The 141,762-nt window shown below is 43.8% G+C and overlaps 6 protein-coding genes across 10 annotated transcripts; 3 read left to right on the top strand and 3 right to left on the bottom strand.

Moving 5' to 3' along the window:
* Positions 1 to 1,207: 1,207 nt before the first annotated feature.
* Positions 1,208 to 5,827, bottom strand: LOC111160801 (poly(A) binding protein nuclear 1). The gene is made up of 7 exons (XM_022524156.1): positions 5,475 to 5,827; positions 5,004 to 5,118; positions 4,209 to 4,276; positions 3,816 to 3,922; positions 3,282 to 3,369; positions 3,041 to 3,192; positions 1,208 to 2,102 (listed from the first exon to the last, which is right to left on the bottom strand). The coding sequence occupies exons 1-7, from the start codon at positions 5,823 to 5,825 to the stop codon at positions 2,063 to 2,065; spliced, it is 921 nt and encodes a 306-aa protein (XP_022379864.1). The 5' UTR covers positions 5,826 to 5,827; the 3' UTR covers positions 1,208 to 2,062.
* Positions 5,828 to 12,785: 6,958 nt separating this feature from the next.
* Positions 12,786 to 17,678, bottom strand: LOC111160810 (bcl-2-like protein 2). Of its 4 annotated transcripts, none has more exons than XM_022524176.1 (4): positions 17,612 to 17,678; positions 17,227 to 17,314; positions 16,312 to 16,751; positions 12,786 to 15,720 (listed from the first exon to the last, which is right to left on the bottom strand). In XM_022524176.1, exons 3-4 carry the CDS (start codon positions 16,741 to 16,743, stop codon positions 15,571 to 15,573), a joined length of 582 nt encoding a protein of 193 aa, XP_022379884.1. In that variant the 5' UTR covers positions 16,744 to 16,751; positions 17,227 to 17,314; positions 17,612 to 17,678; the 3' UTR covers positions 12,786 to 15,570. The 4 variants fall into 4 exon arrangements, with proteins under 4 accessions (XP_022379884.1, XP_022379876.1, XP_022379891.1 ...); XM_022524168.1 differs by having other exon boundaries at positions 17,591 to 17,663; XM_022524183.1 differs by lacking the exon at positions 17,612 to 17,678 and having other exon boundaries at positions 17,227 to 17,424.
* Positions 17,679 to 22,077: 4,399 nt separating this feature from the next.
* On the top strand, positions 22,078 to 27,681 carry LOC111140623 (protein phosphatase 1 regulatory subunit 3E). Of its 2 annotated transcripts, XM_022492816.1 has the most exons (4): positions 22,078 to 22,766; positions 23,028 to 23,481; positions 25,252 to 25,328; positions 25,620 to 27,681. In XM_022492816.1, exons 1-2 carry the CDS (start codon positions 22,350 to 22,352, stop codon positions 23,448 to 23,450), a joined length of 840 nt encoding a protein of 279 aa, XP_022348524.1. In that variant the 5' UTR covers positions 22,078 to 22,349; the 3' UTR covers positions 23,451 to 23,481; positions 25,252 to 25,328; positions 25,620 to 27,681. The 2 variants fall into 2 exon arrangements, 1 of the variants encoding a protein (XP_022348524.1); XR_002640163.1 differs by lacking the exons at positions 22,078 to 22,766; positions 23,028 to 23,481 and having other exon boundaries at positions 25,093 to 25,328; positions 25,487 to 27,681.
* A 5,875-nt stretch (positions 27,682 to 33,556) lies between these two features.
* LOC111140683 (homeobox and leucine zipper encoding) lies at positions 33,557 to 47,079 on the top strand. The gene is made up of 3 exons (XM_022492896.1): positions 33,557 to 33,688; positions 39,110 to 41,152; positions 46,399 to 47,079. Exons 1-2 carry the CDS (start codon positions 33,649 to 33,651, stop codon positions 40,708 to 40,710), a joined length of 1,641 nt encoding a protein of 546 aa, XP_022348604.1. The 5' UTR covers positions 33,557 to 33,648; the 3' UTR covers positions 40,711 to 41,152; positions 46,399 to 47,079.
* On the bottom strand, positions 43,173 to 66,570 carry LOC111140684 (ring finger protein 212B). The gene is made up of 14 exons (XM_022492897.1): positions 66,471 to 66,570; positions 64,740 to 64,792; positions 64,276 to 64,350; positions 54,158 to 54,273; positions 53,469 to 53,529; positions 52,681 to 52,709; positions 51,673 to 51,719; positions 51,408 to 51,450; positions 51,191 to 51,251; positions 50,320 to 50,368; positions 45,614 to 45,653; positions 45,229 to 45,329; positions 44,920 to 44,981; positions 43,173 to 43,390 (listed from the first exon to the last, which is right to left on the bottom strand). Exons 1-14 carry the CDS (start codon positions 66,568 to 66,570, stop codon positions 43,325 to 43,327), a joined length of 903 nt encoding a protein of 300 aa, XP_022348605.1. The 3' UTR covers positions 43,173 to 43,324.
* A 24,085-nt stretch (positions 66,571 to 90,655) lies between these two features.
* On the top strand, positions 90,656 to 141,077 carry LOC111160158 (solute carrier family 7 member 8). Its single transcript, XM_022523041.1, has 11 exons — positions 90,656 to 91,512; positions 106,958 to 107,162; positions 108,076 to 108,227; positions 126,447 to 126,572; positions 128,288 to 128,441; positions 129,036 to 129,159; positions 130,629 to 130,732; positions 134,020 to 134,116; positions 136,439 to 136,588; positions 138,385 to 138,562; positions 139,063 to 141,077. Exons 1-11 carry the CDS (start codon positions 91,362 to 91,364, stop codon positions 139,224 to 139,226), a joined length of 1,605 nt encoding a protein of 534 aa, XP_022378749.1. The 5' UTR covers positions 90,656 to 91,361; the 3' UTR covers positions 139,227 to 141,077.
* Positions 141,078 to 141,762: the final 685 nt, after the last annotated feature.

The raw sequence follows: 141,762 nt of genomic DNA, 5'->3' as shown, positions 1-141,762 counted from the left end.
GGGTAAAAAAAATGATATTCACCCTTTCCAAGATTCAACAATTTATAGGACTTTTTAAAGATAGCCATGTAGTGCCCCCTGGTGGACAAGAGACCTTCCCACCTGTAAGGCACTAAGCTTCCACACACTAATATGCATTAATATGCTCCCCGTTGTTCTAGCCAGGTTGATACTGAAACTATCCAGACTCCTACTAATCAGCCTCTGCAGAAATCTCCACATCCAGATTACAAGGCACTATTCTAGTTGAATCTAGTTTGAGAAAAGACAGACCCCTGAACGCTTAACAAATGACGCCAAAAGGACTACCAAAGGAGGTAGTATAACACAGGAGCAAATGCTGAAGTAGTCAACACTGACTTGAGAATTCAGAATACAAAGCCATTTGAGAAATGGGGTAAGTCTTCATGAATATATAGAACACTCATTTCTTTAACCCAGGATTACTGAAGAGAGCACCTAGATCAGAGGCAATCGCAAAATCCTGTGAACAGAAGTGAGTGATGTAGCAGAATATAAAAAGGTTTCGGTATTTAGAAATCTTGTCTGCAATGAAGACTCGAGCAGGGCCTGGGGGGCTATGTAGCACCCAAGAATTTTAAGACCCATCTTATGTAAGAATATAAACTGGAAAAATCTGGTTATTAATTGACCAAGTACTAAACTTAAGGATACTAAATCAGTGAAAACCTATTAAGTCCTGATTAACAGTATGATTCAAAATGTTAGCTGAGCAGATGAAGTGGTCACCACATGGCTACACAAGTTAGCTTAAGCCCTGCTATTGTCAGCACACTGCTGCCTTTTCCCCTCATTTTTTGAGCTTACCTTGAGGTAAAAACAAGAAAAACTACCCAGACCCCAAGCTAAGACTCCAGTGCTGTTGGTGTGGGTAATTTATTTGCACGTAAGTTTAATCAGGAGTGCACACTGATACTCTACTAGATCACTCTCATCTGGCCATTCTTTCGCATCCCAGACTCATTCGGTGCACCTCTCAAATGCCAATCAGTCCCAACTAAACACACAATGTTCCTCTTGTAATTGTAACTCCTACTCCTTAACTGGTAAGTGAGAACTTCCCCTCCACAACACCAGCACTTCCACAAAGGAGAATTAACAGCCATCTGGGATCTAAGAGAAAATAGGAAAACAGATAAATAATCCTTACACCCAAAAGGCCAAACAAATTTTTATTTTCAAAAACAACTTTATTCATGACACATATTAAAAAAAAACCTCCCACCCCCTGGAAATGAGCTAAAAAAATAAACAAAATCCACCTCCCACCTCCCTGTTCCCACTTCCTCCCATTCCCTCCAAATAAAAGGGAAAAAAAGGCAAAGGAAAACAAAACAAAACAAAAAACTGAAAAACAAAAAAACGCCCCAAAACCCCCCAAAACAAGGTAGTGCATTTCCCCAAGGGGTAGGGGAATTTACACTGGAGCCGCTGGGAGCGGAACGGAGATCTTCCGGCTACAGAAACCTGCAAAGAAAGACACTCAAAACAGAAAAAGAAACACAAAAGGAAACGAAAGAGATCACCAGGCAATCTGGAGGGGCAGGGAGCCGGAAAAGAGGGGTGGGGTGGGTGGCAGACCTGGCAGGACAAGAGCAGGTGGAGGGGACTGTGAAAGTTAGGGAGAAGATGGAGGGAAGGTAACAAGCAGAACAGTTTGGTGTCCTTCCAGAGCCCTGGGTAAAAAAACCCCTCCTACCACCCATGCCCACCTACCCTTGAGCAGCCCCCAAGGGGGTGAAGTGGGACAGGGAAACAAGGGGAGCAGCTTGCGCAGTTGAGACGTGTCCATGGCGAATCCCCAGAGTGAATGAGCAACCCCCTGCCCCACTCCCTGGGCCTTCCCCTACTCCCCAAAGCAGGTCCCTCCTCAGCAGTTAGTTATGGGATTCTCCCCCCTTCCACAGTATATCTTTTTTTTTAAAAATATTTTTTTTTCCATCAAGGTCATCTTCTGTTTTTCTTTTTTTTTTTTTAATTCTTTTTTTTTTTTCCTTCTTTCCTCTTTTTTTCCTCTCTCTCCTCCTAATACACACTTTTTTTAGTAAGGGGAATACCATGATGTCGCTCTAGCCCGGCCCCTGGAAGAAAGAAGGAGAGTTAGGTGTTAACATGATCACTTAGGAGTTCAGCACAAGCCCCTCCCCGTGGGCCCTTGCCCCAGTTACAGTGCAGGGAATGGGGGCCAAAATATTTCCAAGTATCCTAAAACTGACCCCACAATCCCAGAAATTGTGACACACCTGGCAAATGGGAAGGGGCAATTTAATAGAATACCTTGCCAGAGGCAAAAAAACAAAAGTGTATCTGAGATAAAGGGGCAAGAAAATGGGACTCATTATTTTTCCAGTTTCAGTTCTTCACAGCTCTTAAACCCCAGGCCTTCACCATCAGATCCTCCCTAATTCCTGGGAGCAGATAAGTGAATCTTACGAAAAGCCAAGGTCTATATGCCTATTCTGTCTATTTAAAGGCAGGGAGAGGATAGTAAAGCAACATGGGCACCACTAGGCCCAGAGAGAAAAGTTAACCTTGCAAAACACTGGCTCAGTTAAAGAGTAAATATCTCAGTATCCTCCCACATGGCTGTTGAGGAGGATCAACTAGCCTCTGGCATTCTTCCAAGGGAGGTTCAATCTTCAACCCCTCCTTAACTCTGGGAAAAGTAGCAAATGTCCAAGCAGTGGCTTCACTACTCTGAGGCCGTTCTTCCTGGCCTGCTGTGTAAACACCTTCACTGCCACCAAGTCTCAAGGAAAAAAAAAGGCTGGGGGAAGAAGCATCTCTCAGAACAGAGTGGAGAGATCCAGCCCTTATCACCAATTCCTGCTCCAGAAAACGATGATGAGACTGGCCGCCTGGCCTGGCCTGCAACTACCTTCCTCACCCTGCACAGGCAGGAGACCAAGTCCCTGGAGACCAAGGGGAGGGTAAGTGAGGGAGGTTCCTCAGATCAGGAAAGAAGGAAACATATAGGGCTCATGGGAGGCGGGGAGAGGAGCAGCCCATCTATCCTGACCTGTAGACGCGACCCCGGGGCCTGCTGTTAAAACCACTGTAGAATCGAGAGCGGGAATTGTTGTAGTTGGTGGTCCGGGCACGGTATCGGGCTCGTGGGAAACCCCGGTCTGTTGTGCTGATGCCTGGTCTGTTGGTTCGTTTTGGGATCACCTGAGAGTGAGGGATGTACAGCAGAAAGCCTCAGAATAGGCCTGGAGAGTTTATACAGAACCAGAACAGCAATGGGCAATGGGGCTTACCTTGATCTGTCTTCCTCTAAATAGGGACTCATCTAAGGCCAAAGACGTCCTCACTGACTCTTTGTCTGAGAACTCTATATATGCAAACCTGAAAAAAATAATTTGTCATTTCATCTATCTGAAGTTACAAATAGCAGCTTATACGTCAAATCCAACTTGCAGGTACGCTCTGCTTGAGTAACAGCGTAGCCACATTTTTAATTCTTTGTCAACATTTTTTTAAATGGAAAACTTCAATCTAAATTTTCAGCTACTCTTGGAAAATTATAAAAGAGTTTACACTGGATTTCCATATAGCGGAACCAGCTGGGGCTAAGCAAAAGCTGCCCCTCCCTCTTCTAGTTCATGATCCCACCCACACTAACCTTCATCTTTATCTGTCTGGTCTCCCATTTATGTGTAACCCGATATATACACTAAAGCCCCAACTTGTAAGACGAACACCACATATTTTAACTTACTGCTCAATATAAAACATAATTTATCTATTTCTAAAACGTAATTAAAATGACCTCAATCTACTTCCCTACTTACCCTTTAGGATGGCCACTAAATTTGTCACAGAGTATGGTAACACGGTTGACTGAACCACAGCCATGAAAGTGTGCTTCCAGCTCTTCTGCTGTTGCACCATAGTCCACCTGTGGGGGAGTAGAGGTGGTCATGTTTCACAGGTACCCTGCCTAGCGTCTAGGCTGGGCCACCCATCCACCCCAAGACACATCAAATCTTGTTCTCTAAGAAACTAATCTTTTATCTTTCCAACCCCAAAGCCTCTGCGGATTACCATTACCTTTTACCTCCTCCAAACCCTCCCAATACTCCCCAAATTCATCACCTATCCTTGAGATGTTCCTTTTGAGCCTCCTATTAAGCAACTCCCAAAACAAGAGCTTCCCCAACCCCAATGAGGACCCTAATACATACATTGCCAACATAGATGGAACGGGCATCGGCCTCCATCTTCTCTTCAATGGACATGATCACTGGGCCAGCTTTGAAGAAAAAAAAGAATCAGGGGGTGAAAGCTGGTTTTCTATTTGACCAATTTTTGCACCACTACCACCACCACCACTAGAGTAAAGAAAAGATTTTAGTCTGTTCTGTTCCCTGCTGTACTCCTTAACAAGAATACTGTTTAGCACACAATAGGTACTCACTGAACATTTGACAAATCAAGCAACAGATTAACACACTCTTAAAAATCAGAGAAAATGGTACAGGAATTCCCTCCTGCCCCCAAATCAAGTCCCTATTGAAAAGCTTTGACTGAAATCATGTGAAAAGTGAACAAAATCAAGGGAACCCAAACTCAACATTTCTAGATTTATTAAAGGGAAAGCCCCCCCCCCCCGGCCCCCCTGCAGTCGAGCAGTTTCTCTTAGAACTCCTAACTAAAGGGTCTCCAACTAAAGGAAGAACTATGAGACTTGAAGGTCAAATGCCAGTTGGCAACCTCCACAAAGAGTAGAGGCAGACTAAAGAACAAAGAAGAACACATTTGTTAAAAGGACAAAGAAAGGCACAAGATCACCATCATTAAAATGTAGGTTTTTGCCTCGCTAAGGTCAGAAAAACACACAATGGACTATGACCGCACCACCTGCCCAGTAATTGCTCAGACAAGCAGCTCCAAGGTCCCTAGCATCCAATTCCACATAACCCGTGCTCGCACAACCCTTCCGAGGACCCGGGCTCCGCGTGCAACCGCCAGTTACTCACCATTGCCTGGAGGTGGACTCATATTCATCTGTTTCTCTACCTCGTTCTGTAGCTCCTTTAGCTTCTCAGCTTCTTCCTCCATCTCCCTGACTCGAGCTTTGATCGCTTCCAGCTCCTACAATGAGTGGAGAGGGTATGGAGAAGAGCTTAAGAGGAACCAACGCAGGGGCTCTGCCCTGCTCTCCGTCCGAGCGCGGCCCTAACCATGCTCGGCCATTTCCCTCGCCCCACATGCGGGTCCCGATGAAAAAAAAAAAAAAAGCAAGCTACCTTCTCTAGAACAACACTAGGCACCCATAACGCCCGAATAAAACCGGCTGGGCCCCTTCTGGCGGTCGAGGATCCGTTCCCGGCCCTGCCCCAGCCACGTTATTCCCCGCCCACCCCCACCCCCCGCCTGCCTCCCGCTCGCCCGAGCTCTGGGCCTCCCGTGACACGGCCGGGCCTGCTCGCTCGCCCTTCTTCCCTCACCGGGTCCTCAATGGCGCCGTCCCCCGGGTCACCCTCGACCAGTCCCGGCTCCTCCTCCTCCTCCTGGCTGCCGGGGGCTCCCGAGCCAGGCCCAGGGCCCGGAGCTCCCGGGGGGGCGCGGGGCCGGGGCGGCTCCTCTTCGGGCTCGGGCTCCGGCTCGGGCTCCAGCAGCAGCTCCTCAGGCTCCAGTTCCTCAGACTCCAGGCCGTTCCCGTAGTCCCCTGCGCCCCCCGGGGCCCCCTCCCCGGCCTCCCCACCGGCCCCGGGCACAAGATGGCGCCGCCGCCCCGGCCCGGAGCCCCGACCGCCCGCAGCCCCCGCTGCTGCTGCCGCCGCCGCCGCCGCCGCCATCGCCGCTCAGACTGGGGCCCGCCGCCCGGCGATTGGAGAACTGCGCCGGGCACGCCGAGGATTCATTAGTCTAGCAGCCTGCCCGTCACCACGAGCTAGGACTCCATTGGGGAATATTACTTGGCAGTCAAACAAGACCCCACCCCCAAGGCGGGATATTGCGGCAAATTCTCAAATCCCGGTAGGGGAACTGCCCTGTCAATCAACATACGTCCCACCTCCTCTCAAGTTCTTAGGTAACAATACCGCCACGCTGTGACGACATTCTTGCTTCCCCCACCGCCTCAAGGCGGGTCCGCGAAGCATGTGACGCTCGGTGATTGGCCGCTGGCTGGGCGAAGGGAGAGGGCCAATCTTCCGATCGCCTCGCCGTAATGGCCGTCTCAGATGCCCATTGGCTCGTGAGATTCGAAGGGCTAACACCCGTTTCATGACAGGTGAACCTTGCCCCGCAACGGACCGCCAGGCTTCCAGCAATGGAAACCCGAGGTCACATGACTAGTCCTCAGGGGCGCCGCCATCTTGACACTACTGGTTGCCAACTATAGAGCTGTTGGAAAGCGGAGGACAGAAACATTGAGGCGGTTTCTGGAAACTGGTTTGCTGACCAGGAGACGGACCAGTAGATGGAATGTTGCTGGAAATGGAGGTTCTGAATGGAGCTCTCCAGTAAGGACCTTACTTTTCTCATCGAAGTTATTGGTACCAACATCCATGGGGTCTCCCAAACTGGAAAGCGGGGAGAAATCCTTACTCCACAGCTACCAGTCTTGTCTGATTTGTCTTCCTTTCACAGGCATACTTTCCAAGCCCTCTGCTTATGCCGTTGTTTCAGCTTGTTTGTTGGTCTGTTTGCTACAGCTCCCTAACAGGTCTCTCAGATTACCGTGTCACTGTTCCACCGCTACCAGACAGCTGGCTCCCCTTTGCTGGCCAGGTAAAAGTAAAACTCTACCCTGGCCTTAGAGACCTCAGGACCAGGTTACTTCACAAATGTAATTTCTGCAGTCTTCATCCCAGGGGGTTTACCTGCATCCGGCTCTGTGCCTCTGTACACGCAGTCCCCTTTCAACCAGACCACTACAAACCTCGTCATCACCTCTGGTGCAAAACCTTCCGCGAGCCTCCTATCTCTTCCATGACAAGCAGGCCTACCTCCACTGTGCGCTTAATCATTTTGTCCTGCATTTGAGTTTGGAGATGAGAGGCTGGATCCTATTTACATTTGCAGCGCCACTGTGGGACAATATGCTTTGCACATAGTAGGTGTCAATAATGTTTGCATTGATTGAGATCTGGATGCCACCCTCATTCTTCAACACTTTCCCAGCCCTCAAACTCTCCTTCAGACAGCAGAGAAATTTCCCCTCTGAGATTACCTGTGGGACCTAGTCCTGGAAAACAGGGTTGCCATATTATAGTAGTGATATTACACATTTTTTAAAAAGGAAGGAACGACGGTGCTAAGTTTGCAAGAGGGTTATTTGTAGCCAGACCAAGCTAGGGCTTTACAGCCAGATTCAAATGAGCCCAACCAAATTAATTAGACAACCCCAACAGGATGTGTATGGCTGGGGTAGGGAGACTGACAAGAGGAGATCCCTGTCAGCCAACCAAAAGGTCATAAGCTTCTCAGTATACCCCACTCTTCCCCTCATCGTCACATTTTCTCGCAAATCCTTACCTCAGGAACAGGGGGATTCAAAGCAGAGTCATAGTCACTTAAAATTTCACTGAAAATTAATTCAGCAGCCATCTCAGCTCCGGTGGTCTGGGAGAACTAACTTGAGCATGGAAGACAAGCTCTGAAAGACTGGGGGGTTAATGGGGGAAAAAAGATTTTCTACTAATCCTAATCTAATCAAGATTTTTTGTTTTATTGGCACCTGGTTTAAACTAATCAAGCCAATCAAGGGAAATGGGCTTTTTTTCCCCAGTTCCTATTTTTATTGAGTACTTGATTTTGTAACATGCACAATCCTAGACTCATTATATTATCTCATTGAATTCTCACAACTCTATGAAGCAAATATTTCCAAAACTATAACCTTTTTTAGGGATGAAGAAAGAGTGAAGTAAACTGCTCAAGTCATGGAACTAATTAAAGGTGAGCAGAGGAGAAAAAAAAAAGTTAGCTGGGAACTCAGAGCTTTCAAAGCTTGGATCAAAATTATAAAAGGTCTGCTTTGATACACAAAGATTACATTATATATGATGTTGAAATTGGAAAAAAGACTAAATTCCAATAACAAATGATTAGGCAGACTCTAATTATATCTAAAGATTATGTACCTATTAAAAGGGATACATATAGCATGTAATAACATGCAAAAATAATTTTTGTTAGGCCAAAGAAGTAGAGTGTAAGATTGTATATGAAATATGATATAAGTGATATCTTATTTTTTAAAAAGATAACTTGGACATGGGGAGAAAAGGGAGCAAGAACCAGTTAGATCGTTTCTTTGGTAATATTTACTAAAAGATTCCAAACAGATGAGATTCTTAACCCAGTGATTGTATTTCTTACACTCTGCTCTCAAGAAATAATCTAAAAACTGGATAAACATTTGAGAATAAAGATATTCATCAAAGTGAAATGATGTAAGCAATTTGAATGTCCAAGTGGGCACATTCAGGAAAATTATTATATACACGTAGGTATAATTTTATACAGTCATTTTGCCTTCAAAATATTTTTAATGACAAGGAAAAACTGTGCAATAGAACTGTAAGCAGAATTGTAGTATAGAAAATTGTATATACAGGGGCGTCTGGGTGGCTCAATGAGTTAAGCCTCTGCCTTTGGCTCAGGTTGTGATCTCAGGGTCCTGGGATCGAGCCCCACATTGGGCTCTCTGCTTAGCAGGGAGCCTGTTTCCCCCCTCTCTTTGCCTGCCTCTCTGCCTACTTGTGATCTCTCTCTCTGTCAAGTGAATAAATAAAATCTTAAAAAAAAAAAATCAAAACTGTATATACAGTATGATCCTAAAATAGAAGCACAGATAGAAGGTGGGAAAGAAATATGCCAAAATGTTAACAGTGGTACTTTCTGAGTAGGATTATACTTAATTTATACTTTTCCATGTTCTATGATTTTCCACAATATATCATTTTTATTTAAAACTAACCTTCCAACTTCCAAACTCACTCTCATAAGCATGATTACTTTTAAAGACACATTTAAAAAGGTATTTGGAGACTTGTAAAGTAAGATACTTCCCTATTAGACTGTAAACTGCAAAAGGCAAGGACATCATCTTAATTATATTTGTATTCCCATTGCCCATCACCATGCCCAATAAACGCTAACTGAATAATCTTCCATAATAATTTTAATACCTTGCCCATTGTTGATTAACAGAAAACATCAAAGAAATAAGTTTCTAAGAATGAATTTGTAAGAAATTAGATGTAATGATGTGAAATTTACCCGTCATGAGTATAATTTTCCTTCAGTAATAACCTCTCAATAGAGACCATGGAGTTTCAGGAAAACTAAAACTCAGTGATGTTGTGCCCGAGGAGGAAAAACGTGTTAATGGAAGTGAATGGTTAGTGGACTTAAGAAAAGGAGAATTAAATCAGTAAAAAATGGATGAGGGCACCTCCAGTTCTGTCCAAAAGAAAAAGCCATCTCACTAAACTACATAAATACTTGGCTCCTTGGTAGTTTCAACCCTATTTTTAACTCTTGCTCTTTTTGCCTGCTATAATAATTCTCTATAATCTAGAACTACATTGTTTAATATGGTACCCACTCACCACACATGGTTTGAGCACTTGGAACATGAGTATTCTGACTTGAGATGCACTGGAAGTGTCAAATATACACTAAATTTCAAAGACTTAGTATGAAAAAGCAATAAAATAAATAAAATAAATTTATAAATTAATAGTGTAATATTTATTAATATTATAGTATTATATTATAAAGTAATGATGATGTATAATTTATAAATTAATAGCTGCAACATAAAATAAATAGCTGTAATATTAATTATAGACAGAAATTATAGTAATTTTTATATACTGGCCTAAGTAAAATATTATTAAAATTAGTTTCATACCTATTTCTCTTGCTTTTCTAAAGAGGCTACTAGAAAATATAAAACTACATATATGGCTTACATTATATTTCTGTTGGACAGTACTGATATGGAAGCTTAAAGCCTTGATCATTTACTCACCTTTCCTGTGGAGTAGACTCCAGTAATTTTCTTTGTTTTTTGAGGGGGCTGAGCCCAACGCGGGGCTTGAACTCACAACCCTAGATGGAGAACTGAGCTGAGATCAACAGTTGGATGCCCAACTGACTGAGCCACCCAGGTGCCCCAACTCCAATTATTTTCTAATGCAAAGTCTAGCCTTGCCTACCTTAACTCCCTAGGTCTGTCCTTGCAGGGAAGTGAGGTGTCCATTTAAATGAGAAAGAACCTCCATTGGGCTGCTTATTTTCCATTCTCCTTGGTTAACTTCTTAACAACTTTGTATCTGGAAAACTTGTTTTAACATACTGTACCAGAAGTATGTGTTCTTTACGAAAAGACCAGAAAATACTGACAGTAAAAAGAACAAAATAGGTGCGCCTGGGTGGCTCAGTGGGTTAAGCCTCTGCCTTCCGCTCAGGTCATGATCTCAGGGTCCTAGGATCCAGCCCCGCATCGGGTTCTCTGCTTGGTGGGAGCCTGCTTCCCTCTCTCTCTCTGCCTGCCTCTCTGCCTACTTGTGATCTGTCTGTCAAATAAATAAATAAAAGCTTTAAAAAAAAAAAAGAACAAAATAAAATCACCAGTAAAATCCAACACCCAGTGATAATCACTAGTGATATTTTGGCATATACCCTCCCTGAGATTTTCAATACATAAATACATATATAGTTCCGCATGTGCACACGTGTGTGCGCACACACACACATTTATATACTTATTTTAGCAAACTTGGATCATACTGTATATATTTTCTTTTCTTTTTTTTGACAAGTGAGAAACATCTTTCTGTATCGATAAAAATATTTTTCCAATTTCATTTTCCATGACTTTACTCAAAAAAGTCACCTTAGAAATGAGGGCTTCCCTGACTATTTAACAATGAAATCTGTACTTACAACTTCCCAATTCCATGCTAATGAATTCTTTTTCTTCATAGCATTTACCACCTCATAACATGAAATGTCATGTTAATGAATCTTGTGAGATGAATTTATTTATTTAATTTTTGTTTGCTTCCCTTATTAGAATGTAAGGAACATGAGGGCAGAACTTTGTGTCTGTGCCCTTCTCTATCTCAGTGCCTAGAACTGTGCTTAACATACAGAAGAGGCTTGAATATTTGCTGCATGAATGAATGATTCAATCAGTGAAGAACTACAGAGATTTCCATTACATTACATTTTCTCATTAATTTTTAAAAGTCTTAATTTATTTATATCACAACTATATCCACTTAAGGCAGCTTTTTAAAGTTTTCAAAGGATCTGCTCTTAAGAAGAAACACAGAATGTCTATAATTCATCTAGTTGCTAGAAACTAACTAAATGTTGCCCCACTTTTATCAAAAGTACCATCTGGAGGAATGACACTCATGAAGAAATGTCTGAAGGGTAAACAATCCATCAATCCATTTAGATAGTATGAAATTTAGCCCTATACTAAAGCATCATAGGATATCTTTGGGCTAAATTGTGATAACCCTCATTAAACAAGCTTAGGACCTACTGAATCCCCATTTGGTGTTTCTATGAGAAATCAACATCATATTTACTGTCAGGTGTTATGGAGGGTGATATCCTCTATTTCATCTCAGAAGAGCCACAGAAGTTTTTGCCCATCTTAAGGAACTGATAGGCTTTTCTAAATCCTAACAGGAATGTGAATCTTGTGTTTTCCAATTTGCCATAGCTGCCAAGAAAGCTCAAGGCCGAATTCATAGCTTAGCTTTAGTATTTCGAAATACTACTTATAGAATGCTTTTCTGTACATTAATTTTCCCTTTGCTGCCATCTTATTTCAATTTACCCTTTACATCTACTTTAAAAAACCATATTTGCCTATTTTGTCTTTTGTGTATTATAGTAAGATGTTGCAAATGCTTTTTGGAAGGAACAAGTCAAATACAAATCAATCATTAATTCAGTCACACTACAGTGGAGATAAATGCTCTCCTCGCCTGATAATATTAACTACTAAGAGCATCTAATTCTCTTTCCCCTAATGCCATGTTCACCAAGCCACTCTCAGATTTTAATATGGCTTGCCCTGTTGATTTTCTATAGAGAGAAGATGGAAACTCTCCTCTGAGCAGTATACTTCTACCTACAATTTAACACATAAACCCAAATGCAATTTAATTGCACTGGATTATAAAAAGACAAGGAATTCCTGCTTATAATTCAAAATTAGGATCATTATTCCTGTCAGACATGATTTTGATGTGGTTCTAGACTAGAAGTACAGAGGTATGGGCTGAATAATTTCTGTAGATTCCAACCACTTTAGCTGTTTGCATTAAAATGGCTGAAACCAATTATCTCAGGGGGCCAGGAAAGGAAGCAGGGGCTCCATTTTTGCCGGAAGTAGGCAGCAGGGAACTGGGGAGAAATGTTCATTATCATCAGAGGCTGAACCACAACTGGGGATGTGATTACCATCACACAAAGCTTTGGGGTAACTTTTCCTTGTTTTGGTTTGTTTTCGTTTGTAGCCATCCCAAAGTACTGTAGACACACACCCTCTTAAGATTTGGCTTGGCACAGATGGAGTTCTTGGCTTTGGGCATTTGGAAAGGGTTGGGAGATGGGGGAGGGGAGAACAACTCTGATTTTCTTTTCTTTCTGAAACCCCTGTTACCCTAGTTCTTGCCCTTAACAAGGTCATGAAGAGATGATTAGATCAAGAAATGTCCTGACACCAGGCTACAGAGTGTAGAAGTCACAAACCCTGCTCAGTCCTTCTCATTAAACTTCTGGGCTTTATTTATTTATTTTTTAATACGACCATTACATATTACACAAAAATAAAAGTCAAATGAACTTGGTATTTATAAATTATTAAATAAAAATACAGGAATATATATTTATATTTATAGAGCTTTTTCTTTTCTTCTAAACTAACCAAATCTCTTCTCCCGCCATTTTATGATTTAAAAAAGTAAAATAGTATATACCCTAGAATAAGTGGGGAGTGGGAATAATAATTGCAGGACCTAGTTGCCCTACTTCTGCTCCTTCCTTGGCCTAAGCAAAGTCCCTATTTGTCCCTTTGGGCTCCAGAAAGCAAGAAACGCCCTCTCCACCTATTTAATCTCTGAAAAATGGCAGTTAGATTTATTTCCCTTATTTTTAAAAAAATGAAATAGATTTAAAAATTGGGAGCCATACTCAGCCTTCCTGGCCAAGAGCTAATCCCAAGGAACTATATGGCTCTAGAAGAGAGTCTCTAGTTTTCCCTGACAGAAGAGTCTCTGGGGTTTCCATTGCCCCTCAAGCTAAAAAGGACAGGACAGATCAAAACTGCCCATTCTGGTCCCAGGCAAGCTACGCTTCTGGGAATCCAAGCCCTTTCCCCTTTCAGAAAATAACCTCTCCTTCCACCCAGGTGTGAAGGCCTCAGAGCAGGGCATTGTGGTTACCTGACCATGGTCCCTGCTGCTCAGGTTTGCTAATGCCCCCAGGAGAGCTAACAAGGATAGGTGTCCTGTGGTAGAGGGGAGGGTGAAGAGTCTGCCCCAAAACCTGGGGGAGCGCGGACTCCAATTTGGAGCTGATGGTCTAGTCAGTGGTTTTCCAACTTTTTTTTTCAGCAGCAAACCCCTTAATGCAAATAAAATCTTACCCTGAACCCCGATATGTAAGACAGCTACAAGGGGAGCTATTCTGTTTGAGGACATGTAGCCCAGCCTGCTTAGCACCCCCTCTTCACCTCCCCAAGGACTCCTGAGGCAACCCCTAGGAAACTTCAGGGCTCTGCCAAGCAGTCTGAAAACCACTGGTCTAGTTTGTCCTGAGCAAGCCAGAGACCCCACCCCCACCCCAACTGCCTGCCACAGACCAGCTCTGAGTTTCTGGTGTCAGCATACTCACAACAGACCAAGTGGCGCATGCAGTCTACCACATTCCCTATAAATACCATTAAAAAGTGCAGCCCTCTCTCAAAAGCAAAAGTCTGGGCTAAACACCTGAGGCCGATTTTGGTCCCACATTCTTGTGAGTACAACTATGTTGCCACATTCCGGGACCAAGCGAAAATCTCCAAGAAGAGTCAACCATGGTCTAGCTAAGCTGATCAGTGCTCAGGATCAAGGGCAGGCTTCTAGAGCACTGTGTCTGCAGTCAGCATTGGAGAGCAGCAATTCTAGCACCTTGGGAAGTGCAGCAGTGAGGTCTGGCTCAGGACATGCATCTGGAGTGAAATCATTTCTCTCTCAAAGGAAAAAGCTATCATCTGAATCTGTTCTAGAGGACCGTGAGCTCTAAAGTTAATGTCCTCAGACTCTGAGGTACAGACAAGTAATACCCATGCAAACAGCGTGGCTTCAAAGAAAACAGAAATGCTTCTAGGTCATGGTAGGTACTCTAGAACCCTGGCCCTGGATAAAGCAGCACCAAAGCCCACTACATGGCATAGGCCCATCACGGAGTACAGGTCACCCTCACACCCGTGGGGTTCAGAGCTGGAATGTTCCTCTCAAGGCATCAGCAGTCTCACTGAGACACAGTGCAGGACCCAGACTGCACTCTAGATCAGTATTTACCTCCACACACTCCAAAGGAAAATCAGAGTCTCAATTTAAAGTCTAAGTTTGGGTACAGAAGGTCCCGAGACACGGAACACTTTGGGCACCAGTGAGCCCTGGTGGCAGCAGAGGGTGGCAGGTAGGTCCAGGCCTCCTCCCCCGTTGCTGCCCCCCCACCCCCCAGGCCATTGCAGGCTCTGCAGCCCTGTTTTCTGTTCAGAGCCCAGGAAGCAGCAGCAAGTACGTGATGCGCAAGGAATGGGGATGGTGAAGCAACAGGCCAGCTACAGAACTTCTCTTCTCTCCAGAGGCCTGCTAATGACTTTCTGCCGGAAAGTGCCCAAAGCCCTCTTCTGGATACAGTGTTTCTCCCACAGCCTTGAGGCCTCAGGACAAGGAGAGGCAGGGAGGAGAGGGTTGGGAGGAGGAGCATAGAACGGCCCCTTGTTCTTGCCACTCCAACAGAGAACTTTTCTCCTTGAATGCGGCCACCAACAGGTTAGACAAGCAGCCCAGCATGCACACGAGCATGCGTGCACATGCACAAGCGTGTCCAAGCAGCCCACCATCACAGCCACCTCTCCCTATCACCTGGCAACCTCAAGCTTCCATTTCAAAGGGATGTGCCTTCTGTGTTTTCCCCAAATCCCACTCAACCAAAGGAGAAACAACCTCTTGTGCAAGTTGATCTTCCTCAGGGCTACATACGGAGTGCTAGGTGTAGCTTTGTGTGCCTATACCCCAGACATGATCCCTCCCACCTTTGCCAACCCTGGAATGACTTTATCTCCTGGCCCCCAAATACTTCCCCAATACATTCCCTAATGTCTCCAGCTCCTCCTTCCAACTGCCTGCCTGGCACACACAGCTCCTTCACACAGTACCCTGCCCCCTCCCCTCCCCATTCCATTCCCGTCCATTCATTCCACTTCTTCCAAGGGCATTTCTCTTGTTCTGTTCCTGCTTTCGTGTCCCCCCAGCCACACCTAGCCCCACCTGGCCCTAGACTTTCTCACTTGCTAGCAAAAAAGGCCCCTACAGTTACCAGGGCCCCCAGTGCCACGGCCCCTGTCAGCACTGTCCTTACTGAGGCCCAGTTCCCCTCCCGCAGACGCCGCGCCTCCTCCAGGGCCCCGTCCCCGTATAGAGCTGTGAACTCCGCCTGTGGGAGAGAAGGGAAGTAGGAGAGAAAGAAGGAGAAAGGGATATCAGGAGAGGAAAGAGTGGAGGAAAGAGGAGAGGAAGAGTTCCAGTTCCATCCACTGCAAACACTACCCCATACCCAGCTCCTCTCCAGCCAAAGTTCTACTGGCTGCAAACCCCCATCATCCCCCATGAGCGCCTGGCTCATTGGCCCTCTCTGCCTCAAGTGAATGCCAGCCTCTCCCGGGCCGAAATTTTTGCTCCGAACTGGCATCCTTTGCCAAGGCCTTCCTGACCACCGCCCATGCCTGACAACCCCCTGCCCCCCCACCCATGTCACATACTCTGGTGTAAAAAGTCCCCAACAGCTGGATGCCATTTCCCTGCAGGCACTGTGTATTCTGTCCTCTGCTATGGACCATGAGCCCATCCAGTGATGACTGCTTGGCAGCCCTGGAGTGCAGAGTCCAGCATGACACCCATAGTGAGGGCACCTGGTGCCACCCAAATAGGGAGACTCAGCCCCCAGCCTCAAGCCAGAGCCCCATCTTCCCTCTGGAGACCAGCTTTGCAGAGGAGTGTGCAGGGCAGCAACTGAGAAGCTTCTTACCCAGCCCCCACTGCTGTGGATCCAGTCGGCCAGCCGCGTCTCCAGGTAGGCCACCATCCACTCTTGCACTTGGCCCACAAGTGGCTCCATCTCTTTGTTGACACTCTCAGCACACAGTGCGGCTCCAAAGACAAAGAAGGCCACAAGGCGGCCCCAGTTGGGGCCCCCTTGGAAGAGTTCGTCAGAGACCTGGGTGAAGCGCTGCTGGGCCGAGCCTGGGGTCACATGCAGCTGGGCTGCCAAATCAGAGAAGGTACGCCGGAAGCGGGTCTCAAACTCATCTCCAGCTGCCCGCATGGCTTGGTGCAGTGGGTCAGCTGCTGGGCCCTCCCCAGGGCCAGCTCCACAAACATAACCCTTCTGCCTCAGCTTATAGCCTACAAAGTCTGCCACTAGAGCCCGTGTGTCTGGGGCTGAGGCCGGGGTCGCCATCCGGGCGGCTGTAAGAGTCAAGGATGAAAGACTGGCGTGAATATATGGTTGGAGAGCCAGAAGGGGTGCTTCAGGCTTGGCCAACCCAGTGAGCCGGGGAGAGAGGTGGGAGGAAACGCTCAGAGACCACTGGGCAGGGAGGGGCAAGAACACGGGAACTAAGTCAAGGTGAGAGGCCAGGGCATGAGGGGGCTGGCCATTAAATTCGTGATATGCCACATTAAATGCATAACAAGTAAATTTTATTTTTAAAATACTTTAGATTCTTTCCATAATAGGAGAATGCTAGCTCTGTAACACCCCCTACAAACCCCCTTTCCACAGTACACACCTTTTTGGCTTAAGGAAGGGGCTCAGTACCTCCCCAGAGGGAAGATGTGAGGATGCTGGCCAAGGCACAAGATGGGGGAGGAGACAGGGGCTGAAGGGAAAGGTGGGAGAAGCAAAGGGCTGTCCGGGACAGAGAAGGAAGGGGACACTCACCCAGCCTGGATGGCAGCTCTTAGGACCCAGCGCTGGTGGCAAGGAGCCCCCAGCTGGGGCCTTTCATCCTCCTGGCCAGCGTGGAGCCCTGGGAAGGGGAGGGGGAGAGCAGAGCTAGGCGGGGAAGGCCAGGGATCTGGGTCTGGACTGAGAAGGCTGGGGTTGCAGCTTCCCGGACCGGCCCCTGCCCCCAGCATTCTACCAGCTGTGTGGCCGAATCCATGTTTAATGACTGTCCTCCCGGGAAACCCAGGGCCAAGGGCTTCCTGCCGACACCATCTCTACTCCCGGCTCCCCCCAGTGCAGTCCAACAGCCCAGCTCCTCCTTCACCCCCACCCTCAGCAAGTCTCCAACCCCGCCTGCCTGCCAGGTTAGGGATCTCACGGGTCAGGCCGCTGCCAGGATCCGGGCCGTTTCCTGGTGCAGGAGCTGGGAGGGAGGGAGAGAGGGAGGAAGGGAGGGAAGGAAGGAGGGAGGAGAAAGGGGGGGGTGGCGGGAGGGAGGGCCCGGCGCCGGGTGATGATGGGGCCCAGAGATGCGTCCAGAGAGAGGGGCGGGGCTGGGAAGCAAGCTTGGGAAGGGCCACAACTCCGGAAGAGAGAGGGCCGCTGTAGGCCATGAAGAAAGAGCAGGGCAGAGAGGACACAGAAGGCCAGGCTGGGCTCCCGTGACTGAAGGCTGCCCAGAGAAGCCGGCAAGACCTCAGGAAACCTCGGAGCAAATTGACCATTTCCAGAAGGTCTCTGATGTTCCATGCACTTGTTGAATTTTTTCCAGCCCTGGAGTGGATGCCCGGATTAGAGGAGTAGTTCCCATTCCAGTGGGAACTGCCTGCCAGGTGTCTCGCCCTGTGGGACTGGCAGACACGACACGGACACTGAACAGTTCACTCCCTCTTTTCTCCAGGACCTTTAACCCAGTAGTCTCTTTGCGGGCTGGGGCTTTAGCCAGGCATCAAGACTTGGACCGCAAGTAGTTTCTGCAGGTAACCTTTCTTTACCTTCTTTCATTTTTTTGTAATCAGGTTGGTTTTCTTTTTCATTCTTTTTACCCCACACATGGACTTATTCTCATTATGACAAGTTCAAACAATATAGAGGTATAAGGGGAACAAATACAAGTCCTCAATCTCCCGCCTTCCACCCCTTGCTCCATTCTGCCTCCCTTTCTGGAGGATGCCAACCAAGGTCAAGTTTGATGGTTACCGTTTCAGATTTTATATGTGTGTGTATGTATGTATGTGTACACACACATACATATAGGTATGTCTATTATTTATACAGGGCAGTTCACAGGATGTGAAGCAGTGTGACCACAGGTGATCCTCAGGAGGGCTCTCTCAGGCATTCTGACTGGGCCCCACTGGTTCTTGCACTGGCACTTCCTTCCACTCCGTTTGGAGGGACCTCCAACCAAAGGCTAGAAAGAGGCAACCCAATTTTCCTTTCCTGCTGGTTCCCTTTGCTTCTACCTGGGGTCCAAGCCTTGATATTCCTACCTGCCCTTACAGTCTCTGGAGAAGAAAGTTTGTTTCTGTAACAATAATAGTAACAACTGGGGCGCTTGGGTGGCTCAGTGGGTTAAAGCCTCTGCCTTTGGCTCAGGTCATGATCCTGGGATCCTGGGATCGAGCCCATTGGGCTCTCTGCTCAGCGGAGAGCCTGCTTCCTCCTCTCTCTCTCTGCCTGCCTCTCTGCCTACTTGTGATCTCTGTCAAATAAATAAATAAAATCTTAAAAAAAAATAATAGTAACAACTAATACATTTTGAGGACTTATTAGGTGCTAGGTGCTTTCTTTACATGCATATTTATCCTCAATCCAATCCCTAAGCTGTTTTAGTCTCATTCTATAGGTGAAAAGAGTGAGGCTTAGAGAGGTTATTTACCCAAAGCCATATACTCAGAAACTGGTACTCAACTTTGTCTGACTGTAAAGTTTGTCTTAACTTTAAGTGCGTTGCTAGAAGGTCATCTCTCTGCTTCAGGTAATCTATGTTGTTATGACATTTATGAGTCCAAAATCAGTCATCCCCTCCATTCTGAAGGCACAGCAGACTGCACACCTTATGACTGTATCTTTCAATCATCCTCCTTATTTCTTTGCTCTTGGGCTGATCATTCTAGCTTCCACCAGCAAGTCTGCCTTGCTGCATTATTCAGAGAATAACCTGGTGCATTCCTTCTTTTGCAATACTGATTTCTTCTGAGACACTTAACTGAAATAACAACACTTTTAGGTCTCAGGATCTAAGTATATTTCTGTCTGCCCTCCCATTTTATTTATAAACCCTGTGAAAGCAGGAATGGAATTTTATTCACTGTTATGCCCTTCAGGCCTAATAGACCCTCAGTAAATGTTGACTGAACAAATCATTCAGTGCGTACTGTAAGCCTACTCTGATGTTTGAAGATAACTGTAGTGGCTATTTAAGAACAAAGACTGAACTGTGAAGAGGGAGAAAAAAAAAAAAGAAAGAAAAGAAACATTGATTTGGAAGAAAGGTTCAATGTCAGCCTGAACAGCCAGAACAGAACTGCTAGGCCAACACAAATTATACCTGGTCCAAAGCTGTGTACCTCAAGGATCTTCTCAGACCAACACCACGGAGCCAAGGAATGGCAGCTCAAACTATAGACAAAGCACAAGTGTTTTTATCAGAAAACCTCAGGCCATATAGGCCACTTTGAACCTTATCTATTCCTTTAATTATCTATATATGTATATATATTTTAATTAATATATACATATTGAAGATTTTATTTGAAAGAGAGATATATAAGGAGCATGAGCACGGAAGGGACAGAGGGAGAAGTAGACTCCTTGCTGAACAGGGAGTCCAATGTGGGGCTGGATACCAGGACTTGGGATCATGACCTGAGCCAAAGGCAGATGCTTAACCAACTCAGCCACCCAGGCGCCCCTCAACGATATATCTTACAAGAGCAAGGAACACAGTTTTCTTTTTCTTTTTTTTTTTTTAAGATTTTTATTTATTTATTTGACAGACAGAGATCACAAGTAGACAGAGGCAAGCAGAGAGAGAGGAGGAAGCAGGCTCCCTGCGGAGCAGAGAGCCAAATGTGGGGCTCGATCCCAGGACACTGGGATCATGACCTGAGCCGAAGGCAGAGGCTTTAACCCACTGAGCCACCCAGGCACCCAAGGAAGACAGTTTTTAAATGCTTGATTGTAACACAAATTAGTGTAACATTATTTTACACCATAAAATAGGAAAATGATAGGTCCATGGATTATATATACATGTATAAAATCAGAAAATAAAACTACTTTAAAAATGATTCCCAGGGTGCCTGGGTAGCTCAGTGGCTTAAAGTCTCTGCCTTTGGCTCAGGTCATGATCCCAGGGTCATGGGATTGAGCCCCGCAGGCTCTCTGCTCAGCAGGGAGCCTGCTTCTTCCTCTCTCTCTGCCTGCCCTTCTGCCTACTTGTGATCTCTGTCAAATAAATAAATAAAATCTTTTTTAAAAATTAAAAAAAAATAAAAATGATTCCTGGCTAACTAGCATTCCTAAGGTTAAAATGGAGTTAAAATGCAAATAAGAGAGGTGCCTGGGTGGCTCAGTGGGTTGGGCCTCTGATAGTATGTGTCTCATGGTTTATTTCCAGCTTAGTCACTTGAAATTTTACAGTTAAACTATTCTGCTGTTTTAAATTTAGAGATTCCATTTCTACTCTAAGATTCCTCATTACAATACTCTGAAGATGTTAACCATTACTACTAAATGTTTTAATCTTATATAACCAAGTGGGTAAGAGTGGGCTCTAGCACTGGACTGCTGATGTTCTAATCCCAGGTCCTCAATCATTGCCTATGTGACTCTGGGCAAGAGTCCCAGCCCCTCTCTTCTTCAAATTTCTCACCTGTAAAATAGGCATACTAGTACAACCTACTCTTTTGATGGGGACTTACAGGAATTAAAATTTGCAAAACTCTTACAGGCGTACCTAGTACGTACATTGTGTTATACAAAATCAGTAGGGGATTTATGGGGAAAAAAAGAACTACACAAAATACTTCACTTTTTTTTTTCACTAATGTAGAACAAAATGAAGGAGAAAAAAAAAGCCAGCTCTGTGCCCCTGTTGAAAGCTCCCAGTGGAACTAGAACTCCACAGTCCCAACTTTAAGAGAGTTGTGTGCTCATTCATTCATTCAATAATTTGAGAGCCTACTATGTGCTGCAACTATGTGTTGAAACTGTGACTCAGACACAGTCTCTGTCCTCAAAGGACTTGCAGTGGGATTACAGATCAGAACTCTAATTTACTTTTTCACAAATGAGAAAACTGAGTTCCAGAGAAATTATGCCATGCTCAAGGTCACACAGCAAAATACTACCAGAGGTGAGACCAGAGCTGTCTTCCGACAACTCAGTTCAGAACTCTTTTCTAATGGACCACACATCCTTTTGAGGGCCACACTTTAGTTTCTATTTGAGACACTACCTAGTTTTTACGACCTTTCCTTCTGTGCACTCCCTGTAAGCCCCCTCCAAAACCTGGAGCCTAGGGTTTGGAAAAGAAAATGGTGAGTCCTGAAGAGAAAGTCACACGCTGGGCATATTTAACCATCCTTAGCAAGAAAATGAAAGGTTACTCTGTCCTCCCTTAAGCATTAACTCTAACCATGCCAGAGAGGTTGAAGCCGTTAAAAAAAAAAAAAAAAAAAAAAAAAAAAAAAAAAAGCCTGAATGGTCTCAGGACCGGAAGGTGGATCCCCGCCCCCTGGTACGCTGCAAAGACAGATGGGGAGCCACCTGTCAGAGGACTGTGGGCGGGGGCCCGGCCGAGAGGGCCGCGGGACTGTAGGGTGAGCGCCGCTGAGCGCACGCTCAGAGCAGACAGCTTGCAGGAGGCCGGAGACGATGGTCTAAAATCCTGAGAGCTGACGGTCAGAGCGGGGGCGGGGGGGAGGTTGGAGGGGAAGGTAGTCACGGAGGGGTGACAGCTACAGGAGGTGGAGGATCCTGGAGGTAACAGCAAGGAGAGTACGCAACGGCAAGGGGCGGCTTCTGCGCCGACGCCGGGCGGTCAAGCCAGAGGAAAGCAGGGGAACGCTGCGGCGTTGCGGGCTTGCCCCGCCCGGGCGGGGGGTGCCATGTCTCGAGAGCGGCCCCCCCGCACCGACATCCCCCGCAATCTGAGCTTCATAGCCGCATTAACAGAGCGTGCCTACTACCGCAGCCAGCGGCCCAGCCTCGAGGAGGAGCCGGAGGTGGAGCCAGGCGAGGGCGGGACGCGCCTTGGGGCCCGATCCCGCGCTCACGCTCCGAGTCGGGGTCGCCGGGCCCTTTCTGCACCTGCCGGAGGCGGCGGGGTCCGGGCGCCCCGCAGCCGCAGCCCGGACACCCGTAAGAGAGTGCGTTTCGCCGACGCGCTTGGGCTGGAGCTGGCCGCGGTGCGCCGCTTCCGCCCCGGAGAGCTGCCCCGGGTGCCCCGCCACGTGCAAATCCAGCTGCAGAGGGACGCCCTCCGCCACTTCGGGCCGTGCCAGCCTCGCGCCCGCGGCCTCCAGGTAGGCGGGCGGCAACGGCACGCCCCTTTCCCGGGACCTCCCCGAGCCGGCCGCCGTGGGCGTGTGGGAGAGGATTTATCAAGCAACACCCATGTCCCTCCCCAACCCTAGACTTAGTTTTGCTCATTCCTTTTGGGGCCACTCTCTCAGCTGGGCTCCACTCCGACTGCCCCACGCCGGGATCGGCCTCGGACTGGCCCAGTGCCGCGTCCTGACCCCGCCCCCCGTTTCTCCTCTCCCCTCTCCTCCCCTTTCCCCCAGGAGGCGCGCGCCGCCCTGGAGCCGGCCAGCGAGCCCGGCTTTGCCGCCCGCTTGCAGGCGCAGCGCATCTGCCTGGAACGCGCCGAGGCGGGCCCGCTGGGCGTGGCCGGGAGCGCGCGCGTGCTGGACCTGGCGTACGAGAAGCGCGTGAGCGTGCGCTGGAGCGCCGACGGCTGGCGGAGCCAACGCGAGGCACCCGCCTCTTACGCCGGCCCGGCACCGCCCCCGCCGCGCGCAGACCGCTTCGCATTCCGCCTTCCCGCGCCACCCATTGGGGGCGCCCTGCTTTTCGCCCTGCGCTACCGCGTGACTGGCCACGAGTTCTGGGACAACAACGGCGGCCGTGACTATGCTCTGCGAGGGCCCGAGCATCCCGGGAGTGGCGGAAACCCGGAGCCCCAGGGATGGATCCACTTTATCTGAGACGCCTGGGTCGACGGCGGGAAAACCAAAGGCACCCAGGGGCTGGGGGAGCCCGAAGATTTGGCGGGGAGGAATGAAAGAAACGGAGATTGGCTGGGAGCTGTCCAAGAGAGTCAAGTGGGGGAGGGCGAGGAGGATGGGAAAAATCAAAAGGGTGTGGGGAGTGAGCGGAATCAACGAAAGTCGGGGGAGGTCGGGGTGGAAAAACAGAGTTGGATGTGAGTGATAGGAACCCAAGGCATAGAAGAAAGGAAACCAGAAAGGGCGCTGGAAGGATTAGGAAAAAAGCAAAAGACTGGGGTTTGATGGTGATACCGTGAACTAGTCCTGGGAGAAAGTAAGTGGGTTCGTCAGACTTAAGCAGATGGTTAGGGTACCTCTTTGAGATTGAGGAGGTACTTTGTTTGAAGTAGGAGTCCACCCTGCTTAAGTCATTTGGATTGCGAGCTCATTCCCTCTTCTTACCCGCTGTTGCCACCTCAGGTCCCTGAGTGCTGCCCATCCTAGTTTTATACTCAGCCATAATTGCCTTGCTTAAGTCCCAGGAACTTGGCCATTGCTTCCCAGCCCCTGGCATTATGACAGGATTCCCTTGTCATTCCCGACGATCCCGGGCTTCATTTCCCCCTGACTGGCTGGGGAGTAATGGCAGGCTGCAATCAGAGCTCCTACCTCCTCCTCCAGGCAGCCCTGGGGATTAAAATGAAGGCTAAACCAACTCCAGGCCTGTCCTTGTAGCCAAATAAGGCCGTACCTGAGGAGCTGGTACACTCAGGGGCTTCCAGAAAAATGCCAGCCTTACCTTTCTGGAGTGCCTTTTAATGACCTTTAAGCACTTTATGCACTGTATTTGTCAAGAAACAGTGAATCACAAGAATCACTATCATGATTCTGCTTTGGGAGGAAAGAGTCACTGACTAGCTGTATTACTTTGGGCAAAGTTATTTCATGTCTCTGGGCCCCAGTCTCCTCCTTGGGAAATTAGATTTTAACTAGGTGATCTCTCACAGTCTCTTCTTGCTTTGACATTTTATGATCCATGAGTGTAGATAAGAAGCCACATTCTTCAACCTACATTTGGAGTGCTACAGTTCAGAACACACAGTACTCCCAACATTTGGTTGGGGCTGAGGATGGGTCTTTCAGTTTTTGACACAAATGTTCCAGAGCCCAGGAAGCATCCCACAACCAGCTGCAGCCTGATGGTATTCCAAACCCTTTTTCAAACTGCAGTTCATCCTCTTCCCCATACTTTTTTGCTCTTGCCCCCACAGACTTCCAGTCTAGGTACTTTGAGACAGTTTTGGGCAGGTGCATATCTGTTGGGGAAAATGATTTTGGGAGCCCCAGAGATGAAACAATGCTGAGGATCTCTTGAGGATAAAGGTTTATGAATATAAGAAATGGAAAACATTTCAAATCAAGAATCAAAGCCACTTAGTAATTAAATGGCACCAGAAGATGGCAGTCTGTTCATACCCTGAGCAAGTGAAATGGGGAAGCTGGACTCTTCTATCCATTCACCATCATGCCTTAGGTCTCCCTTCCTGGTTAACCTCTGTTGGTAGTTTTTCCTTTCCTCTTACCCTATTCCTAAGCTCTTTGCTTTTTTCTTTCCTTGTCCCTCTCTCATCGCTTTCATTTTTCTTTTGATATATAGGGTATTTACCTTCATTTTCTCTTTTCCATTTGCCTCCATCTTCATCCTTGTTGATCTCTGCTATTCCTTCTCCCTCCAGAAGGGGTGGAGAACCTACTTCCTTTTCTCCAAGACCATGATTCATCCACCTTCCTCCCTCAGGCTCCTTCTTGACAGTCTTCTAGAAGGGAGAAGAGGAAAAGAAGCAGTTCCTGATGCAGATGAACAGCCGCTCCCAGGTAAACCAGCTCCCCACATCCTTTTCTATCTATTACTAGTTTCTCAAAAATGTCTGAATCCCCCTCTTATTACCGAGTCAGAGAGTGCATGCATACATGCCCATACATGCATTTGGAACAGAGTATGGAGCATGTTACCAGGCCCCTCCTTTCCAAAGCTTTAGTCCTTTGAAGGAAGATGGCCAAAAGAGAGGAACCCCGAGTCGCTCCTCAAAGAAGTGCCGGTTTAAACAGCATCCTTACGTGAAGAAGAAAACAAAGAATTTCATGCAACTTGTGGATCACCTTCAGGTCAAAGTTCCAGCAAAGTGAAGAAAGAACCTCCTGGAAGCCACCAAGCAATGCGCTTTTTAGTCATCAATGAAGAGCCCAAAGAAGGATGATGGAGACGGAGCCTAGGTCGGGGCTCAGTGTATACTAATCTCTTGCCTAATGTGTTTGCACTATTGTCATGTCATATTAACAATCGTAATAGCTCACATGTACTTATCTACTCAAATCTGGTGTCTTGCATGCATTACAATCTTCAGAACAACCCTATCAGTTGAGAAATATTATCCCTGTTTTAGAGATGTGGAAACCGCTCAGAAAAGCTCAGTAATTTGTTCAAGATCACATCGCTGGTAAATGGCACAGCTAGGGTTGTGAACTCAGGATCTCCAGAGCTTCTGTGTATAACCATGTTATTACATTTTTTCCTTCAAAAACAAAACTGAAAACTTTGCCATATGTAATCTCTTATTAGGAAAAGCCCACAGTTTCTAACTCGTCTGCCTTCCCATCCTCCCAGTTTACCAAAATGGCTTAGAGAAGGCAAAGTAGAGGGTCCAAGCTCCCATGCAGGAGCTTGCTGCTTTCTTCTGTACCAGTGTCCCAGCTCTGCAGAATCAGCAAGGGGACCACACTGCCTGCCTGCTAGAGAACTCGGGAACCCATGTGAACTTCAGCTTTTCCTTACTTTGGGATTCTTTCCTGCCCCTAACCAACATTCTGCACCTGTTGGTGTGACACCCTTTCCATTCCCCTGACCAATCCCTAAAGTTTCCATTAAAGGGTATCCCTGAGCAGGACAACTGCTGAATGGTCTGTGCTTGGGCTCTCTCTGCGAGCCTGGATATTGCTGAGTGGATAAATGTAAACTGGTTGGAGACAGGGAACCCCCTGAGTTTTTTCTTTAAGAAGAGCTATGACTTCCAACCTCCTACCTGCCCCGTCATTCTCAGCTTTATAGAACCAACACCTAAACCTTCTAGTTCTTTCCATATAGAGCTGCCCCAGGGCTTGGGGTAAGCTGATAGTCTAATCTGATATGGGAAGCACTAGAAGTTTGGTGGAATCTTTAGAGATGTATTAGATGTTACGGGGATGGGTCCTTTCCCCTGAAGGCTGACTATATGAGCAGGAGCAGTTTGGTGTATACAGGTCAGCTGTGGACCAGGCAGTGCTAGAAGAGAAAACACTACCCTGGTCCGGGGCTTGGGTCCTTGAAGCAACACAACTAGAACACTTTTTCCTATTTCTCTCATCCAGACCTCAGATGTCTTCCTATACTTGCTTGTCTGACAGCCTTCCTCTCGTACCTTTGTTTCTCTTCATGACTGTAGCTCATTTCTCTTCACAATAAGCCCTGGCTCCTGAACTTTCCAATTGAACTCCCACATCCCCTTGCTTCTAACACCTGCATTTCTCTGGAGCTCCTCCAGATCTCTGGGTCCTTACAATCAGCAAGTTCATACAGTCAGAGACCTGGAAAAGCTTGTCTTTAGAGATCACTGGGTCCATGCTCCAGTACAAATGAGGACACAGGTCCAGAGATGAGAAGATTTCATCAGGGTCAGAGAATTTGTTAGTGCAGCTCAAGATGGGGCTTAACCCCAGCCCTCCTGACCATATCCCACTCCCAGGCTACAAAGCGGCCTCTATAGTCAGACCTGTAATTTTTCACGGCAAGGGATAATATTACAAATGTTTCATTTTCTGCTGCTAGTTTCCATTCCCTTCCCTATCCAGGCATAAAAAGAAACAAAAGGCACTTGTAGTTTTCTCTGTTTTCCCACCTTGGGCACTTCTCCGGGTGATATTGCTAAGGAACAGTGAAGTTACTAAAAAGACTGAATAATCCACCCATTGACTAGCTAACCTGGAGAGGAATTGAAAGCTTGCTATGTGGATCTCCCCAAACCACTGTTCTCATCAGGCCCTCTCAGAGTGTCCTCACCCTCTTCACAGTGCAGCCCTGTTCACTGGGTCCCAAACCCACGAGTATTGTGCCTCACTTCAGCTTCCTCATGCAACTGCCCTCCCTTCTGGATAAAAGACCTCATACTTGAAATAAAGTCGAAACATGAAAGTATATCATAAAATACTGAGAAGTATTGTTTGTTTGGGGTAGAGGGTGGCAAGAGACCCAGAAATGAGATTCCTCTCTCCCACCCCCTGGTATCTTGGTCATCTCATTTCTTAAAAATCTGTCTGCTGGTATCCTATTGCTCTGTAAAAGTTGGGTGGGCAAAAGATATGGAGGAGTTGGGCAGCCCTGGTATAAGACACCGCAATAGAATCCCACCACTATATTGGGTAGTGGTAGGAAAGTTATCAGGACCCAGCTTTAGGGCCCTGGCACCCAGCACCAGTTCCTGGTGCAGTTAAAGGGTACAGCTTGGGTAAAAGTGCCAAATTTCCCCTCAGGTTGGGGGCGGGGGCTCTTCTTCCTTAAGGGGGCCATCTAAGTTACATCCTGCTCCGTAAGCTCTGAAGGAAAGGGCAAAGCATAGGAAATATGACGAGGAAAAGCAAAGACCTCTGTCTAATCCAGAATGGAGCAACAGGTATTTAAGTGAGACATCCTCGAAAAAGATCAAGTTCTAACATAATATTGACTCCCACATCACCTGAACAATGAGAGAATCCAGTTACCCACAAAATAATCAGATGTTTCTTTTTATTTTTTTTTAAAGATTTCACTTATTTGACAGAGATCACAAGTAGGCAGAGAGGCAGGCGAGAGAGAGAGAGAGAGAGAGAGAGAGAGAGAGAGAGAGAGGAAGGGAAGCAGGCTCCCTGCTGAGCAGAGAGCCCAATGCCGGGCTCGATCCCAGGACCCTGAGACCATGACTTGAGCTGAAGGCAGAGGCTTAACCCACTGAGCCACCCAGGTGCCCCTCAGACAGTGTTTCTAATAGTGAAGTCTAGCCTGAGAATAATCAGATGCCTCCTCATTACATCATAATGGCCTAAGTTGTGATGTCATGGCAGAGCACCTACACCTACGTTATGAAGCTAGATATGTTGAAGGGTAGAGTCAGCATGAGGAGCAGACACCCAAAGAGAGGTAAGCAGGGCTTCCCAGGGTTCTTCTCCGTGGCTTACTGCCTAAGGTCCCTCTGTGGCCAAAATGCCTTTCCAGGCCTCTCGTACCTTAGTTTAGTGCTAGGTCTGTCTGAAATCCTTCTTCCACAAACTCCACTGCAGCTTTTGCTATCCCAAATCTTCAATAGTTGCAGTTCTGATTGGTCAGCCCTCAGCTTTTTTATTTCTTAGGAGACAGGGCATAGAATGATGAGGCATGGTTCTCCTAAGTGAGGCAGAAACTCACCATATCCATTTGGCTTGTCCCAGGTAGATCCAAGTTTTGGAGTGCCTGAAATACAACTTTTGGAGCCTTTTAAAAGAAAAATAAATACATTAGGCACTAAAGTGAAAACTTTAGAATGAAAAAGATAAATTAAAAATTTTTTTTATTTTTTTAAAGATTTTATTTATTTATTTGACAGATAGAGATCACAAGTAGGCAGAGAGACAGGCAGAGAGAGAGGAGGAAGCAGGCTCCCCGCTGAGCAGAGAGCCCGATGTGGGGCTCGATCCCAGGACCCTGGGATCATGACCTGAGCCGAAGGCAGAGGCTTTAACCCACTGAGCCACCCAGGCACTCCCTAAATTAAAATTTTTAAGGAGCTGACACCACAATATAAAAAAAAATCAAGGGCCCCTGGGTGGCTCAGTGGGTTAAAGCCTCTGCCTTCGTCTCAGGTCATGATCCCAGAGTCCTGGGATTGAGCCCGCATCGGGCTCTCTGCTTAGCAGGGAGCCTTCTTCCCCCTCCTTCTCTCTCTGCCTGCCTCTCTGCCTACTTGTGATCTATGCCTGTTAAAAAAAAAAAAAAAATCTAAAAAAAACCAAAATAAAATAAAAATCAAGAAAAATAACAAATTTTAGAAATTACCTACTTGACTAGCATTTTTTTTTTTTTACAATTTTGTTTTTGGGTGCATGCTCCTTGATAGATTTTTCATATTGATTATTATAATGTTTTCTATAAGAAGTACAGAAAAGTAATTCAGTTTTCTACATGATTGCTTTTTTTTTTTTTAAGATTTTATTTATTTATTTGACAGACACAGAGATCACAAGTAGGCAGAGAGGCAGGCAGAGAGAGACAAGAGACAAGGAAGCAGGCTCCCTGCTGAGCAGAGAGCCCGATGTGGGGCTCGATCGCAGGACCCTGGGATCATGACCCGAGTCGAAGGCAGAAGCCTTAACCCACTGAGCCACCCAGGTGCCCCTACATGATTGCTTTTTAAAAAAAATCTTAGTGATTTAGAAAAATTTCACCTTCACACTTTATAAGTGATAATGTTACATGATTTTTTAGATTTTTGTCAAACTTGAAAAAAAAACTATCAAATCTCTTTGATACATGTGTAAAACTTCAGAGCATTACAAATTTGGAATGACTAATATACTCTGGATTGTTGACATTAGGATTAATCTATCTGTATTAGTCTGCTAGAGCTGCCATAAAAAATACAACCCACTGGGTGGCTTAAAATGAAATTCTCTCTCAGTTGTGGAGGGTAGAAGTCTGAGATCAACATATCCACAGGGTTTACTTAATTCTGAGGTTCCTTTCCTTAGAGTCATCTTCTCCCTATGTCTTCCCATGGTCTTTTCTATGTCTGTGTCCAAATTTCCTACTATAAAGATACCAATCATATTGGATTAGGACTCACCCTGAAGACCTCATTTTTTTAAAAGATTTTATTTATTTATTTGTCAGAGAAAGAGAGAGCAAAGGCAGGCAGAGTGGCAAGCAGAGGCAGAGAGAGAAGCAGGCTCCCTGCCAAGCAAGGAGCCTGATCTGGGACTCCATCCCAGGACCCTGGGATTATGACCTGAGCTGAAGGCAGCCACTTAACAGACTGAGCCACCCAGGCATCCCTGAAGACGTCATTTTAATGTCATCACTTCTTTATAGAACTTATTTCCAAATACAGTTATATTCTAAGGTATCTGGAGTTACGACTTTATCATATGAATGTGGGGTGGGGGGAATGGATGACATAGTTCAGCCCCTAACGCCATACTGGCTATTAAAGTATTTACAGAAATTACAGCAAACCACGGTCATATACCTATTCAACCCAAACTAAATGTATCCCCAACTCCATTTCTCTAGCCAATCTCAAAATACTCATGGCCTTTCCACTGCCACCTGACAGAAGGAGAAATATAATGGAGGGGAAATCAGAAAGGAAATAGACATCAATCTTAGCGTTTCAGGTTAAATATTTTTTTTCAAATTTTACAAAAAGCCACGACCACATTAACACACCCTGGAGCTTCTCCAGTGCTTTGGAAGGTCTGTGCAAGAAGTGACCTTGAAACTTAGTTTCCTTAGGTATATGGTAAATGTGCCTCTGGTTAATCCTACTTATATCTAAGCCATGTAAAGGAAGAGAGAATTTTCACCAAAGATGGGGAATTAACATCTCTACATTGAGGATGACAAGTCCTCATTCTTTCAGCACTAGTCCCTGGAAAAGCTGAGAAGTTTTGTTGTCTTGCTAGAGGTAGGGGCCCTCCCTTCTCTGATATTGTCAGCCTGCATCTATTCCTCTCTTCCAATCCACATCCTAGTCCACTCCATCTTCTAAAGCTTTAGGGTGAAACCCACATAAGAGGGAGGCTTCACGGGGCACCTGGGTGGCTCAGTCAGTTAAGGGTCTGCCTTGGGCTCAGGTCATGATCCCAGGACCCTGGGATGGAGCCCCACAACAGGCTCCCTGCTGAGTAGGGAGCCTGCTTCTCCCTCTCCCTCTATCCCTCCCCTTGCTTGCACATGCACTCTCTCTCTCTCAAATAAATAAAATCTTAAAAAAAAAAGAAAAAGAGGGAAGCTTAGCACGCACTCTATAAAAGGGGTAGATGAGTTTCTTCTTTCCTTTAATTTCCCCTCTCCTAAACCTGTCTTTAATTCTGCTCCCTACTCCCAAGTCTCAGGAGTGAGTGTCTTAATGAGACAAGAAAGGTGGCAGAAAAGGTCCACCTTTCTTATTTCCAAAAGGCGGCGATCAGTGTTGCCCAGGGTGCCTAACTGATTCCCCTATAGAGGGGCAGGCACTAGGTTCTCGCAGACATTGACTGGCTTTCCAGCCAGATTAATCATGAGTTCTTTCCAATCAACCCAGTCTTGTTATTTGTTTGGATTATGGGAGAACAACTTCACTGAAAACTGAGGGCTGCTGCTGCCTAAAATATTTCACTTTTTCTTTTATTGTATACAAACTATTGGGGCATGGTAATAGTCATGATTTAAGACAAAGTCTGTTATGTACTACGAGCCCTAGCTTAAACCCTGAGGGATCAGAAGTTTCCAACTCTAAAGCTGAGTATATTTATCTTTCCTTTGTTTACGCCTATGTTTTGCTGATGTGAAGATTGTAGGGCTGGCTCTTAGGAGGTTGAAATTTTTACTGAATGTAATGGGGCTGGGAGGTGGGCAGGTACAAATATAGGCATAATTAACATGAGGCTCAATGCTGAAGTTGAAAACCATTTCTGATGTCTGACAACCATGAAAGTGCTCTAGACCTTAAATTGGAGCAATAAAGAATCCATAGCGGGCATTGGTTTGGGGCGGGGGGGAGTGATGTCTGTGGGATACAGAGCAAAGTATGAAATTGTTTCATAAATTATTTTAGTTGTGTAAAATATTAAGTGACCTAAAGGCAAAAAGAGACTTTTTCAAAGATCAGCATATGAGAACAAAAGAATCACTTCAGAAAGTACTGTTTCCAAGTTTTTGTCTAAAGACCGAGAATCCTAAATATATATACAAGCTTTGGCCCAAATTCCAAATATATTAACTTTTGTCCCACAACTTTTGTGACTACTCTGGTGAAAAGTCCCATTTTGTTGCCATCTTTTTTTTTTAAGATTTTATTTATTTATTCGACAGACAGCGATCACAAGCAGGCAGACAGGCAGGCAGAGAGAGGAGGGAAAGCAGGCTCCCTGCTGAGCAGAGAGCCCGATGTGGGCCTCAATCCCAGGATACTGGGATCATGGCCTGAACCGAAGGCAGAGGCTTAACCTACTGAGCCACCAAGGCGCCCCGCCATCTTTTTCTTGACAGCGAAAATCAAGGTCCTCAAATGTATGAGGCAGGTCCTCCTCACTGGGACAGAGAGGTGGGCCTGGGGTCGGATTGTCTGGGGGGGGGGGGTCCCAAACAGGTGCCCGCTTACGGCACTTAGTCCGTGGGAACACCTGTGCAGTGTTCTGAAGGGGCCGGGCTGCTGGGATCCTCGTCTTTCAGGCTGCAAGACATTTGATCCATCTGGAGAACAAGTTCCCGGTTGCTCTGGGCGCTTCGTTTACAGTGACGCTGCTGACGGCCCTCGGCTGGGCAGGCGCGGCTCCGCTCTGGCTCTACTCGCGTGTAAGGCTGACAAGGGGATGCTGAAAAAAGTCTTCCTTCAGGAGGAACAAATGGGGAGTAGTTGCAAGTTGGTCTTGGACAACTGAACAAACTCCTGTGAATTCCTTGGGGCAATTCCGGGAGGACCAAGCCTCAGCATACTCCGAAGGTCCGGCGCGGAAAGGTCGAAAGCGGGGGGTGGGGGGCGGTAGGGGTGGGAGGAGGTACCATTCACAGCACCCTGGCCCTGGGGGACATCTTCCCTGCCCCAAGCAGCCAATAGCCACCCCGGCTGAGGCCCACCCAGCCAATAACCGACTTCAGCCGAGACTCACGCAGCCAATGGCCGGCCCAGTGCGTTCCGCGGGTGCCCGCCTGCCTACTTCCACCAATCGGGACACGGGCCACCTTGGCACCGCCCCTGGAGCCCACCCCACCCATCCGCCCCGCCTCCAACTCGTTCGAGCAGGGTTGGGCTATACGGGCGCGCTCTCGGGGACAGGGGGGGCAGTCCCGGTCCCGGCCCTCCGCGCGGGTGGGCTTGGAGCAGGCCGCACCGGGCGGGAACCCCACTCCCACCGCGGAGGCCCCCTGCCCTTTCTCCCCCTTTCCCCCCGGCCCATGGTGCGAGGCTGGGAGCCGCCGCCCGGGCCGGACCGCGGTGAGTGATCCCCAGCCCCTTCGACTTCCCCTCCCAGCCCCTGTAAGATCTCCGACCTCCGGAGCCCCATCCCCGCGCTGGGGGGGGTTGGAGAATTCTAGGCTCGAAGTCTCCCCGTTCTCTCTCCTTTCTCCTCTGGACTTTTCGGTTCCCTGTTGTAACTGGGGGAGGGTGAGTGGGTGTGTAGGGAGGAGGGGAAGGCTGGGTTGGGACGCCCCCCCGCGAGGGGAGGATTGAGATTCGGCTGCTCCCTGGGGCTCATCGCCCCAAGTGCAGCAACTTTTTGTTCTCTGACCCAGTTTGGAGCCTTATAGACTGCCTGCGAAATGGAGGATAGGAGAAACGCTTCCTTCCCAGGCCTCTCCTCCTCCCCCCACGACTACCTCCTGGCGACCTCAACACACGTACAGAAACCTGGTCTTACTTCTGGGAAGCGGTGGTATTTGGGAATGAGAGGTTTGGGAGAAACTGCGCCTTCTGACCCCCTACCCAACCATACTCAGAAAACAAACCAAAAAAGTGAGAACCCGAGTTCTCAGAGGTTCCTGGTTTTGTGTCCTAATCTGAGACTTCTAAACTGAAAGACTCAAGCTGAGACCTGTTTGGTAACGTGGGCCCAGATCAGGAGATCTTTTATCATATGAACCTCCTTCTCACCATACATTTGAAGCCCTTTTATATTATATGAGTAGGACAGGTAAATGGCAATGATTGAAAAAAACAAGCCAGTTAAACTTGGGAATTTTTTAAATGATGCATACATCTCTTAAGCATTGTCATTAAAAGCATGTTCATTGCACCAATCTTTTGGGGTAGTGTCCAGGCGTTTTCTTTGTGTAAGTCTGCTGATCGGAGTTCCCAGTTGTCTTTCCATATAAACTACACAAGCGAATTTCTAATCTGGCTGCACCCTGAGAACTTTTAAAAGCACTGATGCCTGGGCCCCAGTCCAGACTAATTTAAGTCAAAATACGAAGGAGGATTCCCTGGTTTAAATTTCCCAGGTAATTCTAATGTGCCACTGCCTCTAATGTATGATTTCAAGGGGTTTTTTGTTTTATTTATTTATTTTTTAAAAGATTTTATTTATTTGCCAGAGATCACAAGTAGGCAGAGAGGCAGGCAGAGAGAGAGGGGGAAGCAGGCTTCCTGTTGAGCAGAGAGCCTGATGCGCAGCTCGATCCTGGGATCATGACCTGAGCTGAAGGCAAAGGCTTTAATGCACTGAGCCACCCAGGCGCCCCTGTTTTGTTTTGTTTTAATGCAGTGAGAATTTACACACTTTTGGAGCAATCTGAATGCAGAATACGTTTGAGATTTTTAAGTACCCTGCCCCTCTAATCTTTTACAGTTCCCTGCTACTCCCAATTCAACAACTGTACAACACCTTAACATTTGACTTTGTTTTCATAGAAACAATTTTTAGCTCACTAATTTTTCATAGGTTTATGTGATATTTAATTACATTATTATATAAATAAAGAAAAAACAGGCATAAACAGGTTGGGAATCACCCGCAACTGGTCCAGGCTCATAGGGCAGCTGAAGGAAACAGATGATTTTGGCACACTAGAGAGTAGCCTACCATCCTCTAGTACATAGCACACTGTGGGTGTTGGTCATAAAACCCAGTGGATCAGTTAAGTCACGCTCCTGGCCCAGTTGAACACCTCTCCCCCTTCCACTCTCTCCAATTAATATCACCAGTATCCAGTCCCTTCTAGACTTAAATTCTCTTGAGTATTCCATCCACTCTTTCCATTCATTCACATCAAGCATTATGTTCCTCTTTAAGCAATTACCATCACTCCTTTTTTTTTTTTTTTTTTTTTTTTTTTACTGAGTTGGAAGGACATAAGGCAGAGGTTCTTAAATTGAGCTTCTGGGCAGCCAGTGAATCCTTTGAGATTATATATATAATGTGTAAGTTTAGATGTTTATGGTGGGGGTAGTCATAACTTCCTGAGTGGTCCATACCTTTATCTGATTCTCAAAGAAGTTCATGACCCAAAAAAGTTGAGAAGCACGTAAGTTGAATACCACTGAAAATTCTTTTAAGGCCCTTAAAACTGTATCACCAAAACACATTTTAGGCAGTACTCCAATTCTTCTCTGAATAAAGATACAGGGTAATTTTGCAGGATCATTAGTTTCTCATTTGAACTGTCTCCTGCTTTATCCATAAGTCTAGAATCAACCCTAAAGTTGTGAACACCTCTTTTTCCTAGGATTGTATATACATCCAAACTGGAAGTTTTAAGTTAGTCCATTCTTTTCTGCCATCTGTCCACAGGTATGGAAAGCCCAAAGGGAACGAAGGGTGTTATCCTCTATATATGAGATAGATATATAGATATATAATATATATATATATATGAATATATATATATAATTATATTTTTTACTAGCTATTTGAAGGAGTGGTAGGGCATATATATTTAATAAGGATACAAATTTAGTAATTATTCAGAATTGGTAATCCCATCATCACTACCATCTCTGCCCATAGGAGTCTTTATTTCTCCAGTTTTGATTCCCTTCTTTTTCTACCCTTTCCAAATGGAGGTATAAGAACACAAGACACTGTAGTGTCTTCATTGTGGTTTTGATTAATGTGGGGTCTGTTCTCCTTGTTACAGTTCTCATGAGCCACTCTCCGGTTGTAGTTTCTTCCTGTGTCTAATTCTTCCAGGGAGATACCAGGTAGCTAGCTGTACAGCTAGCTGTGCCTTGATTTAAGCCACCACTCTACATCAGGAAATCTTCCACAGTTTGTTTTGTGTAATTGGAAAACTGGATGTATGCAGTACCCCAAATACGGTATTTGCATTACTATATGTTATACTGAAACATCAAACTGATACCATGAGAATCTGGAGGATAGCAAACCACATGAATGAAAACAAAATGCTTCCTTGTAAGGCTTATAGCTGTGCCTGCCTTATTTCCTGTCTGGCAGTCTTCATCCTTAGCTGGACTGCTTTATTCCTTAGGCCACAGTTTTCTCTTATCTAAAGTATAATTGTGTCCTTAAAAAACAGATACAAATAAGGTTAAGTAAATGTCAAGTGCTGCAATCATAAAGTGTTCTGCAGCTTAGGTTGGTGGTATTCCTGGTGGGCCACAATGTCTGAATGGTGGTTTAGCACCCATCTGTGCAAGCAGTTGCTCACAGGCCACTCAGGTGTGTCTGGGATGAACCTGGAGGGTAAAGGTAGAGCTAGTACTGCATTGGCAATTCATCTGGCAATCAAAAAGGATTTATACCCAAGATACAGATTCAATTCTCCTAAAGCTGTGATTTTCATACTTTTTTTTTTTTTTTTTTAAAGCAGCATAATCCATTCTGGAATGATATCCAACTCCCAAAATGTAAAGAGCATAAAATCATGGATATCCTGGTTTTCTCCACTGCTCATTAGAATTAGGACCCTGAAAAAAGAGATGGAAAACAATGATTTTAAAGAATGCAGTCTGCTTCACTTTTCTCCGTGTCTAGGAAGAGAATGGCATTCCCTTATATCAGAATCGCCCTGTGAGGCTGAAGTAATGAGAAAAGCTGCCATTTATTGAGCCTTTACTTTGTTCTAGGCATCACGTTAACTGCATTTTTTTCATTTAGCCATAAACTTGGAGGAAGGTGCTGTTACGACCGCCTTTCTTTCTGAGGGGAAACTAAGGCTTTGTGAGATTAAATAAATTGCCCAAGGACAGGCAACACGCTAGGAAGGAGTGGAGCTGCAGTTAATTTCAAATCTGCCTCACCCCAAACCCCCACCCCAAGAGCTGTGTTAGGTCTTGCCTAGCACATAGTAGGTTCCTGGTAAAAATATATAGCTTTATAGACATGCAGCACTGTGCATTTTTTACACATGAAGAAACTAAAGCTCCTTTAAGTTCAGTAGCTTGCCCAAGATCATATAGGTGGTAAGTGGCAGAACTGGGATTCAGACTGCAGGTTGGCCTTAGTCAGGGATCACATTTCTACCCACTGTGCCATGCTGCCTCCATTTACCCTCTTCAGGTTCTCTTCAAGCTGTATAGCCTTTAGGATCTGCATGGCCTTCAGTTCAATAGATCAGATTGTTAAAAGGAAATGGAGACTCATTAAAATGCTTCCAAATTTTTCTAATCATCATATAAAATCCCTTGATACCACTATGTACTATAACGTCCTGGACTTGAGATTCTTCTCGGTTCATCATGTAGTGTTTACCTAGGAATCCTGTCCCATCCTTAACATATCAGAGGTAAATATTTATAAACTCAGATGGGATTCCTCTAACAGTAAAGGGTGACAGATGTGTTAAAGAGTTTCTAATACCCATCCAGAGAGCTGAGTTAAAACCTGGTCAGCAGAACTTTTCTGGGAAATAACCTGAGCAGGTATTTCAGGCATGATGCAGGATCAGGGGCTCTCCCTGCAGCCCCCACACCCACAGCCCTGGGAGCAGTGGTGCTGCTGGGGAGCCTGCAGGACCTGGCTTCGATTCACAGTGCATCTGCCCACCTGGCCCTGAGAAGAAAGCTGGGCTGCAGAGATAAGACTGGCAGGCCTTTGGCCCTGTGTGGAGGGGCTGTTACAGTCTGAGGGAGCTCTCCAGGCTCCCCAGAGAGAGACTGAGCTGTAGGAAGAGACAAAGGCTGGGGGGAGGGGCTAACCTTTGTTCTGAGGATGACTTGGTGGAAACAATTCCCTCTCTCTACCCCCACAGGACCCCAAAACCCAGGAGGAGTAAGCCCCATTTATCCCAGATACCTGACCTGTTCCTTATCCTACAGAGAGAAAATAAAGCGGGTTTGGTTTTAGGGCTTAAAGGCACTATCATTCCCCTCCCTGAAGGACTCCACCACCAAGAAGGGAAGAGGAAAGGGGGCTGGGGGCTGGGCAGTGGAACAGTGCTGTCCTGCCTTCTAGATACTCCTCTCTTGTATTTCCCACCTGTCTCGACATTCTAGAGGTAATCGTAAATTGCCAGGAGTTAAAGCAATTTGCATCAGTTTTGAGATTACTGCACTTCATGTTTTTGTGGTTGAGATTTCATTTTGTGACTCCTGTTCCATGGACTTAGAGGATGAAGTGAGTTTGAATTAGAAAAATTAAGGCAACATAAGGATGAGTTTTCCTCCTTAATCTCTAAAGACAGATTTTTGTCCTGGTGATAGTATTCACTAGTCATGTGACTTGGGGTAATTTAACTTCTATGGACTTTGGTTTTTCCATACATACAACAGGAATTTTAACAGGCTCATAAAGTTAGGAAAATTAAATGAGAAATTACTAAAGCACTTTAAAAGCAATCCAACATGGTACACATAGATAGTTGATTGTATTGGAGTCCAGCATTTTGTTTGGCAGAAATTGAGCAATAGGCTGAAAGAGGAGCCCCAGTGATTGAGCTGTTTCTCTTCTTATTACAGCTATCTCTGAAGGGCACAAATCAGAAAGCACCATGCCTCCTAATAAAGAGGCCAGCAGTCTTAATAGCTCCCCAGCGGGGCTCATCTGCCTGCCTCCAATCTCCGAGGAGCTACAGCTTGTGTGGACCCAAGCAGCCCAGACCAGTGAGCTGGATGGCAATGAACACTTGCTACAAACCTTCAGCTACTTTCCCTATCCCAGTCTAGCAGACATTGCCCTTCTCTGCTTACGCTATGGGCTGCAGATGGAGAAAGTCAAGACTTGGTTCATGGCCCAGCGCCTCCGCTGTGGCATTAGCTGGTCATCTGAAGAAATAGAAGAGACTCGAGCCCGAGTGGTCTACCATCGGGACCAGCTCCATTTCAAATCCCTTCTCTCTTTTACTCATCATGCAGGGCGGCCTCCAGAGGAGGTGCCTCCTCCATTGCCACCTCCAGAACAAGTGGGTCTTGGAATAGTACCCCTGACTCTTAGTGAGCCCACCCAAATGAAAGGATTGAAGGTAGAACCTGAGGAGTCCTCAGAGCTGCTGAGTCACCAGAAAGCAAAGGAACCCCTGATGGCACCTGGCAGTGGGGCATTCCCCCACCAATCAGATTTTTGGCAGGATCTTCAAAGCAGTGGCTTCTCTAAGGAGCAGGCAGGCAGGGGTCCCCACCAGTCACATGGCCTAGGTTCTGCTTCCTGGAACCACTCCACAGCTGTCCACCAGCCACATGCTCGGGATAAGCCCCCACCAATCTCACTACTTGCTAGTAGTTGTAAGCAGGAGTCAACATCTAATATGACTCCTTCTCCCTCTACCTCTTCTTCCACTTTCCCGGTACTGGCTAATGGAGCTACTGCCACCTCTAAACCCCTCCAGTCACTAGGCTGTATCTCACAGCCACTGTCACCCAGTGAACAGGCACTGCCCCCACATCTGGAGCCAGCTTGGCCCCAGGGGCTAAGACATAACTCAGTACCAGGTAGGGTTGGCCCTGCAGAGTACCTTTCCCCAGATATGCAACGCCAGCGAAAGACCAAGCGCAAAACCAAAGAGCAGCTGGCTATCCTCAAATCTTTTTTTTTACAGTGCCAATGGGCACGGCGTGAGGATTACCATAAATTAGAACAGATCACTGGTTTACCTCGACCTGAGATCATTCAGTGGTTTGGTGACACACGCTATGCCTTGAAGCATGGGCAACTAAAATGGTTTCGGGACAATGCGGTACCTGGTGCCTCTAGTTTCCAGGACCCAGCAATTCCCACACCCCCACCTTCAACCCGCTCCTTGAATGAATGGGCTGAGACACCACCTCTGCCGAACCCCCCACCCCCACCGGATATACGACCCTTGGAGAGGTACTGGGCAGCCCATCAACAGCTACGGGAAAGTGATATCCCTCAACTGAGTCAGGCATCAAGGCTTAGCACCCAGCAGGTACTGGATTGGTTTGACTCTCGATTACCTGAGCCAGCTGAGGTGGTGGTTTGTCTAGATGAAGAGGAGGAAGAGGAGGAGGAAGAACTGCCAGAAGATGATGAGGATGAAGAGGAGGAGGAGGAGGAGGAGGAAGAGGATGATGATGATGACGATGTGATCATACAGGACTGAGTCGGGGGGACTAGGGGAGGGAAGGTCTGTTACTAAAAGATGAACCAACTTAGTAACTGTTTAAACAAAGAAACCACATTTTTTTAAATTACTTTGTGGCAAAGAACTGAAAAGCTTTGTGTTCTTGAGGTTGGGGGATTGGGGATGTAGTGAGGGTGGACCAGGGAGGATGACCATAGGATCTAAAGAGAGGTGGGGATTGGATGAGCAGAAATCAGTCCTCTCGTCTCAGTGAAGAGTACGCTAAGGATCTGGTCCAAACCATGGGCTGGGAAAAGGCTTTTTTGCTCTCTTCATGTCTGCTGTTCTTTTCCCTTAGTGTGCTATGGAAAGCCCAGACCTTGGCCATACATCTATAGGAGGACTGGAAAAGAAGAGTAAAGAATTTTGATTCAATTGATGATTCCAGTGCAGACCCCAGTCCCACCATTTTCCCTGGAATGTAAGGCTGCCTCACACCCCTTTTCTTTTCTGAGCACAAGTCCATGTATAATACAGCTAAGAGTCTTAGTATGTCCCAGTCTCATCACTAGTCTTTCCTTAATGCACACCAACGTGACTGTATGGTTTACCTTCCTTGTTACGGAGTTGCACAGGTAGCAGAATGTTTTCATTTCTGATACTGGGACCACTTTTGCCTTGTACTTTTTTTTTTTTTTTTAATCTTTTTCCAAGTCCCCATTCTGTTCACTATTTGTCTCAGGGTAAATCTTCCCCATGGAGCTTGTGAAAAGTTTAATAATTGGGTGGAGAATAATTTAGACGGGATATTTATTGGATGTGGGAATTAGGGGAAATGTCCTTTTAAAAAGTAGAATTAGGTTACAGAGGAATAGAGGAGAGGGATGGTTTCTACTGTTCAGAAGGTGGGTGCGGTAGGTTCCAGGTTTGGTTTTACAAACCTGAAACTCCCTCCTGCCTAACTTGACAGAGACTAATATTTCATCTTTTTTGGTGTTGGTTCAATTTATATCTGTAATTGAGACTTTCCTCTCTTTATAGGATCTGTCTTGGGGACAGAGGGACCCAGGTCTTTAACTGAATTGATTATTGATGCTTTAGAATGGTTTCCATCAGATGGAGTCAGATATAAAGATTTCAATGGGTTAACCATCTAGAAATAAGAGTGGAAGCCCCAAATTGCTAGAATAATAATAAAAGGCCACAAATAAAATTGTTTCTCTCTCCTCCACTTTGCCACTTCTATGGTTTAGAGATTAATGGAGCCAAATCCATTAACATTCTGATTTAGTATACTTTTTTTTTTTTTTTTAACAGCAGGATATATTGAGGTAGATTAAGAAAACAAAACTTGGGGCACCTGGGTGGCTCAGTCAGTTAAGCACCTACTCATGGTTTTGGCTTAGGTTATCATCTCACAGGTCATGAGATCAGGCTCCGCGCTCAGTGGGGCCTCTGTGCTAAGTGGGGTGTCTGCGTGAGGATTCTCTCCGTCTCTTCTCCCATTTGCATGCGCACATGCACTCCATAAAATAAATAAATACATCTTTAAAAAAAAATTAAACAAGAACTTTGAAAGGCAGTGTATTAGCATCTATCACTGGGCAGATTTGTTTCCTGTACCTGCTACAGCACAGGCTCTTGCCCAGAAGAGGTGTCTAGAAATGCCTTTAAAAATAAATTCAGAGGGCGCCTGGGTGGCTCAGTGAGTTAAAGCCTCTGCCTTCAGCTCAGGTCATGATCTCGGGGTCCTGGGATCGAGCCCCACAACGGGCTCTCTGCTCGGCAGGGAACCTGTTTCCTCTCTCGCTCTGCCTGCTTCTCTGCCTACTTATGGTCTCTGTCTGTCAAATAAATAAAATCTTTAAAATAAATAAATAAATAAATAAATTCAGAGTTCCAGAAAGAGTAGGGAATCCTAGTTCAGCTTCAGAGTCATTTCCAGGACCTAATTTATTTCTGTCAGATGTCTGCTATCTTTACACTTTTTCAATATTTTTGCTTATGGTCTCCCTGCCAGTGGCTGACTCATTTAATTCCTCATTTCTATTTAGTACCCAAGGAAGAATACAGGTTTCATCTAAGTTGTGGTGGTCTTTGCCCATTCCACCATTCACAGCTTGTAATATAAAACCAATAGAGTTGCAATAACAATAAAAGGACACCTTTATATTATCTATGTACTTTAGTAAGCTGAAAGTCTGGGTCTCAAAGGAAAATCAACATAGTTAACTAGGCATAGAAGAAACAATAGGCAACATAAGTATAATAAATTAGGAACAGAGTTGTTGCTTATTAACATTGGCAATGGAAGAATATATCCAAAGCTGAAAGAATGAAATATAGAAATAAACCATACTTAATGAGTATATTACCTCTCACCCCCAATGATGCCAAGAATTGTTTTTACAACCTTTAAGTTGTAGGAAATGAGAGAGCTATTTGAGTGTGGGAGAGATCTAAACATCTTCCTGTAGTACTAGCCTTATATAATGCTTATTTTCCTAGAAGGTAATAGAGGATGTATATCATAAAAGTCAAGAGAGTGAAACCAGGAAACAAGGCAGGGAGACATTTTCCAAGGCACTTAATGGGTATTGGATGCTATAGGCCTTCTTTAAGCAACATGTTTAGATCAGACCTTGAAGACGATCTATCTGGAAGTAGTCCATGCTTCTCTTGACCTGGCTAATCCCATCTGTCTCTGTTCGTAGAGAGTCTGCAGCAGAGGGAAGGAAGGCAGATATGGGCATTTATAACAAAAAGGGTAATTAAGGCCCTCTCAAACCATTATATGAAGTTTATCAAGACAGCAGGTCACCACTGCTACTGCCCCATATTTTCTCCATTGTGTGATGAACTAACTTTTCCAAACTAAGATTTGATACACCTAGTGTGACAAAGGCTTTGTTGCTAATTATGAAAATCTTACAACATTTATTGTCTTATGGTAATAAGGCAGAATATTAAAAAAAAAAAACTATCTTGGAAGATATGGAGAGGAAACTGGAGACTATGCCAAGAGAGGATTAGCAGTGAGGCAGGATTCTTATGCCTCTGGGGAGGTGACACTTCCTTTAATAACTTTTAAAAAAAAACTTTATTATTGAAGTTTTCAAAAAATACAAAAGTAAAGTAGTATAATGAGCTGATAAGTACCCATCACCCAACTTCAACAAATAACTCATAGCCAGTTTTTCTTTCATTTCTCCTCTCTCTCTCTCCTATGTCCACTAGATTATATTAAAGCAAACCCCAGAGAATCATTTAACTTCCTGTCCTTAAATATTTTAGTATGTTATCTCCAAAAGGTAGACTATTTTTAAAAATATAATTATAATAGCCATTATGCCTACAAAAGAAAACTATTAACAATTCCTTAATATCAAATATCCAAGAGGTGTTCAGTTTTCAACTTTCTCATAAATGTTTTTGGTTTTTTTTACAGTTTGTTTCAATCAGGATCCAATTAGGGGCCATATATTTGTAGATTCTTTTTGCATCTGTAGGTTAACCTCTCCATTTGTGAGGATCTCAGGGATGTTATTTCCCCAGTGTTGCCTCTTAGGGCTTAGATCCTAATTTTTTGCCAATGAAAATAAAGGGCATTTGGAATACAAGAGCAAAATACTACCTATCTTAGGATGTTCTTGGGATCACCAGGAGCTTGGCATTGAAAAAGGGCCTAAATATCCTCAAAACCTGGGCCATAAAAGACAACTTAAAAGGCAAGACTAGACTTTTCATGTAGAGCTCCTTACAAACATCTCTTCTTGTTCCCTACCCTTTTTCTCTTATTGCCTATATTGTATCAGAGTCCCGTAAATTTATAAAGCATTACTCTAACCATGTCTAGAGAAGTGCACATAGCTTTTCCTTGTTCAAGCAGTACCTCTACCCAAAAGATCTATTCCATTGAAATATTTTTTTTGTGGAAATTTTGGGAATGTTAGTTGTGTCTACACACTTAGTTCACACTGGCTGAGACCTTTCAGTTTAAAGCCATTCACTACCATGTGACCTAATTTTTAAACCCCAAACTAGGAAGCTAATCTTGTAATAGGATAGAATTTTTGAAATTGAGACCATCCTGATAGATTGTGAACATATGATTACTACATTTGAAACCCGTGTCATTCTCCACCGGTTATATTCTACCACCTTAACAGGAGACCAAAAAGGCATTTCATGTGTAGGCCTAACCATGTGTTTTTCATATGCAGGCAAGTTAGATTAGCCTGGGCTCACCTGCTGAACTGGTAGCTGGAAACCAGGAAGACACTCTAGTGGAGTTCTGCTTTCCCTCTGACCTGAAGGATAGAATTGGAATGGTGAAAGGTAACTCCCTTGGGCAGTTCTTTGGCAGTTTTACTTATGGGTCAGGGTAAATAGGTAGGTCTTAATCTGTAGAACACTAGTCAGAAAAACACTTAGCTAAGCAGTTTAAGTAGGTTATTAAGTCCATTCTCTTCTTAACTTCTTTTCACCTTGAAAATCTTTATTTAGTATATATGTCAATGGTTAGCTCCATTCCTTTGGGAATGTTATTTAACATACCTGAATTGTTGGGGGTGAGGACTCTTGTGTGGCCTGAATTCCCACCATTTAGTGATGGTCTAAAAGAAAAAATCCCCTGTCCCGAAGAAGCAGGTGAAGGCCTAAGGAGGGGAAAAAGAAGCATCAGCAGAGAAAAGGAAGGTAAAGGGGAAAAGTACATGTAAAGGGAGAGCCTATATATTTAGACAAGACAGGAGATAAATACCCTGCTTGTGACTGAAAGTAATTTGGACATATATAAGACACAGTACTATTAAATGCTCTCTTGTTTACAAGGTAGATTTTTAAACTTCAGTGGTATAAGCCAGTAGAAAAGTAACCCCAGGACTGCTGGCAGAATGTCAGTGTGAAGAGATTCCCAGTGAAAGGAAGCATAATCTCTTACCTATAAGAAAAGCTGTGAGTAGAAGCTGGTGAAGGGGTTTCTGGAAAACATAAAAATGAAGCTATGAGATAACCCATGAACTAGAGAAGAGATTCGTTCAGGTATGCTTGGGACCAGGGCAAAGAAACTGGACACCAAAGATTTTCAGTTATGTTAGGCTTAGGGACTAATATTAAGTCAAAAATCTCACAAATCACCTAGCAGTGTCTCCTAAAGGTGCTTTCCTCTCTCTCTTTAAAAAAAGATTTTATGTGTGTGTGTGTGTGTGTGTGTGTGTGTGTGTATATATATATATATATATATATATATATACACACATTTTTTTTTTTTTTTTTAAGAGAGCACAAACAGGGAGAGGAGCAGACCCAGAGGGTCTGAGCTGAAGGCAGACGCTTAGCCGACTGAACCACCCAGCCCCCCCCCACATCTCTTTCATTAATCTGTGGACCAGGATTCATTACTGCCTTGATGTGCTCTAATAGATCTGTGCTTAGAGGTTTCCCCTCTAAGATGGTAATTAACCAGAAAGAATGGCTAAAGACAAAGGGTCATTAAACTCGTTAAGAGTGATGGCAAAAAATGCATAAAGACCTCCAAAGTTCTCTCCATAAAAGGAATGAGAAAACTGGCAAAAATTGTCAGAATCAACTTTCTCAGAACTGTGTAAATTAACAAAGCACTTGAAGCAGTCTGGGTAACATTTATTCCACAATAATAGCCAAATGAGTTTAAGAACAATGAACTTTGTGGCATTTTAACTTCCCCTATTCCCATTTCTCCTCCAGCTCCGTGGTAGCCTTGAAAACCAACATTCTGGCATCTTCGTGGGGATGGAATGGGGTTGGAACTCTTTCAAAGCCTCATTCCCAGAAAATAATCATTTGACCTGTCCAGTGGCAACTGGAAGACTCCACTTGCAAGGCTGACTTTATTTGATCCGACCTGGAGCGCAAACTCATCAGGACTTGGAGCTTAGAGTTCATCACCTGTGAAAAGCCTTTTCCCCAGGAGTGTTTGTTGTAAACAATTAGAAGCACTTGTTTGGGCTGCTTGAGAATGTGAATATCAATTGGGGCAAATAATAGGCTAACCTGAAAGCAGAGCTGGAAGAGATGGGCAATGAATTGTTGGTGGGGACTCTGAAAACAATACATTCTTGGAGTCCAGAACATATGCATATGCAGGACTATATGCATGCTCAGAAAATACCTGAAAAGGCCCCAATCTCTTACCTTGAGGTCATACAAGCAGGTTGAAGGCTAAGATTGGTTGCCTGGCTAAGTGCTGAAAGAGAACCCCAACACATATACAGAAACCCTCAGCAAAGACAGAGAGACTTACTGGTTCCAAGTGTTTAAGAGAATCTCTGTCCACTCGTTAGCTGACCACTAAACTAACTGAATAGACACTTTGGTGGCTCCACATGACGATACAGATTTTATAGAATTATTTTTAAAAAGTCACTAAAAAACAGCAAGAACAACAACAACAAAAAACCCATGGGGAGGGGAAAGAATCTGATTCCAAGAATTGCCATGTTATATTATTTTAATGTCCAATTTCCAACAAAAAGCGAGGTATATAAACAAGTATGACCCATATAAAGAAACAAAGCAATCAATGGAAACTGTCCTTGAGGAAGCCCAGACATTGGACTAAGCTCAGCCTAGACTTTGTCTAGACAAAGACTTTAAGTCAGGTATTTTATTTAAAAGATTTTATTTATTTATTTGAGAGAGAGAGAGAAAGAGAGGACATGAGCAGGGAAGAGAGGGAGAAGCAGGCTCCCTCACAGGGAGTCCCACATGATGCTCAATCCCAGGACACTGAGAACATGACCTGAGCTCAAGGACGACACTTAACCAGCTGAGCCCTAAATTAGATATTTCTTTTCATTTTAAAGATTTTATTTATTTGACAGAGATTACAAGTAGACAGAGATGCAGGCAGAGAGAGAGGAAGGGAAGCAGGCTCCCTGCTGAGCAGAGAGCCCCATGCGATGCGGGTCTCAATCCCAGGATCCTGGGATCATGACCTGAGTTGAAGGCAGAGGCTTTAACCCACTGAGCCACCCAGGCGCCCCTCTTTTCTTTAAAGATTTTTTATTTTCAAGTAATCTTATACCCAAGGTAGGGCTTGAACTCACAACCCCAAGATTAAGAGTTGCATACTTTTCCAACTGAGCCAGCCAGGTACCCTTAAATCAGCTATTTTAAATATGCTCAAATATCTTTGGAAACCATGTCTAAAGCACTAAAGTATGAGTATGGCATCTCAGCAAATAGAGAATATTAATAAAGAAAAAATATATTTAAAAGAACCAAATATAAATTTTGGAATTGAAAAGTATAAAAATGAGAACTTCACTAGAGCAGCTCATCAGCACAAACAGAAGAAAAAAAAATCAGCATTTTGAAGTCCACTGAAATTATCCAATGTGAGGAAGAGAAAGAAAAAATAATGAAGGAAAATGAAAAGAGTTTCAGAGACCTTGGTGGAACACCATCAAGTTTATCAACACATGCATTATGGGATTTCTAGAAAAAGAAGAGAGGAACAAGAGCAGAAAGAATATTTCAAGAAATAATAGCTGACAACTTCCTAAATTAGATGGAAAAAAAAAACCTACACTTCCAAGAAGCTCAACTGCTAAAGAAGTCTGTTAGATTTAGTTGGTATATAATGTTCAAATCTTCTATTCCATCGCTTATCTTCTGTCTAGTTGCTCTATTTGTTACTGAAAGTGGGGTACTAAAGTCTAGTAGTTTTCCGCTAGTTCTCTTCGATTCTGTTAGTCTTGCACCTTTGCTTCCTAAGACTTTGTTGTTTTATAGACACACACACACACACACACACTTTATTTTTTTATTTTATTTTATTTTTTTAAAGATTTTATTTATTTGACAGGCAGAGATTACAAGTAGGCAGAGAGGCAGGCAGAGAGAGGAGGGGGAAGCAGGCTCCGCGCTGAGGAGAGAGCCCGATGTGGGGCTCGATCCCAGGACCCTGTGATCATGACCTGAGCCGAAGGCAGAGGCTTTAACCCACTGAGCCACCCAGGCGCCCCATACACACACACATTTTAAAGGATTTTATTTATTTTAGAGAGAGAGAGAGAAAGAGAACAAATTGGGTAAGGGGCAGAGGGAGAAGCAGACTCCCTGCTGAGCAGGGAGCCCAACACAGGACTCCATCCCAGGACCCGGAATGGTGACCTGAGCCAAGGGCAGATGCTTAACTGACTGAGCCATCCAGGAGCCCAAGGCCATACATTTTAAAGTATCTAAATTATACAAAGTATTTTGTCCTACCACAATGGAATGAAATTAAAAATCAGTAACAGGAGGAAATCTGTGAAAATTAAAAATATGTTGATATTAAACAACACAGTGCCAAATAACCAATGGTCCAAAGGAGGGGGGAAAAAAAGAAATTAGAAAAGATTTTGAGATGAATGAAAACAAAGCCAGAAAATATTAAACCTTATAGGACACAATGAGAGCAGTGCTTAGAGTGAAATTTGTAACTGAAAATGTCTACATTAAAAATGTAGACCTCCAATCAATAATCCAACCTTTTGTCTTAAACTAAAAGAGAACTAAACCCAAAACAAGCAGAAGGAAAGAAATAAAGCTTAGAGCAGAAACAAATGGAATAGAGAACAGAAAACAGAAAATCAACAAAACCAAAAGTAATTTCTTTGAAATGTTCAACTAGATTGGCTAGTCTTCAGCCAGGCTCTCCAAATAAAAGTAAAAAAGTAGAAAGCTTCAAATAACTAAAATCAGGAACGAAAGAGAGACTATTACTACTAACCTGACAAATTCTCTAGAACTTCTACATTTTTCAAAGTGTGAATATGAAAGAATTGGAGGGAAACTATTTGGTGTTTTTCAAAAATGGTTATCCAGAAAGAAATAGGCAAATTTCACAATTGCCTCTTGTGAAAGAAAGGGAAATCCTCTCTCATTAAATATTCTCTATGGACTGAATAATACCCTTGAAAATAGTAATAATAAAAGTAGTTCTAAGAGGAAAGAGACAAGACATTAAGTGGGTATTCTTCACTGGAATATTTTTAAGTTTAATACACAGTAAAGAAGCCTGATACCCTTCAGGTTAACACAATCCATGGCTAGTTAACCTACCTTTTAGACCTACCTTCTACTGCCATCTTGTGGCAATTAAAAAAAAATCCAAATCTATTTACTCAAGTTAACCCTCCATCTTTGACCAGAGGTTTTCTTTTCTTTTTTTTTTTTTTTCTTTTTAAAGATTTTATTTATTTGACAGAGAGGGAAAGAGAGATCACAAGTAGGCAGAGCCAGGCAGAGGGGGAGGGGGAAGCAGGCTCCCTGCCAAGCAGAGAGCCCAATGTGGGGCTCGATCCCAGGATCCTGAGATCACGACCCGAGCAGAAGACAGAGGCTTAACCCACTGAATCACCCAGGTGCCCCGACTAGAGGTTTTCAATGACTTTCTATTGCTCAAAAAAAAGTTTCTCCTTATTAGTTTGAGAACAGGAATATCATTATTTGAAAAGTAGTAATATATATCTAGATACCTTGAATCAGTGTCTGGAAAAAAACAAATGGCATTATCTTATGCACGGAAAATGCATAATGGCATAATTATAGAGAAAACCAGAAATCTGCTGGTATCTGCACAAAATATGTTGGTTTCTGACCCTTTTTTCCCCTTCTCACCAGTATAAGAGTCCCTGGGAGTGCTTCTTCCCTGCAGGCCTCTGGCTCCCTGATGGACAAAAAATAAACATCAATTAATAAATATATCCTAATTCTCTGGCTTCTGTATTCTTTGCTATTTCTCTATATCTACACATTGAAGCATATGTTGTTCTGCCAGAATAGGTATGCTAGCCCAAGAAGGATACACACTTTATTACTTTCAAAATGAATTATTACTGTTAATTCAGCCATTGAACATTTACACTACTTTCATCCCATTCATTCTGTGTTAGCTTCCTTTTTTAAAAAGACATTTATTTTATTTTATTTTTTTTAAAGATTTTATTTATTTATTTGACAGACAGAAATCACAAGTAGACAGGCAGAGAGAGAGAGAGAGGAGGAAGCAGGCTTCCTGCTGAGCAGAGAGCCCTATGTGGGGCTCGATCCCAGGACCCTGAGATCATGACCCGAGCCGAAGGCAGAGGCTTTAACCCACTGAGCCACCCAGGCGCCCCAAAAGACATTTATTTTAGAGTGAGTGAGTAAGTTGGGGGAGGGGCAGAGGGAAGGAATCTTTTAAGCAGACTGCCTACTGAGTGTGGAGTCCCACATGGGGCTCCATCCCAGGACCCATGAGATCATGAGCTCAAGATTTCATGACCCGAGCCAAAACCAGCCCCAACCAACTGAGCCACTCTGGCACACTTCTCTGTGTTAGCTTCTAACATTTTTTCTTTTTAGCACTGCCAAACAAAAACAGAGCCCAGGCATAGCATTGGATAATTTATACCAAAACCAATATAAGCTTAATACTCTTGCCTGACATCTTTGCTTTCATTTAGCATTGGAAATCTCAATCTGGGAAGAGAAGGTAAATATTACTTACTTGTCCCAAGCTACTAAAGCCAGACATTCTGTAAGGGATAGATTCCACAGAGGGGGACCGACTGTATAAGGTGAGACAAAAAGAAAACAAACTGGGTTGAAACTTGACATAGACCTAAAGTCTCCTCAGTCCCTACCTCTGCCATATCTAGGTATTTCTTTTTATCTTCCAACTTTTGCCAGCAGTTTTCATGTGGCTGGGTAGGCTTCCTACTCACCTGACCACCTGGCTGCTATGCTGAGAAATGGGTCGTGGAGTGACTGGAAGAAAATCAAGTGAGGAATGAAGAGCTGCCATCCATGTCATGCCCTGCCTTGCTTAACCAACCCAGCACAAATGGGTATCTGGTTGTATGTTCTTCTCATATCATACACAAGATTAGGAAAATTGCATTATAGTCTCTGAGAGAAAACTATCTTCTATATGGGAAAAGGAGATTTATTCATCTCACACAGATATTTGGGCAAACAAATGTTCTCTACCTGACTGTGATGGAGAAGTAATGCCCACTGGTCGAGGTGTGGCCAACCTGCAAAAGAAAAAAAGAGGAAGCTCTAAGCAGAAGTACCGCCTGAGAGGATCAATCAGATCACTGTTTTAAACAACAGCTTACTCTCTGAGTGTGAACTGCTTACTATCATGTATTACAGGTATCACCCCAAAATATGGAGGCAAAGTTTCCATATGAGATTCCTTGGCTCTCTAACTCCCTAAGTGAAACCTCCTCTACTGCCCACAATAGGAGAAATTTTGAAGTCTTCCTTTCTTCCTTCCCTTGGTGCCTTACCAAGTACTCTCAGTTTTATATGTATCTATCCATCTGTTTATCCACTCATAAATCCATCATTCCCTCACTCCCATTCTCTCATCCATCTCTCCAACAAGCACTTACTTAGTGTTTATACATCCTAGATCCTGAGATTACAAAGACAACTAGAATACAGTCCCTATCTTTGAAAGGTTCACAGACTAGTGGGAGAGACACAAAAACAAATAAAAGCAATGCTAAGTGTTATGGTGGGTATATCAGAAGTACAGAAGCATGAAAGAACACTGGACTGTAACTTCTGTGAGTGCAGGAGCCATGTCTCTCAACCCATCAATACAGGGCTAAGATAAAAAACATTTAATAGTTGGTAGGGTACAGACTAATGGGTGATGTACACCCAGCATCTGGCATGGTACCTGATAAACAATAGGGACTTAATATTTGTTGAATTAATGAATAACAGAATATCAAACCCCTCCTAATGAAGTCTTGACAGAGGAAATGACGTGTGAGTTGAATTTTGAAGGATGAGTAGGATTTCATGAGGGAGCATTACATTCAAGATTTCACTTCAGCACTTCTCAGTGAGTTAACTGGGGAAGTGAAGATAAATTTACCCACCATCTCCTCCACCTTAGGTCCCACACAGGTGTTGCAGCCAAGAGTCAAGAAAGAACAGCAATTCTCAATCAGGGCTAGTATGGGGCCTGATAAAACTGACCTGCTTCCTTGGTACCAATTTGGAGATTCCTGTAGGTGAAAAAAAATGGGAGTGAAGGAAGCTGCAGCTAGGATTAGGGTTCTAATCAATGAATGTTACTTGCTAGATAACTAAGCTGCAATGTCCTCTAGCTGTGGTTACTAAGACTTACAGTAGGAGAAAAAAAATAGCAGCCATGTTTCCCTAGGAAATTATTAGCTTTGACAGAATAAAATTTTAGTTCCTTTTCATAAAAACACACTGGGAATCCCAAAGACTGATTTGTGTGGGAAAAGATGGAGAGTCTATGGAGGAGAGAAAGGAAAATGACAGGATAAAATATGCTAGAATAGTTACAGCAGTAAGATCAAGAGGAAAATCATACAAATACAAAGAACATTCTTAGGAAGAAAGAAACGTCTGGGAAATAGAGTTGGATTGGAGGAAGAGGAAGAGTCCTGAGGTGCCTTGGGACTCTTGAAGAGAAACTTTTAAGTTACAACAGATGTCTCTTCAATAAGAGAGTTTCCCAAATGGTATGTCATGACTTAATGATGTTTGAGAATGGGTTACCAGTGTGCTACATATTGATCCTTCAGTCCTCCTAGGTCTTCTGTGGCCTCGACCATTTACTACCGTGCATTTGTTGTATAAATATGATCAGTTATTTATGCCATGATGTGGAAAAGGTTAGGCAACATTGTTCTATACAGCATCTAGTCGGCTAGATGGGAAAAGTAGGAGAGAAAATAATAGTAAGGAATTCATTAGTAAGGAAATAATAGTAAGGAATTAAGGAATCCATTCACCTTTAGAATGGCAAGACATTTCTTCAGCTCTCCATTTTCCTTCTTTAAGACTGACAGCTCTCTGGGCAAAAGACAGAAATAATCATCTCCAGTAGGTCAGTGGGATACAAACCCTGATGTTTATTATTATTGACATCTGGTTAATGCTTACAGAGAGATGCTTGCCACTATACAAGGTGTTTCTGTCAGAGATCTAGGGATTCAGGAGACAGAGGCAGAGGCAGAGTCTGATGGCCAGGAGAATCAGGAGGACAAAATCAGCAGTCACTGGGTATGATTTCAGAGGAGTTTCCATATAGTTCCACACATACCCATGGTCTCCTGCTGTCTGAAAACGTCCTTCAAGGATTCCATCTTTTGGCTTAAGATTTCCAAAATATGCCTTCCTGAGGCAACATTTTAAATGCTATCTCTCATCTTTATCACTGAAAAGCTATGCTTTATTTCTCCAAAGAAGCAGTTTTTGTCAGGGAAGTACAAGAGGAAAGCTATAAAGTGAGGAGGGCCCCTACAGGGAAGAAAGAGAAAAACAAAATGGGGATTAAGGGGACCAAAAATTCTGTACCTGATTTGCCCAAGACAAACATAAATACATGTGGCAATGTTCAGGCTTTGCAACCGTAAGGAAATAAGCACCACAGCTCCTCTGAAAGAAAAAAAGCTCTCTGGTGATTTAATTTGTCACTTACTTTTCCTGCCTGGTCACCATCTGCTGTGCCTCCTGCATGGCTGCTTCTAACTTTGTAATTCTATGCTTATAGAAGGCGATGAGGAGATCTGTTTGTTTCTTCTGGAAACTCCACACCTAACAGGGAAAAACAGATCTTTTTTTTTTTTTTTTAAAGATTTTATTTATTGGGGTGCCTGGGTGGCTCAGTGGGTTAAAGCCTCTGCCTTCAGCTCGGGTCATGATTCCAGGGGTCCTGGGATCGAGCCCCACATCGCGCTCTTTGCTCAGCAGGGAGCCTGCTTCCTCCTCTCTCTCTGCCTACTTGTAATCTCTGTCTGTCAAATAAATAAATGAAATCTTTAAAAAAAAAGATTTTATTTATTTATTTGACAGAGAGAGAGATCACAAGTAGGCAGAGAGGCAGGCAGAGAAAGAGGGGGAAGCAGGCTCCCTGCCGAGCAGAGAGCACGGTGCAGGACCCCGAGACCATGACCTGAGCCGAAGGCAGAGGCTTTAACCCACTGAGCCACCCAGGTACCCCAAAAAATAGATCTTTGACATACACTTCCATAATTCCTTTCCTCTTACTTCTGGTAACAAAAGGAAATCCATCAATCAATTCATCCTTTAATACTGATCACTTTTTTTCTGGAGGATCTGGCCTAATTCATGACTCCCCAAAAGTAGAGGATTTGGCATTAGGGAAAGCCAAAGTTTCTCATTTCCAGGACAAGGACTTCTTAATATCTTTTTTAGAGGGAGAATTTTTTTTTTAAAGATTTTATTTATTTATTTGACAGACAGAGATCACAAGTAGGCAGAGAGGCAGGCAGAGAGATAGGGGAAGGGAAGCAGACTCCCTGCCAAGCAGAGAGCCCGATGGAGGGATCGATCCCAGGACTGTGGGATCATGACCTGGGCCGAAGGCAGAGGCTTTAACCCACTGAGCCACCCAGGCACCCCTTTAATATCCTTTTTAAAAAGGATTTTATTTATTTATTTGACAAAGAGAGGGACAGCAAGAGAGGGAACACAAGTGGGGGAGTGGGAGAGGGAGAAGTAGGCTTCCCGCTGAGCAGGAAGCCAGATTCGGTGCTCAGTCCCAGGACCCTGGGATGATGACCTCAGCTGAAGGCAGACACTTAACAACTGAGCCCCCTGGGAGCCCCAACTTCTTAATATCTTATTGAGAATATTCTGGCATGGTAGAATGGCCCTTTAAAAACAATCTTTCATCTTGAGCAAGAAGAGTGATATCAAAAAACTTTTTCAAGCTTAGAACTTGTTCTAACCTAACTTGTCTACGATCCGTCTGGACTCAACTTCCACATTCCTAGCTATTAGAGCACTGGTAACCAATTTACTTTCCCTGAGATACTCATACAGGGGCACTTACAGGCTGTTTATGCTGCTACAGTAAAGGGCAAAAAAGCACAGAAGGAGATTACCTATTCCTGAATTTTATTTCTGGGCATGGGCAAATAATTTTATCTTTTGCTTTGTTTTACCATTTGATATACTGATGTGCCTTTCAGGGGATTACTGAATCAGAGCAAAAGTTAATATTTAGAAAGTGTTTTAGCTTTGTCAGATTCTACTTTTGAATACACAGCAGTATTTATGTCTCATCTGCTTTCTCCCTACTCAGACTATAAACCTTTTGTCTAAGGTCCTTCCTTAGATTTTGGTACTTTTGTCAAACACTTTCTGTTCACACCTAATTTGCAAGTTGCTTTTGCCACCTTACTACAGAATTGTTCTTGAAAGTTTATATAGCCTCGAGGCGCCTGGGTGGCTAAGTCATTAAGCCTCTGCCTTCAACTCAGGTCATGATCCCTGGGTCTGGAATTGAGCCCTGCAAGAGGCTCCCTGCTCAGCAGGGAGTCTGCTTCTCCCCCTCCCACTCCCCTTGCTTGGGTTCCCTCTCTCATTGTGTCTCTGTCAGATAAATAAACAAAATCTTAAAAAACCTTGCTTTAAAAAAAGAAAAGTTTATATAGCCTCTAGCCTTTTGTCTCTCCAATCAAAAGCAAACTCAACTAATTCTGTTTACATAAGATTTCATTATAGTCTTCTTTAGTATTTTAAAAAAGTGGTTGTTTTCATAAAAATAAAACATGATCATTTAAAAAAAAATCTGAACAGTGCAGCTGCAGAAAACCCCACTCAGAATCCCAGGAGTTACTTAAAGTGGCAAGGGGTTGGGGAGCAGTACATGTTACAGATAGATGTGATGTTTAGCCAAGGGACAGAATCCCAAACATCAGTGAAATATGCCTGATCCTGACTTAATTTACTTCAGAGGTATTGGTAAACTCATTATCTACTTTGACTGTCAAAACTTACTGGTTTGTCTTTTTTTTTTTTTTGTCTTATCTATCTTTTATGAAACTGACTCCCTCATTTCACAGTATCTAAATGTTTTAGTATTTTAAATTATATCTCAAGATAATCATATAGTTGAGAAAAGGAAGTCTCTCTTTATAGAAGTATTCCATCTAAAAAAATAAGATAGGGGGCGCCTGGGTGGCTCAGTCATTAAGCGTCTGCCTTTGGGTCAGGTCATGGTCCCAGGGTCATGGGATCAAGCCCCGCATCGGGCGCTCTGCTTGGTGAGCTCTGCTTCTCCCTCTCCCACTCCCCTTGCTTGTGTTCCCTCTCCTGCTGTCTCTGTCAAATTAATAAATAAAATCTTTTAACAAAATGAGATAGGAATGATAGAATTAAATATGAGCATTTTGCAGCTCCTAATGAATCAATGGATCTGTGTAAAGTTCATCATTTCCTACCCTCACACAAAATAAGAGATGGAAGACTGTTATGTACCTCTTGGCGGAGCACAATACTGCTATAAAGTAGGCTTGCCTCCCACCCACCCCAACCAAATAATCTGATTAAGGAAATATAGAGCACAGACAAGCATTATTAAATGACTTCACAAGGGTACAATGAACAAAACCCACTCAGGGAACAACTCTATAGGACAAAAGACCATTTTCTTCAATAACAATAAAAAGAGAGGGACAAAAAAAAGTGGCTTAGTTGGTTAAGCATTTGACTCCTGATTTCAACTCAGGTCATGATCTCAAGGTCCTCAGATGGAGCCCTAAGTCTGGCTTCTTCATGCTTAGCGGGGAGTCTGCTGTCTACTTGAGATTCTCCCTCTCCCTCTGCCCCTCCCCAGTGCACATATACTCTTTTTCTCTCTATAAATTACAAAAATAAATATTTTTTTAAATAATAAAAAAAGAAATGAGTGGAAACCTATAGTTCAATAGAAACTAAAGAGACACTAACAACCAACTGAACTATATGGACCTTACAAAACCCAATTCAAACAAAATTTTAAAATAATTATGAAACAGCTACAGAATTGTGAATACTGACTGATTACTGGATAAGATTAGGGGATTGTTATTTTAGTACGACATGGTTATATTTAAGAAAAGAGTCCCCATCTTTTAGAGACACATTCTGAAATACTACCAGATTAAAATCATAACATAGGGGTGCCTGGGTGGCTCAGTGGGTTAAAGCCTCTGCCTTCAGCTCAGGTCAGGATCCCAGGATTCTGGGATCGAGCCCCACATCTGGTTCTCTGCTCAGTGAGGAGCCTGCTTTCCGCCCCACCCCCCACCTCCCTCTCTGTCTACTTGTGATCTCTGTCAAATAAATAAATAAAATCTTTTTTTTTTAAAGATTTTATTTATTTATTTGACAGACAGAGATCACAAGTAGGCAGAGAGGCAGGCAGAGAGAGAGAGAGAGGAGGAGGCAGGCTCCCTGCTGAGCAGAGAGCCCGATGTGGGGCTCGATCCCAGGACCCTGGGATCATGACCCGAGCTGAAGGCAGAGGCTTTAACCCACTGAGCCACCCAGGCGCCCCCAAATAAATAAAATCTTAAAAAAAAAAAAATCATGACGTATATCTGGTTATGGCTTCAAAGTGGTCTGGATGGGGTGTGTGGAAGTACAGATAAAGGAAGATTTGCCATGAGCTGATAATTGGTGAAGTGGGGTGGCAGATACATTAAACTGGAAATATTAAGATGGATAATATGGGTTCTTGTCCTTTAGTAGTTCGTCACCATAGTACAAGGCATTCAGACATGTGAACCAATAAATAAAACACAAAGTGATATGCAAAACAGAAGAAATATGTGTAAAGTATAGAATGAATAAGAGTTAACTATCTGGGGGTTCCCTGGGTGGCAAAGTTGGTTAAGCATCCAGCCCTTGATTTCAGCTCAGGTCATGATCTCAGGATGCTGGGATTTTCTGCATCAGGCTCCACACTCAGCAGGGTGTCTGCTTGAGAATTCTCTCCCTCTGTCCCTCACCCCACTCACCACCCCCAAATAAATAAATAAATAAATCTTTAAATTAAAAAAAAAAAGGGTTAACTAATTGGTCTTCAGAGTGTGGAAATCAGGCATTCCGGGCACACATAAAAAAACTGCAAAGAACTAAATCTACCTTATAGATTGGGTAATAAATAGCCTACATAAGAAATTATGTTGGTATAAAAGATGTGAGGTGGTCGCTGTGGATGTGATTGGAGAGGTTAGGAGAAACCAGACCATTAAGAGAAGTAGGTGTCACTCTGAAAAATCTGAAACACAAGTGATGAAAAGCCATGAAAGGGTCTTGAAAAGGCAGTTGCATGTTCAGACTTATAATTGAAATAGATTATTGTGGGACTCAGAGAGAACAGATTTGAGCAAAAAAGATCCCTAAAAATGCTTCCTTATCAAAAACAATTAAAGGACTGTTATAAGATATCAGAGGTACCCACTCTGAATAGCAGCCCACCAAGTGGGAAGTGAAGTTTGAGTTGCATAATTTGTGATCAAAGCAATACTACCTCTCACACTGCAACCTCCTGCTCAGTAAAGTGATTAAAAAAAACTAAAGTAGGGATGCCTGGGTGGCTCAGTGGGTTAAGCCTCTGTCTTAGACTCAGGTCACGATCTCAGGGTCCTGGGATCGAGCCCTGCATTGGGCTCTCTGCTCAGCAGGGAGCTTGCTTCCCCCTCTCTTTCTGCCTGCCTCTCTGCCTACTCGTGATCTCTCTCTCTGCCAACTAGATAAACAAAATCTTTAAAAAAAGAAAAAAAAAAGAAAAAATACTCAAGTGTACTGATTCAGAAGTCCTAAATATTGACAAATTACCTTCTATTTTTCAGCAGGCAGTAGTACTTTTCAAAGGCATCAGTGATTATCTCAATTGTTCAATTTTTAAATTCAAGTAAGGGATGAATAATGGTCTGGTCTACTGATGAGATCAGGCCTTGACCTGATTTTACTCAACTGGCATATATGGTAGTTACTTACATATATGTTAGCAGAACATATGACCTCAAAGTCAGCAAACTACTGACGGGGCCAGCTGCCTGTTTTTGTAAATCAAGTTTATTGGAACACCATGCCCATTTGTTTACGTACTATCTATTGCTGCTCTGTACTACAACAGAGTTGAGTAATTGCAACAACGATTGTATGGCCTTCAAAGCCTGAAATATTTACTGGTCTTTTAAGAAAAAGTTTATCGGGGTGACGGTTGAGCGTTCGACTCTTGGTTTTGGCTCAGGTCAAGATCTCATGGGTTGTGAGACTAAGCCCCAGGGGCTCTGTACTCAGTGGGGAGTCTGAGGATTCTCTCCCTCTGCCCCTCCCCCCACTAGTGCAGGCTCGCATGCGCTCTCTAAAACAAATAAATTAATCTTTTTAAAAAAGGAGAAAGTTTATCAATCCCAACACTAAATTTATGAAAGTCTTTATATATCCATTTCTGTCTTTTTCTCTGAATTTTTCTTTGTGAATTTATATCTTTCCTTCTTTTTCTATCAATCTCTCCTATTTCCTACACTATTTGATGTCCTACTTTGTCTATTCTTCCTATTTATATTTATTTAATGGACATTTGGGTTATTAAAACAGATGGGCCCAAGAATGGGACAAAATGTGTGCAAATCAGGGTGCCTGGGTGACTCAGTTGGTTAAGTGGCTATGTTTGGCTCAGGTCATGAACTCAGGGTCCTGGGATGGAGACCCTTATTGGGCTTCTGATCAGTGGGGGAATCTGCTTCTCTCCTGCCCCTCCTCCAACTCGTACGCGCACGTGCACTCTCTCTCAAATAAATAAATAAAATCTTAAAAATATAAAAGAAAATGTATGCAAATAATATATCTGGCAAGAGACTTGTACCTAGAATACATAAAGAACTCTTATAATTAATAATATAAAGATAATCCAATTTAAAAATGGGCAAAGGATCTGACAGACATTACTTTGAAGAAGATATATAAATGGCCGGTAAGAATATGAAAAGATGCTCAACATCATTTGTCATCAGAGAAATTAAAATCAAAACCACAATGAGACACTACTTCGCACCATTAGGATGGTTACAATAAAAAAGATAAAAACAAGAGTTGGTGAGGAAATGGAGAAATCAAAACCCTCATACACTGCAGGTAAAAGTGTAAAATATTGCAGGCATTTGAGAAAAGAGTCTGGCCTTTTCTCAAAAATTTAAACATAGAGATACCACTTAACCCAGTAGTTTAATTCCTACATATGTACCCAAAAGAAATGAAAATATATGCCCACACAAAAACATGTACACAAATGTTAACAGCAGAACTGTTCAGAATAGCCAAAAAGCAGAAATAACCCAAATATCTCTCAATTGGTGAATGAATATGTGAAAAGTATATCCACCTATACAAGGCAATATTATTTGGTCATAAAAAGGAGTGAAGTACCAATGATGTCTTAATACATGCTACAACATGGATGAACCTTAGAAATATGCTTGTGGGGCGCCTGGGTGGCTCAGTGGGTTAAAGCCTCTGCCTTCAGCTCAGGTCATGATCCCAGGATCCCGGGATTGAGCCCGCCATCGGGCTCTCTGTTCAGCGGGGAGCCTGCTTCCCTTTCTCTCTCTGCCTGCCTCTCTGCCTACTTGTGATCTCTGTCTGTCAAATAAATAAAGTCTTTTAAAAAAAACTATCTATATCATAATGAGTTCCATATTTATATCTTATCCTTGACCTATGTCCTGAGCTTCAGAATAGTAAATCTATCCACCTTTGTGATTTCTCCTCCTGGAGTTCTAACAATCACCTATGCCCTAATATGTCCAAAATGGTATTTTTCTTCAAATGGTCTTCTCAGCCTTGGTGAAGAGTATAATCATCCCATATATTTGTCTTGTTTTGCTCAAGACAAAAACCCAGATGTCTTCTTTGATTCTTCTCTTTTTCTCATTTCCCACATCCAAATCTACAATGGTTCTATCAGTTCTTCCTAGAAAACATCTAAGATTTGATTACCCCTCCCCATTTCTATTGCTACCATTTTAACTCAAGAAGTCTTACTCAGATCTCTCCCACAGCCTCTTACGTGGTCTCCCTGCTTCTACTCTTAACTTCTCTATGGTCTAGTCTCCACTCAGCAGCCAGATTCTCTTTTAAAAGTATATATCAGATGGGCGCCTCGGTGGCTCAGTGGTTGGGCCTCTGCCTTTGGCTCGGGTCATGATCCTGGAGTCCTGGGATCGAGCCCCATATTGGGCTCCCTGCTCGCCGGGAGGCCTACTTCTCCCTCTCCCACTCCTCCTGCTTGTATTCCCTCTCTCGCTGTGTCTCTCTCTGTCAAATAAATAAATAAAATCTTTTTAAAAAAGTATATATCAGATAATGCCATTTCTGTGCTTAAAACCCTTCAATGGTGTCCACTGCCACTTAGAAGAAAATCTAAATTCCTTACCATGGCCTACAAGTCCCTATATATTGGCTCAAGCCTCTCTGACCTTACTTTGAATCATTTCTACCTCCCTCCCAGGCTTAATGTGCACTCATTCATTTAACAAACATTTCTTATTCACTTCATTTGTGTTAGGTACCTCATTTGTCATTGGGCAATACAAAGTTTTTATCTGTCTTTCAAAACTTTTGGTTAAGTGAGAGAGACATAAGAACAAATAAATTAAAACACCTTTGCAGAGGTAAGAGTAAGGTGTTATAGGATTACAAAGGACAGTGCAAAAATCTGCCTACAGGAATCAGGGAAAGCTTTACCAAAGAAGAAACAATTACTGGCATGCACTTGAAGGATGGCTAGTAATGGATAATGGCTAGTAATGGATAATCTATGACCTAGGATTAGAAGAAAGCTCACAGGTTTATAGGAGGCTCTCCAATCCCCAAATATATTTAGTTTTATCTAGAGATGAGTAAAGATTTCAAAACAGGAAGTTTTAACTATTGGCCATAGAGTAGTACAGCAGAAAAATACCCTTGGCAGGTTGTTTCAAGAGATCTGGGATGATTAAAACACAAGTGGATATATAGATCAATATACCATTCATTCATTTAACAATTTTTTAGTGTCTACTACATATTAAGAGCTATCCAAAGGGTTGGGTATACAACAACAACAAAAACCTACCAAATCTCTGAATTTATGGAGCCTACATTCCAGCGTTGGATTCAGACAATAAATAAGTATGCAACGTTAAAGATAATAGCTATGATGAAAAATAAAACACGGTAAGCAGCAGACAGTGCTGGGGCTACCATTTGATATATGAGAGTCAGTAAAGGTCTGACTGAGAAAGAAAAATTTGAGCCGAGGCCTGAATGAGGCAATCTAGATATTATCTGGATCAGTTTTTCAACTTCACAGAGTAGGAAAACACGTTTTCAGACATTGCTGACTTCACCAAACTGGTCCTTCACTAAAGTGATGATTAACTGACCCTTTCCATTTATTTTATCTTGATTACTTGACCATGTGTAATTGGTACCTTGATTAGGTAGGTTAGAATTCAGACTACATGTAATTTCTCTACTGATCATTAGCTAGTCCTGAGTTTAGTTATTAACCAAAAGTCTGCTCTTTCTCATGTGACCTTGTTTACATTTCTCCTTCAGTCTCAGCTAGATTTTATCTCCCCATAATGTTAAATAGTATCTCAAATATGATGGCTCACCCAAGCAACTAAAAGCTGAATGCAGTGAAAGCTTTAATTACTCTTCTTCTATTTCCAGAGTTAGGATTGAGGGGTGAGACACCAGTGAAAATTAAATCTACTATCTGCAGCCAGAGCATGACAAAGGATAATCTTCATGTTAAGGAAAGGATTACTCTCATATGAATGAGAAGTAATAGTACAAAAGAAAAAAACAGTGATTAAATCTTTCAAGAAACACACCAAGATAGAAATCCCATTGGGCTATAAAATAATCTCAGTAGAGAACTGGAGAGTGGAAGGGGAAAACCAAAGTTTTTACAATTCGGGAACTCTCAAATGGTTATTCTGTCTTCTCTCCACTTCCTACCATATTCCTATTGCTCTTGACCAAGTCAAAGGTATACGAATATAATAATGTATCAGGAAAGAAAAATATTTTCTGAAATTCAAGCAACCAATTATAAACACAAAAAAAATTAAATATATATGTATTACTAAAAAAGATCACTAAAAATGAGAATAGGAATTAAGAAATCTCATCTGAACATAGGTCTTTAAGCAAAAATTTGAGAGCTAGCCCATTAAATCCACTGACTACAGGGTCAGGCTTGTATATCCAAAGCAGTTTTTAGAAGATTCATTAGTCTGCATGGAAAGATGATAAAGCTCCTAGAACCTTTTTTATTCTTTTCCAAGGGGGAAGGGGAGGGAGTAAGGGAGAGGGAGAGAGAGCATCTTAAACAGGCTCCACGTCCAGTGTGGAACCAGATGTGAAGCTTGATCTTACAATCCTGAGATCATGACCTGAGCCATTCATTATCAAGAAAAGGTCAGACACTTAATCGACTGAGCCACCCAGGTATCCCGAGAGCCTTCTTTATTCTAAGAAATTACTTAATAGAATGAGGAAGTATAAGGCAAGATATCAGCTACATAGTGGTTTTTACAGTCTATCACAGGTTTGGGGTCAGTAAAAAAGTTAACTGTTGAGATTTGTATCCTTAGGGAAGAAAGCAAATGAACAGTCAATCCTCTCCATTGTGTACAAATACAAAAATATTGTGTACAAATAAATCAGAGACTCTGATTTAAAAAAATAAGATGCAATTAGAATTTCCCTAGCGAATTTGATTTTCTTCACTTTTGTTTCTCATACCTGAGAGATGTGACTAAAATACTGCAAAGCTGTCTCCACAGGGCTTTTGAAATATATCTTCTCCTGAGGTTTCAGCTATGAAGAGAGAGAAAGACAAACACTGAGCATATCCACAATGGAATGAAATAAGATACTGACAAATATGGCAAAGGATGTACCACCCTTCCTAAAGCATCGTATTATTTCACTATGCTAAGTACGAAGAAGCTTACCACTGTCCTAGGAGATGTCGATTTTATGTTCTAATCCTCCTTAACTCATACTTCTATATTAGCAGCCACAGATAATTCTTCTATCTGTTGTTTACCCCCTCCTTTTTTCACAATTGCTATCTGTGAGTTTTGTTTCTTTTTTTCTTTTTTTAAAATTTTACTGCTTAGTCACTCATTTACTGTACTTCTTGTGTACTTCCTACAGACCAGGAATGGGATAAGATGGTTTGTGGCAGGGGAAGAAAAACTTACATTATCAGAAAGAGCCAGATGCTTGCAAGCATTTCCACAAACAGCACATTTTTCTAGGGGGAAAGGGAAAAAAATATTTGGTTCTTATGGGCAAGAGGTAGGATCTTCCTAAAATACATGGTAACAGTCAAGTAGGCTAGCAAGAAACAGTCTCTTACTGAATTCAGAATATTTTTGTGCTATAAAAGGACATCATCTTGAGCTCTCTGTTCTCAACATCAGTATTTCCAAACTTGTATGTTGATGACAAGTATGGCTTTCACACTGTAGCTCTACCCATCTCCTCTTTCTAAAAAAAGGTTTATTATCTATTTTTGAGAGAGAACGTGTGCACGAGTAGGGGGAGGGGCAGAGGAAGAGAGAGAGAGGGAGACAGAATTTCCAGCAGACTTCCCACTGACCTGGGAGCCCAACATGGGGCTTGATCCCAAGACCCTGAGATTATAACCTTAGCCAAAGTCAGACACTTAACTGAGCTACCCAGGCGTCCCTACCCATCTCCTCTTTAAGAATTTCCAGTTTTCTCCTGCAGATGAGGGGGCAGTTCTAACCACCCAGCAAGAGTACTAGAGCACACTTATGAGAGTACTAGGAAGAACACAACAGCACCAATGGTTTCAACTGTATGTTGCTCTTTTTTTTCCCCATCTAGCCGACAGCAGGCACACTGTAGACACTACAAGAAACTTCCCAATTATTCCTGCCTTATTCTCACTTTGCTAATATTCCTAGAACTTGCTTTGGAGCTCTTCTGCTCTCATTCTCTAATTAACCCAATCTGAAACATGTAAAAATTAAAATTCCTAATCTTTCTCTTAAGTTAAACTTCTAGTAGTGATGCTGGTTATTGATTAAGATAAATGCCACATCAAGAGAAAACATCACATGACATATCCTTCACCAAGACAAACCTCTCCAAGGTGAGCTGCTGTTACCATGGTAAACAGTTTTGTTACTTTAGCAGATAAGTTAAAAGGGTCACGAGATCCATATAAAGAAAAAACCTTCGCCAGAGGCTAGTAACCTCACTCTTCTTTCCTTGAGGACTAAAGGTTTTTCCCAGTCTTCCCTCCATATCATTGCCAGAGTGAGCTAGCAAATACAAAACACAAAACAAAGAAACTTCCCCAGCTATCACCTGCAGGATAAAGTTCAGGCTCTTCAATTTTGTACATAGGCCTTTCCAACATCTGGCCATTGCCCACCTCTCTAGCCTCATCTTTTAACCATTTCTTACTTTAGTCTCTATGCTCTACCAATCCCAATGATGTGTAGCCCCCTGCACTGGGGGTTTAATGTGGTATGCCTTTATACATATTGTTCTCTTAAACTAGAATGATCCTCCCTGCCTTAACCACTTGGCAACTCCAGTTTATTATTCAAAACTCTACTGAAGCAACAGTTCTTCTATGAAATCTTTCCCTGATCAAAGCACCCTATCCTAAGTCCCTCTTCTGAGCTATTTCTTGTATATACCTTGTGGCTTTCCCTGTCACAGGCCTCAAAACACGGATAAGCACCTTCTGGTGTTCAAGTATTAGATATTCCATTTGCTAAATCATTCTTTACTAGTGGGTGCCTCAAATTTCCATAATCAACGTTCCTACTGTATCCACACTAACTTTGGCCCAATATGTGATTTTTATCCCCAGTCACATAGAGAAATGGCTAATCATTATTTTTAGGTTAAAAACATTTTTGCCTGAATCTGAAAACAGTTAAGGCACTCACCCAGGGTCACACACTTTTTACAGAAAATATGGCCACAGCTGGTGACAAAGAAATTGTCCCCATCTTTTCGGAAACATTGGTTGCAGTGAAACCAATCCATTCTGGAACAGAAAAAGAGAAAGAGGAAAAATAACCGGGAGCATAATATAATTACAGATGTTCCAAAATCTATGTAACAATGTTTACTTAGCTTCTGTTATCTTTTGGGGATGTAGGCACTATTATTGTGGGGATTCCAGTTGGTCGTAAGGAAGTACATATACCTTCGAAGTGGAAAAAATCAGAACGCAAACCATGTTAAACCAGTTTTTAAAAAGGAAAAATACGTATATATTTAGAAAAGTAATGGAACACTGAGTTTTTTTTTTTTTTGGAATGGTAAGATGAGTATTTGTGTGTGTGTGTGTGTGTGTGTGTGTGTGTATGTATGACCTTTACATTTTTGTTTTGTTTTGTTTTCCAAGTTTTCTGGATTAATTCATGTACTAATTTGTAATCAGAAAAAAACAATCTTAAAAAAAAAAAAGAACCATCCATTTCTTTCCTAATAGTTCCCTGTGATACAGTGAGATGGAGCAAGGAGGAAATAGTGGACAAATAATGGATCTCATATTACTCACTTGGTACATATTTTATCTAAGGGAAAGATGGTTTGTGAATGATAATGTTGCCTCAGCTTGTACACTTTCCCTTCTACTCTACAGACAGAATCATAAATCTGGAAGGGGCTTCAAAAATCATTTAACATCTTGTCCAATCCCATCATTTTTCAAAGATATACCTCACCTTCACTGAAATTCAATGACTTGTCCAAAGTTCCATCTTTAGTTAATGTCAGCTCTAGGATTAGAACTGGAGTCTTCTTACTTCCTGTGTCAAGCTCTGGCTACCATATCAAATAAACCTTTGTGTTAGACATGGCAACCATACATCCTGTACTTTCTGCCAATACTAATTCCATCCATACACTTGGTGAAATATATAATTATGTAAATGTGACTTTGTAAGATTTTTAAATGAAGAAATTGACATATCAAAAAGCATTTAAAAACATAAAAAAGATTTTTAGATGAAAAAATTGACATATTAAAAAAACACGTTTTAACATATTTTAAAAAATAAATGAGCTGAAACATATTAAGCTGTAATTAGTTCATACCTATAATGAATTCACATGTTTCATTCCATGACTATGTTATTTAAGAATATAATATCTATTAGTTTGATTTCCTTTAAAATTACATTAGGAAAATAACCCAAACAGAAGGTAACATTTTTTTTCTCCACCCCAGTGTTTTCTTTAAAAAGAGTCTTTAAGTAGCTTATGGAGAGGTTCGCTAAAAGAATGATGGCTAGTTTGCACCACACTTTAACATTTTTGTCACAAAAGACAAGATTCATGATCAAGACTTGCTGAATAATCAGTGCAAAGGCATTACACAGTCATGAGTTTTAGATTTCGATTTATTGCTCACAATACACTAACTTCTACAGCAAGTGAGTCTGAAAAACTACTGAAAAAGTCCCACTATATATATATACACCCTGCTTTGAATAAGGGCAGCAACAACAGTGTTACTCAAATGAGTTGTCCACAGGAACCCTTATAAGAAGGGCAGTTAAGGGCTTCCGAGGGCAAGACTTGCGGGACTTCTGGAGGTAATGGCGATTTAGCAGTCTCATGACCAGTAGTTCTTTTCTAGCTACGTTCCCTGCCCGCTTGGCCGCCATGATCTCAGAAGCCCTGGGATCTCACCGAAATCATCCAGTTCTCCTCACGAACAGCTGGAAATGGCGGGAAAATATACACCAAGGCAGGCACCAAGCAGAGGCAAGAGGCTGGCGACGTCTCCTGAGAGGCGTGGGCGGGCCTCGAGGCGGCGGGCTGAGGGGGCGGGGCCTGGGGCGTGCGCGAGGCGTGGGCGGAGCCCCCGGCCACGTACTGGGCGGGAAAGTTGGACTCGCCATACCTGGCAAGAGGCAAGGGTTCCTCTTCTTGGTAGTTGAGGAAAATTTATTTCTCTTAAGAATGGGTACAAATGACGACTATGACCTAACCCCATACAAGTTACTGTGGGAACAAGGTAAGAGTAAAGCGAATAACATTCCTATAGATAGTAACACACTAGAAAAATGTAGTCACAGAACAGATGAAAATTTCAACGAAATTTTAAAAAAGATTTTATTTATTTATTTGAGAGAGAGAGAGAGAGAATGAGCAGTGGGGAGGTGCTGAGGGGGAGAGAGAGAGAGAGAGAGAGAAGCAGAGTCCTAGCGGAGCAGGAAGCCCCATGTGAGGCCTTATCCTAGGACTCTGGGATCATGACCTGAGCTGAGCGCAGATGCCTAACCGACTGAGCCACCCAGACGCCCTTCAAACATTTTTAAATGAAGTAAATAATGGATGTTTTGAAAGAAAAGCATAAATCAGAAATAGAAAAACTAAAAAGTGACATGGATAGAGAACATATTAAATAAGAACTAACAAATCTCAATTAAAAAAAATCTTTTAACTTTTTTCAGAAATAAAAGAATGAGGGGAAAAAAGCACAATTAATGGCTGAAAGAATAGTTTGGGGTTTTTTTTTTTTAAGATTTTATGTACTTATTTGACAGAGATATAGAGAGAGAGCACAACTAGGCAGAGCAGGAGGGAGAGGGAGAAGCAGTCTCTCCAAGGAGTGAGGAGCCCAATGCCGGACTCAATACCAGGATCTTGGGATCATGACCTGAGTGGAAGGCAGGTGCTTAAATCACTGAGCCTCTCAGGTATCCATCAATAGTTCTTTCATTTTTGTTGCTAATATTTCACTTTACTTCATTTCACACTTCACTTTACACTGAGTAGTATATATATCCTACAATTTGTCCATTTATCTGTTGATGGATATTTGAGTTGTTTCCAGTTAGGAACTATTATAAATAAAGCTGCTATAAATGTCCATGCACAAATCTTTGCACCTATGCTCTCTTTTCTCTTAGGTAATTTCCTAGAAGCTGAATGGCTAGATCATATAGCAGGTGTGGTAAGTATATATTTAACTTTTAAAGAAACTGCCAAACTTCTCCAAAGAGGTTATACCATTTTACATTCCCATCAACAATGTATGAGAATTTCCGGTTCTCTATGTTATTGCTAGTCCTTAGTATGTTCAGTCTTTTTAAATTTTAATGATTCTAGTTAAGTATGTTGTTACCTTATTGTAGTTTTATTTGCGTTTTCCTCATAGCTAATGATGGGGAACGTCTTTTCATGTGCTTATTTGCCATCTGTATACATATTTTTGTTGAAGTGTCCAAATCTTTTGCTAGTTTTTAATTGGATTATTTATTCTCTTATTATTGATTTTAAGACTGCTTCATATATTCTGAAGAAACTCCATCAAATATATGCCCAGTTTGTGGCTTGTATTTTCAGCCTCTCTTAATAATGGTTTTTGGAAAGTAGAAGGTTTTATTTTTGATAAGGTCCAGTTTATCAGTTTGTTCTTTTTGTGGAGTACTTTTTGGTGTCATATCTAAGATATCTTTGCCTAACCCAAGGTCACAAAGAGTTTCCCATGTTTTCTTCTAGAAATTCTAGAAATCTAAACTATATAGTTTTGAATTTATACTTAGGAATATGATTCATTTTGAGTTAATTTTTCTGTATGGTATGAGGTATGGATTAAAGTTATTTCATGTTTATGTGTGTGCTGTTTTGTTTTTGTTTTCTGCATATCGATATCCAGTTGTTCCAACACCATCCATTGAAAAGATTATCTTTGCTCAACTAGATTGTCTTTGTCAAAAAATTAGTTGTCCATAAGAAATAACTCCATTTACAATAAGATAAAAAATAATACAATACTTGGGAATAAATTTAACCAAGGAGGTACAAGACTTGTACATGGAAAACTGCTTAATATTGTTGATAATTCTACCCAAAGCAATTCACAGATTCAATACAATCCCTATCAAAATGTCAATGGTATTTTTTGCAGAAACTGTAAAGCCCATCCTAAAATTCATATGGATTTCAAAGGATCCAGAATAACCAAAGCAATCTTGAAAAAGAAGAAAGTGGGGCACCTGGGTGGCTCAGTGGGTTAAAGCCTCTGCCTTCAGCTCAGGTCATGATCCCAGGGTTCTGGGTTCAAGCCCACATTGTGTTCTCTGCTCAACGGGGAGCCTGCTTCCTCCTCTCTCTGCCTGCCTCTCTGCCTACTTGTGATCTCTGTCTGTCAAATAAATAAATAAAATCTTTAAAAAAAAAGAAAAAGAAGAAAGTTGGAGAACTCACATTTCCCAGTTTCAAAACTTACTACAAAATTAAGTAGCGCTGGCCTAAGAGTAAACATATGGACCATGGAATAGAATTTAGAATCCAGAAATAAACCCTCACATCAATGGTTAATTAACTTTCAGCAAGGATGCTAAGATCATTCAGTGGGGGAAAGAATTTTCAGTAAATAGTTTTCAGTAAATTATTTTCAGTAAACAGTGCTGGGAAAGCTGGATATCCATATGAAAAAGAATAAAGTTGGACCCTTACCTTATGCTATATGCGAAAACTAACTAAAAATGGATCAAAGAGCTAAATGTTATAGCAAAAACTATGAAACTCTTAGAAGAAATTATAAGGGCAAATCTTTGTGGTCTTGGATTTGGTGATGCTTTCTAAATATGACAAAAACACAAGCAACAAAAGAAAAAAATGGATAAATTGTACTTTATTAAAATTAAAAACTTCTGTGTATCAAAGAACACTATCAAAGGAATAAAAAGGCAATCCACAGAATGGGAGAAAATATTTCCAAATGACATATTTGATAAAAGTTTAATATCTAGATAAAGAACTTGTACATCTCAACAACTAAAGACAAACAACTCTGTTAAAAACAGAGCAGGGCCCCTGGGTGGCTCAACTGGTTAAGCATCCAACTCTTTTTTTTTTTTTTTTAAAGATTTTATTTATTTATTTGACAGAAATCACAAGTAGGCAGAGAAGCAGGCAGAGAGACAGAGGAGGAAGCAGGCTCCCTGCTGAGCAGAGAGCCCGATGTGGGGCTCGATCCCAGGACTCTGAGATCATGACCTGAGCTGAAGGCAGAGGCTTTAACCCACTGAGCCACCCAGGCTCCCCAACTCTTTTTTTTTTTTTTAAGATTTTATTTATTTATTTGACAGACAGAGATCACAAGTAGGCAGAGAGGCAGGCAGAGGGAGAGGGGGAAGCAGGCTTCCTGCTGAGCACAAAGCCCGATGTGGGGCTTGATCCCAGGACCCCAGGATCATGACCTAAGCTGAAGGCAAAGGCTTTAACCCACTGAGCCACACAGGCACCCCTCTTTTTTTTTTTTTTAAGATTTTATTTATTTATTTATTTGACAGAGAAAGAGAGATCACAAGCAGACAAGAGGCAGGCAGAGAGAAAGGGGGAAGCAGGCTCCCCGCTGAGCAGAGGGCCCGACACGGGGCTCGATCCCAGGACCCTGAGATCACGACCTGAGCCAAAGGCAGAGGCTTAACCCACTGAGCAACCCAGGCACCCCAAGCATCCAACTCTTGATTTCAGCTCAGGTCATGACCTCAGGGTTGTGAGATCAAGCCCCACATAGAGCTCTATGCTCAGTGTGTAATCTGCCTGGGATTCTCTCTCCCTCTCCCCCTGTACCACCTCATGACCCCTCCCCATCTCGCTCTCTCTAAATAAATAAAGTCATTTAAAAAACCAGAGCAAATTATTTAAATAGATATTTCTACAAAGAAAAGATACAGATGGCCAATAGACACATGAAAAAAAATGTTCACTATCATTACTCATTGAGGAAATGAAAACCAAAACCACAATGAGCTATCATTTCACTTCTGTTAGGATAACTATAATTTTTTTTAAAAGGAAAACAAGAGTTGGGAGGATGTGGAGAGATTGAAACTCAGGTATGTTACTGGTGAGAATATACAGTGATGCCTTTGCTGGAAAATAGTCTTGGTGATTCCTCAAAAACTTAAACATAGAACTGCCTTACCATATGACCCAGCAATTTCACATGTAGGTTTATGTCATGAAGTATCAAAAACGGACTCAGGGGCACCTGGGTGGCTCAGTTGGTTAAAGCCTCTGCCTTCGGCTCAGATCATGATCTCAGGGTCCTTGGCTCAAGCCCCGCATCAAGCTCTCTGCTCGGCAGTGAGTCTGCTCTGCACCCTCCGCCCCCCACCGCCTGCCTCTCTGCCTACTTGTGATCTCTTTCAAATAAATAAAATCTTTAAGAAAAAAACAATAAAAACAGGGACTCAAACAGACACTTATACATCAGTATTCACAATATTAATGCAGCATTATTCACAACAGTCAAAAGGTGGAAACAACACAAGAGTCCATTAACAGATGAAAGGGTAAACAATGTGCTGTACCCATACAGTGTACTATTATTCTGCCACAAAAAGGAATGAAGTTCTGATATACGCTGCAACATGAAGAAAACTTGGAAACATGCTAAGTGAAATGAACCAGACATAAAAGGACAAATATTGGGGCACCTGGGTGACCCAGTCGGTTAGGCATCTGCCTTCAGCTCGGGTCATTATCCCAGGGTCCTGAGATCGAGCCCCAGGTTGGGCTCCCTATTCAGCATGGAGTCTGCTTCTCCCTCTGCCCTTCCCCCTGCTCCTTCTGTCTCTGTTGCACTTTCCACTCTCTCTTGTTCTCTCAAGTAAATTTATTCAGGAGAGAGAGTGAGAGAGAGTGAGTGCTGGGTGGGGTGAGGGGCAGGGGGAGAGGGAGAAGCAGACTCCATGCTGAGCAGGGAGACAGATGCTTAACAAACTGTTACCCAGGCACCCCAAAATAAAATCTTTTTTTAAAAAAGGGCAAATATATTGTATGATCTACTTATATGAAATATCCAGAATAGTCAAATTCATAGAGAAAGTAAATTAGAAGTTAGTATGGAGTGGGAGGAGAGAATTGGGGAGTTACTATTTAATGAGTACAGAATTTGTTTGAGGTGGTGAAAAATTCTAGAACTAGAGGTGATGGTTGCACAACATTGTGATGACACAGTTTTTAAACAACAATACACATAGGGGCTCCTGTGTGACTCAGTCGGTTAAGCATCCAACTTTTGATTTCGGGCCAGGTCATGATCTCAGAGCCGTGAGATCTAGGCCTTCGTCAGGCTCCGTGCTCAGTCCAGAGTCTGCTTGTCCGTCTTCCTCTGCTCCTACACCCCCTTGCATTCGCGTGCTCTCTCTCTATAAAATAACTAAAATCTTAAAAAAAAAAAAAGAATACCACATAGATGCAAGTGCCCTTTTCATCACATCACATTGGGGTGTTCATGATATCAACATGACAAAATGGTGATGTTAATCTGATGACTTGGTTAAGGTAATGTTTGCGAGATTCTGCCTTTAAAGTTCAAATATTATTCCCTTTCTATATTCCTTGGAAGCAAGATTACAAGTCTAGCACACTGTCAAAGTGGGAAAGCAGTGTTTAAGCACTACCTCCTATAAGGGAGAATATCTACATACATTATTTGGAATTCTGTAAAGAAGATCTGTTTCTACTCCACCATTCAGTTATGTTTTCAGTCAGTTAACTATATCAATATAGACACTTCTATATTTATTTTACACTTTGGATTTTAACCTAATACTGCACTATTTTATTGCTCAAACTATTCCATTTGGCTATTAGGGAACTCCTCAGGTTGACTCCTCTAACCTTTTGAAATTTCTTTCCTTTCTGGTATCACAAGATGCTCCAGACTTATTTTTATTTTCCTTGACCCAGTTCTAAAAATCAGACATTTCGGCAGGGATCCTTGGTTGCTTTTATTGGAGAACGGTATTTTGAAACCAAAATCTGAGCACAAGGTGTGACCATTCCTATAGGGATGTCATTGCTTCTAGGCCCTCTCAGTGGATAGCCCTAGGTAATATATGTGTGTATACTAATTTGTGTATACACATATTTCTGTCATTGTTTCTTTTTATCTCCATATGTACTAAGTTAAACATGAGTTCATACTGATGTCTCCAATTCTAACAATTACCACAGGGTTCATTCTAGGCCTTCCTTCTTGTTTTCTTCCTGTCTTCTTTCTGACAGTGAGAACCGTAGCTCCCAACATCCGTTATACATTTATTTATTAAATGAACCCCAGTATATTTGTAAACCGGTTTCAGAATTGTTAACCTATGTATACCCCATGGAAAGTAAATTTACCAGCTAGAATGCAGTGTTTATATACAGTATGTGGACCTTTTTCAACACTTGAAATTTGATTATGGACTGGATATTAGCTGATACTAAAGGATTATTAATTTTTTAGATATGATAATGGCTTTGTGATTATTTGGCAAAATATCTGTTTTTTTAAGAGGTGCTGCCTGAGATATGTAGCAGTAGAATGATGTCTGAAATTTTCTTTAAAATATTTCAGCAAAGGGGCACCTGGGTGGCTCATTTGGGTGAGTGTCTAACTCCATCTTGGCTCAGGTTTTTTTTTTTTTTTTTAAAGATTTTATTTATTTATTTGTCAGAGAGAGAGAGGGAGAGAGAGCGAGCACAGGCAGACAGAATGGCAGGCAGAGGCAGAGGGAGAAGCAGGCTCCCTGACGAGCAAGGAGCCCGATGTGGGACTCGATCCCAGGATGCCAGGATCATGACCTGAGCCGAAGGCAGCTGCTTAACCAACTGAGCCACCCAGGTGTCCCTTGGCTCAGGTTTTGATCTTAGGGATGTGAGTTCAAGCCCCACATTGGGCTCCGCAGTAGGCATGGAGCCAAATAAATAAATAAATTAAATGTCAGCAAAGAAGACAAAAGAAATAGAGGGGGAAAGAATAAATAAAGCAATATGACAAAATCTTGATAATGGTGGAATTGGGGTAATGATTCTGGCATGTGGGAGTCATTGTATTCCTCTCTACTTTTGAGTAGAAATACTTCATTTTACAAAATGTTTTATTATTGTAAATTATATTTATTTTTGGTAGGCAAATTATTTAGTGAAAATTCATAAGTTATCAAAGGATATAGAGTGAAAAACTAGACTTTTACCCCCTGTTCCTAGCCACTAAATCCTCATTTCCAAAGGCATTAATAGTGTTGCTTCTTGCATATTTTCTGTAGATCATTTATATATTTACAAATGTATGTATATATTTCATTTTCACACACACACAAATAGTAACATACTTTATATTCTGTTCTATACCTTTTTAAAAGCATTTTTGTAATTTCAGACTTACAGAAAATTACATAGAATTTCTGTTTACTTTAGTCCAGATTCTCCAAATGTTAGCATTGACTACATTTGCTTTGTTATTCTCTCTCTATTATTATTTTTTCTGTTCCATTTGAGGGTAATTTGCAAGCATAATGCCTCATTACTCCTAAATATTTCAGTGTATATTTCCCATAAATAAGGACATTTTCTCCCATAAATACAGTACCATTAACAAAATCAAGAAACTAACATTGATATGGTACTATTATCTAATCTAGAAACCTTATTCAAATTTCACCAATTGTCTCACAAGCGTCCTTTATAGAAAGAGAAAAATATTGTTTTTTTCTGTCCAAAATAATATGTTGCTTTAAAAAAATTAGTTGTCCAGGGGCAACTGGGTGGCTCAGTTGGTGAAATGACTGCCTTCTGCTCAGGTCATGATCCCAGGGTCCCGGGATTGAGCCCAGCATCTGGCTCCCTGCTCAGTGGGGTTCCTGCTTCTCCCTCTCCCTCTGCTATTCCCCCTGCCTGTACTCTCCTGCTTTCTCTCTATCAAATAAATAAAATCTTTAAAAAAATTAGTTGTCCATTAAAACAGAAGTTTATAAATTGGGAAGTGAGAACCTATTGCTCTTATCCTATTCCCCGAAGACAAACATGGTTGATAGCCTTTATATAAATCCTTCTATAATTTCTTTCAATGCATATACCAACATACATATATGTTATAGACCTTTAAACAAAAATCTGATATACACATCTACAATTTGTTTCTAGTTAAAATTTCATTTTTATATATCATTCTTTTCCAAATTTGCATGTTTTGGTTCATTGTACCTTATTTAATTAATAAATCCCATATTGATGGACTCAGTATCCATCAAATTTTAATTATTGCAAAAACAAGATGTAATAAATGTCTTCATGTTATTTATCTTTGAGCATCCATGCAATTATTTCTAAAAGTAGTTTTCTAGACATGCAATTGTTCATTAATTTTCTATTAATTTTATAAACATATCTTGAATCCACTGTCTTTCCATTTTACCACTCTTGCAGTTTTTTAGAGAGGGAGGAGGGGAGAGAGAATCTTTTTTTTTTAAAGATTTTGTTATTTATTTATTCGAGAGAGAACATGAACAAGCGGGCGAGGGGGTGGAGGAACAAATAGACTCTGCACTCAGCACAGAGCCTGACATCGGGCTTGATCTCATGACCCTGAGATCATGACTTGAGCTGAAATCAAGAGTGTTAATCACTTAACAACTGAGCCACTCAGGCACCCCTAACCACTATTGCTTTCTTTTAGGCCCTCTTTATTCCCTGCTTTTATTAATAGCCTCCAAACTGCTCCCTGCCTCTAGATCTGCCCAGCTCCATTCCATCCTACCATTGTTGCCAGATCCAATCACTCTTCTGCTTGAAACTGCCCAGTACTTTCAAGACCATTTATTGAGCATGGCACTCAAGCTCTTCATGATCTACATTTCTCTTTGTATCTCTCAGTATTTGGTCACCACGCACTTCAGTCTCATTGAATTTAAGTCACACTCTCTCACTTGTGTGCCTTTGTGCAAACTGTTTCCTTTGCTTGACATATCATCCTCATTAACTTTTATTCATCCTTCCAGACTTAACTCAGAAATCACTTTCTCCAGGGGCGCCCAGGTGGCTCAGTCGGTTGGATATCTGCCTTCAGCTCGGGTCATGGTTCCAGAGTCCCAGAATCAAGTCCTGTGCTGGACTCTCTGCTCGGCAGGGAGCCTGCTTCTCCCTCTCCCTCTGCCTGCAACTCCCCCTGCTTGTGTTCTCTCTGTCAAATAAATAAGTAAAATCAAGAAAGAAAGAAAGAAAGAAAGAAAGAAAGAAAGAAAGAAAGAAAGAAATCACTTTCTTCAGATGCCTACTCTGGCCTGTCCACAGAGTGGAGCTCCCAGAGCATCCTTTGCATATCTCTATCATGGCCCTGTCTCACTATTTTATAATTGTTCAGTTCTTTCTCTCTCCAACCAGACTGGGAAATAAATAAATAAATAAATATATCACTTTGGGATCAGTAATCCTAATTCTAGCCACTGGAGATATAACAAAAAAGATAAAGTCCTGGCTCTCATGGAGTTAGTGTTCCCTGGGGTTCTATTAGGGTAGTTGTATCTAAGCTCCTACTGTATCCCAGGTGCAGAGCTACATGGGAATGGGGGGAGGTACAAAGACATAAGAGATATTATATATCCCTTTAAAAATCCTGTGACCTAACAAGGGAATCGTTATGTATTTACAACTCTACACACTACAAAGCAGAATATGTGATCATTTCAGAAACATTAATTCACCCAGTCAACAAACAATTGAGTACCAACTGTATATGGTAACAGATATGGCTCTTGCCCAAGGTACTTACAGTATAGTAGGAGAAAAAGACACTTTAAAAAAATCTCACAGATAAATATATATCCATTAAGTACGTTACTGTCATAAAACACAAAACACCTAGAACAATGAAAGCAAGTGATTTGGGAAGGCTTCCTTGAAGATGTGCGGAGTGGGAACACAGAGAAAAGAGAGGTCAGGTTAATTCGGACAGATTTCCAAAGGAACAGATATTTAAATGAACCTAGTGAAAGTTTCACCCTGCAGAGGTGGAGGGGAGGGGAATTCCAGGTGTAGGGAAACCATCAGTAAGGACATCAATGTGGGAAAATACAGGGTGGTCCAGTGTGATTGAAGGGGAAGAGTGAGTGGAACATAAAAAGGGAAGGTGAGGAAAAGAGGAGGTTATGAGAAGAAGCTGGAAAGATGGATTGAAGCTTCTATACAAGAGTTCAGAATTTTATTTTATAAGCTAGTGGTTTCCTCAAGCAACAAGCAGATCCACTGAATTAGAATCTCAGAATTTGGTGGGTGAAATGAAGATAGGCCATTGCATGAAGTTGCCACCAGAGGGTACCATAGGAGAAGGTCTACCTGAGAAATTGAGAACTTCCCCTGTGCCAAATGTATATTTCCTGGGGTAATTGTGGTGCTCCGTCAGCCAGCCATAGGGACCCCTGCTTTATATAATGGAGAACCATCAGAGGCTCTTGGGTGGGAGAGAAAGGTGATCAACCCCATATTTTATAATTCTAGGGACAGAATGAAGGGATGGAAAGTCACAGGCAGGGAGATTAGTTGGTAGCCTATTGCAGTGGGGACAGAAAAGAGAGAAGGATTTCTGGAATAGGGCAACAGCTATGGGATAAGAAGACAGTTGTGAGACAATTTTCAGAGGTGGAACCAACAGAACTTCATGACCAGTTGGATATGGGGCTAAGGGAAAGGGAGGGGAAAAAAGATGAAGGTCTCAGGCCTGATTGATTAAGACCATGATGCTAGATAGCAAGATGCTATGGGCATAGCAAATGGGAACACAGGAGAGAAGAACAGTTTTGTCTGGGTAGCTGAGAGGAGTTTGGTTTTGAAACCAATGACTGGTATGACTTAATGGGGCAAAAACCAGGGCTCAGAGCTGGGTCCTCTCTTCTCACTCTAAACACCCTTTTGAATATATGAATTGTAATTTTTTGGAAGTTTTTTTCTGCTCCTTGCATCACCCATGTTTTTTATTGTCTATGGATTTCGTGCTAGAGCTTTCCTCAATGTCCAATGATCCTTTGTTGGGGAATCCAAGTAACTAAGCTGAGGACTTCAGGAGGAAAGAGAAATACCTAAATTGTCTGTATCTAAGGTCCTTGTATTATGCAGAGTTCTGCAGGGAAACAGAACCAGTAGGGGATGATGGACGGATGGATGGTTGGGTGGAGATAGAGGTTAGATAGAGGGGACAGAGTTTTATTGTACTTCACAGATACTGCATTTTTTACAAATTGAAGATTTGTGGGAACCCTAATGCCATTTTTTTCCAACAACATTTGCTCACTTGGTGTCTTCATGTCACATTTTGGTAATTCTCTTAATGCTCTAATTTTTTCATTATTATTATTATGGTGAGCTGTGATCGGTGTTCTTTAATATTACCATTGTAATTGTGGACGTTATGAACAGCTCCCATATAAAATGGCAAACTTAAATGTTGTGTGTGTTCTGGCTGCTCTACGGACCACCCATCCCCTCTTCTTTCTACCTCTCCTTAGGGCTTCCCTATTCCTTGAGACACAATAGTATTGAAGTAAAGCCTGCTAGTAACCTTAAGTGGTGTCTAAGTGTTCAAGGGAAAGCTAGAGTTGCACATCTCTTGTTTTATTTTATTTTATTTTATTTTATTTATTTTGAGAGAGAGAGAGAGAGAGAGAGCAAACTGGAGGCAGGGATAGAGGGAGAGGGAGAATCTTGAGCAGGCTCCATGCCCAGTGTGGAGTCTGACACAGGGCTTGATCTCATGACCCTGAGATCATGACCTGAGCTGAAATTACGAGTCAGATGCTTATCTGACTGAGCCACCCAGGTGCTCCAAATGTATCTCTTACTTTAAATCAAAAGCTAGAAATTATTAAACTTAAGTTAGGAACACATGTCAAAAGCCAAGATAGGGTGAAAGGTAGGCCTCTATACCAAACATTTAGCCAAGTTGTGAATTCAAAGAAAAGTGTTGTTTTTTTTTTAATTCTTTCTTTTTTTAAGATCTCATATATTTATTTGACAGAAAGCACAAGCAGAGGGAGCGGTAGGTAGAGGGAGAGGGAGAAGAAGACTCCCCACAGAACAGGGAGCCTGATGTGGGGCTCAATCCCAGGAATCTGGGATCATGACCTGAGATGAAGGCAGATGCCCAGCTGACTGAACCACCCAGGTGTTCCCAAAGAAGAGTTCTTGAAATGAAAAGTGCTACGCCAGTGAACATGGAAATGATAGGAAATCAAAATAGCCTCATTGCTGTTAGTGTTAGTTGTCTGGATAGATCAAACCAGTCACAACATTCTGATAAACCAAAGCCTAAGGCCATATCTCTCCTCAATTCTTTGAAGGCTGAGAGGTGAGGAAGCTACAGAAGTAAAGTTTATAGCTACAACAAGTTGGTTAATGAGGTTTAAGGAAAAAAAAAGTCTCGATAACATAAAAGTGCAAGGTGAGGCAGCAAGTGCTGATGTAGAAGCCACAGCAAGTTACCAGGAAGATCCAGCTAAGATAATTAAAGGTAGCTACACTAAAGAACTGATTTTCCATGTAGGTGAAATGGCGTTATATTGGAAGAAGATGCCATCTAGGACTTTCATGTGCTGGGAAATCCTTTGTGAGAAGATGAGTCAATCAACGTGGCGAACTTCACTGTTGCCTTATTTTAAGAAATGGCCACAGCCACCCCAGCCTTCAGCAACTAACACCAACAAAAAAGATTATGACTTGCTGAAAGCTCAGATGATGGTTAGCATTTTTTTAACAATAAATTTAAAACAAAAAATTTTACAACTAAGATATGTACATTTTTTAAGATATTATGCTATTACACATAATGGACTGCAATATAGTGTAAATGTAATTTTTAAAAATTAAATCTGTGTTAGTCTTTTTTTTTTAAAGATTTTATTTATTTGTTTGACAGAGAGAGAGAGTACAAGCAGGGGAGAGGCAAGAATAGGGAGAAGCAGGCTCCCCGTCAAGCAAGGAGCCCAGTGAGAAACTCAATCCCAGGAACCCTGGATCTTGACCTGAGCTGAAGGAAGGCAGACACCCAAGAGACTGAGCCACCCAGGCACTCCTAAATGTAAATTTTATATACACTGAGAAACCAAAAAATTCATTTGACTCGCTTTACTGCAATACTTGCTTTACTGGAACCGAATGTGTGATATCTCTGAGCTTTGCCTGTATAGATACAGGTGGAGGTCAAAATAGATACAGAGACAGAAACGGAGTTAGAGGTATTATGATAAATTGGCTCATGCAATTATTGAGGGCTGATAAATCCCACAATCTGCTATCTGCAAACTGGAGACACAGGCAAGCTGGTAGTGTAATTCATTGAGTCCAAAGGCCTGAGAATCATGGGAGGCAACGGTTAAAATCCAATCCAAAGGCTGGAGAAGATGAGAAGATGAGATGTCCCTACTCCAGGCAGCAGATTTAAAATAGGCAAACAAGGACAAATTCCTCTGTTCACTGTCTTTTGTCCTATTCAGGCTCCCAACAGATTGGATAATGCTCACTCAGATTGGGGAGAGCAACTTACTTTACTGAGTTTACTGATTCGAATGCTAATCTCACCCAGAAACACCCTCATGAACACACCCAGAAATAATATTTAATCTGGACACCCTGTGGCCAGTCAAGTTGACATATAAAATTAATCATCACATGCCTGAGGTCCTTGAAGCAGGTCTTTGCTCACCATTATATTCTTAGCACAGTAAATAGTTGATTAGATTGAGTAGTTTAATGAAATTAATTACACCCAGTTACATGCAATCAATTTCTACTAGAATTGCTTTCACTATTAGTCTAATAAATTGTGTAGTATTGGAAATTTCCTAAAAGACACATTTTCTTTTAGGGATTTTTATATTCAATATCAGTGATCTCCACACTGTAGGCTGGCGAAAGTTGTAAGTGATTGGATCCATAAATTTTCACCTACTGAGACTTTTGTATTTCCTTCCCAAATTTGCTATGCTATTCTAGTATGGGAGATCACAGTTAATTACCATGGTTTGGTGAAAAAGAGGAAAGAACAAAGCTATGTTTTTAAAAATTAGTCTTGTGGTGGCACCTGGGTCGCTCAGTGGGTTAAGCCTCTGCCTTCGGCCCAGGTCATGATCCTGGGGTCCTGGGATCGAGGCCCACATCAGCCTCTCTGCTCGGCGGGGAGCCTGCTTCCCCCTCTCTCTCTGCCTGCCTCTCTGCCTACTTGTGATCTCTCTGTCAAATAAATAAATAAAATCTTTAAAAAAAATTAGTCTTAAGGAAAATAATTAAAGGCATAGCTATCACCAAATTAGCCACATGCCATAGCTTTTGGCATCCTCACAATTAGGACATTCTTGGACTCAGGGCCCAGAAGGGGGTACTCTTTATAAAATCCTCGTTTGGAACTTAGAATTTAGATTTTCAACAATTGGCAGTAAATGATTAAAGCTTATTTTGAAAATATACCTTTATTCTTCTGATTCAGTATGCAATGACTGTTGAATGAATATGTATTTATGAGTTTGTTAAAAGGCAAAATTCAATTGAGTAAATTTGAAGATATAGTTAACTTTATTTAGCAATTCATGAATCAGGCAACATCCCATTTAGAGAGTGGAAAGGGGCTCCATGGAGCTGTACAAAATGGAAGTCTTTCATAGGCAGATAAAGACAGAAAAAGGAATTTTCTAACAAAGAGTGGATTATTTCAGGCCAGGTTACCTTCCTTTGGGAGAAGGGCAGGGGGTCTATCAGGAAGATTTCCTCACTAGTGCTGATCAAGTAATACCAGATTGATTAACGTTTACATTGCTGGGAGAGGCTGAAAATGCAGTTAGATTAGATATAAAGCCTTGGTTTGCTGACATAGGGCTTAGCACAAGTGACTCCATTTTGAGCCTGTTTTTTTTCTTTTTTTTTTCTTTAACAAATTCTTCCTATATGCCAAGCACTGCTTTAGGCATTAGGGATATAATGGTAAAGAAACAGGCAAAGTTTTATTTGTTTGTTTGAATGAAAAAATTTAAACATGTACAACCCAAGTTACTCCTATCTACCTACTATCCATCTTAAATAATATCAACTCATAGTTGACCTTCTTTTATTAATAACCTACCTTTCTATCCTTCCCCCTATATTATTTTAAAGTAAGTCCAAGATGTCATATTATTTCATCCATAGATATATTGGCATATATCTCTAAAAGAGAAGTATTCTTTTTTAAAAGATTTATTTATTTTGGAGAGAGAGAGAGAGCAAGAGAGACCACAAGCAGGGGGAAGAAGGAGAGGCAGGCTCCTTGCTGATCAGGAAGCCCAGTGAGGGGCTTGATGTGGGGCTTGCTGTGGGGCTGGATCCCAGGACCTTGGGATCATGATCTGAACTGAAAGGCTGACGCTTATCCAACTGAGCCATCCAGGTGCCCCTAACAGAGAAATATTCTTTAACCATGACCATAACCCACCTCAAAAAACCAAAAATTCAACAATCTGGAGCTTACATTCTAACAGGAGAGACAAACAACAAACAAGCAAACAAACATACAATGTTAAGCAGTGCTGATAAAAATAAGGTACATTGGGTGGTCAGAGCAACCCTCTGTGAGGAGGCAACGTTTACTGAGGAAACATGTATAACATGACAGAACAAAGAGGGTGACTGTCTAGAGGAAGTGTTCCTGAGAGGCCCTAGCTAGTCCAAAGTCCTGAGGCAGAGCTCAGCCTTCAAAGAATAGTGAGAAGTCCTGTGAGTCTGGTAGTACTAAGTGGAAGGAAGAGCAGAAGAATATAAATGTCAAGTGGCCAATGGGATCACGATAAAGAAGACTTCAGATCTGAATCTTCTGTATGCCAGGCAGCCATTGAAGGGTTTTGAGCAGGGGGTGACATGACCTGATTTATAATTATAAAGGATCATTCTGGCCGCTGTGTTGAGAGGAGGACATTTGTCACAAGTAAGTATGGAAATGAGAAGACCAACTAGAAAGCTACTGCATAGTCCAGGGGATATTGCTGAGGGTGAGATGGTGATGAATTAGGGTGGTAACAGTGGAGATGTTGAGAAGGGATTCATTTCTAGATAAGAATAAATCTACAGCTAACAGGATTGGCTGACAAGACAATTGTAGGGCACAGTGAGAGAGACCAAAGTCAAGGTTGACTTCAGGGTATTTGGCTCGACCAACTAACTGTCTGCCATTTCCTAAAGTGGGGAATACTGGAAGAAGAGAGAGTTTGGAGATGCATGAAGGCGCTAGACATAACTACGTTTGAGGTTCCTAATAAACATCCAAGCAGAGACATCAGGTAGATAGCCAACTGTAGGGTGCCTGGTTCAGTTGGTTAAGCATCTGCCTTCGGCTCAGGTCATGATCCCGGGGTCCTGGGATCAAGTCCCACGTCAGGCTCCCTGCTCCTTGGGGAGCCTGCTTCTCCTTCTGTCTCTGCTGCTCGCTCTCTCTCTCTCTCTCTCTCTGTCTCTCATGAATAAATAAATAAAAATCTTTTTAAAAAAGATAACTAACTCTAGAGTTTATGAGTGAAATGAGGGCTGGATCTAAATATTTGGGAAATATCAGTGTATAGATGTTTCTGAAGGTCATAGGACTGGATGAGATTACCCAGTCAGGGACATTAGAGAAGAGGAGAGGTTGAGAAGAATAAAGATCCAGCTGAGGAGCCTGTGAAGAGGCCAGTGAGGAAGTGGAAAGCCAGGAAATTGGATGTCCAGGAGACATGTTGCTGTGAGACCAGTAAGACGAAGACTGAAAAATGGCCACAAGATTGGAATATGTGGTGGCTATTGGTCACTTGACAAGAATGGATTCAGTGGAGTGATGGAAATGAGAGCTTAAGTGTAGTGGGTTCAAGCATGAATGAGGTGAAGAAGTAAAAACAAGTGATCAAAGAAGTTGGATGGAAGCTGAAAAGGAATGTAGAGCAAAGGGAAGTTGCTAGGGGTCGGTCTTTCTTTCTTTCTTTCTTTCTTTCTGGGAAGTATTACAGCATGTTTGTTTGCTGATAGGAATAATCCCCTTAAGAGTGAAAAAACTGATGATGCAGAAGAGAGGGGAATAATTGTAGGAGCAAAGTCCCTGAGTAGGTGTTAGTCTGGGAAGCTGATGCACAAGTCAGGAAGATACATAGAACAGGCATAGCACATCCATTTCTATGGGAAAGAAGACAGAAGATGTGGGTGTGCTTCAGGCAGACCGAATGACCGAGTTAGTGGTTGGAGGATATGGAAGTTCTCTTTGCCTTTCTGTTTTCTCCATGAAGCAATAAGCAAGGACATCAACTGGAAGTGAAGATTTGGGGGATGGTACTTGCAGAGAAGAGAATGAAAGTGAGTGAAAGACTCCGTTGACTGCAGGACAGTGGTAAGAATGCCAGGCATTGTTGGGGGGCCTGGTTGAGATCTGTGTTCCATATGAAATGATCTTCAAAGTCAAACATTTGATTGTGTTTTTCTCCTCCATCTCCAGTCCAGCTTCTCTCTAAGCACTGAGGACTACATCTTACTATAATAAATCCACACATCAGTCCATCAGATATTGTTTAATTATTATGCATTAATGTGCATTACCATTCATTCATTCAGTCAGTCAGTCAATCATATTTACTGATTTCACCCACCATTTTTGGTACTGGGGTTACAGCAATGAACAAAATAAATCTTTAATTTCAGGGAACTTATTTTCCATATCCTAAAAGATAAGAGTGTTTATCTTTGGTAAACATAAATCCTCAGTGAAAACCAATTAGGAACTGGAAGTTTCCACACTTAAGTACTCAGCATTTGAATCACCTAAATGCTTAGAAAGAATACCAAGGTCCTGAGACAGATTTGCCCCGGCAAAGGAATTAAGGACATGCAGCTGTCTCAGGGACCTTTATTTCTTTCCCACTAGCGCTGGGCTAGCTCCCTGGAATCCAGCCAAGTGCAGCAGACAGAAGAGTAATCTGCTGGAATTTTTGTCTCTATTGTCAGAGCAAGGATTCATCATTATCTCCAGAAGAGCATGAATTAATTGACCATCATAACAAAACAGGATCTTCTCCATCCAAATTATCAGGACTGCATAAACCCTAGAAGATACAACTTCCTTTGAACTTATGAATATGTCCAAAATCCAAACAGAGCATACACCAAAAAGGGCTTATTATCTAACTACATCTCCTCATTTCATCTTCTTTTCTTTCTGACTTGTTTTGGCTTTTACTTTTTTATTTCTTTCCTCTTTGCTCACTAATTTTCATCTACTTTCCATTTTGAATGAAATAAAGGGTCCCAGAACCACTAGCTCAGGAAACCACTGTTTGACTGTTTGACCATAGGCCAGTGGTCACTATGACTTTAGGAAGAAAGCTGGCTTTAATTGAAACCAGGGTTTCCTCTGACTCTGGTCATGTTGGTGCAAGCAGAAGAATGGAGTGGGAGCATGGACTGTGAGTTTCCTCCAGGAAGAGATTTGGGTCTTCTCTTTGTGATCTCAGACTTCACAGCTCTGTTAGAACAATTGAGTCCCAAAGGGGGAAAAAAAAAAAGAATGAGTAAATTAACTTTGCGCTCTATTCCTCTTTATTAACAGATACTTCTTAGCTGTTGTTTCAAAAAGGGACTATATATGACAGCATGACTATTTTGTTCAATATATATAAGTAGCGTGTTCCTGTGCCATATCTTTCTTTGTGCAGTAGGTGTCAGCCTCATACAGCCTTTCTCTTGGTAAGTCCATATTCATAAGAAAACGACCCTTTTACCCACCCTTTCCTTTGTTGAAATGACCACTTTCTTCCCACCCTAAGTATGCAAATCAACAATAAACAGTCACCCAGATACTGGAAATAGAGCTGTACTAATGCAGTTGGAAAATGGCCAAACTGAGGACTATGTGAAGGGAGTTACAAATTTTGGAGGGGAGGGCAGACTGAGTCCTGTGGGTCTCATTGAACAGATATTAAGTGTTGGTATCAAGATGGCTCTCTAAAAGGCACTGTTATGGGACACCTGGGTGGCTCAGTCGGTTAAGCTGCTGCCTACAGCTCAGGTCAGGATCCTAGGGTCCTGGGATTGAGTCCTGCATTAGGATCCTTGCTCCGCAGGGAGCCTGCTTCTGTCTCTGCCTCTGCCTGCTTTTGCTTTCTCTCTCTCTGACAAATAAATAAATAAAATCTTTGAAAGGCACAGTTTTTAAAAAAAAAGATTTTGTTTATTTATTGGACAGACAGAGATCACAAGTAAGCAGAGAGGCGGGCAGAGAGAGGGGGAAGCAAGCTCCCTGCTGAGCAGAGAGCCCAAATCGGGGCTTGATCCCAAGACCCTGGGATCATGACCTGAGTTGAAGGCAGAGGCTTTAACCCACTGAGCCACCCAGGTGCCCCTAAAAGGCACAGTTATGACACCAACTCAAGAAGATGTGGACATGGCCCTGACCAAAGACTTTCTGTTTCCCTTATGTGAAAAAAGTTTAGCATCAGCAAGTAGCTATATGTCCCAGGAAAATTCTCCATGTGTAAACTATTGGCATCCACTTGCCCAGAAACAGATTGTCTTGTCTTTGACCTCAGGTAAGACACTTCTCCAGGGCTCAGCTTCTTAATCTTCATAATAAGCAAAGTAACTGCCTTGTCTACCTGAAGTATTTAATAAAGAAGAAAAAAAAAAAAACCCTGAGCTATTGGGCATAAAACAGTTTGTAGATTGTGAAGCAGCACTATTTACGTGTAGAAAGTAGAATAAAAGATATAAAGGTAAATGTAGAATAATGAGTAAAAAATAATTCAGTGTTCAAAATTTCAATAAGAAACTTCAGTTAATCATTTCTATAGATTTTTTCCAGCATATTACATCAAGACTTTTGTACTCTCTTGTGTTCAGTGTTAGTCATATAGAATTTTGACATCCCTAGGGTTGTTTTTTTTTAATTAATTAATTAATTAATTTGACAGAGATCACAAGTAGGCAGAGAGGCAGGCAGAGAGAGAGGAAGGGAAGCAGGCTCCCTGCTGAGCAGAGAGCCAGATGTGGGGCTTGATCCCAGGACCCTGGGATCATGACCTGAGCCGAAGGCAGAGGCTTCAACCCACTGAGCCACCCAGGCGCCCCTCCCTAGGGTTTATTTCACAAAAAGGTTCCAACTTGGAGCGAGCCATGTAATATGAATAAATGGTCCTGTTAAAAGAGGGGAAGAGGCTCTAGTACTAAGTATTTTAGTGGTTGCATAGAATGTGTTTGATCCCATAACCTCCTTAACTTCTTTAATCATAAATTCAGTTGACTAAAGCCTGCCATTCTGTGGTCAGTTTGCACATTCATGTTTTATCTCATATTAAGTCTATATCAGTTAAATTAGAAATATATATTGTACTGAAACAACTCATATTTGAGAAGGAGAAAGATTATTTTTTATACTTTAATGTTGAAATTTGGGCAGAAATCTTCAAATTGCATTGTTTAAAAATGAATCCATCAAATTTTTCCTCAATGCTTTGTCCTTCAGGAAAGGCCAGAGGCAACTCAAAATTGCCATGACTCATCCCCTCCTGTGGAGTTTTGTGCTATATATTTCCTCACTTTCCACAATTTTCTGGATCTTTATTAAAAATCCTATTTATTTATTTATTTGTTTATTTATTTTGCTGAGGCTTTCAATTTGCTGTATCTTGAAGAAAAAGTTGAACTCCCAACCTTTGAAACTTCTTAATACTTGCTGAGTGGTTAAGGGGCAAAGTGGAAATACTGTGGACTGGACTTTATCTTATTTAGAAAGTCTTTGCTACAATAGCTCAACTATCCCTCTTTTTTTTTTTTTTTAAAGATTTTATTTATTTATTTGACAGAGATCACAAGTAGGCAGAGAGGCAGGCAGAGAGAGAGGTGGAGGCAGGCTCCGCAGAGAGCCCAATGCGGGGCTCTATCCCAGGACCCTGGGATCATGACCTGAGCTCAAGGCAGAGGCTTAACCCACTGAGCCACCCAGGCGCCCCTCAACTATCCCTCTTTTAAGCAATTAAGTATTTTCCTTAAAATCTGAAGTCTTTGGAACATTTTCCAAAAAGTGAGGCCAAATTTCTGTACTTACTTGTCAGCTTTATTTTTTAGACCCACTTTAAAATCAAATGCTTTTGCACAATTTATTTAATACAGATCCAAAACAATTTTATTTTAGATTTATAGTATGGCCTGCTATATTGCTTCTTGCTGTTTTTCAATGTACTTTACAAATACAATATTGTTGCTGTTGCCATAAGGCAGCAGTTCCTGGGTGAAATTCTTCAGGGAATCCAAGACACAATATCAATATGGTAATAAGTTGGCCATCTCTTTTTTTTTTTTTTAAATAAGATTTTATTTCTTTATTTGACAGAGAGAGAGGGAACACAAGCAGGGGGAGCAGGAAAGGGAGAAGCAGGCTTCCCGCTGAGCAGGGAGCCCCATGTCACTTGATCCTAGGACCCTGGGATCATGACCTGAGCCGCAGGTAGACGCTTAACGACTGAGCCACCCAGGTGCCCCTAGTTGGCCATCTCTTAACATCAACAATCTGCTTTATGATCAGAAAGGTGCTAAAAGCTCCCCACTCCTTGCCTGGGCTATCTCTCAAATAATTTATCGATGCAAAAAGTATTAGAAGCTATGAAAGGTTCCATTCTATCAGATTTTGTGTCATTCTTTCCTGGGTCTAAGATGGGAGTCATTTTTGTCCTGTCTTAGCTTACACTAAATAAGAGATGTGAACAGTAAGTCTACCACCTCTTTTGGTGGTTCTGTTTCACTTATGCCCTTCACAGCTCACAATTACACTAAATGAACCTCTTTTCCATTATTCTTAATTCTTTGCATTCCCCTCCCCCAGCCGTGCATTTCCTACTTTCAGAAACTTGAAAAAAGGTCCTTACAACCTTCTCTCCTGTATCCTCAAATGATCCGGACATAAATATTTTAGCACAGTTGCCAGTGTATTTCTGATGGCATTAAAGTGTCTGCACAACCGGTCCCTTATTTATAAAGCTCGCAAATGCTGTATGACCTGTAATGCTATACCAGCTAACGAACTCTCCCAGAACAGTTGACATGGAAGGATTTTACTTCCACTTCTCACAAGGAGAAAGATGGAGAATGAGAGACGATTACAAGGCAGAATATTTTAATCCATTTTCTCGGTGATCTTTGGGGGCTGTGTGCTAATATTTAAATTGAAGAGGAGGGAGGAGACAGACTGAGGATGGAGAGACCGAAGAGGTGGGGGCGGAGCTAGCTCAGCACATAAAACCCCATGCTAAAAGGGAAGCACAATCGTGTGTGCCAGAGTCACTCTCCCATAACCTAGAGAGATGGGGCAGTCTGTGCTGTGAGGACTGACGGAGCTCAGAAGAAAGAAAACAAGGACAGAAAAACAAACGAGACAGAAGAGGACATCTGGAAAAAGCGGAAGGCAGAAGACAGGGAGGGGGAAACAAACCCGCAGCAGGTGGAAACAAGATCTAGAGCAAACCGGTCTGGTCCACAGTTGTTTTTCTGGAAGAGAAGAAAGTACCGGAGGATTGCCTGTTTTTCCTTCAGTTAATGAAAACTCTTATCTTCATCAAAAAGAAAAGGCTAAGGGGAGGTAAAGACAATCTTTGTTTTCTTAGGGGCAGAGCTGAGTGAAACCCAGACTATCTTTGAAGAGTCTAAAATAAGCCACTGCCTGGTACACATTGCAGAACCATCCTGGTCTCTGAAGATCTACATTCCCTTCAGGAAAATTCCAGCCAGAGTAGCTGGTACAGTTCTATTTTTATATTTAAATATTTATGTCTCTTCCCTCCCCCCTTTTAACAGTCCTTTCCTTGTTCTAAGCACGAGTGACAAGAAAGTGTCAATACGGAATAGGAATATTTTCAGTTTTCTCTTTATCTGCCTGAGTCTTTTTTAAGAGCGGTAGGAGTGGTCCCTGTTTCAGAAAAAGACGTTTCAATTTGAAAGACAGTCTCTTAAAATATATTTACACCCACACTTATTCAAAAAGAGAGATACCTTTCGGAGGTGGAAATCCTAGGAGAAAGATGGAAAAAGGAGCCAGGCACCGAAACAACACTGAAAAGAACCACCCAGGTGGAAGCGAGTCGGAGGCCAGCCCTGAGTCTGGTTCCGGAGGAGGCGGAGTAGCCCTGAAGAAAGAGATTGGATTGGTCAGTGCTTGTGGTATCATTGTAGGTGAGTCCAATTACTTTTCCCACCCACCACTCCTTCCCTTCTCTGGTGGTCCTCTTGTGGAAGCTTAGCTCCTCGAAAGTGCTATTTTTGCTTCCTACTCCCCAAGAAAAGAATTGTCGTTCACCTGTGCTGTAACCCATCCCCCACTGGTCAAGTCTGAGGGGTCTAGGAAGCTGTGTATGTCATCCATCTCTTCCTTCAAACCAGTATTTGAAGGACAAACTTGGAACGGAGCAAATAGGTCTCACACACCTGGCTGATGGTCAGCATTGCCTGGAAGCTTGTTGAAAATATAGGTCTCTTGGCTTCACACTTGAAGGCTCTGATCCCGTTGGCTTAACGGTGGGGCTAGAGAACCTGAATTTCTAACAAGCTTTCATGCAGCCATCTCTTTAACAGGCTGGGGACAGGCTTTTGAGACCTACTTAGTTTAGTAGATATTGTGTTGTTTTAAGTCCTGAGAAACTGTGGGCCTTGGGGATGTGTAATAACAAAAATAGCTATGACAGCAGTGATAATGCCTTGCCCTTCTGTAGCTTTTTCATCTTATGCAGCAGTCTCGCTTTGTAAAGTAAATGCGACAGCGCTGTTATTCCCATTTCACAGATGAGGAAATAAATCATGGAAGAAAAGGAGAAATGAGATGGATCATGCCTCTCCCTAAACATAGAATTTGCAGTTTCTCTGGTTGCCTAGCAAGTCCGCCCATCTCTTAACATTTATGGAAGACCTTTTGAGGTTCTCAAAGGGAAATAGGAGTAACTAGAATGACTAGAATGTGGAGTCAAGGAGAAATTGATGGGTAAAATGTGTCCAAGCCAGAAGACTTCGAAGCTCGGGGGCCCAAGTGTACCTGAGAGAGCCAGTGCAGGACACTCCAACCCCCTAACAGCAGTCTGATGGGCAGAGGGTCCCAAATATGGTTCTATCTCTAAACAACACACCTTCCTCTTTCCAGAGAAGCCCTGGAGATGGATGGGCAATGGCTCATTACTGTCCTTACTTCAGAGGGTGAGCGTTTCTTCTGCTGTTTTTGGTAGAGGGCTTTACCCTCTTCCCAGAGAAAGGGACATGGGATGATCAGGACAGCTATGTTTGTGTCATCTCTCCAAAGTTCCTTTTGAGGGCTTATTGTGTCCTGCTGCCCTCAAGTCAGTGTCTCTGGATGACCCCATGTTATATGCAGCAGCACAGAGGCATTTTGGCACCTAAGCGATAGTGACACTGGAGAGCACCCTTGAAATCAAATAAAATCAGTACAGTATTCAGATAATCCTCTTCACCTCTACACCCAGACTTCAGTGATCAGGTTATCTCCACTCTGTTTTCAAAATGGAATCTCGTTTTATCTAATTCTCTGACTCTGGGAAATTTTCCTGGCATCTACAATTATAAGAAAGGTAATGTTATTTTTAAAATTACAGTCATGATCTGAATCCTATTACCTTTTCTTTGCTTTTCCTTTATCTCAACTGCTCTAAAAAAATGAGATCAGCAAAGTATTCAATATGTACAGCACATGCCAATTTAAGGTCTATAAACAGCCCAGAGCCTGTTACCTCTTTCACCAGTTTGACTGATAGGATTAAGCATTTTCCTCCCTTTGGGAAGGTTCTGATTCATACACAAATGTGCACACCCACATGCACACAAGCACAATCAAACCTCCTTCCTGCCTCGGCCTTGGTCACCCATCCTGTGTATGTGCAGGTATTCAAGGGTAGAGGATATTTTCCTATATACTGAGGTTGTTCTTGTCTCTCCCTTCAACAGTGTAATAAATGTTGAAAAAAATCTCAGATGGGTGAATGTTACTACTGATTTGTCCATAACCTTGTGGACCGCACTTCAGTGTGAGAATGGTCCCAATATTCCCATTGACATTACAGTGATAAGAATAATAACTCTGTGGTGAAGAAAGATCCCATATAGGTGATTTCAGAGAAATCAGGATGTTTTTCCAAAGTGTGAGAATCTTTGTAGAGTTAATGGGCACTATTCCAACTCCATTTAAGCTAGGGTAAGATACAGTTTTCCCCTTTAGGATGATATGGGGGCAAAATCCTTTCTGCTTCTCCTCCTGCGTGGCTGTTGAATTTCAAATGTGCTAAGCAGCTGCCCTGTCCTCTTCTAGAGGGGTTTCTATGATAGTGATTTAAGCCTTTTCAAGAATGATAGTGATTTAAGCCTTTTCAAGACCAAAGGCAAAAATAGAAATAGCATTTTCCATGCAGAATTCAGTGATCTTCCAACACTGTGGAAGAGAGAAAATTAAAAGGCAAAACGAGAAAGGAAATTTCCTAAGTGGATCAGGTGATGCTGTATGGGAAAGTAGCTCACTTGCCCCAAATCCATCTATCTCATACCCAATTGACTTAGAGGGATAAGTTAAACTATGTGTTTTGTACAAGCTCATAAAATTTCATTGACAGTCATCCTTGATGATCTAAATAAGGAATAACAGGGGGAGTGAGTGGGGGGGGGATAATAAAATAAATAAATAAATAAGGAATAACAGAATGGCAGGTGTTATAGAAATATAGAATGAACTAATAGAAACCCATGCCCTAGAGTTACTTATAATATGATTGGGGAGATGAGATTCGTATGCATTAAACAAAAAAACATTAAAAACTAATGATATAGTTGAGTTATGTAGGAGTTGAATGAGGACAAAATTAGATGAATGGTGGGAAACACAAAGAGTGAGAAGTTCTCACCCAGCACTAGATTAAGAAATATCTTAAAGGATATGGAAAAAGATAGAATAGAGAAGGTGATTCTGGGAGATTTCACAGGTAAAAAGAGTAACAACTAAACAGTTATTTCCTTGAGGAAAAAAAAATGTATCTTCTACATCTTTGAATCTTTGGTACTTAGTCTGACATGGAACAATAACTCAAATGATTGTTGTATTTAGTTGGCTCTTGAAAAAAAACCTGAATATGTTATAAGAAGTGTTTATCTGAAGGACTGTTGGGAACCTGGCTTGAAAAATCTTTGAGAAAGAAATAATTTCATCAAGCCAAAAAATCAATTAGTTTGGGCCATTTTAATTTTGTTTTTTTTTTTTAAGTAAGCTCCACACTCAGTGTGGGGCTCGAACTCACAATCCTGAGATCAAGAGTTGCATGCTCCACTGACTGAGCTGGCCAGACACTCCCGGCCATTTTAATTTTTTAACATCACCTTTGCCCTAATCTAACGAGACTATTGCTCTTCATGTACTTGGCTAAGGAAATCTGTTGGCAACAGATGAACTTAGATTTTACCATGAATGTGTGGTCCCTGCAAAATCTAAAGAGAGTGTGATGGAGAAGCAAACATTTTTTTAAAAATATTTTATTTATTTATTTGAGAGAGAAAGCACGAACAGGGAAGAGGGGCAGAGGGAGAGGAGGAAGCAGGCTCCCAGCTGAGCAGGGAGCCCGACGCGGGTCGGGGGAGAGGGTGACTCAATCCCAGGACTGTGGGATCATGACCTGAGCCAAAGGCAGATGCTTAATGGACTACGCCACCCTAGTGCCCCATGGAGCAGCTATCATTATTTTTTTTAAGATTTTATTTTTTAAACATCTCTCTACCCAGCGTGGAGCTCGAACCTACAACCTTGAGATCAAGAGTTGCATGCTCCATGGACTAAACCAGCCAGGTGCCCCAAAGCTATCATTATTAAGCACTTATTTATAGGCCAGAAACTTGTGCAATTACCCAACATCAGTATCCCATTTATGTCTCACAATACCCTTCTTGGGGGGCACTTATTACCCTTTTTCCAGGTAAGGAAATAGAGGCTCAGAAGGATAAGCAACCTGTTGAAGTTCACACAGCTAAAAAGTATTGAAGGCAAGATTCAAACCTAGAGCTTATCTGAATCCTGAACTCCGCTTTTAAGCATTCTTCTCTACTATTTCTATTTTTATATCCTAAAGGGATGCTTTCCTTTAGACCCTGGGCAGAGGTCCTTATTTGTTTTTACAGATAAAGCAATTAGTGGTGTGTTCCCAGAAAAGAAGTGCCCCAGTATAAAGGGGAGCTGAGCAATCAGCTCAGCTGATTGGGAGCAAAAGGTAACATTCCTGGTACAATTGCAGTAAGACTTGGGGGGCAGCCTGAGGTTGGCTCAGCTACTACAGGATCTGGTCAGCACAGACCATGCTCCTATTAACTCTCCCAGATGCACACCTTTCCTCTATGGACCAGAGTTTTCCCCAGCCATGATAGAGGTACCCACAGAGTTCCTGGCTGTTTAGGTCACTTTATGCCATTTACATATGTAGGTACATACCCAGAATCTAGGTCTGGAAGCACCAGGCCAGCTGAAGAGCCTAAAAAAAAAAAATATTCATAGTATGTCAGACCATTTTGTTTTTAGCACATGTATATTTATGAATGGACTTGGTATACTTGCTGTAAAACAAAACTGAATGCAGGTCTAGCTATTAAACCACTCTTTCCCACTAACAAGATTTTTTTTTTTTTTAATAGTGTTTAGCGGAGTGCCTGGCTGGCTCAGTGGGTGGAGTATATGATTCTTGATCTCAAGGTTGTGGGTTCAGGCCCCATTAGGTATAAAGATTCCTTAAAAATAAAATCTTAAAAAATAAAAATTAAAAAAAAAAAAAAACGGTACTTAGAGCTCTTACTAAATGCCTGTTCCTGTGCTATGAACTTTTAATGTATATTACCCTATTTAATCCTGACCACGATTCCCTGAAAGCAAGTATCATAATTATCTCTATTTTTAAACATGGGAAATTGAGTCACAGATCTGGTAGGTAATTTGCCCATGGTCACAACTGATTACTGAGATGGCCTACTCCAGAGCCAAAGCTCTTAGCCACCATAAGGGAAAGGAATAAAGCCAGTGTGCATTGTGTGGTGGAGCAATGGGCCATGGAGGACCATAACCCTGACATCGAAGTCAGGAAAGACCATAGATGTCTGATACTGAAAAGGTTGGGGGAAATCCTTTTTTTTTTTTTTAAGAGTTTATTTATTTATTTGACACACAGAAAGAGAGAGCACAAGCAGGGGGAGTGGCAGGTGGAGGGACAGGAAGAAGCAGACTCCCCGCAGAGTAGGGAGCCCAGTGCTGAGGGCCTCCATCCCAGGACCCTGGGATCATGACCTGAGCCAAAGGCAGAAGCTTAACTACTGAGCTGCCCAGGCGCCCCTGACTTTTTTTTTTTTTTTTTTTAAAGGGGATTTGTCAACAAAGAAGTATAGCTATCTGTATGACCATACTACAATGGCACTGGGGTGATTTGGAAATTTTTCAAGTCCAAAAGATTTTCAGACCCATGCATTTTCCACCACTTCAGAAGATTTTACATTTTAGTCTCTAATATGATGTTTATTAGCTTTCTAATCCCTAAAATGCCTATTGGATGTTAACCAGAGGGATGGAATGTGACAATTGCTTCTTGAGTTTGTACTTCAACTTTAAAAAAAAAAAAAACACAGAGGGATTAGGATTTGGTTCATTCAAGATAAAAACATGTTTAAAACTCATTGTTCTCAGAGAAAACTCGAGACAGAAGCCAAGTAGGAGGCTTGTCAAAACAAACACATCTTGGTGAATAGAGAAAGGCTATACCCAGCAGCTTAATCTTAAAAATAAGTAGCTGCCATTTGTTGAGCACCATGATGCACTGACAATAGTACCTGATCAGTGCTTTCTAAATATTTTCTCCTAATTTCATTTCATTAGTACAGTCATAGACAGGAAGGGTTTGAATGAATAAGTGGGCAATGACAGAGCCAGAATTCCCTTCAGGTCATTGAACTCTGAAGCCACTGGGCTTAACCAAAATGCTCCGCAGCATGTAACTCCGGGCAGCTGGGGACAGGGATCCTGTTGCATGCTTCCTGCCTCCAGGAACCGCAGAGCTCAAGGAGCAATCTGGTTGAGCCTGCTACTGGCAGGGCTATAATACATTCTCCCATAGAGCAGAGTTCTGCAGATTGAGTGCCTAGGAGATTCTTGGGGTTGGGGGAAAACAGTAGGAACCAAGCAAGGAAAGAGTTGTGTCTAAGAAATGGAACCAAATAGCTCATTTTATTTAGGAAAAACAACAACAAAAATACCCTGTACACAGATCAAATGACTTCTTGGAGAGGCTGGCACCATATATATGGCTTTTCTGAATTAAACCAGCTTATTAAAGTGGCGTGGAGGTATGGGGCATACAGATTGGGGTTTCTCAAGTTGCCTGGCTACCAAGGTTTTCTGCTTTCCTCTGAGGGTTAATCCAGCATCACAGCTACCTATAAAGAAATACGTCAGGAATTTTTGCCATTGCTCCTATTTTGTTGTTGTTAATGTTTGGGGTGATGATGTAGGGGTGTCAAAAAAGCAGGCATGAGCAACAAATCCAATAATATATTCTGAACCACCAAAAACAACAACCATTCAGGAGCTTGGGGACTAGGAACTGTTCCCTTCCAATTTTTAACTCCTGGCTGAGCACACAGGGCAAGAAAGACTATGCCTTGTGCCCCTCCCAGAACATGCCCACAAAGCAGGCTCCCCAAGTCCCTTCTCCCAGGAAATCTGGAAATGGCAAACTGCAGGCTTCTCCTTGGGATGGAGGTAGGAGCTGCTGATCACAGGATTTGAACCTAGTCTATATTTTAACATTCAACAAACACTTAGCACATTATACGCTACGTCCTGTGCTGAGCACTGGTGAATTTTGTTTCTAAGAAGCAAAAAGTATCCCTCAGACCTATTTCAAGCTATTTTATTTACAGAATGAATGAAATTTGAGCTGAAAAGCTTTATCGATTATATCTCATCCCTCATCCTTTGTCACAGTCACGAGTATTCCCATTGGTTTGCTCCCTACTTTAAATAACCTTAGCATGAGCAGTGACGTCACTTCTGGTACGAGGGTTTCACAATATGCCAGAAGGTGGTCCAGGCAACTTCACACTGCTTCACGTTGTGACAATGGATTACCCAGAGAGAATACTCTTGCTGCAGAATGATCAATGTACTTTTCTCATCTGTAGATAGATTTTAAAGATCTATGAAATGCATAAATGCTATCGCTGGTTCTTTAGGGTACGGTTCTGCATATTTAGTAAGCAGCTGATACAGGCGGGTCCGGTTGCCTTAGGGATAAGGTGGCTTTTGTTAAGCAGGCTCTGATGCTGGAGTAGAGGGCATATAATGAATTTTTCTACGATTTGTATCAGCGTGTCGCTGAAAGGGAGGAAGCATCGGTAATGTACAGAAGAGGAGGGGCTCAGGAGATAGTCTTAAGTTTGCAAACTGCTTGCCCATTTATACGCTTTGTAATCTGCAACAAGTCAGTTATCAGTTTACTTACCTGTAAGTGGAAGTTTCTTGTGGAGTATTAAAGTACAGCTGGTCTCCCCTGGTATACATTTAATAAATTTTAGTTTCTTTCTCTCCTTGAGCTCCTCCTCCTCCATCACCCTTACTTCCCTCCCACCTCCAATTTCCTGACACATACCCAGTAATTCTGGTTCAGAAATTTAGATTGGACTGATCAGGCAGATGAGAAGAACTGGCCAGTTCAGACCAAGCCTGACCTGTTTATCAACCAGCCAAGGCTTTCCCCTTCCTCGCTGCTGATTTGAGTCTTCTTACACATCAGCATCCGTCTTGTACTTCCCCTCTTCCAGGAAGCTTGTTGTGAGCGGCCCACGCCAGTGACCTTTCCTTCTTGATATCTTGTCATATAGCACAGTTGTTGTCAGCTCCGTGTCCACTTACGTGTCGTCACTTCACACAATTCCTTGAGGGCAGGGACTGAGTCTTACTCATTTTCACATCCCTGAGTATTCAGCCTGGCACGTGGCAAATGCTTAGGAAGTATTTGTTGAATGATAGCAGTCAGTTAAAAACAAATCATCCATTGGAGATGTTTGACAATGTGAATATATTTAATGCTACTGCACTGTATATTTAAAAATGGTTAAGATGGTAAATTTAATGTTATATGATTTTTACCACAATAAAAAATTTTCTTGGCCTAAAAATCAGTTATTCTCCAGTTGTCTAGGTGGCTCAGTTGCTTAAGTGTCCAACTCTTGATTTCAGCTCAGGTCATGATCTCAGGGTTGTGGGATAGAGCCCTATATCACATCAGGCTCAGTACTCAGCAGGGAGTCTGCTTGAGATTCTCTCCCTCCTCTTCTTTCTGTGCCCCTCCCTCCACTCATGCTTTCTCTCTCTCTCCCTAAAATAAACAAATATTGGCTGGGTTATGGACATTGGGGAGGGTATGTGCTATGGTGAGTGCTATGAATTGTGTAAGACTTATGATTCACAGACCTGTACCCCTGAAGCAAATAATACATTGTACATTAATAAAAAAAATACAATGAACAAATCTTTTTTTTTTTTTTTTTTTAAGATTTTATTTATTTATTTGACAGAGAGATCACAAGTAGGCAGAGAGGCAGGCAGAGAGAGAGAGGAGGAAGCAGGCTTCCTGCTGAGCAGAGAGCCCGATGCGGGGCTCGATCCCAGGACTCTGAGATCATGACCTGAGCCGAAGGCAGCGGCTTAACCCACTGAGCCACCCAGGCGCCCCCAATGAACAAATCTTTTAAATCTTTTATTTATTTATTTGTCAGAGAGAGAGAGAGAGAGAGAGCACACAAGCAGGAAGAGCAGCAGGCAGAGGGAGAAGCAGGCTCCCCGTTGAGCTGGGAGCCCAAAGCAGGACTCGATCCCAGAACCCTGGGATCATGCTGAGCCAAAGACAAATGCTTAAATAACTGAGCCACCCAGGTGCCCCTAAACAAATCTTTTTAAAAATGAGTTAGTCTTGGGGCGCCTGGGTGGTTCAGTTGCTTAAGTGTCTGCCTTCAGTTCTGGTCATGATCCCAGGGTCTTAGAATCAAGTCCCACATGGGCTCCTTGCCTGGCAGGGAGCCTGCTTCTCCCTCTGCCTGCTGCTCCCCCTGGTTGGGCACTCTCTCACACAAATAAATAAATAAAATCTTTTCAAAAAAATCATCCAAGTTCTAATCTAAAAGGAACTTTAGTGCTCGCTTCGGCAGCACATATACTAAAAGGAACTTTAGGAATGAACCAGATGATGACAGTGAGGCTTGAGGTTAGAACAGTGTTTCTGAACGTCAGTGCTGTTAACCTATGGGCCAGATACTTTGTTGTTGTGGGGAGCTGTGACGTGTATCCAAGGATGTTTAGCAGCAGCCCTGGCCTCCACTAGATGCCAGTGGAACCCCCTCCCCCCAATTGTAACAATCAAGACTGTCTCCAGTCATTGCCAACTGTCCCCTGGGGCTGGGGGAAATGGTACAAAATTGCCCCTGGATGAGAACCACTGAGATAGATAAAACCTGTCTCTGCTGGTGCCTGGTTCCCCAACAAGACAGGGGAATGCTGGAGGCCAGAATTGAATCTTTAATGGGCATATGTGAGGGCTCAGCACTCGTAGCCCCTCAGGCCAGGATGCGTGCCTTTCAGAGGCTGGTGGGTGGAGGTTGGCTCCCTCTATGTCATTAAAAGTCCATGTGTGAACAAGTGCTTCCCAATTACCTTTTAAAGCAAGCATGTACAGAGTGGGTGCTCAGTAAATACTTTTTAAGATGCAATTACCTGCTGGCCACCCACCTGTGGCATCTAAAAATTATACCTAGACAAGCAGACAAATGACTCAGAGAATGCTTCATGGTCCTGGCTCTGCAGTGCTGTTTGGGAGCCAAGCCTCCAAAGCAAGTCCGTTGGATTCTTCTAGAGATGGATTCTATTCTTACTGCTATAAATTCTACCAATTCCTTATATTTGCTAGTATTTCACAGATTACAAAGTGCTCCCACACGTATTCCGCCCTTGATCCCCATAACAAATCCATTAGATTGTCAGGACAGGAACAATCATTCCATTCAGGAGGTGAAGGAAGGGACTTTCAGAGAAATTCAGGTCACACGGCTTGTGGGTGGCAAAGCAAGGAATCAGTGGCTCCCCCATCTCTGAGCCTTAGTGCCCTCCTCACTTTTCAGTAAGGGATCCAAAACAGTGGGAGTCCTGCAGCACCTTCCACATCTCTATTCTGCTCAGAATGGCAGCTCCAAAAGGCATGTATCAAAGTCTTACCTGCTGTCACTCTGATGTAGCAATTTGTACGGTCCTGATGGGAAAGTGTCCGCAGGGTGAGCTTCCTGCCATGAGGATCAAAGCCCCCAACATACCAGACTCTGCTTCCATCTTCCCCCCGTCCTGAAAATCCAGAGATCTTCTCAGCCACTTTAAGGAAGAAACATAAAGAAAGTTCACCTTAGGGGCACCGGGGTGGCTCAGCTGGTTAAGCGTCTGCCTTCGGCACAGGTCATGATCCCGGGGTCCTGGGATCGAGTCCCACATCAGGCTCCCTGGTCAGTGAGGAGTCTGTTTATCTTTCTCCCTCTGCCCCTACCCCTCCCTGCTCATGCTCTCTCTCTCTCTCAAATAAAATAGATAAAATCTTAAAAAGGAAACAAAAAGAAAAGAAAAGAAAAGAAAGAAAGTTCACCTTGGCTTTCTCTGAACATTATGGAAATGGACAGAACCTCCAAGCCATAGGAGGAGCTCTGACTAGACTCTAAGACTAGCATGAGTTATTAAGGAAGGCCAAAACCTTTTGTATCTGAGGGTCTCTTGGGCATTAGAAGTCTGTAAATCCATGCCCTAGGAAATTCTTTGATGCCTGCAGCATTCTAGTGTGGACAGGCCTGGATGTGAGTAAAGCCTTAATAGGAGTCACATGGGTATTGGCCCACAAGTGGGGAAGTCAGTGGTTATTCATGGCAAACATGGATTTTCTTAATTCCAACATTTCTCTAGTGAAGACTTGCCCACAGATACAACTTGGCCTCTTTTTTAATGGAGTGGTTTGCTTAGCTTTTCTTTGACAGAAGAAGCCAAGCTGGGCCTCATTGTCCAGGCATCCTAGGACCTCTTTTGACCAAAGAAGATCTATGTGATAACATGATTATTTTACTAATTGGGGTGGATGAAAGGGAGGATTGAAACCTCGGCTATACTAGATGGATGGGCATCTCATTCTTGAATGGTTTTATAGACAAGGAGTCTAAAAGTAAAACAATGGAGAAACACATCTCCACAGTAATCAACTTTCTTCCAGCCTCTCAGGAAAGCTTCATAGTCAAAATAGAAAAGACATTTCCCACTTCTCCTTTTTCAGAGCCACTCCAGAAAAACCTCATTTGGACAGGGTCCAAGTGTAAAAGTCCTATTATGCAATTTCTAGAGGAGAGGCCATGTGGAGTAGTGGAGGAAACCCAGGCTGGAAGTCCAAGGCCTTGGCCTCTAGTCCAGGCCTTGCTGCCTATGCTTTGTGAGACTTTGGTCAAGTCTCCTCTCCTCTCTAAAACTCAGTCTTAGCAAAAGTAAATAGGAATGATGATATCCACCCTGTGCACCTAGGAAAGTAGTTCCAAAAATCAAATAAAGTAACAAATGAGAACACTTTGTAAATCACCATCGAACATGGTGCGGTAGAAGAAAGGAATCGGATATGTGTTCCAGTATCTTAATAAGCATCTTCTCATAATAAGCATCATCTTGGTAAAACTGACTATTCCCTGGGAAAAGCTTGAGGCTACGATAGAAGATTTAGGTTCTAATCCAGTTACTACTAACTTACTCTGTGGTTTAGGAAAATAACAACTTCTTTGTATCTCAGTTTCTTCATCCATAAAATAGGGATGGTAATACCTCCCTCATTTTTTCCCATTTGGAAAATTGAAGTAATAGTTGCCCTATTTTCCTCCCCTATAAATTGGAGATGGTAGGGGCACCTGGATGGCTCAGTCGGTTACGCGTCTGACTTTGGCTCAAGTCATGATTTCAGGGTCCTGAGATCAAGCCTTGCTTTGGGCTCCCTGCTCCCCAGGGAATCTGTTTGTCCCGCTGCTCCTCCCTACCTACCCCCTGCTCATATTCTCTCTCTCTCTCTCTCTCTCTCAAATAGATTAAAACTTTAAAAAAATTGGAGATGGTAATAATAGCCGGATCACCCTTCAGCAGTGAAATAAGTAGGTTGCTTTATTCACTGGCTTGCAATACACACTTGACATACTTCACAGTATTTGGAGATTCCAAAGAAACACATATAGTGCTCTGTGGAGCTAAGTTCTAGATGGAAGTCTGACACCATTCAGTAAACATATATGGAGTGTCTACTGTGTGACACTTTATAGGTGAAGGGAAATCATAGAGTCCCTGCTGTCATGAGTCTTATAGTCCAGTGGGAGAGAGAAATATTAATCAAATAATCACACTAAGATTGTATATAGTAGGCATTACTTTTGAGTAAATGTAATGTGAATGTTCTTTCAGCTATGTCTGACATTCTTCCCCCTCCAGAAGCTCCAGAGGCTGCTCAGGTGGAGGAAATGTTATTTGATTCTGGTTTTCTAGGTAGCAGTTTCCTAGAATCAAAGAGAGACATTCCTATCCTTCCTGTTCTCTAGCACTCCGTTTTGGCTATAGCATAATTCCCCCCCCCCTTTTTTTTTTAAAGTTTTTATCTTTGTAATTTTAATTTGGCCGAAATTAAGATTGTAGGGCAAGGGGCAGAATTCAATTTTTGTAAAATGAAGATTCTTGTCCTAATGTCAACTTATTACAAACCTCACCATCACTCCAACAGCCCCATGGAAGGACATATCTAGAATAAGGGGAGGCAGGAAGTGATCAGACCGTGTAAATGGCTGTTGGTGTTGCACATCCCATCTTCCAGTGGCTGCCTCCATCTGGAATGAGGAAAGAAGCACACACTCTGGAAATGCCAGAACAAAAGCTGGAGAACAGAAGTGCTTCCTGAGCCCCACTGTGGTATTTGTTTTCTGAGAATCCTTAGTGGAACATTGACACTTCATTCCTGAGAAGACAGGATCTCTTCAATAACATTCACCACTACTTCCTCCCTGTGACAGCCATTCCTGGCTCTGAGAAACACCTACCTCTTCCCCCATCACCTCCCTTTTCAGTATCTTGCAGACCAAAGTCAAACCTTGTTTTTCTCCTGTATTGATTGTTTTTCTAACCCCTTGAACTAGTTTTATAATCTAGGTGTGTTACTCTCTTCATGGCTGCCTTTGAAGTGCCCTACAAATTACTCTTCTGGTAAATTCCTGCTAGACAAGGAGTTTGCTATCACCTTTGCCCTGTTAGCAACTCCGTCTCCAGTTCTCAGCTTCTGGCACTTGGTATCTTCCAGAGGGCAGCAGCACATTTCGCTTGGCAGATTAAGGGTCACCTGCCAGGGTAACTGTGTCCTGAGTCCTGGCACACTATTAGAAGGCCTCCAAGTCTCCACTAGCCCAGTCTTCATGCAAAGCACACTTGGAGACTGGTGGAGGAGAGGGGGCACTGAAAGGTATCTCTTGTTCCTATCATAGGACTTAAAATAAATGTATGAGAAAATGAAAAGCCTTTAAGAACCTGTGGAGCCCAGAATCTCATTTTTCTATCTCTCTTTGCCTCATGTTTAGATCACAAAGTTGAACATGAGGTATTGTTTCTTCTTTTAGCGTCATCTCTATATGTGGCCCAGTTCCGTTGGGTTGGACTATCTGCAGAGAAGGAAGGCAAGTTTGAGGGATGCCTGGGTGGCTCAGTCGGTTAAGCCACTGCCTTCAGCTCAGGTCATGAGCCCAGAGTCCTGGGATTGAGGCCCGCATCAGGCTCTTTGCTTGGCAGGGAGCCCACTTCTCTCTCTTCCTCTGCCTGCCACTTTACCTGCTTGTGTGCACATTCTCTCTCTCTCTCTCTGACAAATAAATAAATAAATGAATGAATGAATAAATAAATAACATCTTAAAAAAGAAGAAGAAAGGCAAGTTTGAGACAAATGTGCTTCCCTTCCAGCTGCATCTAGCTGCAGATCCTATATGTCCATCTCACAGTTACTGCTCTTCCACCTGCCTAGACCCCTTCCCTTTCCCATTCATCTCACACTACAGTTTTTTAGTGTGAAAAGCTATCCCAGTGGAATAAAATGTATTGCTTTTAGAAAGTGAGTATTCTCTTCTTGTCCCCTTTGACTGAAATAACTGATGCACGGCCTGGGATTAAAAACTGAATTTTTATTTAGAAGCGAAAAGTTTCAGGACTGGATTGAGGTTGAGTTATGTTTGAGATCTGAAAGTCATTTTTGCAAGTTGAGTGTAAAATCCTATACTCTGCATCTTGCTCAGCCCAGATCTGAACCCCTTAAGAGAAGTGGTAGGAATATGAGATGTCCTCAGAACACTGTCAAACCAAGCTGGCCTCATAATACTCCTGTTCTCCATTTCTGCCTGGATCCACTTGGTCTCTGCTTCTTCCTTCAGACTTTCAGTAGTACAGCTGGGTGGGGCTCAGAGAGAGAGTTTTCAAAGCACTTGTGCAGTGCACCCTGATCACCACCTTGAATCACAAGAAGTAGAGGGAAGCTTGGGAAGAAATTGTCAGGAGCTGCTCCCACCCTCTTACTCCTCCCCTACCCAGCACACGCATCCCAAAAGCCAACCATTCAGTCTTTGCTGCCAGCCTCATCTCTCAGGAGAAAGTCAGCCCCTTGCACACAGAAGCAGAAATAGATTAGTGGAAAGCGCACTGGATTAAGCATCAGGAGACCAACTTCTAGATCCAATTTTACCCATCAGTAGCCGTGGAATTTGGAAAAGGCAATTAACCCCTCTGTGTCTTAGCCTCTTTGCAAAATAGAGGAATAGCTGTTCTTCCTCCTCTTTCTGTACTTCAGAAGGTTGTTGTGAGGGTCACGTGAAACAATGAATTAAGAATGTAGTGCTAAACCCTTGCACATATTGCATTTCTATGAACCACTTTGTAGGACTAGGACTATTTTTAGGATTGTTTTTATAGGGTTATTTCATGTTCCTCACCAAGAGTGGGGCTGTCCTGTCTGGGGTGAAAGCCAGTCTCCAGGAGTGCTGTCGAGGCTCATAAGTCTTGAAAACCCCCAGTCACGGGGTATGACCACAGTCTGTCTGAAATGTATTGCCCTTAGGCTCACTTTTGAAGCTTTCTACTCTGCAGACTGTCTCTGAGAACAGCCTGCTTTTCCAGTCTTGCCATTTTGTTAGTCTTAAGACCTTTGTTACCTCGGGTGGACCATGGTACAGTTCAGTAAGAGGATCTTGAGGTTCAATACCCAACCCACCACTTACTACCATGTGGACTCAGGCAGTGCACTAGTATCACTAAGACTCAGTTTCCTCCTCTGTAAAATGGGAGAAATGATATCTGACTCTATACTGAGGACTAAAGGAGACATGTAAATTACTACTAGACACACCTGCCTGAAGGTGATTTATGCATTCCAAAAGCATTTTAGAATCAAACCAGAGATGAGACCACTCCTGCGAATGCCAGTCCTATCAGTTGTGCTGACTCCACTGTCTCTCCTGGCAACTTTGGTGCCTCATACAGGGAACATCATTGGCTCTGGAATCTTCGTCTCGCCGAAAGGTGTGCTGGAGAACGCTGGCTCTGTGGGTCTCGCTCTCATTGTCTGGATTGTGACTGGTCTCATCACCGCTGTGGGAGCCCTGTGCTATGCTGAGCTTGGGGTCACCATCCCCAAATCTGGAGGTGATTACTCCTACGTCAAGGACATCTTTGGAGGACTGGCTGGGTAAGAGGATCTGTGGAGGCCTGGGTGGTCTAGAAGCCGAGGCCAGTGGTTGCCAGTGTGCCAAGGATTCCTCTTTTGGATTCCTCTTTTGCCTCCCTGTCATGGTCGTGTAGTGTAGCTATGTGTCCCCTCGATTCTCCTGAGGTGGCAGAAGAACCAGGTTCTAGTTTTGACCTTTCTGTTGACCTCAGCAGGCAAGATTCTATGGGTGACAGCAAATAGAACTTTATGACAACTCTGACTATAGACTCTCAGGGAAAGCACATCACAAAACAAAGCCGTCTTATCTTGACAAATTAGAGTGACCACCTAAGATATGGGGTACCCCCTTCTCACACAACCAAGGATGATGGCTTCCTGAAGGGCCAGGCCCTGAGCTTGAGTTTCCTCAGCATCTGTGGCCCTGCTACTGCGGAGCTGAGCACTCACCAAGGGGCCAAGGGTGTGGAGCGCACTTCCCTCTCATGACCCCGCTCAGTGCCACCCCTGGCAGTTGCTTAAGCGGCCACACCCTAAGCATGTCCTGGCTGTCAGAATTCTGGGGTTGCCAATTTTATTTTCCACCACTGGATGCTGGGGCCCAGAGCATAGAGAAGAGACAGTAGGAGGACAGGGGAGAGAGAAGCGAAGCCAAGACGTATGTTTATGCTAGCAGACTCTTCACCCCTCGTCGTCAAACCACTTTATTGTCATTGCGGAGGGCTGGCCGTCTGGTTGAGCAGGGACTGGGCTCCTCAGCATCCCAGAAAACAAAAAGGAGATGCACCCTGTTAGCCCACCCACCTCTCTTAATGCTGCCTAGCGACATGCCCAGCCTTCCCCCCATGATTCGTGAATCCCTGCCATGCATGTTGGTGGGGGTGGGGGTCCCTGCAGCTGTCTTGGGTCAAGTTCTGTCCTGTTCCCTCTTCAGGTTCCTGAGACTATGGATTGCAGTGCTGGTGATCTACCCCACCAACCAGGCTGTTATCGCCCTCACCTTCTCCAACTATGTGCTGCAGCCGCTCTTCCCCACCTGCTTCCCCCCGGAGTCTGGCCTTCGACTCCTGGCTGCCATCTGCTTATGTAAGTGCCATCTGGGCCTTGCTCTCAGGATGGCCTCTTTTGGCCTTCCTGGCGGTCCGCATGCCTCCGGTTCTCCTGCCTCTCCCTCTTTCCTTCCCTCCTTTATTATTTCCCCCCATTGCTTTTCCTACATGGGTGCTTTGGATGAATTGATTCTGAATAATGAGCTGGTTTTCAAAAAAAAAAAAAAAAAAGAGAGAGAGAGAAGAAGAAATGCTGGTAGCTACTCAGAGGCACAGTAATTTTCACAGCACTTTCATCTATATTATCTGATCTGAGCCTCATGACAAATCCATGAGGTAAGCAGGGCCTGGATTATCACTTTCCTAAAGCAGATAAGGAAAGGAGCCAGGCAAGTGACATACCCAAGGTGGCAGGCCCTGAGTGGAGCCGGGTCTCCTGACTCCTTCTCTTTCCAGCACGTACGTATGCCGTACACTATGCTGGAGCTTCCTGCTGCTTGCAGGAAGATTTTTCTGGCTTCATCCACCTCCTCCTCAACCTGCCAGATCACATCTTAAAACTCTTTGGGAGGAGAGTGTAAACATGTGAGTTGGGAGAACATAAATGCATTTTCTGTGGTTCCCCACACCCTTGATATGTTTCCTGCCTAACAGGGGAGAAAAGCTATATACACAGGTTCTGTGGTGAAGAGTTAATTGCAGTAAAAATTCAGAGAAGGGGGAAAGATGTGTGTGAGCTGGAATAGTTAGAGATTTATTGTAGAGAAGTTCTGCAACTTGTACTTTAAGGAATTCTCAGGGATCTCAATGGGTTGGGGTGTTTTATATCTTTAAACCAAAAACTAATTTTTTTTTAAGATTTATTTCTTTATTTTGAGGGGGAGGGGCAGAGGGAAAGGGAGACAAGCAGGCTCCCTCCTGAGCAGGGAGCCTGATGAGGGGCTGGATCCCAGGGCTCTGAGATCATGACCTGAGCTGAAATCAAGGTGAAATCAAGCTGAAATCAAGACCATCACCTGAGCCCTCCAGGTGCCCCCCACAAAACTAATTTCCAAAGTAAATATTTGGATTTTTTTCAAAGGCTCCACTTTTGGAGTTAACATGATCCCTGCCCTACCATACTTTTCAACACACATACACTTAGCTGAGAGCAGTGACCATCCCGGCCACAGCCTTTCCCAGGTCTTGACACTTTCCTTCTATCGTGCTGGTGGGAAAGGGAGGGAGGCATCACTTGCCCACCCCAAAGTCTCTCACAGGGCAGCCAGCTGGGATCCAAGGAGTGGTCTCCTTGGCAAGTGTGCCCTCTTTGGCAGTGATATTCAGCCCTGGGCTAAACCCCTACCATCCAGACAGGTGGTACTCTGGGGCCAAGATACTTGTTTGGACTGTATTCCTTATGCTCGGTCAGGTCTGCTTATGGCCCTGGAGGCAAAGGAATGTGGGCTCCAGAACCAGGTTGCTTGAGGCTGTATCTCTCTGCACCATTTTCTAATTGTGGCAAAGGCTTGTTAAAGTTCCACACCCCACCCCACTGTGAGAGGGGGTTGTAATCCTGCCTGCACAGGAGGTCATGGTTGCAAGGATTGCATGAGACAACACATGTTCTTAGCACAGGGTCATGTAGTCACTGAGGGTGGTCCCTGAGGGTAGTCACTCAGTCCTTGCTTGCTAGCTGGATCCAGAGCTGGGAGGGAGAGGTGTGGGGAGGGGCATGGGAATGCAGGAAGAGTTGCTGTTTCTGCCATCAGCCAGGTTAATGGGCGTGGGAAGAGGGACCCCATAAGTGCTGGCCACTGTTATTTCAGTGTCTCGTGCATGCAGACTTGCTTCCTTTTTCCTGCTGATACTGCTGAAGTGTCTCAGACAAGAAGCCGCCCTTACTCTCCCATGAGAAATTGAGAACCCTCACACTGGTCACCAAGGAGAGAAAGCAGGCCATAGGATAGAGTTCCCTGGACTGCTGACCCTACAACTTCCTTTGCCTACCCCCAACCTGCCAAGGGTAGGTGACCCCTGTGCAAAGACCCTCTGCAGTAATACAGCCCCACAGATGTCCCCTCAGGACAGGAAATTAGGACTGTCTGCCTCTCCAGAAAGACAGGTTGCATGCCGTCCCCTCCACAGCCCACCTCTCACTTTGACACTGCTAGCACAGAGGGAAGGAGGAATTAGAATTAAAAATTCTGAAGACCACATGACAAAGTCCCCTCCTCTCCCAATTTCTGCCATCCAAGGTTCAGTAAAGCTTATCTGGTTTGTCCTCTGCCTCCTAAAGAGAACTGCAAGGAGATTATCTTGAACTTAACATTGGTCAGTCCTGTCCTCCAGAGACAGGAGTTTTTCAGTGTCCTTGAGATAGGTATTCAAGTACTTTTTCACCTTTGTAAGGAGGAAAATTTTCTTAAACCTGAACTTATTTTTCCTTATTCCTTTTGGGGGAAATGGAAAACAGGTCCTCACTTTAATCCTGTGCCACCCCCTTCCTCCCAGATGGGAAGGCCATGTGGAGCCCAGGACCCCTCTCCCTGCAGGGGTGTGTGAGCAGATGTAGCCACACACTCACATTTTCTCACCAAACACTCCCAGCTGCTTCAAGTCTGTGCAAAGAAAGGTTCTGTTTTCTGGTTTGTTGAATACTTTTTTTTCTGGAACCCACTTTCACAGGCCCCTCAGATCATCTCTTAAGTATCCAGTGAAGGGGTGCCTGGGTGGCTCAGTTGGTTAAGCATCTGCCTTTGACTCAGGTCATGATCCCAGGGGCCTGGGATGGAGCCCCTCATAGGGCTCCCTGCTCAGGGAGTCTGCTTCTCCCTCTGCCTCTCCTTGACAGCCTCCTTCCCCCACTCATGCTCTGTCTCTCTCACTCTCAGATAAATAAATAAAAATCTTAAAAAAAAAAAAAAAAGGTATCCGGTGAGATAGGAACCAAACGTTCAGGAAGGCTTTCCTTAAATGCTCTTACCTTTTTTTTCCCAGGCTCCCTGTCCTCTTAGCCAGTGCCAGGCCAGCCGGCTGTGTGAAAATAGGCCTGGTGCTCTTTGGCAGGAGAGCCAAGTGTGGCCCAGTCCAGCTATATTTTTGAGAGAACCAGTGGAGAGCTTGGGCTCTTCTGAGTGTATTTTAACCAGAGGCTCTGTTTTCTGCTGGATCATCCTGGCATGCCAAGGGCAGGCTGACCTACTGTAGGATGAGAGTTTTTGAGGGAAAGGCCACCCTCTGTGGAGAGGTCACTGGTGTGTTCTGGAGAGAGCTAGAAGACAAAGTGGGGAACCCAGCAGGGAGATCCATGTGGCAAAGCCCCTGCCTGGCACTGGCTGTGGGAGGGAGATCAGGTCAAGTGTGGTTCTTTGGTGGGGCCAGAATACATTGGATGAAAAATGGTGGTGGGACAGCCGGATGGGGGTTGGAGAGGTGGAGAGAACCTGCTGGAATTGGCTTGCCTGCAAGGAGCCTTGGGGGGAGGGAGAAGGAACTGCAGATTTGGATCTGCTTATGCAACTGCAGCTGCCACTTTGAGTTATTCTATTATGTAGGTCAAAGCTGATTATTCACTGCTGAGTCAGCAGAATATCCCTAGCCACCAGGCAGTAAAAAAAAGAATGTATTTTACATTTTAATTAAATGGAAAGCCTTCTCCCTTCTCCAGAGCAAGCATATTAGTGGGAGGAAGGAATTAGGAAGGAGGGGAATAAGAGGTGTTGAAACTTGGTTTTGGTGCCTTCTTCTAGGATGTGCTTTGAGTGTTTCTCTTTTCTTTCTTTCCCTTTTTACTACTTTGTAAATAAATGACTATATTCTCTAGGGAAAAGATTCAAGGAATATATAAAGGGAGCCGACTGTGAGAGCTTCCCCTTATCAACACCCCTCTCCCGTGCCCAGTAACCGTGCTAACTGTGGATAGGTATCCATCCAGTTCTAAATAAAATGCATCCCTCCATGTCTGGGCAAATAGACATGTATGTGTCTCAGCATATACATATGGATAGGTGATTTCTGCAGCTTACTGTTTTATCATTTAGCTATATCTCTTGGCTACTTCCTGAGTTTCTAGTTGTAAACAAAGTGGTCCCAGTGGCACTGAAGGAGTATCAGGTGTTCTGGGGTCCCCCATTTGTGCTTCTTGCTCCCTTACTCTGGGTTTTCTCTCAGGATCTATCTCCCTGTCCTTGAGACTGGGTCAACTTTCACTCGGGCAGCTCCTGGCCTCCCTCCTCTCTTTGGGGTCTGGGGTCATGTCCAGGATCTGAAGTAGAATTTTTTTCTTTTCATTCAAGTCTCCTCTTTCCCCCGAATGCCTGTACTAAAGAAACTCTTTCTCCTTTCTCTCCCTGAGGGGACAAGAGTGCCCTGCATGTATTTCACAAGTAAAAAAAAAATGCTTCTTATCTTGTTTTCCATCTTTCTACTGAGATACCTAAGAGGCTGGTTTTTTAGGGCTTCAGATTTCTCCTCCTCCTCCTTTTTCTTCTTTTTCTCCTTCTTCTTTTTCTCCTCCTTCTCCTTCTTTTTCTTTTCCCTTGAGCAGTTTAGAAGGGAAAGGACTTTACTGTTACATATAACTTTTAACCCTGAGTTGCTCTGCATTCCTCTGTGGAAAGTCCCCAGGTCCTTGATGCAGGATGCTATGATCGATAAACCTGTATGTTGTTTTGCAAGTCTCTTGCAAATTAATCCCTTGACATCAGAGGGTTCTAGTTGTTCCCAACTTCTAAGTCCCTTAATCTCGGTTCATTTGCCTTTGAGGTTTCACATTCTCTAGGCCCAAATTTATCGCCATGCACTAAACCCTTTGCCTCAGATGCCTGAGCAGCAGTGCCTTCCTGCCGTCCTTAGCCCCCAGAGTTCTTTGGGTGCCTCATAATCCTCGTATATTTGAATCCAGACAAACATAGACCACCTACACTTGATTCCCATACATCCAAGTCATATTCCTTCTCTGTACATCTTCTAGCTAGCCAACATTTAAAATCTAACTACAGTTGACCTTTGAACAACACAGCAGTTAGGGACATGGACTCCCTGCATAATTGAAAATCCACATATAACTTTTGACTCCTCCCAAACTTTACTCTTAGCCTGCTATTGACTGGAAGCCTTACCAATAACATAGACAGCTGATTAACACACATTTTATATGTTGTATGCATTATATATACCGTATTCTTACAATGAAGTAAGCTAAAAATATTATTAAGAAAATCATAAGGAAAAAATATATAGTACTGTACTAAAGAAAATTCACATGTAAATAGAGCTGGTCAGTTCAAATTGTTGTTCAGGGGTCAACTGCATATTGAAAAATCTCTTAATTTTTTACTGAGTGGTCAATTTGACTAAAACCCCATTTTTCATTTTTATGATTCATAAAGACTAAAGGTATTTTGTAAGTGGCTTCCCAAGGAAAAAAGAAAGAAACTGCAAATCTATCAGTTAATCCCCAGATTGAGCTCCTGCACTGAGTGGAGATAAGGCATTATTTATAGAGTCTGGGAAGAGATTAAAGGCTAATGAAGAGATTGGTGTGCAAACAAATAATTACAATACAATGTGATGACAAAAGTACAACACAGAGAAAGGTGCTTCAAAGTTGGGAGAGGAATACTAGGGAAGGCTCCCAGATTGAGCTCAATCTTCTAAGGTAAATAGGTAGCTCCCGATAGGCATTAAACAGAACAGCGGGGTAAAGGGAAGAGCACAAGCAAGACCTGGCATCAAGAGAAAAATGACCTGTTGGAGAAAAGCAAGTACTTTTGTGTGGAAAGCCCAGGAGAGTGACAGGAGATGAGGTTCAACAGGCGAGCAGGAGCCAGTTCTGGAAGGATCCCGTACATCATGCAGGAGAGAGGAGTCTTCATCCAGGACACGGGAACCGCGGAAGGATTTTGAACAGAGGAGTAACGTGATTAGGTTCACATTTGAGTGGAGAAAGACTGTGACATTTGAAGCAGTGAGATGAGTTAGCAAGCCAACCAAGCATTTGTGCAGGCCCAAGAAGTCCTGGACTGAAATAGAAATGAAGTTACAAGGTGACAAAAACAAGGAAGATTTCAGAATAGAATCAACTGGACGTGGTGATTAATTGACTACTAAAAGAGAGCAATCTAGTTTATCTAGTACAAATCAAAATGAAATATCCCAACTGTCCAGCATTTACGATGAGCAGTCACAATGTGTCTGCATTTCTGCCTTCCACTGCCCCCGCAAAGCCCTGGGGAGCCCTTAGCGAGTATTTGGTTGGAAGTCTTCCTCAGGGTGGCCACCTCAGGTTACTGGTCCAAAGCCTGCTCTAGAGTGATACAACTCAGAAAGGGGTTGAGACTCTTGGGAAGCATTATGCAAATGAGAATCTCAACACTCTGTTCATTCAACAAACATTTATTAAGTGCCCATGATGTGCTAGATACTGTTTTGGGCACGAGATACAACACTGAAACAAAAAAAGCCCCTCATTTGTCTCATTTGCAGTTGCAGCAATGGGAAATTAAGACTTAATCAGCATTTACTGAGTCTACTTGTGTGTCTTCTAGGTACCACACAGGATACAGAATCATTCAATCATTTTCAAATCTGTGAGTGTCTGCTCCAGGAACTTTGTTAGCCATGAGGATACTTAATTCCTGTACTAGGGAACCATCCATTGGATGATTCTGACAAGTTCACAGGAAATTTCAGTTCTATGTAGTAAATCCTCCAAGAGAACAACATCCAGGCAGAGCTAGATATAACAGAAATGGGGGTGGGGAGTGTGGTTAAGGAAAATCTTGGAGAAAACTACATATAAGTTAAGGAAAGACCAGTTGGAGATAGCCAGGCAGTATCCAGCATGGAGAGGAAAGTGGAATGGGATGGGGTGGGGAGAATGTTATAGCTGGAAGGATTAACATGTGCCAAGGTCTGGGGATAAGAAAGAACCTGGCCCCTTGGGAGAACTCCAGGTAGTTCAGTATAGCCACAGCATAGACTAGGAGGTAGGAGATACAGATAGAAGTGAAGATCCAGTAAGGAAAGGGCTTTATGGGCAATGCTGGAGAGATTGGACTTTACCCTAAGAGCAATGGGAAGGATTGACGTGATCAATATATATTTACATTTTAGAAGACTCATGGCTACAAGGATAAAGGATGAATTGGAGAGGGGAATAAGATCAGAGGCAAGGAGACCTGGTACAATGTGTTTACAGAAATCCAGGATAGGGATGACAATGATGTGAATCGGGGATGGAGCTGTGGGAATATACAGAAATAGATGTATTTGGCCTTTACAAGGTAGAAATGGTGATTAGGGTGACTAGGGAGTCAAGGATGGCACATTCTTGTTGGAATGCAGATGAAATAAATCAAGGACAACACTGGATCTTTTTTTTTTTTTTTTAAGATTTTGTTTATTTATTTGACACAGAGAGAGATCACAAGTAGGCATAGAGGCAGGCAGAGAGACGGTGGGGAAGCAGGCTCCCCATTGAGCAGAGAGCCTGATGAGGGGCTCGATCCCAGGACCTTGAGATCATGACCTGAGCCGAAGGCAGAGGCTTTACTCACTGAGCCACCCAGGCGCCCCAACTCTGGATCATATTTTAATGCCTTGTCATGGGTGTAGTTCTTACTCAGTTGAGTTGGCCCCTTACCTTTGCAACCATTCCCATTCACTTTTCAATACTCAAATTCTGATGCTGGAACTTGAGGAAGGCAGTCCATGTGCTTTTGGCCTCCATGCCCATGATGGCAGAGTGAACACCTGCTCTTCAGTGCCATTTCAACCCATCCCTGCCCTATATGGCCTTTGGAGTATTCCTCATGCCCAAAGCCCTAGGAGTGAAGGTATCTTTGTTATTTTCATCTTACATTTCCATAAGAGTGACCCAGTCTTGAGCTCTAAGAAGAAGAAACTATCAGTAACTGCTTTATAGTTTATATATCATAATAAGTAATTATAAATATCATGGTGAATTCTAGAGTTTTATGGAGGTCTTCTTCCCTAGGGATCCACTGGTGATGGACACTGCTGTCAATTAGTCTAAATTGAGTTCTCTTCTCAGACCAGGCTCTTTGTTCCCACCAGCTACCTGAGAAGTCAAGGTAGCTGACTGAAAAGCATTCTTTTCAGTTTCAGTATGCTTTAATTGCTGGTCCAGATCACCTCCTCTTTCCTGGCTTTCCATACTGTCTCTTCTGGTCTCTAGCTTTTAATCTCAGATTGGCGTTTGCTGTTCAAAGGGTGCACATAGCCCAAGTCCTGGAAACTGGGGAATGAGGAGCCTGTTCCTGGGAATGTGTCCAGACCTACTTGGGAGAATAATGAATGGGATTGAGGCCTCCTAAAATAGAGTTTTCCAGTGGTTCAGCTTCCACCAGGATGGAAACAACTTGCTAACTTTCTTGAACCAATAGAAGATAAAATTCTCCTCTCGCCTTTTGTTGTTGACTCTCAGGATTACTTCGTTTTTCCCAGAGAAGCCAGAGCCTGTGGTTTATGAAGTTCAGGCATTAATTGTGTCTGGTGAACTTGTAAGGGTTAATATGACACTCCAAATTTATATCACATACCCAAGAATATAAAAGTCAAGACTGATTGGAGTGAGGCTTAGTGTCACAGGGAGCTTTGGGGGAAAGATGAGAGTTTAGCGAGTTTGGACACTACCTACCATTGGAATAGGGTTATAACCAAACCAGTCTTGGGAAGTTTGCAGCCTGGGTCCCTGTTCATAAGCTTCAGTGACACTAACAGAGCCCATAAGTCTTCCAGTCCAAGAACCAACCAGACCTCCCACACCTTCTCTTCAAAGGCTGAGGATGATGGAAAGTCAGGCTCGCCCTCCTGAGCTCTGTGCAGACCCTACAGAATACACCCCATTCCCCTTGCTATGTGTTGGAGAGGCAACCACCCTGAGAACTGGGGCCTGAGATAACAGGAATTTTTCAGGCCGGGACTGGAACGGTAATGAATAGGATTCAAAAGGGGCTTCCCCGAGGTGGCATGGTGCCTTAGGTCTGTCTCTCCTGCTTTCCAGCTGCCTTCCATTCCCCCCACCCCCCCCCTAGCTCAGAGGCCATGTTTAGTTTCTGCTGAAGAGAGAACTACTCAGCTCTTGGAAAATGCTGAGCTGGGAGTTTGGGTTTTCTTGGCTAAACTCAGTACCAGATGGTGATTCAGCAGAAACTCCAGGTCTAGCAACTGGCACCGAGGGGTCAGGGGAAGAAGGAAGGGGAAGAGAGAGCCGGGAAGGGGGTGGGGCAGCGTGGGTGGGAGCTTAGCTGGAAGAATGCTTCCAGATGAAAGGGGCTGGAGAAGTACAAAATGTTACTGTGGCATGGTAGCAAGATCTGTTTCACAGCCTCGCTGTGGCCTTACAGCTGGGATCAAAGCTGGGATCAAAGCTTAGTTTTTAGGGAAGGGCTCATTTTATTTATTCTGGTATTACTGCTGTTGCTTTGTTTTGATGTTTTTGTCTTTCATCAGTCAAATTATTTACATGTATCATAATACAACCTTTGTTTTAGATAGTCAACAACTTGAGACTTTATAATGCAACTCTTCACCCCACGTGAAAATGTCTTGCCCTGGGCACTGCGAAGGATTCTAGGAAGCTGGCTCTGTCTCCTCACTCATACCCAGTTTCCCTCCAGGTCTCCCTGAGGACTCAGAGAAGGAAAGATAGCTCAGGCTGGCCCCTGGGAGACCTGGAATCTAATCAGAGCCTCAGGTTATGTGCGTTAGAACTCAAACAGAGTTCCGTGTTTTCTTTGCCTATCAGTGCCTTTTGGCAGCCAGCACTGGTAACCTCCTAGATCTGGAAACAGCTGAGGTTAGGCAGGCCAAGCCAAGGCAGCCTTTCCGCAATTAGAAACACGTGCCCAGATCCTTACAAGAGCAGGAGAGGGGAGAGGCGGCCAGGGAGTCCTATCCAGCCTATTACAGAGCCCAGTTTTCGCCACACCCCCTCCTACAAGCCGGGTGCTCACGGGGTGCTCCAGCATGGGCACCATGAACACTAGAGGGCTGGTCTGAGGGGTGTCACTTTGCCCCTTTAGTTCCAGGTCTGGAGGGAGGGAGTCAGGGGGAGCTGGCAGAGCATGGCAGAAAGTGGAAGGAGGAGAAGTGCGTGCCCCAGCAAAAGGTGAGACTAAGATCCCAATGTTTCTGGCAGGCAGGCCCATAACCCAGGTGAAATTTATGGCTGTTTCAGAGGGCTGGGAGCTCCATCCCAGAAAGGTGCTTATTTTGATGTTCTGGAGAAGAACAGGGTGTTCTGATTTCTACAAAGTGGCGTCACAACTTCCCTTTTCAACAGCTGTCTGCTTAGTGCATTACATCTTTCTTTTTTCCTGTCTTGGCCTTCTCTCTCTGTGCTATTTCTCTTGAGCTCTTTCTCCTCACTCGTAACGTTGTGTATTGTTTCTCCTCTTCCTTCCTCCCCACTGGCGTTTCTCAGGCTCACTCTTTCCCTCCCTTCTTCACTACCTGTCTTTATGGACTTTGGCAAGTCTGGGCATTTTTTTGCCCCTTTCTACTGTCTGTTTTCTCCTATCTGAAAAGACGGAGAGGCCTAGTTCTGAATATGCTAAAGGAAAACAAACCTTTCCAAGCTGCCTCTAGCCCACTCCTGAGAAAGATACAAGCAGCAAGACCAAGAAATCTTAAAGAAGTTCCCAGAGTTCAAGAGAACATGTGATGGTGACATTGACAAGGGGCCAGAGAAGGGAATACAAGGCAAGGAGTCAAGTCTGCCAGTGAGAAATTATTTTCTAAAGCTCTGAGAACAATGGACACAACTCTCTTGGTCTCTCAGGGGTATCCATCGTAGTCTTCCCCTTTTTGCCACATTGGCATCTTACTTCCCACCATTCTGAAAGCAAACTGACTAGTTATCTTCAGGTTACTGACTTAGGGTGGCCCTTGAGCAATGAACATGGGTACCATTGACAGGAGCAGGGTGAGAGAGAATGTGGGAATGGGCAGAGGGACAGTGGGATAATATGTATATGATGAAAGAAAGGCTGACATAGTGGAAGAATAAGCAACTGGGAACTGGTGGGGGCAGGAGGACATTAACTGGGGTCTTGGTCCATGCACATATGAGGTTCTCAGTCTCTCAGGTCATTCCTGGCTCTGCTCATGAGGCTAGAAATGTGCCTCTGGGTAGTAGGGCACAGGCCTCAAACATCTCCGTCCAGTGCTGAGAGCTGTCAACAAGGAAAGCCCCAACCCGGTCGTTCTTCTGAGCACTGTTCTTATAACAACCAGTCCAGCCTCCTATCTAAATGGCCGCATCCTGGCTTTCACCCCATCACACCAGAACAGTGTGGTCCATGAAGCAGAAGCTGGCTTTGGCAAAAGGAATGAGATTAGTTTAGGGATGTATGCAGGAAGGTGTCCATGGGCCCTCTGATGAAGGCACAGAATGACCATTTGCCAGCCCAGCTCAGCAAGAGTCCAGAGTCCTGTGTCCAGAAGCAAGGGAGCACCTGAAAACACAGCCCTGGCTGTGCTGATTGCAGACACTTAAAACCAGCCCCACAATTCCTTCCCTAGTCCATGCTTAAAATGTTCTAAATGAAGACTTGTTTATTTTGTGCTCGCAAGTCACTGATGTTCTGTTTAAAAATGGACTGGAGAGATTAATTTTAAATTGTTTCTGTTACCTATACTCTATAACATATTCATCTAAGGTAGAGATTCCCAAAACATGTAGTTCCTATTCTTCCCTTCTAAAATTTGTAGTGCTTTAACCTTGCCGTACCTCCTGGGGGGTTGGGTTGGGTTGACTCCACCTGGAAAAGTCCCAAAACGAGCTCTGTCAGGGTGCTTTTGGTGTTGTCTCCTGCAAGATAGCGCACAGTGTGGCCACCCTACCTTTTGACTTGAGAAAGAAACTCAGTCTCAGGACTCTTGAGTTCATCTCTTGGCTTTCCATCTTTACTTCTTTTTTTTTTTTTTTTTAATTTATTTGACAGAAATCACAAGCAGGCAGAGAGGCAGGCAGAGAGAGAGGAAGGAAAGCAGGCTCCCTGCTGAGCAGAGAGCCTGATGTGGGGCTCGATCCTAGAATCCTGGGATCATGACCTGAGCCGAAGGCAGAGGCTTTAAACCACTGAGCCACCCAGATGCCCCATCCATCTTTACTTCTTTTATGATCTGTGATTATAGCCTCTGGTCAGTAAAATTAGGAGACCAACAAAACCATAGGGGCAGAGAAGAAAAGAGTCACTTCTGTGAGCCTCCCAGCACTAGACTCGCCTTGTAAGAAGTTTGAAACTTGGGCCTCCTTTTGTATGTGTATCTGGGTTGCCTGTGTGGGCCTGAAGTTGTATGGAATATAGAGGATACTGGAAAAGAGCCTGGAATTGGATGGAAGAGGAATATTAGCAGTGTCTTTTGCCCCTGGATTTTTTTGGGAGGAAAAGCACAGCTAGAGTTATTGGAGGGTGAGCCTGTTTAATACTGTATAGAATTAGGAAGGGAAGAAACAGGAGGCAGTGACACCTTAACTATAGGATTGAGGCTATTGAAGAGTTGGGATGCTGTCATGTGGTGTAGAAATTTGCCAACTAGGTTAGCACATGGGTGACCTCACTTTCACTGCTTCTTCTGGAGAGCCCCACCAGAAGAAGCACTGCCGTTCTACACCTTTTACCTCCACTGGCATTCTACAAGGCCTGAGGGGCTTCTCCTTTGGACAGGTACTCCTTTGGGGTCTGGCGGTGTGCCGCCTGGTTGCTCTTTAAAAGTTTTGCTATTTCAGTGTGTGCCACCTGCTTTCTGGTCTTTCTGTATGGTGCCTGGCCCTGAATTAATTCCCTGTTGCTACTATAACAAATTACCATGAATGTAGTGACTACAAACTACACAGATTTAGTGTCTTTTAGTTCTGGAGGTCAGAAGTCCTAAACTCAAGGTGCCAGCAAAGCTGTGTTCTTTCTGGAGATTCTGGGGACAGTGTTGCCTTGCCTTTTCCAGCTTCTAGAGACCTCCTACATTCCTTGGCTCGTAGACCCTTCTTCCATCTTCAAAGCCCACAGCATGGCTTCTTCAAATCTTTCTTTCTCCCTCTCTGGCCTCTGCTTCCAACATCATGTCTCTTTTTTCTAACTCTGGCCCTCTGTCCAGGTCAGTGACAGGATCTGCATTGTCATCAGTCTGACAAGGACTCCTCACCTCTCTGTCAGCCTTTCAGCTTTCCCACAGACAGGGAGTCCCGAGCCCACCTCTCCTATTCAGCAGCTGAGAGGCCCTGGGCCCTGAGCTCTGAGGAGCTCACAAGGTTGCTGGGTTCTGAGTGCCCTAGTCCTGCCTGCCTGTTTTTTGTATCCCTCCTGTCACCTTGACATTAAGGTGTCACCTTGTCACCTTTTCCAGCTTGGCAGATTAAGTAACCAACCCCTGACTTCAGCATTTTTTTGAAGTATCGTCTTGATAGTCTTTCCACCTTTTTTTTTTTTTTTTAAACCCAGCAAACAGAAAGGATACCAAAGAGAGAGGGGAGAAAATGCCCAAGAAATAAAGATAAGCCCGAGATTCCATGGGGGTTTCTAGAGTAACAGGAACCTCCACACAGCCATATTACAATGGACAAGAACCAGAGTCTTATGCCTTATTTCTGTTATCCAGCTGGGTCAAAATTATAAAATTCGCCTTTTGGTTAGGGTCTCCCCCTCCTATAGGACACAGGTCTGAGTCCCCTGGGCAGAGTTTGGGACTCCTCATGGATGCCCACTTGCTTCCGTGAAGACCCTTGCTGTCAGCACACTGTTGTATGATCATCTTTTAGCTCACCCATCTCCCCCACCTTATGCTCTCAACTTCCTGAGGACAAGGACTTGTGTCTTGTAACTCCCCCACCTACCAGAGCACCCAGCACAGTAGGCCATTTGTAGATGGTGGTTGGACAGGTAGACAGACGGATGGATGGATGAAGGAAAACCCTTACATTTCAAGCTGCAGAGGCTACTGGTCCCCACCTACGTGTGGCTTCCCTGAGGTCACTGTTTCTCAAGCATTCAGAATGCACCCTCTGGCTGAGAAGAGAGAGGAGCCATAGCCACTAACAATACAAAGGGGCTCTGGGTAGCAGACAGGCAGAGGTAGGATGCCTGAACAGGGCAGGGGCTTGGCAAGCACCTGACAGTATTGCCTTCACTCACTGACCTTTCTTTCTCTGTTTGGAGGCTCAGGTTTCAGCCTGCTGTGAGGGAAGCTGTCCTGTGGTAGCAGGAGACTGAAAGTGCCCTCTTTCCCCTCAGTCACATGCTGTGATCATCCAACAGCAGGGATAAGGGTCAGATGTGAGGGCCTGCAATCATTGTTCTAAGGAGATTAGTGTCACAGGCAAAATGTGTCCCCACCCCATTCTCGGGATTTCTCTTTTTATGTCTGAAAGATCTCTGTAAAGGTAAAAGGTTAAATATTAGTCAAAGACTGGGTTCTTGTGAAATTGTGAAGATAAGGTCAGGTGGGACAGAAGATACCCACAGTGAGTTTATTTGACAAATTATCCCTTCCTTCAAACATCTCCCATCCCCCAGGAATATTCTGGAGTTGACTGAAGGAATCTTTCTGACTGCCTTGACAAAGTCCCTCTCCTAAGGAGATACATGATTTTGTGTTTTCTGTCCCAGCCCACCAGGAGGTGGCCACATTCCCCCCACCCACTGGGGGAAGAATGTCTGTGACTTGTCCTGCTCATCCCTTGTTTCCCTCCAAGTACTTTGCTCTCCCTTCCCCACTGTTCCCTGTCCTCCCCTTGATAGAGGATAATTTTCTTCTCTGGAATCACAATCTGGTTCCTTATTCTGTAATCCTTACCTATCCCTGAGCCTCATGGGTTTTATGTCCTAATCTTCTTTTCATAAATCAATCTCCTTTATCCTTAAGTCATTGCTTGTGTCTTCCTGAACTCCTGGGACCTGAGGGCCCAGCCTTGTACCTAGCAGTCCTCAAGGCCCTGAGGAGAAACAGATCTCAGGCCCTGTTGCTTAGAATGATTTGGGTTGGATTGTCACCAGGCATGTGATCCTGAAATCCTTTTTGAATTGAGTAAGATAAACCAAATGTGTATTTATCAGGATGTCTCGGCCCATCTGGAACATTCGAGTATTTACAAGATGTTCTCCCTGTTCAGGCGTTTAAAATCCTTCCTCTGACAACATGTTTTTGTTCTCCTTATATGACACCATCTTGGATAACAACTTCTCTGTGAGGAGTCAAGAGTTTCTACTCTTGAATTCAAGTTTCCTGTCGCTCTTTTGACTCTGTGCAACCAGCTGGGGATCGTGTCTCCTTTTGATGAGATTCCTGGGGAGCAGGGGAGATTGTGTGCATTGTAAAATGTGTAGACTGAGATGAGATTGCAGGGCTAATGAATTGAGGCATTTTCTGTATCCAAGTATTAAATATTTGTTGAGCACATGCTATTTGCAGACATTAATGATGCCCAGGGATTGAAAACATGAAAAGTCATAGTTCCTGCTCTCCTGGTCTACATGGAGACAGAGAAAAAGAAACAGATCTTTATAATACAAAGAAGTAGATGCCAAAATTAAATATAAACAACGTGGTCTGAGAAAAAAGAGGAGGGACAAACTTTGTTTGTTTTGTTTGCAAAATGCAGCTGGTGTATCTTACCTTGCAGCCACATTGTCAGGAATACATAAAATAATAAAGACACAGAACAGGTGACATTTGAGCTGGATCTTGAAAGATGAGAAGGAGTTTGCCAGGTAGAGACGGTGTGGGAAGAAAGGTTACAGATAATAATGTCAGGTCTTCACCCTGTTGACATGGTCTCAGAATCAAGTAAGGTCAGAATATACTTGAAAAGTAAAAACACAGTTTAAAGATCAGTATTGATATAATCTGAGCAACTGTTCAGGTGAAGTCAGAAGCCGGGGCAGCGCTTGAGAAGAAAGGCTGGTGCTTCTACATGTGTGACTTGTACCTTTGGAGGACTGGGCGGGTAGGGGGGTGTCCTGGTCACTGTTTCAGGGGAAGGGGAAACAAGAGGATTTTATTTCTTCCCTTTGTTCTCGAGGACTTCCTAAGCACCAGGAAGATGAGTGTCCCATTCCTGCGGCACAGGCTCCCTGGGTTTCTGGGAGAGTGTGGCTGTAAAACAGAGTCCCTCCCTCCTAGGATTCAGCCTTTGAACTCTCCTCCATCCCTTGGAGTTTCCATGTTGTTGGGATCTCTGTGAGAGCCCTGTGACTCCTAGGATAGGAGGCAGAGTTAAAAGCCCCTATGCTACCAAAGAAGACAGAGGGCTAGTGGCAAATAAGCACATGAAAACATGCTCAACCTCACCAGTCATGAGGGAAATGCAAATTGAAATCACAGTGAGATGCCCCTACCCACCTATCAGAAGAGCCAAGCTTTTGGAGCTGAAGATTCCAAATGCTGAAAGGATTCAGAGCAACAGGACCTCGCCTACATTGCTGGTGGAGATGCTAACAATACAACCACTTTGTGGGGTTTTGTTGTTGTTGTTGTTTTTAAGATTATTTATTTATTTATTTGAGAGAGTGAGAGAGCACAAGCTGGGGAGAGCAGCAGAGGGAGAGGGAGAAGCAGGCTCCCCACTGAGCAGGGAGCCCAATGTGGAGCTTGATCCCAGGACCCCAGGATCATGACCTGAGCCGAAGGTAGACACTTAACTGACTGAGCCACCCAGGCGCCCCGATATAACCCCTTTGGAAAGTAGTTTGACTGTTTCTTACAAAGTTAAACATACATTTAGGGACGCCTGGCTGGCTCAGTCAGTAGAGCATGTGACTTTTCATCTTGGGCCTATGAGTTCAAGCCTGTAGAGATTACTTTTTTTTTTAAGATTTTACTTATTTATTTGTCAGAGAGAGAGAAAGAGAGAGAGAACAAGCAAGGGGAGCAGCAGACAGAGGGAGAAGCAGGCTCCCCGCCAAGCAAGGAGCTCAGTGTGGGACTTGATTGCAGGAGCCTGGGATCATGACTTGAACAAAAGGCAAATGCTCAACTCACTGAGCCACACAGGCGTCCCTAGAGATTACTTTTAAAAATAACAAAATTAAAAAAAAAAAAAAAAGTTACTCATTTACCTTATGACTCAGAATCTCACTCCTGGATATTAACTCAAGAGAAAGGAAAACGCTTCTCAAAGATGTCTACAATCCATTTAAATACTTCTATGCAACTGTTTATAGCAGCTTTATTCATAATAGCCCCAAACTGGGAGCAGCCCAGATGTCCATCAGCCAGTAAGTAGAAAACCAATACATAAAATGGAGTACTACGTTGGGGCACCTGAGTGGCTTAGTCGTTAAGCGGCTGCCTTCAGCTCAGGTCATGATCCCAGGGTCCTGGATTCGATCCCCACATCGGGCTCCCTGCTCGGCGGGAAGCCTGCTTCTCCTTCTCCCCCATTCCCTCTGCTTGTGTTTCTTCTCTTGCTGTGTTTCTGTCAAATAAATAAAATCTTTAAAAAAAAATGGAGTACTACATGACAATATAAGGACCAGACTATTGATATACACAGCAACGTGAGTGGATCTCAAGAGCATCGTGTAAAGTGAAAGAAGCCAAACAAAAGGCTACATGTTGTACGATTCTGTTCATGTGACATTTTGGAAAAGGCAAAACTATAGGGACAGAAACCAAATTAGGGTTGCCAGAGGTAGGGGAAGGGAACTGACTTCAAAGGAGCTCAACATGCCAGAAAGAAAACTTTTGGGAGTGTTGGAAATGTTCCATATAAAGAGTGTGGAAGTGATTAACTAACTGAATACATTTGTCAGATCTCCTCAAATTGTACACTTAGAAAAATGAATTTTATTCTATGTAAATTATACCACAGGTTAAAAAAAAAAAAAAAAAGATTCCCCCTAACCCTCTGTTGCCCCAAAATCAGGCTGAGGAAGATGACATTCAGGACCCACCAGCTGCTCAGGGCTCCCCTTGAACACACAATGGCCTGGAAACAAAGCCCATACTTGCACTCTGGTGAGATGCTGATTTTCCTCAAAGCCTGTGCCTTCACTTCCATGCCTACTTCTGGCTTCCAGCCCTAGGCAGGGCACGCTCTGACCAAGCTCTAATTTGTGGCATGTAATCTCCATTTGTAACCCATTAACCTAGCCAAAGTTTCCAGAGACTGGGGCTGGGCCTGAGGGAAATTTGGCTCGCCTCCTATAGTCCCATCATCAGAAGCAGGGAACATTTCTACTTCTGTCCAGAGGGCCTCCTACAGCCTCATTATAGCCCTGAGGGTATGTTTGGGGGTCTGTCATTTCAGTGCTCCTCACGTGGGTCAACTGTGCCAGTGTTCGGTGGGCCACCCGGGTTCAAGACATTTTCACAGCTGGGAAACTCCTGGCCCTGGCCCTGATCATCATCATGGGAGTTGTCCAGATCTGCAAAGGTGAGTAGCACCCAAAAAACAGGACCCCACCCAACTTTCTGCCTTTTTCATGTGCACACCCCCTCACATTGTCTTTAGACACGTGAACCCTGAGATTTTCCAATTCTGACCTTGAATGACTTTTCTTCTTCACTTGCTTCACAAAGGGGAAGAGAAACCATTTTCCTGGGATGGTTGGAAGTTGAGCCTGCCCCACCTGGTTTGCAGAGTTCAGGTCTCCCATGCTGACCTCCTGGCTCTGGCCCAGCTAGGTGAAGCCCCCAGACCTCTGGACTCCTGTTGCCCTCTTGTCCCATCTCCAGAGAAGCTCCCTGCATCTTACATTGTATGTTGCCCATATCTTAAAATGGAGAACAGAGGAGATTTTTATACATTTCAAAATTACTCATAATCTCTATAAGAGAGAGCTTGGCATTCCTGGGGCCCCTGCCAACATTCCCCACTGGATTTGGTCCCTTCCAAGTCCAAGTCTGTATTTGGTTTCCACAGGAACCATGGCACCACTAGGCTCTGCCCAGTGTCCCTGCCTCCTGGAGAAAGTCAGATGACAAACAGAGAGACCTCCCACCCGCCTACAAGCCCTGAAGGCCATGTGGGGTGCCTGGATATTTACTCTAGGGAACATAATTAAGGTTCTGCTGTTACTTTAACCAGTTGTGTTAAGTTCTTTAGCAGGTAATATTGTGTAGACTTAAAGAAATCACTTAAAGAAATCCTCTATCTGGTAGGGGAGATACCATGATCATGAAGGGGGTATTCCAAGGGCAAGGTTTATCCATTGCACTATGGATATGCTGACCCCTGCAGTTTCCCCAAACATGAGAAATGGGACTACATAATATGTGGTAGTGAGGACTGTGTTCATGCTTTCCCCCTAAAAAACAAAAGAAAGAAAGAACCCACTGTGCTATCTTTTCAGAGATAAAAGTCTCTTCTATTCTGGCCCTGATGCTTTCTCCTGATCATTCTAATTTCCTTATTTCCTGTCCAAACAATGGATTGCAGTTGAATAAGTAAAATATGGGCAGTTACTCTGTGTTTCGTTACAACATCATCAGCAACCTTTCTTGAGGGCCCACGTACGTGTAGGACACTGTGCTGAAGGTTGGGAAGGCAGTGGAAAGCTCTTTGCTGAAGGACCCTGTCCTCAGGAAATCTATACCATGAAGAGAGAGAGAGTGATGCCTTAGAAAGAGACAAGAGGTTATTGACAAAGAAAGCAGAATGCGCATAAACTTCTATGGTGTTAGAGGAGCTTCCGTTTGAGGGTTTGTTGTTCTTAATGCTTTCTTTGTGAAGATGTATAAACTTAGATCTATAGGAAGTTGGTCAGGAGACTGCCAATGGCCCTAATCCTGCATCTCCAAATCCCAGCTCCCTCCCACCCCCACGCCCTGCCCTCCACCCCTGATTTACTCTACTCTGCCCTAACCTGGCCTTTCCTTCCAAGCAAATTTGCCTTTGAAAAGAACATTGAGATCTGTGCTTTGAACCTGAGCCTGCATTTGGACTCCTGGTTCCTAGGTTCTGTGAAAGTCCTAATCTTATTTCCATTCTCCTTTTGGTCCCGCTTCTCCAATGTGTGGAGTTCACTGGAAACAAGACAAGAGCTGGATCTTCACTGCAGGAGTTGCTGAGACAGGACTAGGCAGGCTAGAGGCCTCCAGGCCTCTAGCTCCTTTCTCTGAGCAGCCCCCTGCCCCTTGCATCCACAGGAGAGTATTTCTGGCTGGAACCAAAGAACGCATTTGAGAATTTCCAAGAACCCAACATCGGCCTCATCGCACTGGCTTTCCTTCAGGGCTCCTTTGCTTACGGAGGCTGGAACTTTCTTAATTACGTGACTGAGGAACTTGTTGATCCCTACAAGTGAGTTAAAATAGCCCAGCTCTTCCCAAATCCCTTGAAAGGCCACAGCACCTGCTACTAGGAAGAGAGAGTCAGGTGTCCACTGGCCACTTCTCCACCTCTGCCCCTGTTCTGACTGTGATCTGGTCTATCCTGAAGAAACAATTATTTCTAAGGAACTTAAACCATTTGCCATCTGCCCTGCCAGGAGGAGAAAAATGATCCCATGACTGTCCCAGAGCAGATTAAAAGCTGAAACAGTGCTGAGATAGCACCATTGCCTTAGAGGATGAAATGTGCCAAGAGGCCTCTGGGCATCTTACTTACCTGCCTTAGGACAGGAGGGTCTTTGTGTCTTGAGGCAGGGGAGAAGGGTGCATCATGGAGATTCCAGTCAGAAAGAGGTCAACCGGTATGAAGCATATTCCCAGCCTACACTGTTTCGTTTTCTCTAAATTGCCCTGCCCATTTTGAGACAGAATACATCCCCCCAGGGAGAGGGAGTGTCACACAAGGTTGCCAGGTCAGTTTGGAGCAGAAAGACAAGGCACCTCCCAAACCCCGTGATGAGGCAGGTGCCAGGCCTTTCCCCTCTCACCTCCTCTCCTTCTACAGGAACCTTCCCAGAGCCATCTTCATCTCCATCCCACTGGTCACATTTGTGTATGTCTTTGCCAATGTCGCTTATGTCACTGCAATGTCCCCCCAGGAGCTGCTGGCATCAAACGCAGTCGCTGTGGTAAGAAATCAAACTCACAGTTCCTCAAACCAGGAATGTTGACATAGACTTGCCTGATTGACCCTACTCACTTTTCCCTGATCCATGAATTTGTGGAATTGGAAGCCATCCCAAGTTCTCAGGGCAGAAACCATATCTTCAAGTGCCCAGGAGGAAACTGACGGCCATGTTGTACCTAGAACAGTGACAACAGCAGAACCAGATTATTGCCACACACTATATGGCCCACAAAGCTACCTTCCTTACTATATGACCCTTTACAAAAAATATTTGCTAGTTCCTGATCTGGGGCACTTTAAACTCTAAATGTGATGATTGTGTAATGGAGGCAGTCTCCTCCTAGAAAGATATAATCTTGCACAAGACAATGCCATTCCTCTCTGCCTTTGTTTCTTCCTCTGGAAATCATGCAGCCTGACTCCTTCCCTCATCAGGGAAAAGTGTGTGCCAATAAACAGGTAGTAGGAATGGTCTGTGCTCTTTGGGGAAAGAGATCATGCAGATCCAAAGCACTGGGGTCTTTGATACTCAGGAGAAACCTGGGAGCCATGCAGCCACCTGACCTGGCTTCACCTGAGCCCTGACGCCACCCTACCAAACTGTCATCACATTTTTCCTCTCAGAAGACTAAAGAAAGAGGCCCTTCAGTGTCCTGGGGCATGACTACTGGCCTAACCCAGCAGCACATCTATTCTAAACAACACCTCCCCCATAATGTGTGAGAAATTGAGTGTGTACTTGGCTCAGAGAATATAGAAAAGCCTAGTCCCTTGACATTTTACATTCCTTCAGTATAGGGAGACTAGTCTGTAGCTTTACCACCTTTTCTTTCTCAGCCTACATAGTGGCTTGTTCTTATGATTTTCTCCCTCTTACACTAATTCTGTGAATTTAGAAATTCTCACCCTATGAATTAGGAACCATTTCTATTTTACAGATGGGAAAACTGAGGCTCAAAAATTAAGGATCTTGCTCACGGTCTCACAGCTCCAAACTGTTGGGCTAAGATTTGAACCCCAACCTGCCTGACTCATGAGTGTGTAATGTAACTAAGGCCTGGACTCCCACAGCTGGCTTCTGATCCTGGCCCTCCACTTTCTGGGTTTGTGATCTTAGGCAGACTACCTAATTGCTTTGTGCCTTAGTTTTCTCATCCATAAAACAAGGAGAACAAATGTTAGCACATCATCATCATTGTTGTTGTTATTATTATTATTAACACCTCCATGCACTGTCTCCTTCAGTTAATAGCCCAAAACACTTGTTAAATCTGCACTGTGTGTGATCACCATGGGAAGGGAAGTGGCGGTGCGGTGCAGGAGGGGCTGGGGAAACAACTCTCCCTGCGAGGACCCTGGTAGTAGAGACTCAGCAAGCGTAGAGATGGGAGGGAGCATTCCCAGCAGTGATGTACAAGTGGTGGGTTGTAACCTTGCCTCTTCTGCTCATTCCCTTGTTTTCTCTCCCAGACATTCGGAGAGAAACTCCTAGGGGTCATGGCCTGGATCATGCCCATTTCTGTTGCCCTGTCCACATTTGGAGGAGTCAATGGGTCTCTCTTCACCTCTTCCCGGTAAGTGTCGTCCCAGTCCTTCCTGGGCCAGGGGCCATTCTGCTGCGCATATTGCTCTGTGTATATGTGGGGGGCTTGTCTCCGTCAGCAGGGGTCTGTGTGGGCACCTGGGTGGTGACCTCATAGGGGGTGATTGCTCACGAAAGGGCATTTGTATGTCAGCTTGGACGCAAAGGAGTGTGTGCTGCTCATGTGGTTACCTGCGATGTGTGTGGCTTCACATGTAGTGGCGAGAAGCCCTGTCCCACCTCATTTCAGCAGGAGCAGAGGGCTGAGGAGGTCCCAGGCTGCCTGATGCAGTCCTAGGTCTGGGCACCATGACTAGCTGCAGTACAGTATCTCAGCAGCAACCGCAGAGCCCCTTTGCTACTTGCCTGGAAACAGGCTATGCTGGCTTGAAAGGAACCCCACTCTATCAGGGACCAGGAGGGACACAGGCTTGTGGGGTGGGGGTGGGGGCTCTGGGCTGGCCTCTTATGGAAGTTCTGGGACCAGCCTGCAGGTGGGATGGATCCTTCTCCCTGCTCAACAGACAAGTGGCTGTGGGCGGCCTTGTCATGGCCGCTCGGGAGACTTAGGCAGAGCGTGTAAAGTGAGAGAAGTGGGGAAAAGCTGAAGGAAAGCATTTGTCCAAAGCCAGGCCCCCAACTCCCAAACTCTCAGGGAAGCCAGAAGCTCAAGTCAGTCCAGAAATCCCTAACATTTGCCTCTACATCCCCAGAAATCTGCCCCTCCTCAGGGTCTCTTCTCCAGGGTCTATCTCCAGAATGGATCATTGAGGCTAGCAGACACTGGACTGTTTCCTATCAGTGTTGTTCAAGGGGTCTTCCCCAATTTCTTAGAAAGTTCCCCTACCCCCAGGCCATAGTCCTATTTGAAAGATACAGCAAGAACAGGGAGTCCCTGAGTTCAGCTGCTTCCAAAGCCACCCATTACCTCAGGGAGGAGTTCTCATGAAATGTCAAGGGAGTGCCATGTTTTCAGGACCCAGGGCAGGAAAGAGGGAGTGTGGGTGTCCTCTGTGGCCCGGGAACCTATGAGACTGAGACTCACCCACAGCAACCTCGTGTGCGTGTTACACAGGAGCTGTGGCCACCTGGAGTCCCCAACTGAGGGCGAGCAGTGGAAGAGCAATGACCCATGAGGCTCTCTGGGATCTATTGGAAGAGAGTGACTGGCTACAGTCACTTTAGAGTGGGGTTTGTCCCTCGGGCAGGCCAAGCGATGGTCTGCGTGCATGTGGTACAGCTGTGTGTGCATGTAGGACACGGCGGCCCTGGCGTGCGAGGCCTCTGATTCAGAGGCACAGCTCACCCACCAGGCCTCCTCTGCTCATCTTTCCAGTTCCTTCGTTCCTTCCTTCTCCTTCCCTCCCTCTCTCCTTCTTTCTCTTACTCTTTTGTGTTTGGTATATGGAGAGGTTGACCCTTCCTGAGAAATAAGAGTGTGTGTGGGTGTGTGTCATGCTTAATGTCATTGTCTCCTCTGTTGTCAGCTAGCTGGGCAAGGATTGTCTCTTGTGAACTTGACACTTGCAAATGCTGTTGGACCTGGACAGTTACACTGGTCCTAGCTGCATGTGGAAGAGGGACATGAATGTGGGGCCCTGGCTACGTGCATGATGAGGCTCCCTGAGCACCCGGAGCTCATTTAGGTGCATGAGGCTGCACCGTAGAGGGGCAATGCTGCGTGGCTGCATGAAACCAGTGACAGTAGCCTAGGTAGTTGATTATGGCAACTGATGGTGATGCACATGGGTACTTGGGGCCATAATGGACTCCCACACTTCTGCCAAACTGCTGCTGTTAGTTCCTCTCCCCCTCACACACAAATTCCAAAGTAAGTGACAGGTTTTTGTTTTTTTTTCAGAACACCCAGCGTGCTGATTCTGTGCCTTCCTGTGCCCTTTACACCAACTCCTTCCTCCTACCCCTTAGGTGCTTAATTCATACTAATATGTAAACTTCCAATGGCTTATAATGTTCTTTTCTCTGAGAAAAGGAAAGGGGAAGAAGAAGTCCCTTTTATGTTAAAATTTCTCTTTTTAAAAATACATATTTTTAGTCATGATATTATACTGTAGTTTGGCAGTATGTTACCAGTAGAAGTAGATTGGATACCTAGGATCTCTCCGTATTATTTCTTCCAGTTACATGTGAGTCTACAATTATCTCAAAAAAAAGGATCTAATTTTTAAAAAGGATTAAAAAATCATTTTTATTCCAATTAAAAATTTCTCATCTATTTTAGAAATTAACTTTTTAAATAAAGTCTACGGAAGAAAATTAAAATTACTCATAATTCCATCCTCTGAGATAATCAGTTGGTATGTTTTTACATGACCATAATTTCTAAATTAATTAGAATCATACTGTATGGAATCATATAGTGTTCTGTCTTGCTCTTACCATTTAACATTGTATTTGAGCATGTTCTCATGTAATGAATTTTTTTCAAAACATTAAGACTGTAAAATATCCCATCTTATAGATATGCTATAATTTATGTTATCAGTCTTTTACTTTGGGGGCATTTAGGATATTTCCTATCTTTTTTATCATCAGAATATCTTTTATATATATCTTTCACTAACTCACTATTCATTTCCTTAGGATGGCTTCTTTGGGAATAGAAAAAGTAGCTTAAGGTTATAAATTTTTAGGTATGATATAATACAATACATGCAATACAATAAAATACACAGATTGTCCAGATTAATGAATTTTGACAGTTGTGTACAGTGATGTAAGCACCACTCAAAACAAGATATAGAACATTCCCACATATCCCCCAAGTTATTCCGTGTCCCTTTCTGGTCCACCACCCATTCTCCATCCCCACAGTAGCAACTACCTCCTGACTAGAATATCAGTGTTTTTAAGGCTTCCCATGGACATACAGTTCAGTCCCCACGTTTCAGAGAACCTGTATTCCTTGAGGATGGGGGAGGCCCATTTTTAAAGGGATTAAGACGTTGTGAGACCCACAAAGTGAAGTCACAATCATCAGTAACCCCAAGCCACTCAGACCATACTTAGGGTCTCCATGCACCCAGAATCCATGTTATCCACTGGCTGCCTCTGGTCTGCCTGCACCTGTACTTGTGAATGTGGGTCCTGTGACAAGTGGGCTGGAGTGTGCATGGGAAGGTGGGTCCGTGGTTGGGTGGGGGAGATGCTCCTGTGTGAGCAGAAGGTGGGCATGAATGAGGAAGACTGGGCTGGGGAGAGAATTTCCTTGGGTAGTCTGTGGGTCACCCCAGGCTGACCTGTTTTTCTCTTTACCAGGCTGTTCTTTGCTGGAGCCAGGGAGGGCCACCTTCCCAGCGTGCTGGCCATGATCCACGTGAAGCGCTGCACCCCAATCCCGGCCTTGCTATTCACAGTAAGGGCCCCTCCTTCTGCCAGCCCTACACACACCCTCCCTCTTTGTACTTGCTCTGAGCTAAAGTTCTCACTTCCCACACACAGCCCTGTCACCCTCCTGGTCTGCTCCCAGGTTTCACTGGGTTTTAGATAATCTGGCAAATGGTATACATGGGCTTTGTGAATATCAAGAGAAATAACAAGGAAAGACCCTGTGTCCTGAAACACCTTCAGGCTCTCACCCTGGCTCATTGCTATTCTCCCATCCTTTTGGGTCAGATTGAAGTGACTATGTCACAACTCTACAGTCTCATAAAGAAACCTCCTTTCTTGGCTCTCCCCTGCACTTGTTGCCCCCAGGATTGCAGCTTTGGGTCCCCACTCCTGGCCAATCACATACACGTCCACCACTCCCCATCAGTCTTCTTGCCTCAAGGAGGCTCTGCCTGTCTCTCAGGAAACATCACTGAAACAAATTCAGTGTTACAGGTACACCAAATAAGACAAACTATAAGGAAAGGAAGACTGGCAACTGAAAATGGAGAAAAGGAAACTTGGGGTAGGGAAGAAATGAGGGTAGAATGGCCTAGCGTAGAATCATTTAGAGGGGTAAAAAGAAAGAGCAAAGACTTGTCCCCACTGAGTCTTTTAAGTTACTCTTTTTTCTTTCTGGATCCTGAGTAAAATATTGAAAATGACTTCGGTCCATCAGAGAAGCAGTTAGATCAGGATAATTGAGAGCTCTCAGGAGTCAAGAGCCTTCATTGTACACCATGAGGCGGAGTTTCAGAATGTTCAGATACAAGATGAAGGCCATCATGATTGGTTAGCTGTGAAAGGTGCCCAGAGACCCCTAGTACTCCCAGTGAGACACAGACTTATTTCCAGTTTGAGCTATTGGTACAGTACTGTGACTGCAAGGCAAATACAGTCAGAATCTGGCTTCTTCATCCATTAAAATCTTCTAGGTTATTTTCACTGTCAGGTCTTACATGAGAACTGAACCTTCTTTTTTTTTTTTTTTTAAGATTTTATTTATTTATTTATTTGTCAGGGGCGGGGGAGCACACAGGCAGGCAGAGTGGCAGCAGAGGCAGAGGGAGAAGCAGGCTCCCTGCTGAGCAAGGAGCCCGATGTGGGACTTGATCCCAGGATGCTGGGATCATGACCTGAGCCAAAGGCAGTGGCTTAACCCACTGAGCTACCCAGGCATCCCTGAACCTTCTTTTGTTTTTGGTTTAAGATTTTTTTTATTTATTTAGGGGTGCCTGGGTGTCTCAGTGGGTTAAAGCCTCTGCCTTCACCTCAGGTCATGATCCCAGGGTCCTGGGATTGAGCCCCACATTAGGCTCTCTGCTCAACAGGGAGCCTGCTTCCTCCTCTCGCTGCCTGCCTCTCTGCCTACTTGTGATCTCTGTCTGTCAAATTAATAAATAAAATCTTTTTAAAAAAAAGATTTTTTTTTAAAAGATTTTATTTATTTATTTGACAGACAGAGCACAAGCAGGGGGAGGGGCAGCGGGAGAAGCAGGCTGCTTGCTGAGCAGAGAGCCTGATGTGGAGCCCGATGCAGGACTGGATCCCAGGATCAGGACCCAAGCCAAAGGCAGACACTCAACCAACTGAGCCACCCAGATGCTCTAAGAACAGAATCTTCTGTTGGCCTTAACAAATTAGCAGAGGGGCAGAACATGATTCCGAGAGAGCCACTGAGCTGATTTTGAAATTGTAAAGTGGATTCTATCAAGAAAACCTCATGGGGATGTTATGAGAGTTAAATGAGTTAATATTTGTAGAACACTGAGTACAGGGCTTGCCACCTAGCAAATGCTTTATAACTGTTTAGAATATTTAAAAAGGTGGAGGGGGGAGAAAAATAAATTACATGACTCAGCCAGGAGAGGATGAGGGCAGGAATAAAGCTTTAATCTGCAGTTAACAATCTTCCCTAAGGGATTGAAAAAAAAAAAAAAAAGGAAACACCAAAATTAGCTTGAGGTACAACCAGGGAAGAAATACAAATGAGACCAGCACTGCCTGTGTGGCCAAGCCAGTTGTTTATAGCCAGTATCTATTCTGACCAGTTAGTGCCCATGCCATACCAGTGGTTAAATATTTTGATTATCATTTCTGCAATAAGAAAGAATTTCCTGGCTATGAAGCTGTTAGCAATGGCCGGGATGCCTAGGGAGGAGAAGCTGTAAAGTCTCCATTTTAGGACATTGATAGTAAAATGGCATCGTCTGCCTAGAGGCAGGGGAACAATCTCCCACCTATAAACAGCTCCTTCAGTGTCCAGATACCTTACTGATCACTGATGAGCTTCTCCCGTTTCCCACAGTGCATCTCAACCCTGCTGATGCTGGTCACCAGCGACATGTACACCCTCATCAACTACGTGGGCTTCATCAACTACCTCTTCTATGGAGTCACAATTGCGGGACAGATCGTTCTTCGCTGGCAGAAGCCTGACATCCCCCGCCCTATCAAGGTGCGAGAACCTCCCCTTGAGATCCCTTTCCCCTCCTCTACAAATCTAGCTGCAGCTCAGATTTTTAAATCCCCTTGTTCTCAGCTGTTGACCACATATATGATCTACCTTCTCTATGATGGTAGCAGACCCTTTGGAAAGCAAGGGCCATGTATAAATGGGGCAGCCATTTCCATTTTCCACTGGAGACAGGACCAGAACAAATCACAGCTGGAAGAGTAAGTTAGATTAAATGATACTCTCATCAGGTTATTCCTTTGTTTCCTACAACTCTTATAAACACCGGTTGATTTTTCAAGGCTCCCTTACCTCTCTAGCATTTCCATGAATCCACTGGTATGGCCCATCTCCTCCTCCTCCCTCCATCCCATCCCTGAGTTCACTTGAACTATGTCTCCATCCCAGAGTGAGTTTCCTTCTCCCATCTGCCTATCCAAATTATAACTATTCCCCACATAGGCCTCAAGTTCCTCCTCTTCCTTGAAGCTTTCCAGTCCACTACAGCCCTCCATGAGCCTCCCTTTTTAAACTACTATAGCCTTATATGTAGTAGGGTGCCTGGTGAACCTACCGATTGCTGCAAGAGATAATGTGGTGAATGAACAGCTTTGCTCAGAACAAAATAGGCAAGAGCATTATGGGTTCTCCTGCAAATTAGAATAGAGCATAGACCTGAGCTATTTGAACAATCCTATTCTGGAAACAGGAGACTAGATCCTTCAAGAAGATTCTTCCAGCTGGGGATTTCAGCTTTCCAAATCTGTTTTCCACCACCACTTTCCTGTCACTCTTAGAAAGCTTGCTAGAAGGATGACAAGGTAGAATAACCCATCCCTCCTCCCAACACTTGCATACCCTCTGAGATGACAAGGAAGAGAAAAGCAGCTAAATATGGAGTCTTTTTTGTTTTTTAAAGATTTTATTTATTTATTTGACAGAGATCACAAGTAGGCAGAGAGGCAGGCAGAGAGAGAGAGGAAGGGAAGCAGGCTCCCTGCTGAGCAGAGAGCCCGATGTGGGGCTCAATCCCAGGACCCTGGGATCATGACCTGAGCTGAAGGCAGAGGCTTTAACCCACTCAGCCACCCAGGCGCCCCCTAAATGTGGAGTCTTGAAGAAGACTCTACTGGGCACTCCCAGCTGTGGCCAACAAGATGGCCAATAAGCCCATAGAGCTGATGCTTCTTTCTGAATAAAATCAAGGTCACAGAGTGCCTGATAGTATGGTAGGTTCCCTGACTTCTTGGATCTTGGCAGACTTACCTTCTCAGATTGCTTGAGAGAAACACATTGAGACTGATCCTGACAAGAAGGATGGACATTTGCCACATGGTGCCCAGATGAGGGCCCTACCTAGAACTGGGAAAGGAACAAGGAGTATGACAGACCTGGGCCACTTCCTTCTTGCCCCTCACTTATTTCTCCACCTCTCTTCTACTCTAGGATGTCAGCAAATATATACCAATAAACCAGCGAGCCTATCAGTCCCCATGGGCTTCCCTGGCTGAAGCATGGATGACAAGGACTTATTTAGCCTCTGCCCAGGAGAAAAGAGAAAGGCATGAGGATCATTCCCTTCCTAGTTGCCCTTCCTCTTCCCATCCTACTACCCAAGTTCACCAACATTTGTTGACATAATACTTGATCTATCAGGGCTTGGGGTGTGGGAGCCATAGAGCCAAGTGAAGCCTAGCCTTTGCCCTCAAAGGTGCCTCTCTGTGGATTGAGAAGAGGGAGAACACCCTGATCCTGGGGACCACGGGATCCACACAGCTAACAGCACGTCTGTTCCACAGATCAACCTGCTGTTCCCCATCATCTACCTGCTGTTCTGGGCCTTCCTGCTGATCTTTAGCCTGTGGTCAGAGCCCGTGGTATGTGGCACTGGCCTGGCCATCATGCTGACAGGAGTGCCCGTCTATTTCCTGGGTGTTTACTGGCAACACAAGCCCAAGTGTTTCAATAACTTCATTGGTGAGTTGTTAAAAATGCTGGGTGGCTAGAGGATCTCCTTGTCTGAGTTAGGTCTCCTGGTCAGGAGGCCTAGGCTGGTCCACAGAGCTCCGGAGAAGAAGACGGGGCAGGAAAGTGTGGGTACCTTCCCAGAGACCTCTGAGGAGAGGAGAACAGCTGAGGTTTGCATACAGACCCTAGAGCTGGAAGAATAGGCACCCTGACAGCCATTCTGCAGGAGCTGCCCTGGGCAGAGGCCAAGGGAGATCCTGGAACTGGTAGTCACCAGGCTTAGGGAAGGTGGGGGACTAGGGCTTTGATGGGAATGGGCAGCCAGCAGATGGGCTGCCCAGAGCCCCAGGAAGAGGCAAGGTGGCTGTCTCCTGGAATGGAAGTCTCCTGAAGGAACCGGGGCTCTGCTGAGGCAACACCTGGGGCAGGGGAGTGGAGCAGGGTCATGGCCGGCTTGGCGGGGCGGGTGGGATGCTCAGCACTGACCCATTCTGTGTAACTTCCCATAGAGTCACTAACCCTCGTGAGCCAGAAGATGTGTGTGGTTGTGTACCCCGAGATGGAAGCAGGCTCGGGGAAAGAGGAGATAAATGAGGACACAGAGGAGCAGCGGCAGCCCATCTACCAACCCATGGCCTCCAAGGACAAGGACTCGGAGCAGCCCCAACCCTGAGAACCACCACCGCCTCTCAGCTGGCTACTTCCTCCTATACCCCATTTTTGCTCTCCTTCCTTGCCTAGGTCCCCCCAACACACACACACACACACACGAAACTATAGACAAATACACTGACATTTGTCAAAGAACTAGCCTCTCGCCACCAGGGCCTATGTCCAAAACCCTCACCAGGGCTGCTCCAAGAAGTGGGAGGAGAGTGGAGCTTCTGGCGGTACCCCACAGGGCCCTCCCTCCTCAGGAGCCCAGTCAGTACTGCCTTCCCGCCCCATTCCTGAGCCCAAGGGAGGCCTCTGCTCAGAGAACCGGAAGCAACAGTGAGTCAGTTGGGGAGGGACAGACTCAGGCAAATCTGTCATCTTTAAAGGTCAGCTGGAGAGACTGGTATCACCCTCCCTTTACTAGGGACCCAAGAAATGAGAGATGCTTCCCTCTGCCCTCTCCTCTCCCCCTCCCCATGGTACCTCCCCCCACCCCATCTTGGGCTCCCTGTCCAGAACAAGGTTCCTGGCAAGACATCACCTCCCTACTGAGCTAAGGACCAATAAGCAGGAGAACCGCCCCCTCCCCCTAACTCAAGCCAGGCCTGTGGAACAGATTGGGAAAGCCTCAAATTGCAGAAACCCAGCCCTGCCCCGTCTCCTTCATCCTGACCCCCACTCGGTGCCAAAGCTTCCTGAAGCCAGAAAGTCTTCTTATTTTCGATGTAGAGGACATTTCTCTCCTAATGGCAAAGCTGCTTAGCTCCTCCCTCCCCACTCCAGTGAGAAGGAACAGTCACTCCATGATCCCTGCAGCTACGCCCCCCACATACCTCCATGGAACCAGCACTGCTGGCAGCCCCCATTGTGCCCTTTCCCTCTTCTCTGGCTTGGCTCCGGGACCAACTGGTATGAAGGCTCCCCAAGACCTTCAGGCCGGAAACCCAAGCCAAATCAGCCTTAAATCACCTCCTATCCAAGAACTGGACCTAAAAATACTCCCTGATTTCTAATCCTCAGGACAGACCTGGTATGAAAAGCCTTTCTGGAATGGAGGGTGCTTTCCCACCCACCCCCCAGAAGTGTGCCCATCCCATAACCTCAGAGACTGTGTGGGGAGAGAGTGTCTTCTGAAGGCCAGTTCCTTCCTCCTCCCCCAACTCCGACACCTCCCCTTCTGGTCCCACCACTGCCCTGTCTTAGGACAGCCTCCCAAACAGAATGAAAGGGCAGTGGCAGAAAGTACCCATTTTGGAGACACATTCTGGTTTGTGCACTTCTGGCCGTCCTGTGGGCAGAGGCTGCCTTTCCCTGCGCTCCAAGGGAACACCACCATGTTTACCCTGGGCCTTGCAGCCTCCCTACCACACTTGATGTGCTAAGGACTAGGATCCTTTCATCCCAAAGCAGGAGGGCCCCCTTTCCTACCTCCCCCTACCACCTGCTTCGACTAGAATATGCTGGGAGTCCTCCTGGCTTGCTTGGCTTTCCCAGCTTCCTACCTGGCCTGCCTGACTGCCTCCCCCCAACCCCAACTGGTGAGATGTCAGGTTTGGTTTGAGTTCCGGTCCCTTCAGAGTGGACCCCAGGTGTGCTGGGCCTGGCTCCTGGAAGGTCAGGGGACCACCCTCCTGTTCCCTCTTCTCATTCCACCAACCTCCATCCCTCCTTCAATTGTTAGGGTTTATTTGTTTGTTCGTTTGTTTCGTAAAGTGAATGCCTTACTTTTTTGGATAAATATTTTTGAAGCTGGCATTTCTATTTCTTTTAAATTTTTTAATGTAAGGTTGTTTGGGTGGGGAGGGCATTAGTTATACCTGGATAATCTTCTGTCTTTGAGTTGGTCTAGGGTTAGAGTTTGTTTTGTGGAGGGTTTTTTTTTTTTTTTTCTTTTGATGTAATAAAATTTTAAATGGAAACGAAGTTGTTGGTGGTAGTAATTCAGTGACCTTCTGAGACGGAGTCCCCGGGCATTTCCTATCTTCGTCAGGACTTTTGTTGCTAAGTTCCTTCCTGGATGGCATTCCCAGAGGCCCTTGCTCTGTCCCAGGGACCCAGTACCAGCACACTCAAAAACTCTCTTGCATTTTTTGGCGGGGAGGGGTTGGTTTTTAACTACCTTTCATTTTGAACCAAAAACTTCATTTCTTCAGTGAAGTCCCAAGGTGTTCATTAAGTTCCTGCAAACTAGCTAGGAAGACCATCACCACTGCCCAGGTGGGAAGGTAGCTGGCAGACAGGACTTAGCTGAGTGGAGGGAGGCAATGGCAGAGTGGTTCTCCAAGGTCTGGTCAGCCAAGCCTTCTGGCACTGGGACAGCTGGCACTGAATGGGAAAGGAAGGGATGGACTGAGCCTATGGAGAGAAGCCAGGGGCACTTAGGAAAGCAGCCAGCCAGATCCAAGGGGTTTGACAGAAGGGACTGGGACGTGAGGCAGGGTCCCCTCAGCTGCACGGAGCTGAATGAGAGGGCCGTGTCTAGTCTGCGGTCTAGGAAGGCTGTTGAGTGGGGACAAAGGAGGAACCGGGTACGGTAGGGACACGTCCACTGG

The sequence above is a fragment of the Enhydra lutris genome, unplaced genomic scaffold, assembly GCF_002288905.1.
Source record: "Enhydra lutris kenyoni isolate GAN:26980312 unplaced genomic scaffold, ASM228890v2 scaffoldscaffold4, whole genome shotgun sequence".
Classification (NCBI taxonomy): domain Eukaryota; kingdom Metazoa; phylum Chordata; class Mammalia; order Carnivora; family Mustelidae; genus Enhydra; species Enhydra lutris.
This window is presented reverse-complemented; position numbering and strand designations above follow the sequence as displayed.

What these genes read in the sequence shown, in the direction of transcription:
- LOC111160801 (XM_022524156.1), bottom strand. Translation starts at nt 5,825, where the DNA reads ATGGCGGCGGCGGCGGCGGCGGCAGCAGCAGCGGGGGCTGCGGGCGGT. An exon ending in ACGGCGCCATTGAGGACCCG is followed by an intron (nt 5,119 to 5,474) that starts GTGAGGGAAGAA and finishes CACTCATTGTAG; the next exon opens with GAGCTGGAAGCGATCAAAGC. An exon ending in TTTAGTGGCCATCCTAAAGG is followed by an intron (nt 3,370 to 3,815) that starts GTAAGTAGGGAA and finishes TATTTTTTTCAG; the next exon opens with GTTTGCATATATAGAGTTCT.
- LOC111160810 (XM_022524176.1), bottom strand. Translation starts at nt 16,743, where the DNA reads ATGGCGACCCCGGCCTCAGCCCCAGACACACGGGCTCTAGTGGCAGAC. An exon ending in TCCACAGCAGTGGGGGCTGG is followed by an intron (nt 15,721 to 16,311) that starts GTAAGAAGCTTC and finishes TCTCTCCCACAG; the next exon opens with GCGGAGTTCACAGCTCTATA.
- LOC111140623 (XM_022492816.1), top strand. Translation starts at nt 22,350, where the DNA reads ATGTCTCGAGAGCGGCCCCCCCGCACCGACATCCCCCGCAATCTGAGC. An exon ending in CTCGCGCCCGCGGCCTCCAG is followed by an intron (nt 22,767 to 23,027) that starts GTAGGCGGGCGG and finishes CCTTTCCCCCAG; the next exon opens with GAGGCGCGCGCCGCCCTGGA.
- LOC111140683 (XM_022492896.1), top strand. Translation starts at nt 33,649, where the DNA reads ATGGTGCGAGGCTGGGAGCCGCCGCCCGGGCCGGACCGCG. An exon ending in GCCGCCCGGGCCGGACCGCG is followed by an intron (nt 33,689 to 39,109) that starts GTGAGTGATCCC and finishes TTCTTATTACAG; the next exon opens with CTATCTCTGAAGGGCACAAA.
- LOC111140684 (XM_022492897.1), bottom strand. Translation starts at nt 66,570, where the DNA reads ATGGATTGGTTTCACTGCAACCAATGTTTCCGAAAAGATGGGGACAAT. An exon ending in CCTCACCCCCAACAATTCAG is followed by an intron (nt 44,982 to 45,228) that starts GTATGTTAAATA and finishes TCTATCCTTCAG; the next exon opens with GTCAGAGGGAAAGCAGAACT. An exon ending in TCCAGCTACCAGTTCAGCAG is followed by an intron (nt 43,391 to 44,919) that starts GTGAGCCCAGGC and finishes CCTCTGCTGCAG; the next exon opens with ACTCTCTACGAACAGAGACA.
- LOC111160158 (XM_022523041.1), top strand. Translation starts at nt 91,362, where the DNA reads ATGGAAAAAGGAGCCAGGCACCGAAACAACACTGAAAAGAACCACCCA. An exon ending in ACATCCCCCGCCCTATCAAG is followed by an intron (nt 136,589 to 138,384) that starts GTGCGAGAACCT and finishes TCTGTTCCACAG; the next exon opens with ATCAACCTGCTGTTCCCCAT. An exon ending in GTGTTTCAATAACTTCATTG is followed by an intron (nt 138,563 to 139,062) that starts GTGAGTTGTTAA and finishes AACTTCCCATAG; the next exon opens with AGTCACTAACCCTCGTGAGC.